Source organism: Haliotis cracherodii, unplaced genomic scaffold, assembly GCF_022045235.1.
Source record: "Haliotis cracherodii isolate W230 unplaced genomic scaffold, xgHalCrac1.p SCAF_12, whole genome shotgun sequence".
In the NCBI taxonomy this organism is placed as follows: domain Eukaryota; kingdom Metazoa; phylum Mollusca; class Gastropoda; order Lepetellida; family Haliotidae; genus Haliotis; species Haliotis cracherodii.
The window spans coordinates 35,505,738-35,644,586 of NW_027266267.1; the positions used below are offsets into that span (position 1 = coordinate 35,505,738).

General features: G+C 41.9%; 4 protein-coding genes across 4 annotated transcripts in view; 2 read left to right on the forward strand and 2 right to left on the reverse strand.

Annotated features, from left to right (window-relative positions):
• Positions 1–2,085, forward strand: part of LOC139458383 (uncharacterized) — a 5,591-nt gene extending 3,506 nt beyond the window's left edge. The window contains exons 5-6 of the mRNA XM_071239793.1: positions 20–191; positions 1,498–2,085. Coding sequence (XP_071095894.1) covers positions 20–191; positions 1,498–1,574 — 249 coding nt within the window. The 3' untranslated portion in view covers positions 1,575–2,085. The remainder of the gene's footprint in view (positions 1–19; positions 192–1,497) is intronic.
• A 6,082-nt stretch (positions 2,086–8,167) lies between these two features.
• On the forward strand, positions 8,168–17,554 carry LOC139457330 (perlucin-like). Its single transcript, XM_071238736.1, has 4 exons — positions 8,168–8,228; positions 11,538–11,626; positions 13,595–13,688; positions 17,316–17,554. The coding sequence occupies exons 1-4, from the start codon at positions 8,168–8,170 to the stop codon at positions 17,552–17,554; spliced, it is 483 nt and encodes a 160-aa protein (XP_071094837.1).
• A 14,437-nt stretch (positions 17,555–31,991) lies between these two features.
• LOC139458384 (selenoprotein S-like) lies at positions 31,992–114,680 on the reverse strand. Its single transcript, XM_071239795.1, has 6 exons — positions 114,481–114,680; positions 112,600–112,734; positions 110,210–110,316; positions 108,697–108,780; positions 48,045–48,114; positions 31,992–35,202 (listed from the first exon to the last, which is right to left on the reverse strand). The coding sequence occupies exons 1-6, from the start codon at positions 114,566–114,568 to the stop codon at positions 35,123–35,125; spliced, it is 564 nt and encodes a 187-aa protein (XP_071095896.1). The 5' UTR covers positions 114,569–114,680; the 3' UTR covers positions 31,992–35,122.
• A 6,448-nt stretch (positions 114,681–121,128) lies between these two features.
• LOC139457829 (perlucin-like) lies at positions 121,129–132,794 on the reverse strand. Its single transcript, XM_071239176.1, has 4 exons — positions 132,734–132,794; positions 132,210–132,298; positions 123,382–123,475; positions 121,129–121,355 (listed from the first exon to the last, which is right to left on the reverse strand). The coding sequence occupies exons 1-4, from the start codon at positions 132,792–132,794 to the stop codon at positions 121,129–121,131; spliced, it is 471 nt and encodes a 156-aa protein (XP_071095277.1).
• Positions 132,795–138,849: the final 6,055 nt, after the last annotated feature.

Here is a 138,849-nt window from a genome sequence, read left to right on the forward strand (position 1 = left end):
TTCTCATTTACTCCTTAAGCACAATGCAACTGTAGGCCAGCTCGCTGAAGATTGGATCGACGTGGACAATGTTTGCCCCATTGAGCCGTGGGCTGTGAAGGAGCTCCTTGGAGATGAGATCGACAGCTTCTGCCGCTTCCACGACGTCTACTACGTCGGTCTCGTGCACACAGGCACCGTTGACCTCACAGGTATGTATTGGCTTACATCATTGGTTGTGTGAAACTCTAAATTGTAAATACATATTTTGTGTAAGACATTGTCCGAGTGGTGTTTCCGTTTATTACTCGCCCGTTTAAGATACCACTTTTTAACTATCAATAAGCTGGTGCTTTCATGTTCCACGAAAAAAAAGGAAAACTCTCAACATCGCTGAGCTTATCCTATGACATTGCGTACAGTGATAGATCACTCAAAACTCGATGGCATGAACCCTGTTGCTAGGGCATTGTCTCGCTGGTGTAGCTTGCAAAAGAATTTCAAAGATTACATCACAACGTGGGTGTTCGCTCGACAGGGCGACGATCAGGGTTTGGATTCCCCTCATGGGTACAATGTGTGAAGCCCATATCCGGTGTGCCCACCAATACCCCCGTGATATCGCTGAAATATTGCTAAAACCGGCGTAAAACCATACTAACTCCCTCATTGTATTATTCTGTAAAAACTAAATTGGATTATGCTGTGGATCGCGTCAATGTCTTGGTTTTCAGCAACCCATGCTTGCCGTAAAAGGCGACTATGCTTGTCGTAAGAGGCGACTAACGGGATCGGGTGGTCAGGCTCGCGCTCTTGGTTGATGCATGTCATCTTATCCCAATTGCGTGGATCGATGCTCATGTTGTCAATCACTGAATTGTCTGGTCCAGACTCGATTATTTACAGACCGCCGTCATATAGCTGGAATATTGATGAGTGCGGTGTTAAACAACAACCAACCAACCAACCAGCCAACAATGTCTTCCTTTTACTCACGACGCCAGATTTGTTGTATTCTTACGCTTCACGTAGTTTATGGCGGGAATTCCAATAGTTCGATCAAATTAGATTTGAAAAAGTTATAAGCGGCAAGTAATAAATACATTACTAAACTCGCTCCTATGTCATACCGTTGTTATTAAGCATTCGTTCGTCAGTTACCAGAGCTATTCATTCGTTCTTTAAATTGGTATAACACGGGAGCTCGTTTTGGCGCTCTGTTGAACACCTGTTTTCTAATATGCCATTGATATTTACTGGCGATTCCTCTACAAAACAATGTCTAAAATGTGCACCATCTGTGGCCTTAGTCAATGAAAAGTACTTGTTAATGGAATGAGGTAAGTATTTGTGTGGATTGTTTATAGAGTGACACTGACAGTGGTTTTGTCTACTTTACTTTTGTTGTATTCTCACGCCTATCTAAATTTCTAGTATTCATTTGAGCTGGGACAATCAGACATCTCATACATATTGCACCTTACGTTAAACTTCATAGACATAATTTGATTATTACAGCTCCACCCAGGCGACACAAACGTGCAGCACATCATCGGGTATCTGTTGCAAGTGCTTGCTGCTGTTGTCCTCACTAATTACAAGAATACACCAGTCCCGGACAACAGACATGAGCAGAGCTTCTGGCAACTTCATAACTCATGAATTACAATAAGTATCCAGTGTCGGATTTCAATAAAGCCACTAGATAACGCAAAAAAGTATGCATTCTCTAAATTTAAAATGTTGTCATATTTACCACAATAAACAATAAACTAATGTTTCAAACCAATTGCTTTCTGAAAACGATGTTGTTTTTTCACAATTAGAAACATTATGAAGAGCTATTTCTTTACTATTTCTAACAACATTCAGGGGCACTTGTTTGTCACGTGACTTATATAGCTGGAATATTGCCGAGTGCGGCGTTAAGCAACAAACCAACCAACCAACCAGTTGTCAACACTTCATCTGTTGAACTCAACATGCAACTTGTTCAGTCACTCAAACATATGATGGTTAAGACCAAATGGTCGATGTCATTGGATAGTCTTGGAATACAATCACTGTACCATCAGCAAATACTTGTGTCAGAAGATGTTTAGGAAAGTAGGGACTTGCTCGATACCGTGAGAAGTGGCTCATCTTCAATGTAGATTTCCAATAAATAAATTCTGAATTCAAAATAAATTGTGAATTCTTTGTGGAGAAGAAGGGATTATCTGAGCACTTGGCTTTGTTTTTATATGATCTGCCCCTCCACTGAATTTTCCCTCAATCATTCTGAGTGAGTGATGGAGTTGTTTGACTTGATGAGTCTGTAGATAACTTGGGCAGGCAAACTAGTGGTTGATAGTATGAGCAACGATACAACGAGGGGTACCGTGGCACAGTATAAGCCAGAAAAGGCATTTTAATATGGTCGGCTTCTACGAACATGAACACTTAATCTTCATGGGATTCTTTGGGCGTTTGGGTAGCCTAGTGGTTAAAGCGTTTTCTTGTCACGTCGAGGACTCGAGTTCGTACCAACACATGAGTAGAATGTGTGAAGCCCATTTCTAGTATCCTGATATTGCTGGATTATTGCTAAAAATGCAATATATATATATGTCCTTTTTGTCAATTCTTATTGATGAAATGATTGAATGATAGATTAACAACGCGCTCAGCACTATTTCAGTGACATGACGGCGGTTTGTAATAATCGAGTAATTGAATCATGTTCGCAACTGGGATACGTGACATGCATCAACCAAATCAGTGAGTCTGTCCTTCCGATCCCTCCCTGACGTCAAACGTGGTTTGTTGCTGAATCCTAAGCCGGATCTCCACAGATTCTTTATTAGTTATCCACACATAAGCTTAGTACTGAATACTTCTCAATAAGACGAGAAAATACGAACATAAGTGTCCACGTTTCTACACGAATTGTCGGGCAACGTGACATAAATAAAATGTCGAATACAATTATTTACAAACAGTCGAATTTGTACATCGTGATGGCTTAAATGTAATGAGTGATAGCGTGAATGAATTCCGCTTACTATTACCGAAGTAGTTTTGTTATATCTGCATATTATTAAGGACGTTAGACGAAAGGATTATCAATCCGATTCCATTTGAAAAAAATCGATTGGAAGAAAGACGACACATAAAGAGAACTTATTTTCAAATTATACCAAATGTGTCCTTTTAGCATAAGTAACAACATGTATATCGCACTGGTTGCATACTATGCTGATTTAGGTGCACATCTGGTCCACACCTGTGCCTTGTTCTGATGGTTTGTTTGTTTGTTTGTTTGTTTAAAGCCGCACTCAGCAATATTCTAGCTGTATAACGGCGCTCGGTACATAATCGAGTTTAGACCAGACGATCAAGTGACTGATATGAGGTGATATCAATCCACGCAAATGGAATACGATGACATGCATCAACCAAGTCAGCGAGCCTGACCACCCGATCCCGTTAGTCGCCTTTTACAACAAGCACAGTCGCCTTTATGGAATGCATGGGTTGCTGAAGACTTATTCTACCCCGGAACTTCACCGGTCTGTCACAATGTTTGGCACTCAGATTAATTTTGAAATACAGAAAAAGACGAACTTGTTGAATACATATGAACAACTTATGACATCAGGTGTGGCACTTGTAACGGTAACTGAAGAGATGTTGGAGGGACAATATTGCAAGCAATGCGGAAGAAATGGTATCACCCGACTATGTAGACGGTATATTGTAACGATATTTGAGTTAGATATGATATGAATCATTTTGAATTAGATGTTTTTGTCACACAAAGAGTGTTTGGTTTTGGTTTAACGTCGCTCTCAGCAATATTCCAGCTATATGACGGCGGTCGGTAAATAATCGAGTCTGGACCAGACTTTGCAGTGATTGACATCATGAGCATCAATTCAAGCGATTTGGATACGATGATATGCATCGACAAAGTCAGCAAGCCTAACCACCCGATCCGTTAGTCGCCTCTTAGGACAAGCATAGCCGCATTTTACGGCAAGAATGGGTTGCTGAAGACCTACAGTGTGCACACAGACAGTATAATGTAAATGTAAGACATCAACGCTAGAGAATAATCAATCTCGATTTTCTGCCCATGCTCACTGAAATCAGATTTTAGTTGTCGCTACTGCTGAACAAAGATCTGAGTACCTCTATCACAGGGCACTCCAGAACGACCTTTCGCGAACTTTGACCGACCAATAAAATGACAAACAACAAGTTGACATTAGCCATTCAGAAGGCAGCTTTATGGCGACTTCCTTTCCAATCTACGCTTTAGAAAATATTGATTCACAATATTAAAACTGAAAACTAACGAAATACTGGAATGTCTATTAGACGGCCGATATTGTATGGCAGAACTTCCCTCGGAAAGTCTCTTTCGTTTCAAATGAGTATCCCTTTGAAGCAAGAGAGAGATTGTGGTTTTGACAGAATCAGTGGTCCACTCCGTAACTGTTCAGAATACCCCGTGTCATCCGTTACCAGCTTGCATGATTAGAACACACATTCAAACTAATACTTTCCTGATCTGGATAGCGACGCTCTGATTGGTCGGAGCCTTGCGTGACCCGCAATGGGACGTCCTCAGATCCTTGTTTAGTGGTACCGAGAGCTAGGATCTGATTTAATGAGATTGTCACATTTAAACATATTTTATTGGACGTGAAAGACTCAATGGTAATGTTAGTTAATCCTTATATTTTTTAGTTTAAATAGAACAAAACATCACTTATCAACTAAGTTTTATATGACCCAGAATATTCACAGGTTTTGTCACCTCGAAATGTGGCGTCAATGCAACCCATGCTTGCCGTAAAAGGCGACTATCGGTATCGGGTGGTCAGGATCGCTGACTCGGTTGATGCATGTCATCGATCCCAATTGTGTGGATCGATGCTCATGATATTAATCACTGGATTGTCTGGTCCAGACTCCGCCATATACCTGGAGTATTGCTGAGTGCGGCGTTAAACAACAAACAAACAAACCAACCAACAAACGTGACTGAGCTATATTCGACTTGTTAATTGAAAACATTTTAATATACAATTTAACTTTAAAACTCCTTTTAACGAGGTAAGGAGACATGAGTTGCCTCCCTTTAGCTGCAATGAAACTATTGTATTTTTTTTTTAATGTGTAAGACTCAATGAGGCAAGCGAGAATGTGTGTGTGCTAAAGGGAGGCAACTCGTGCAACTGCTGTACTTGGCCGTACCAATGCCGGATTTATACTTCATAGTGAGTGAGTGAGTGAGTATGGTTTTACGCCGCTTTTAGCAATAGTCCAGCAATATCACGGCGGGGGAAACCAGAAATGGGCTTCACATGTTGTACCCATATCGGAAATCGAACACAGGTCTTGGGCGCGTGACGAGCTAACGCTTTAACCACTCGGCTACCCGAATGTCCCTATACTTCATAGTGACTCAGACACAGTACAGGGACTGCTGCGTTCCAGTCTTTGGAGAGTACCATCTTTCAATATATTTCAGTATGAAGATGCCGGGGAATCGAACCACCGACCTTCCGCTCTCCCAGCAAACGCTCCATCCATTAGACGATGGAGGCGATCTTTAATATAAGAGTTGCACAACATAAATCGTCACCATTTTCACCCGAAGTCACCTTTTGTTTGGTCACATCTATTTGTACCATATTAGTAGTTTATTTTCCATGTAACATCACCGATTGTTTATCAAGAAAGCATTCTCCACTTTAATCTTCACAGAATGTTTTCATCATTGCCGAATTTTCATTCCCCTTACTTGTATGTTTACGTTTTTACGTGTTAAACGTTGTTTGTGGTGTATGACGGTGGTCTGTAAATAATCCGGTGATTGACATCATGAACATCGGGAACAATTGGGATACGATGACATGCAGCAACCATGTCAGCGAGCCTGACCACCCGATCCCGTTATCCTCTTACGACAAGCATGGGTTGCTGAAGATCAATTCCAACCCGGACCTTATTATATAAATCGTGGATAGTGAAATACGACAATTGAAGAGGGTTGGAATGGTTCAGGAGTGCAGTGACATTCCCAAAAGAGATCCTAGACTTACTTGGAATGTGTGTTCGAAGTAAGAGATGTTACGTGTCCTCACATTGTGTTGTCACAATGTTTGTTTTGTTTGTTGTTTAACGCCACACTCAGTAATATTCCAGCTATATGACGGCGGTGTGTAAATAATCGAGTCTGGACCAGACAATCCAGTGTTTGACATCATGATCATCGATCCACGCAATTAGGATGCGATGACATGTATCAACCAGGTCATCGAGCCTGACCACTCGCTCCCGTTTGTCGCCTCTTACCACAAGCATAGTCGCCTCTTACGGCAAGCATGGGTTGCTGAAGACCTAATTAAAACATGTACCAAGTTTTGGGGTGACACATGTTGAATATTCTTTTAGTACTGCTTCGGACACGACACCTATCTCTGTTTCAGATAAGTATAACTTGTTTCCGTGTGTTCGCCTATTACGGCAAGCATGGGTTGCTGAAGACCTATTCTACCCTTGATTTTCACGTGCCTTTTTAAAAGGTATTTACCTTACAGTGTTATCCTCCTATGTGTTGTGTAAATACATAAAAGTAATAATCTCAACTATGAAGCAAAACAGAGTATAAAGGTCGTTAGAGTATTTGACCTCAATAGTTAAATTCGAATTTCGAAATATTGGAATTTACTTTTTACGCCGCACTCAGCAATATTCCAGAGGACCGTTGCTCATAATATCCATCACTGGAGTGTCTGTTCCAGACTATATATCTGGAATATTGCATTAAGCTGATCTATGTGCAAATTTCCTTGTGATTTTGTTTATGAAGATCCAGGGTAGAATAAGTCTTCTGCAACCCATGCTTGCCATAAAATGCTACTATGCTTTTCGTAACGGGATCGGGTGATCAGGCTCGCTGACTTGGTTGATCCATGTCATTGATCCCAATTGCGTGGATCGATGCTCATGATATCAATCACTGGATTGTCTGGTCCAAATTCGATTATTTAAAGACCGCCGTCATATAGCTGGAACATTGCTGGGCGCGGCGTTAAACAATAAACAACCAACCAATCATGACTACCATTCAGAAATACAGGGATGAAAGATGCAAACCAAGTGCACTCAAGAACGGAAAGGCGTATCTAAGCAGGAAGTGTTTTCCTTGCTGATAGAAATAATCATTCTGACACAGAGTGGAAATGCATTCCCTTGCATGTTTGATGAATACATGTAGATGTAAATTATTAGTGATTGGTGGACCACGATGGTCTTATTTTGACCTTTAAACTTTAATCACGTAATTAAGTTTCGTCGTGCGTGCTCTCTGTCACACACGTCGGGTAAATGTAATCGGGAAACTTGCAGAAAATATCAGTGTGTCAATAAATACGATAAAACCCTTTCCACCACACCACACCAAACCGTATTCTTGGTGTAATGGTTGGTTTGTTTGGTGTTTAACGTCGCACTCAGCAATAGTCCAGCCATATGATGCAATTGGGATCGATGACATGCATCAACCAAGTCAGCGAGCCTGACCACCCGATTCCGCTAGTCGCCTCTTACGACAAGCATGGGTTGCTGAAGACCTATTCTACCCCGGATCATCACGGGTTTATTTAGGGGAAACAAGGCCAGCCTAACAACTTTGAATAAAGTTCAAAACGCACTTTCCATATTCGTGAATCTAGCAGTAAACGATTACCCAAGTCACATGTCATCGTATCCCAACTGCGTGGATCGATGCTCATGATGTCAATAACTGGATTGTCTGGTCCAGACTCGATTATTTACAGACCGCCGTCATATGGTTGGAATATTGCTGAGTACGGCGTTAAACAACAAACAAACAAACAAACATGCAAGGTCTGACGGGGAAGTAATCACAACGGTCGGACCTAGACTGGCAATCGACTCCAGGAAGTAGAGCGTGGTCCCTCTTTAACCAATCAGAATGGAGAATTTCAGTCAGATCCGGCATTTCGCTTAAAAGCACTTATTTCATTGGCTGATCACATATCATGGACCAATGAACTTCCTTGTTGGAATAATTAAAAGCTGCATGCAGGGTCCGAGAGCCAAACGCGGCGCTGTATACTGTTGAGTAGACAAACCAGAGGCGAAGACAGAAGCACAATTTACCAGCAGCATGAGGCTCGCACTTGTATCTGTCTTACTGTCCTCACTTGCATCAGTAACTGTTGCTGAAGGTAAATACTTTCATCATATTATTACATTATGGACCCGTGAAGAGCCGGGGGAAAATAGCTCTTCAGCAACCCATGCTTGCCGTAAATGGTTACTATGCTTGTCATAAGAGGCGACTAACGGGATCGGGTGGTCAGGCTCGCTGACTTGGTTGATCCATGTCATTGATCCCAATTGCGTAGATCGATGCTCATGATATCAGTCACTGGATTGTCTGGTCCAAACTCGATTATTTACAGACCGCCGTCATATAGCTGGAACATTGCTGGGTGCGGCGTTAAACAACAAACAACAACAACATCTGACAAGAGTTTGGACATCGATCCGAGTCCTGCCATACCTTCGTTGATTGTCGCCCCACGTTCGCTTGATATATCTCCCGTGGAAGCACCATGAATCCAAAAAACATTATACAATGGCATTGAAGAGGTCTCTATACTTTTAATGAAATACAGCTCTTGTTTCAAAATTTTGAACCGTCGGCTTTTTGCCTTCAAGACACTTACCTAACAACACAGACCAATTTGACATCCGTCAGCACAGCTCTTACCATTTATATTCCCTCCCTGATGTTAAGGAGGCCACGGGTGGCCCAGTCGTCTGAGGCGCCGCGATTCGCTGTGCATAGTTGCGTCCCTTTGGCACGCCAGAAACCTATGATTGTGGGTTCGAATCCCGGTTCGCCCCAGATATGTTTCTAGGTTTGTCATCACCATACCCGTGCTCGTGGGTTTCATCGAAGCGGTAAACGTCTGAGACCTGCATCACAAAGCTGACACGCCGTGATATAACTTGAATACTGTTAAAAGCGGCGTTAAACCCAACTCACTCACTCACTCACTCATCTCTCAGAAACAGTACCTTCCGCCTCGACATCTGTCAGCTTCCTGTACGCAACACTGGGCGTAACGTTCATGACGGCGCCTGCACGCCCTCGCCCTACCATCAGCAAATCGAATTCCTCTGAGTCCATCGTAAGTGTCGCTGTGCCCACAATTGACGTTGACGTCTGTGTAATTGAGTCAGAATCGGCCCGCAGTATGGCCGTTGTCCTTGAAGGTGAGCAGTTCTCAGACGGTTTCGAACAGTTTGCGCACTCAGTCTACCCCTAAACAGTTCATTTCTGGTTGATATTGCCGTCAAAAATCGGTTACGGAGGTGACGTAAGACAATCTCACGATCCTCTGCATGTGACGTCACACGTGGTCGACCTGGCCGAGGGCGATCAGCCGTGGTACCCGTTTGCTGTAGACGCGTCTGTAAATCATAAACAGTCCGTCGACTACAACCCATCGTCCTTGCGACTTCAGCTACGGACGTTCCCGCCTGCAACATGCAGATGGCACGTTCACGTTGCACATTTGAAAGGCGTGGCATGAAAAATGGCCGTAAAGACTTTTGTTTTTCTTTTTTTGTTAATGACTGCTTACAAGTATGGCTGAAAACACGTGCGGTATTATGGCCACGTGACCAGTTGCACGTGAAAAGCCACTTTTGCCACTATAGTGCTGTGCACATGATTTTGATCGATTCACCTGCACACAAACAGGTTTTATCTGAAGACAATACGTGGCCATTACTGTTTAAATACACAAAAAGTGCCCACAGTGATAACTGGTCAAGATGATAAAATTGTAGGATTGTGAAGTTTTTAATTTGGTTCAGTAGTTAGAATTGCCCACATTGCCCACACATAATTGTTGCAACGTTATCAATCAATCCATCGGTACGCCAATCAAAGGGAAGCTACTCTAGTCACGTTTGTTAGAGTCTGCCATCACAACGTGACGGAATACTATGAAATGTCTCAAACTGCGATACAATGAAACAAGGTAAAATTTCGCCTAAAATTAACTGACACCAAGCGAGGCGTTTGAGCACAGATAATTGGAAATGATTCCACTTGCGTCCGTGGTTTGCTCACACTTTTCGTAAAAGGAGCGGTCAGGTAGCCTACTGGTTAAAGCTTTCGCTCGTCACGCCGAAGACCCGGGTTCGATTCCCGACATGGGTACATTGTGTGAAGCCCATTTGTGGTGTACCCCGCCGTGATATTGCTGGAATATTGCTCAAAGCGGCGTAAAACCAAACTCACTCACTCACTCATACTATTCCTAAACGGTCTTAGCTACGTCCATGTTAGAAATGGATTTTCTTTATCTTAGGCTATTTTTCTGATTGTGGTCACAATTATCCCAGTAACTTGTCCAGATCCCCGATACTATATTTTCACACGACAGTCGATACAGTTTGTAAACACTGAAGTTGGACCTACGTGACGTTTTGTATTTGCATATTTATTTATAAACGACCCCAAAGAATTCCGATTTTATCCATTGGCTTTAACTACCCCATATTGATTCTTCATTTTACCAGTGGATATTCTGAAAGTGTGTGTGTGTGTGTGTGTGTGTGTGTGTGTGTGTGTGTGTGTGTGTGTGTGTGTGTGTATTCGTGTGTGTGTGTGTGTATGTTCGTGTGTGTGCGTGCGTGCGTGCATGCGTGCGTGTGCGTGTGTGTGTGCGTGCAAGTAAAAGGCGACTATGCTTGTCGTAAAAGGCGACTAACAGCATCGGGTGGTCAGGCTCGCTGACTTGGTTGATGCATGCCATCGATCCCAATTGCGTGGATCGATGCTCATGATATTATCGATGCTCACTGGATTGTCTGATCCAGATTCGATTATTTACAGACCGCCGTCATATAGTTGGAATATTGCTGAGTGCGGCGTTAAACAGCAACAAGCGAACAAACCAACCAAAGCCAAACACCCACGGTGTGGACAGTTTTGTCTGGTTCACACCCGGATTAGTCTCACAGCGTCATAAATGTATTTCTGACTGTGACGCAAAACAACGTTTACTCACTTTCTCAACATCTCCGTCAAATGGAAATACAGTAGACTACGGTTATAACGAACTCAAAGGGACCACTAATTTTAGTTCGTATTAACCGTAGTTCGTTATAATCATATCTACAACATAATTACAACAAATGGCCGGGACTAAAAATACGTTCGTTACATAGGTCAGTTCGTTATAAGTGTGTTCGTTTACTTTAGCTACATGAAACGTGCAAGGCATTATACAAACATTTCATTCATTGAGGGGGCGGTCGGGTAGCCTACTGGTTAAAGCGTTCGCCCGTCACGCCGAAGACCCGGTTTCGATTCCCGACATGGGTACATTGTGTGAAGCCCATTTTTGGTGTCCCCCGCCGTGATATTGCTGGAATATTGCTAAAAGCGGCGTAAAACATACTCACTCATTCACTCATTCACTGAGTAACGTGTTTGCTGTTCTGTGCTGCAGATACTTCCAAATGTCCTACGGGTTTTGCACAGTACGGGAATTCTTGCTATTGGTTCTCTAACGTGGGAGGATCATTTCCTGAGGCAAGAGTAAGTACATCACTCAGGATTGGAACTTCACACTTCTCACCTCACCTCACCTCACCTCACCTCACCTCACCTCACCTCACCTCACCTCACATCACCTCACCTCACCTCACATCACCTCACCTCACATCACATCACATCACATCACATCACCTCACCTCACATCACATCACATCACCTCACCTCACCTCACCTCACATCACCTCACCTCACCTCACCTCACCTCACCTCACCTCACCTCACCTCACATCACATCACATCACATCACATCACATCACATCACATCACATCACCTCACCTCACCTCACATCTCCTCACCTCACATCACCTCACCTCACATCACATCACATCACATCACATCACCTCACCTCACATAACATCGCCTTGCCTCGCCTCGCCTCGCCTCGCCTCACCTCACCTCACCTCACCTCACCTCACCTCACCTCACCTCACATCACCTCACCTCACATCACATCACATCACATCACATCACATCACATCACATCACATCACATCACATCACCTCACCTCACCTCACATCACATCACATCACCTCACCTCACCTCACCTCACCTCACCTCACCTCACCTCACCTCACATCACATCACATCACATCACATCACATCACATCACATCACATCACATCACCTCACCTCACCTCACATCTCCTCACCTCACATCACCTCACCTCACATCACATCACATCACATCACATCACCTCACCTCACATAACATCGCCTTGCCTCGCCTCGCCTCGCCTCGCCTCACCTCACCTCACCTCACCTCACCTCACCTCACCTCACCTCACCTCACCTCACATCACATCACATCACATCACATCACATCACATCACCTCACCTCACATAACATCGCCTTGCCTCGCCTCGCATCGCATCGCCTCGCATCGCCTCGCCTCGCCTCGCCTCGCCTCGCCTCGCCTCGCCTCGCCTCGCCTCGCATCACATCACATCACCTCACATCACATCACATCACATCACCTCACCTCACCTCACCTCACCTCACCTCACCTCACCTCACCTCACCTCACCTCACCTCACCTCACCTCACATCACATCACCTCACATAACATCACGTCATAACACGTCACATCACATCACATCACATCACATCACATCACATCACATCACATCACATCACATCACATCACTCACGTCACCTCACATCACATCACCTCACCTCACCTCACCTCACCTCACCTCACCTCACCTCACCTCACCTCACCTCACATCACATCACATCACATCACCTCACATCACATCACATCACATCACCCCACCCCACCCCACCCCACCCCACCTCACCTCACCTCACATCACATCACATCACATCACATCACATCACATCACATCACATCACATCACATCACATCACATCACATCACATCACATCACATCACATCACATCACATCACATCACATCACATAACATCGCCTTGCCTCGCCTCGCCTCGCATCACATCACATCACCAGTGAACAGTCGTGTTCAGATCACTAAGCTGGATAGAAGCTCTAAGCAAATCTGTGACAACACAAGTTACTAGAACACCATGTGTTATAAAACGATATGCTCACCTCACCTCACCTCACCTCACCTCACCTCACCTCACCTCATTTGTTCTGTAACGATATGGGATACCAAAGTAGGTGTCAACAGACTACATGAATTTTCGAAATGTCAAGACGCCATTGTACATCTTTTTGGCAATATCAGATATACACATAACATTGTGTTGAAAACCTATGACCTTCAGATGAGTATACGATGTGATGAGAGATCACAGCCAATCATGTTTTGCTTGAATGTACTCGTCCATCACAAGGCATAAATGTTAAAAAGGTCTCCTCTCTTATGGACTCTTACCTTATTATCTATGTTTTACCCCCATAGGAGGTCGAAATTCCTCGATTATGTGAACACTGCTAATAATGTTCCTAAATGTTCTCTTGTAAGAGCTACTGTCAGTTCTTCCGAAGCCACCTTGTCAGGATAACAAGCAAAGAAGAGGACGACTTCGTCACACACAAGGCAAAGCAAATTGGAAGAGGTGAGATGTGAATTTGTCTTCAAATGCAGTTGTAAGACAATGTGTATTTATCATAACCATAATCCTATACTCACCCAGGGCAGCTATCCCTCCAAAGCCGATATTCACCTTGAACAACACTCTTCCCCCGAGTTCCCGCCTTGTGCTATTCCTCCAAAGCCGATATTCACCTTGAACAACACTCTTCCCACCTTGTTCTATTCCTCCAAAGCCGATATTCACATTGAACAACACCCTTCCCCGGCATCGTCACCTTGTGTTTGCCTTCGTATATACTCCCCTGGGACAACACAGTTATCACCTTGTGCTTGTCTTCGTATATACTCACCTGGGACAACACAGTTACCACCTTGTGCTTGTCTTCGTATATACTCACCTTGAACAACACAGTTATCACCTTGTGCTTGTCTTCGTATATACCCACCTGGGACAACACAGTTACCACCTTGTGCTTGTTTTCGTATATACTCACATGGGACAACACAGTTACCACCTTGTGCTTGTCTTCGTATATACTCACCTGGGACAACACAGTTACCTCCTTGTGCTTGTCTTCGTATATACTCACCTGGGACAACACAGTTACCACCTTGAGCTTGTCTTCGTATATACTCACCTGGAACAACACAGTTACCTCCTTGTGCTTGTCTTCGTATATACTCACCTGGGACAACACAGTTACCACCTTGTGCTTGTCTTCGTATATACTCACCTTGAACAACACAGTTATCACCTTGTGCTTGTCTTCGTATATACTCACCCGGGACAACACAGTTACCACCTTGTGCTTGTCTTCGTATATACTCACCCGGGACAACACAGTTTCCACCTTGTGCTTGTCTTCGTATATACTCACCCAGGACAACACAGTTTCCACCGTGTGCTTGTCTTCGTATATACTCACCCGGGACAACACAGTTACCACCGTGAGCTTGTCTTCGTATATACTCCCCTGGGACAACACAGTTATCACCTTGTGCTTGTCTTCGTATATACTCACCTGGGACAACACAGTTACCACCTTGTGCTTGTCTTCGTATATACTCACCTGGGACAACTCAGTTACCTCCTTGTGCTTGTCTTCGTATATACTCACCTGGGACAACACAGTTACCACCTTGTGCTTGTCTTCGTATATACTCACCAGGGACAACACAGTTACCACCTTGTGCTTGTCTTCGTATATACTCACCTGGAACAACACAGTTACCACCTTGTGCTTGTCTTCGTATATACTCACCTGGGACAACACAGTTACCTCCTTGTGCTTGTCTTCGTATATACTCACCTGGGACAACACAGTTACCACCTTGTGCTTGTCTTCGTATATACTCACCTTGAACAACACAATTATCACCTTTTGCTTGTCTTCGTATATACTCACCTTGAACAACACAGTTATCACCTTGTGCTTGTCTTCGTATATACTCACCTGGGACAACACAGTTATCACCTTGTGCTTGTCTTCGTATATACTCACCTGGGACAACACGCTTACCACCTTGTGCTTGTCTTCGTATATACTCACCTGGGACAACACAGTTTCCACCTTGTGCTTGTCTTCGTATATACTCACCTGGGACAACACAGTTATCACCTTGTGATTGTCTTCGTATATACTCACTCGGGACAACACAGTTACCTCCTTGTGCTTGTCTTCGTATATACTCACCAGGGACAACACAGTTACCACCTTGTGCTTGTCTTCGTATATACTCACCTGGGACAACACAGTTACCACCTTGTGCTTGTCTTCGTATATACTCACCTGGAACAACACAGTTACCTCCTTGTGCTTGTCTTCGTATATACTCACCTGGGACAACACAGTTACCACCTTGTGCTTGTCTTCGTATATACTCACCTTGAACAACACAGTTATCACCTTGTGCTTGTCTTCGTATATACTCACCCGGGACAACACAGTTACCACCTTGTGCTTGTCTTCGTATATACTCACCCGGGACAACACAGTTTCCACCTTGTGCTTGTCTTCGTATATACTCACCCAGGACAACACAGTTTCCACCGTGTGCTTGTCTTCGTATATACTCACCCGGGACAACACAGTTACCACCGTGAGCTTGTCTTCGTATATACTCACCTGGGACAACACAGTTATCACCTTGTGCTTGTCTTCGTATATACTCACCTGGGACAACACAGTTACCACCTTGTGCTTGTCTTCGTATATACTCACCTGGGACAACACAGTTACCACCTTGTGCTTGTCTTCGTATATACTCACCTTGAACAACACAGTTATCACCTTGTGCTTGTCTTCGTATATACTCACCTGGGACAACACAGTTATCACCTTGTGCTTGTCTTCGTATATACTCACCTGGGACAACACGCTTACCACCTTGTGCTTGTCTTCGTATATACTCACCTGGGACAACACAGTTTCCACCTTGTGCTTGTCTTCGTATATACTCACCTGGGACAACACAGTTATCACCTTGTGATTGTCTTCGTATATACTCACCCGGGACAACACAGTTACCTCCTTGTGCTTGTCTTCGTATATACTCACCAGGGACAACACAGTTACCACCTTGTGCTTGTCTTCGTATATACTCACCTGGGACAACACAGTTACCACCTTGTGCTTGTCTTCGTATATACTCACCTGGGACAACACAGTTACCACCTTGTGCTTGTCTTCGTATATACTCACCCGGGACAACACAGTTACCACCTTGTGCTTGTCTTCGTATATACTCACCTGGGACAACACAGTTACCACCTTGTGTTTGTCTTCGTATATACACACCTTGGACAACACAGTTACCACCTTGTGCTTGTCTTCGCATATACTCACCTGGGAAAAGACACAGTTACCACCTTGTGCTTGTCTTCGTATATACTCACCTGGGACAACACAGTTACCACCTTGTGCTTGTCTTCGTATATACTCACCTGGGACAACACAGTTACCACCTTGTGCTTGTCTTCGTATATACTCACCCGGGACAACACAGTTACCACCTTGTGCTTGTCTTCGTATATACTCACCTGGGACAACACAGTTACCACCTTGTGTTTGTCTTCGTATATACACACCTTGGACAACACAGTTACCACCTTGTGCTTGTCTTCGCATATACTCACCTGGGAAAAGACACAGTTACGACCTTGAGCTGTTTACCCTATACTCACAGAGATTCCGCCTTTGGTATGGTTGGTCCCTTCAGGCAACCCTCACATATGCGATTGAAGATCCGGGGTATTATCGGTCTTCAGCAACCCATGCTTGCTGTAAAAGGCGTAAGAGGCGACTGAAAGGATCGGGTGGTCATGTTCACTGGCTTGGTTTATGCATGTCATTGTATCCAAATTACGCAGATCGATGCTCATGATGTCAATCACTGGATTGTCTGATCCAGACTCGATTATTTACAGAACGCCGTCATATTGCTGGAATATTGCTGAGTGCGGCGTAAAACAAGAAACAAACGAAAACCACGCATCTGACGTTATGTCACGCTTTTTGATTAAGAGTGCAACATTTTCCTCTCGATTAACTTTCTTGCAAAGTCTTTCGTTTCGTTCGATTCCGTTCAGAAGTGTGCATATTAGATTGTGTGACACTACAACACTACGTATAGCACTCTCTTTCCACAGAATTCTGGTTGGGTGCCACTGATTGCATCACAGAGGGGGAGTTTAGGTGGGAGGGGGGCGTTCCCCTGAACTACACCAACTGGTGTCCTGAACAACCTAACAACGATGGAGGTGACAAACCCCATCATTGCCTGATGCTCTGGAAACGCTGTGGGTATCGGTGGAATGATTTAGAATGTGATGCTGAGCTATATTTCATCTGTGAACGGAGAGTAGCCGGATGTTGCTGCAGTAACTGAAGTGTGTCGATTGATGAATGAAATGCTACACATCGAGATTGACCATCGAATATACTTCACTAACAATCAAAGGCAAATGGATTATATTTAACTGTAAACTTATTGAATATGTATGACATATGGGAAATAAACCTTGAACTTGAAGTCGAAAAATATCGTTTAATTTATTCCTTTACATGTAGTTGTAGAAGTAGTAGTAGTAGAAGTAGTTGTAGTAGTAGTAGTAGCAGTACTAGTAGTAGAAGTAATAGTAGTAGAAGTAGTAGTAGTAGAAGTGCTTGTAGTAGTAGAAGTAGTAGTAGTAGAAGAAGTAGTAGTAGTAGTAGTAGTAGTAGTAGTAGTAGTAGTAGTAGTAGTAGTAGTAGAAGAAGAATAAGTAGTAGTAGTAGTAGTAGTAGTAGTAAGAGGTTGTAGTAGTAAGAGGTAGTAATGGTAGTAGTAGTAGTAGTAGTAATAGTGGTAGAAGTAGAAGTACTTGTAGTAGTAGTAGTAGTAGTAGTAGTAGTAGTAGTAGTAGTAGTAGTAGTAGTAGTAGTAGAAATAGTAGTAGTGGTGGTAGTTTTCGTTTGCCTGAAAATTCTGCGTTCAGAAAGATTGCTTTCAGGATTGTCACATTCACAAATGATCTAACGTTTTATCGACGTTTCGTTAAGCTGGACAATAGTAACTGATCGTGCGAGTTCACGAGGAACAGTTAAGTCCGGATTAACAGGGGGTCACTTTACAGTCATTCACTTATTCATAGACGTGTTAAGTTAGCAGAGATTCCTACTATCACTGTATCGCTTGAGTTTGAAAATAAATTACTTTTCTTTGAATGTTTCAATCTGAGACAATTATTGTAATTTGAAACCTCTGATTGAACAATCAGAATCGAATATTTGCCTATTTCGATTAACGATTTACATAGAGGAGACATTGCTAATTAGCTATTAAGTTGTATTTCGAATCTTAATTGATCGCTCCGGACGTAAAATATCTCATGGAGCATCGGTTGTTTCCAAACTTCAATCAATACACATTCCATTCCATCACTCGCCTTCATGCTGTTGAGGTGAAATTGGGTTTAGCGTCGCGTTCAAGATTATTGCATTTATTATCCCCCCGGCTTATATTGCTGGGGGGTAATAGCGATCAGCCAGTCTGTCTGTCTGTCCGTCCGTAATAATTTCCTTTTCCGGGGCAGAACTCGAAAACCATTCAGTGTATTTGATCGAAACTTGGCAAATCTATCAGTCACATACTGAAGTTGTGCCTTTTGCTATTTAGGAATTTTGGATTTTTATATTTTTTTACGTTTCCATGTCAACAAGTTGCACTTAGGTTCTATAAGGGTGGTGTTCGTTTCCGAAACGTAACTCAAAAACCGTTATATACTTCCTTACAAAACTTTGCATGTCTACCAGGCACATACTGAATTTGTGCCTTTTGCTATTTATCACTTTTAGAATTTTATGTTTTTTACGTTTCCATGGCAACAAGTTGGATTTAAGTTTTATTATAGGGTGGGTTCACTTATGGAGTACAACAAATATATTGTTAAATATTTCCTTGCCAAACATTGCATGTCTATATATAAAGCGAATACTGAACTGGTACCATTTGATATTAAGGAGTTTTATAAATGTTTATTTTAGAATTTCCATTGCAGCTATTTTGACATGGGCTAAGAGAAATCTTGGGCCAGTTACCTGGTTTGGGACCATAATGTGTTAAAATGGGCGGGGGATATAGATGACTTCGTTGACTATACGCTTGTTTAGTTATTGTTTCTTGTAATTTGCCAACAGAAACACACTTGTTTTACTTTCCATTTCATAAAGATGAGACCATGGTGGATCTTTAGTGGGTAAACAATGTATGTATCTTCAAGAACATTCAACTCTTGACTCATTACATACAGAATTGCACATTAACTAGTGGTTAATTTACAGACAGCTGCCGGGGGGATATGTCGTCTTTCTGATGACTTTTGTATAGTTACATGCACGCACGCACGACTGTGTGTCTCTGTCTATATGTCCTTGTGTAAGTGTCTGTGCGGTGTGTGTGTGTGGGGGGGGGGGGGGGGGGGGTGGGGGTGGGGGTGGGGGGGGGGTGTGTGTCTTCTTGTACTAACACACAGTTTAACATGGATACCCCACTCAGACATAGTAATCTCACTCCCAGCAGACAGAATTTGTTATATCAACTTTATACCGAGCGCCAGGCAGGGTAACAACAAGTACCATCTTTTAACATCGTTTAACTTATGGGCAGACACTATATCCACGAGACCGCGGAGGCGGCCTTCCTTTATGCAGAATGAATAAGTTTGATTAATCGCCACTTTGGATAGTATACACCGACCCTAATCGTCAGACGTTTTGGTTTAACGTCGCTTTGGTAGGACGATCTGCAGGTGGCAGGCAACAGGAACTTCTTCCTGCGTCGACCGCCTCCCTGGTCTAGTGGAAGAGCGTCCGCCCGGAGAGCGGATGGTCCGGGGTTCCATCCCCGGCCGCGTCATACCAAAAGACGTTAAAAGATGGTACTTGTTGTAACCCTGTCTGGCGCTCGGCCTTGAGGGGCTGATACAAGGACTGGTCGGCTCGGAGTCAGTATTTTGTGTCTGAGTGGGGTATTCATGTTAAACTGCAGCATGGTATCTCAGTGAGCTAGCACTATTAATCGGCTTCCGTCCGGACTAGTACAAGCAGACAGATAGATAGACAGACAGACAGACAGACAGACAGACAGACAGATAGATAGATAGGCGTGTCAGCTTAAAAAGCCCGAAGTGATGCAGCATGACTGCGATCTCAAAATAAGTGAGTCTTGACCAGACAATCAGTGATTGACATTTTTATGTATACCTCTCACATGTGACAGGGAAAATCAAATATAGCTGATATATTTTAAATATAAATTGACATTTAATGAGAATCAGTTCGGTGTGTCATGAAAAGATAAAAAAAATATCAATATCAAAAGTGAAATAGTATATGTCTAGTTTATGTCGTGAAGTGACTTTGTTCTCTGATGCTGTAGTTTTGGGCTTGAATGCCAAGACGATGGAGCTTGGCGACTGGATCACGTGGCAATGGGGTTGCACTGTAATCTTGTTTGTTGCTGCATGTGATCATAAACAAAAACGATTGTGTATTATACTCTGTTTAAACTGTTTTATTAGGCCTCGAAGTGAGATTGACCAATCAGAGAGAAGAACTACTGACCCCACATGAGCCCGTATACCATCAGTAACAGCCATTTTGAATTTTCCAACACCCACCTCACATATTTCACATGGAAATTCAGAAATTCGTTATTTGACACTGTTTTGTGTTTTAATATCATTAATTGTGATGAGCAAAGACATTATTTATTAAAGAAACCACGTTCGTAACTTTATTTATGAAAAACATATAGAGAAAAAAGCTTACAACGGAGGTCACTGAGTTACAAATAGCAACGTCATAGAACATACTTTTGAATGACGTCACAAACAAGAAACGTGATGCCAATGACATCACATAGCAATAGAATAGATAGCCGCCCGTCGATCTATCTACCATTTATCAATCCATACATGTCTATTCATCTATCTGCCAATTATCATTTTATACATGTCTATCTTCTATCTACCAATTATCAATTCATACATGTCCATCTTCTATCTACCATCTATCAATCCATACATGTCTATCCTCTATCTACAATTTATCAATCCATACATGTCTATCCATCTATCATATCATCATACCCCAGTTGCTAAGAGACCGCCTCCGTGGTCTAGTGGAAGAGCGTCTGCCCGGAGAGCGGAAGGTCCAGGGTTCGATCCCCGGTCGCATCATACCAAAAGACTTTAAAAGGAGGTACTTGTTGTTACCCTGCCTGGGGCTCATCATTAAGGGGCTAAAACAAGGACTTGTCTGCTGGGAGTCAGTGTGCTGTGTCTGTTGTTCATGTTAAACTGCGGTATGGTATCTCAGTGAGCTAGCACTATTATCAGCATCAGTCCGGACTAGTACAAGCAGCCACACACACACACACACACTCACCCCACAGTTGCTAAGATCTATACTCATGAAGCCAATCAAGCGAGCCCATCCAGCTATCAATCCATTTATCAATCCGTTCACGACAATCCATCCATCCAATCATCCAGCCATCCATCTGTTCTTAATTCCCGTCCACATTTGATATATGTCTATCCTCTATCTACCATTTATCAATCCATACGTGTATATCCATCTATCTACCATTTATCAATCAATACATGTCTATCCACCTATCTACCAATTATCAATTCATACATGTCTAAACTCTATCTACCAATTATCAATTCATACATGTCTATTCTCTATCTACCATTATCAATCCATACATGTCTATCCATTATCTACCATTTATCAATCCATACATGTATATCCTCTATCTACCATTTATCAATCCATACATGTCTATCCATTATCTACCATTTATCAAGCCATATATGTCTATCATCTATCTACAATTATCAATCCATACATGTCTATTCTCTATCTACCATTTATCAATCCATACATGTCTATCCATTATCTACCGTTTTTCAATTCATACGTGTATATCCATCTGTCATATCATCATACCCTAGTTGCTAAGAGACCGCCTCCGTGGTCTAGTGGAAGAGCGTCCGCCCGGAAAGCGGAAGGTCCAGGGTTCGATCCCCGGTCGCGTCATACCAAAAGACGTTAAAAGGAGGTACTTGTTGTTACCTTGTCTGGCGCTCAGCATTAAGGGGCTAAAACAAGGACTGGTCTGCTCGGAGTAAGTGTGCTGTGTCTCTGAGTGGGGTATTCATGTTATACTGCGGCATGGTATCTCAGTGAGCTAGCACTATTATCAGCATCAGTCCGGACTAGTACAAGCAGCCACACACACACACACACTCCACAGTTGCTAAGATCTATACTTATGAAGCCAATCAAGCGAGCCCATCCATCCATCAATCCATTTATCAATCCGTTCACGACAATCCATCCATCCAATCATCCAGCCATCCATCTGTTCTTAATTCCCCAACCACTTGTATCCGTCCATCACATCAAACTGTAATGTATGGGAGGGAATGAGTTCAACTGTCTATCGCAAAGTGTCAATGCGAAGAGCTTTAACATTTAAATGACAACGGTCTCAGCACATTGGCTTTCACGACTATAACATTTTCACTCTATAGGTCACTTAAACGGCTACATGAACTGTATATATGAGCTTCAACAGCGGAACATGATAGCAACCGGATGGCCACAACACATAACCTGGGATCCCAAATCTTCTCATGTCCAGTCTCATACACACGCAATTCATGATGCCTGTCAATGAGATTGGGTGTCATGGAAAGATCGAATACCGTATTCCACGTGATAAGAGCCCCGCTCTAATATATTGGCTAGTGAACGAACCCAATTAGCACTCCTTCCGATTGATCAATGTACACTTATCAATGTATGACTTACTTATTCGCGTATAATACGCACTCGTGTGTTAAATGCACCCTTAATTATGGGAAAATAAATTCTGGAAAATATATCTGTCGTATATAAACATTTTAGGATGTCAGCATAAACCACGACATTTATCTTTTAACTCTGTTTTTTTTCACCAAAATAATACTCTAATAAGAGCCCCCTATTTCTCATTTTGAGAGCGCCCTGGGCGCTTATTACGTCGAATACGGTAATTATCGCGTGTCGCAGTGAATCGCCAGAAGAAAGGTAAACTGTAGCAAAGAAGCAATTGCAATTTTTGGAGAGGTGTAATATGGAGCCTTTCTCTTTCACCCATATTAGCCGTTCAGTCGTTTTTTTACAACAGGTGCTAGAGTCGAACAGTTAAAAGGTCTTCCCGTTGTTTGTAATGTTGGAGATAATCGAAGACCAAAATGGTTGTTTGTGGGTGTTTCAATGACAGCTCAAACGTCTGGAAGAATCTAGACTTGTCTCCGCGAAATAGCATCAAAATGAAACCTCATTATTCCGGGAGATTGAGACCCCAGTGAAATATTTACGATCTCTCTTAATTAATGTTTGTTGTTTGAAGTTTAACGTCGCACTCAGCAATATTCCATATTGAATGCGGTCTGTAAACAGTTTAGCCTGGACCAGAGAATCCAGTGATTGATATCATGAGCATCGATCGAAGCAGTTGGGATACAATGATATGCAGTGATGATTTCACTTGGAAAGGAAGTGACAGGCTTAAGAGGATTGGTCGACATGGGTGGCCCAGTCGTCTAAGGCGCAATAATTCGCTATGCAGAGTTGCGTCCAGAAACCAGAAACCTATAATCCTGGGTTTGAATCCCTGTTCGCCCAGATTATGGTTCTAGGTTTGTCAACACCATACCCGTGTTCGTGGATTCACCAAAGTGGTAAACGTCTGAGATTTGAATTACTTCGGACGTTTCTCCCACTTTATGCTGACACGCCGCAATATAACTGGAATACTGTTAAAAGCGGCGTTAAACCCAACTCACTCACTCACTTACGATAGCGTTGAACTTGGCTCCTTCTCTTGTCATCCTTTGTTACCTTGTTTGTTGTTTTTGTTTAAACCCAACTCACTCACTCACTCAACCACATAGGAGGATTTCAGTGAAAGAAGACTAACAGAAGCAGTCCACATTCGCCGCCATAAGCCATCAAGCAACAGAGATCAAGGGTATTTCATCCCATCCGCCCATTATGAACTCATTAAGCAATAATCACTACACCAATACACACTTATCCTGTTTAATTGGCTTCATGTCCCATTGGCTTCCACCTATGTGTTCTCTGTCCATCGTGTTGTGACAGTATTATCCTTCTGTTGTCATCACTTACTCATGTTATCCCACTCATGTATGCAATTGCTGTTACTGTCAATCCTCTACTGTTAATCTTCCACCTAATATATATATTCTGCACTATGTTCCTCATTCAGTGGGGCTTCTCCCTTAACTCAGAAAAAACAACAGGAATAGTATTCAAACATGAAAACATGAAACCCGCCTCCCCAATCCTCCAGCTAAACAATCAAACAATCAAATTTCAAAAACAAACCAAATTCTTAGGACTTATTTTCGATGAACATCTCACCTGGGATGCTCACATCCAAAACCTAACAACTAAATGCAGTAAAGACCTAACCACCCTAAGATGCCTAACTGGCTCTAACTGGGGAGCATCCAAAGATACCCTCCTCTCTCTCTACATATCCCTAATTAGATCAAAACTAGACTACGGCTGCGCCATATACAACACCCTAAACAACTCTCTATCTAAAAAACTTGACTCAATACAATATCAGGCTCTCAAACTAATTACACGCACCCAACATGGCACCTCCTACACCTCACTTCAGGCCTTAACAGGAGAAATGCCACTAAGTCTACGCAGGGAACAGCTAAGCTTAAATTTCTGGGCCGCGTCCCAATCTAACCCTCTCATCCAAAACTTAATAAACCAAAATATCAGCCCCCAAAACCAAGCTCTAGCTCGTAAACACCCCTTACTTACCCCAATATCCCAAAGAATAACAAACTACCTAAATGAACACCAAATTAAAAATCTTAAACAAAACTGCAAACAATCAAATATCTGCACCCCTAAACTTAAAATACCCAAAATAGACACAACACTAGCTAGCCAAATAAATAAACAAACCGACCCAAACATAGCTAAAACTACCACACTAGCATACATACACGAAAATTGGCCAAATTGGTGTCACATTTACACGGACGGATCCTCAGATCCGACCTCCAAACACACAGGTTTCGGAGTCCATACCACACAACCAACTAAAACCACACAATCCTTCCGACTCCCAAACAACCAATCAATATTCACGGCAGAACTAATGGGCATGGCCTCAGCCCTCCATAATCAAGAATAAAAAAAAACACAAAAAAATCCTAATACTTACCGACTCGCTCAGTGGACTACAAGCCCTCCAAAACAAAAATACCAAAAACCGACCTAAATTAATATATCAAATACTTAAAAGCTCCAACGACCTAACTAAGGCAGGCAAACAAATAACCTTCTTGTGGATACCCACCCACCGTAGGAATATACAGTAATGAAAACGCCAATAAAGCAGCTAAACTATCCCTCAAAATCCCAGAAATAAGCTTAAAATTACACATCTCAAAATCAGAAATTAATAGTGTTAACAAGCAAAAAATCACAAAAATGGCATAACCTATAACTAAACTCAAATAGCCAAATCAAAAAAGTGCTCAGCAAACCACTAACCAAACCAAATATTCTCCATCCATCAAAAAATTTGACAGAGTAATCACTAAACTCCAAACAGGACACACCAACCTAAAAAAAACACCTAAAAAAAATTAAAAAACACACTACAAGTAACTGCCCACACTGCAAACAACCAGAAACCCCAGAACACGCACTCATCCACTGCACACACTACCTAACACATCGAACCGCATTACAAACCACCCTCAATCTAAACAAGGCTCTCACTCTAGAAGCAATACTAAACCCACAAAATAAACTAGAAAACTTCAAGGCCTTAGGCGTATTCTTAATAAAAACGGAACTAATAAAACGCATCTAAGAACACAATAACCTACCAAATCAAAATCACATAAACAAACAAACATCCACTATACCCAGCTCCCTTAGTTCTCCTCCCCTACACCATCGGCATCTATTCCAAATCTCAAAATTCCAAAATTCTGTATAAGCAACCCCTAAACCCCCCTCTTGGGTTGCACAGACCACTTTCGCCCCTTTCGGAAACACATTAAATGGCCTGGCCGGGCCCGTGTGCGAAATACGCATCAGTCGGAAAGCGCACGTTAAATCTCCAAAGTAAGTCCTCATTCAGTCCTACTCACACACATGAGTCCCAAAGAGGGACAGGTCAGCCGAAGTTGCTTAGGCAGAAGGCGTCCTCTTAAACACCTAATGCAACAACAACAGCATCCTAATCTCATTAAAATCAGATCTTAGTTCTCACTACCGCTAAACAAAGATCTGAGGACATCCCATTACGGGTCACGTCCGACCGACCTTGCACGAACTTTGACCGACCAATGGAATGACCAATCAGAAGGCAACTTTCTCGTGCTTTACGGCACTAATTTCAAATTGGCGACTACGCTTCAAAACATAATTTGACAAATTTTCGATTAAAATTTGAAACCTGAACAAAAGAACATTCTGGAATGGCTAATAGATGGTCTAGATTGTATGGATTCAGTCGTTAAACCCGTAACTGTCGTTCGGAGTTAAAGTTTTCGAGGTTGCATGATTAGATATCACATTCCGACTGTCACTTTCATAATCTGGTAAGCGATGCTCTGATTGGTCGGATGAAAGGACGTTCTGACGTGACCCCAAATGGGATGTCCTCAGATCTTTGTTTAGCGGTAGCGAGAACTGAGGTCTGATTTTAATAAGATTGACAGCATCCTCATTCAGTCTTGCTTGACAACGGTATAAGGATTTATACCGAAACGTAGCCTTTACAGTATCCATACACTGTGTCTACTTTGTCACATTGAAGGATTATCACAGTGAAACCTGAAGATTTATATTTATACTGAGGAAGTATTTACGACACAAAATCATGTTTATAATTTATACCGAAAAATGTCGCAAATCTAGACTATTGAACAAGTCATTACATGTGTAGGAAAATACGTTATTTGTTGGAATAGGGCTTTTTAAAGAAATATATATAATTTTACGCTGTGTTTTGATGTACGAAAGTAAGTTATTCATAAATTGGTAGTCTGTAAATATTAGCTGAAATTGTTAGTGTCTGTGTCCTCGATGGGGGTTGTAAGTAGTGTACAATTATTTTCCACGAGAGTGTATCGTGGGCCCGTGTCATTCAAAGAATTGTGATATCTACGTCAGTTTTAATTGTAGAATAATTGTTTATTTGAATGTTCGTCCTAGCCTGCAAACAGTGGCCAGTAGCTAGAGTAGAGGGTGTAAATCCTGCTGGGGTACCATGCAGGTAGCAGAGTGAGTAAGTTGGGTTTAACGCCGCTTTAACAGTATTCCAGTTATATCACGGCGTATCAGCTTAATGTGGGAGGAAAGCCCGAAGTGATGCAGGTCTCAGACGTTTACTGCATGTATCAGATGTACCGAAAGTCCCCCGTCCCTACTAAGGCGGCCTTCTTTTGGTTGAAGGCGATCTGTGTTTAACATTGTCTCGCGGTTTTATATACAAATCTGTGATGTTACTAGTTATTTCACTATGCTTGGCAGTGTATTGAAAATATATATATGCATTACATGATCTAAATGAGTCAGTCGGGGGGGGGGGGGGGGGGGGGGGGTTAGCCTAGTGGTTAAAGCGTTCTCACTCACTCACTCAGTCACATCTTCAGCAACTCATGCTTTCCATAAGAAAGGCGCTTAAGAGACGACTAACGGGATCGGGTGGTTAGGCTCGCTGAATTGGTTGATACATGTCATGGTATCACAATTGAGTTTATCGATGCTCATGATGTCATTCACTGGATTGTCTGGTCCAGACTCGATTATTTACAGACCGCCGTTAGTCGGCTCTTACGGCAAGCATGGGTTGCCGAAGACCTATTCTACCCCGGTTCTTCACGGGTCTATTAGACAATGATTTTGACGGAAACAATGGTGTATCCCGCAACTGTGCATGTCGTTCATAATGCAACATTCCCAGCCATTCGTGACCAACTCGTGTTATTCCGGGACAAGCAGGTAATGAGATAGCCTAGCTTCCTGTTTGATGCTTAAACATCGTATATTATCATATGCAAACAGAAGACACACTTTAAACGTTAAAAGATAACATGTTGTTATAGTTCTTGAATTCCAAATGCCCCTCGACTCCCACTTTCAAAACAATTTACAAGCAATGATTTCTAATTGTACTGGATGTACCAGTATTAATACACAGGAATTGATATAAGTCCATATTTTGAAAATTACTTGCATGGGATTTTGTTAAATGAGTGGGTGATGGTTATAGATTATTGGTAAAACGCCACAGAATTTACCATCGCTGTTTCCAATTATTTTGTCTTTCCAAACCTGTTATTTGCATTTTGTGTGTGACGTTTAAAGAAGTAACACAATAATGTTCACATTATTCGTCCACAGTCATTTTGGGTTGTACACTGCTCCGACATAGCTTAGGTTTGGATGTTATGTAATTGCTGAGTTGCGTCCCTTAGGCGAGCCAGGAACTGCTAATTGATAAAAAGTTTTTAAAAAAAAACCAAAAAACTAGTGATCGTGTTCGGATCCTAGAATCCCCTTAATAATATTTGGGTATGTCAGCATCATACCCATGTTCTTAGGTTTCACCAAAGTGGTAAACGTGAAAGACCTGTCTTACGTTCTTATGCAATCTTGTTTGTTTGTTTGTTGTTTAACGCCGCACTCAGCAATATTCTAGCTATATGACAGCGGTCTGTAAATAATCGAGTCTGGAACAGATAATATGGTGATTGACATAACGAGCATCGATCCACGCAAATGGGATACGATGACATGCATCAAACAAGTCAGCGAGCCAGACCACCCGATCCCGTTAGTCGCCTTTTGGTCCAAGCATGGGCTGCTGAAGACCTATGTCACAAGGAAAGTGTTTAGGTTTGTTTAGGATCTGAATCCATTGAGAACTTAAACATGGAGACCCCACTCGGAAACAGTATACTGACAAGCCGACCAGTCCTTGTGTTGGCGCCTTAATGCCGAGTGCCAGGCAGGGTAACAACAAGTACCATCTTTTGACGACTTTTGGTATGGCGCTGCCGGGATAAAGCCCGAGCCCTTCCGCTCTCCGGACAGACGCTCTGGTTAGTGTTTGTGAGTGAATAAAGGTGTGATTAAGGGTGGGAGTGAGAGAAGGTGAGTGAGTGAATGACTGAGTGAGTGAGTGAATGAGGGTCGGTGTGAGTCACTGCGACTCACGGTGGACGATATAGTCTATGGTGAAGCCGACTGATTGTACGGAAAACTTGGAATGTATATATGACAGATGTAGATTCAAAAGTTTGACCGGCGATTAACGAATTTGGTTTTGTTTGTTTGTTTGTTTGTTGTTTAACGCCGCACTCAGCAATATTCCAACTATATGACGGCAGTCTGTAAATAATCGCGTCTGGACCAGACAATCCAGTGACTGACAACATGAGCATCGATCCACGCAATTGGGATCGATGGCATGCATCAAACAAGTCAGCGAGCCTGACCACCCGATCCCGTTAGTCGCCTCTTACGACAAGCATAGTCGCCTTTTACAGCAAGGATGGGTTGCTGAAGACCTATTCTACCCCGGGTCTTCACGTTTTGGGATTTGAAGACATATTGATATTATTCAGAACATCAAGCATGTCCATTGGATGGTCACGATTTCTTTCCTTTTGTAAAACCTGAGTGTAAATTATTTATTTATTTTCACCCGAAAGTAATGTGAATTCGAATTTGCGAAAGTGTGTAAAAGGCACCTTCGTCACTCTCACACAGCTGGACTATTGCTGAGATCGGCGTTAAAGTGAAATGGTGAAAAGTAGGTGCAAGTGATCTTACGTCCCACACTTAAGCATATACTTATCACAGTCGTAGCAAAGATCGCTTTGTGCAAGTGCGCTCAGGGAGTTTTGCTAGAGATAAAATATTTTTCAGTCATTGCTTCAAGATAAAATATTTCCCTGGAGAAAAGAGCGAAACACTTTTGGGGGGGATCCACATCACGTTATTTTATTTCAAAACGAAAATATCGATCCGTTTTATGTGAGAAAATACGACAAATCAATCAGAATACGCGTAAAGACAGGTATTTAGGCCAAACACATTTGTGTACTTTGATCAATTACGGCATTATGTGATCGTTTAAAAAGTTGTGCAAATTATATAACGCTTTACGCCTACATTCGTGTTTGGATATGGCGCATTACAAGTAGCCATTATTGTTTTCTTCTTTTTTTGTTGTTGCTATTATTATCGTCTGTTCAACGTGAAAAACACAATTGTGTTATAATAAAATGAATTATAAGGACTGTTTACTACTCAATCACTGCGACAGTCTTTCCTTAGAATTTGACGATTTTGTTAGCCACCTTAGTTAAATTCAAATCGTTTAAAAATTATATATATCGATGCGTAACTGATTAACGTTTGTAATGATAAATATTGTGTTCACATGTCAGTTCATTTACAATGTTTTAATAGTGAATATAATAAAGGTTTAATAAGAGACAATGAAAAAGCTTACAGTAGAACACGGATAGAGCGAAGTAGTAGTGGTAGGAGTAGTAGGATTAGTAGTAGTAGTAAAAATAGTGGTAGAAGTAGAAGTACTTGTAGTAGTAGTAGTAGTAGTAGTAGTAGTGGTGGTGGTAGTGTAATTAATTTTATTGTGGTCATATTGATAATTTGGTCATGCTCATCATGGTATTGCGATCTTGATATTGTGACCAGCATGGTATTGCGATCTTGATATTGTGACCAGCATGGTATTGCGATCTTGATATTGTGACCTGCATGGTATTGCGATCTTGATATTGTGACCAGCATGGTATTGCGATCTTGATATTGTGACCTGCATGGTATTGCGATCTTGATATTGTGACCTGCATGGTATTGCGATCTTGATATTGTGACCTGCATGGAACTGTGATCTTGATGTGTGACCAGCTTGGCATTTATCTTGACATTGTATCCAGCACAGTATTGTGATCTTGATATTGTGATAGCATGGTATTGCGATCTTAATATTGAGATCTTGATATTTTGACCAGCATGGTATTGTGATCTTGACATTGTGACCAGCATAGTATTGTGGTCTTGACATTGTGACCAGCATAGTATTGCCATCTTGACATTGTGACCAGCATGGTCTTGCCATCTTGACATTGTGACCAGCATAGTATTGTGGTCTTGACATTGTGACCAGCATGGTCTTGCCATCTTGACATTGTGACCAGCATAGTATTGCCATCTTGACATTGTGACCAGCATGGTCTTGCCATCTTGACATTGTGACCAGCATGGCATTTGTTATCTTGATATTGTGACAGCATGGTATCGTTATCTTGATATTGTGACCAGCATGGTATTGTGATCTTGATATTGTGACTATCATGTGATTGTGATCATAGTGGTGTTTAGATAATGCTGATTTTTTATCATTGCTGTATTGTATCAACTGATGCATGTGCCATGCCGACAGGCTACTATGGTTAAACAACAACACATGTATACACAAGCACACACATACACACACGTGTATACACAAGCACACACATATACACAATCACACACACATGTATACACAAGCACACAGCCACACAAACACACAAACGTATATACAAACACTCACACATACGTATATACAAGCACACAAACACACAGACACAGACACAGACACACACACACACACACACCAAGATGACCAAGACGAGATGTTCCTCCCACATTGTTTATTGACACAACTTCCATGTGCACATCATTGCACATGCTACATACACAATATGTACATCTACATGACAGCCTTCCATCAGCCAACACCGGAGCAATCACATGCTTTGTCAGGGTCAGCGTCATCACAAGGCCCTGGCCACTGTAATGGAACCTGTACAATCCACACAAGAAAACCAAATACTGTTAAACCCTGTCCTAAAGATGGACCCTGTCTTTGAGAAGAGAACAGACATTGCATTGTCCTTTGAATAATAAAAAAATAATAATAATAAAAAAAATGTTTAAATAAATAAATAAATAAATAAATAAATAAATAAATAAATAAATAAATAAATAAATAAATAAATAAATAAATAAATAAAATAATAATAATATGATCCACAAACTTATATAATAACTTAAATATTGGAGTCATTTTTGGTCATCATAATAATAACTAAAATGATAATAATAAAAAAAAAATTAAAAAAATATCAAATAAATAAATAAATAAATAAAAATAACCCACAAACTCATATAATAACTTAAATGTTGGAGTCATTTTTGGTCATCATAATAATAACTAAAATGTGTAATATATCGTTGTCAGATGTCTCAACAAGACATTAAACTCAGCACCTCACTATTTGGGTTTCTTATGTCATGATGGCCAGGGCTCTTAGCTGTCTAACACAAAACACAATACAGTCCACAACAGAAATAATAAAGGCTAAATTCAATATTACCTTGTCATTAATTCAATAAAATCCAACAGAAATGTAAGGATGTCAAGCACGGATACAGCTTTTTGGAAAAGGGTGAACACATTTTGCAATTGCTAAAGATCAATTATTAGGTAATTTTGTGGAAATACACACATAATATGTCAAGTGTATATTTAAATTAAATGACATTTCTGATGATCCCTGGGGCGGTCGGGTAGCCTAGTGGTTAAAGCGTTCGCTCGTCATGCCGAAGACCCAGGTTTGATTCCCAACATGGGTACCATGTGTGAAGCCCAATTCTGGTGTCCCCCGTAGTGATATTGCTGGAATATTGCTAAAAGCGGCTTAAAACCATACTCACTCACTCACTGTGATGATCCCTAACAAAACTGGAGTCGTATATATTAAAAAATGCTGCATTGAAATGAACTGCTTGGAATGGGCAGAAGGTAGGGGACAACTTGTATTGTTCGGTTTCAAGATATTTGTTTGTTGTGTTGAATTTCAAAAGATTGTGTTAAGTTGTGCTAGGTCTAAAAGACAGGTCTGACTGTTAGGCTACATCAAGAATATAAATTGCAACAATCAAAACACAGCAATCAGTTTGTGAATGGGGCCACGAGATCAAGAATCTAGAGTCAGTCTTGTCAAAAATTACCAACATGACTGAAAAAACTTCCACAATACCAATACACTTGGACTCAGCCTCTTTCAGACGTCAGAGTCTCCATCTACATCCCAAAGTTCTGGAAAAACTCCTGTCTTCATTAGAAAAGTTACCCACCTTCTCGCATCCAGCCCCCAAAAGATGCTACTACAAAAATGCAAGCCCACGAACTACGTATTTCCCCAGTACCCAGACGATGCCTTACTGTTTCCAAGAATGTCTAAACATGAAATACATATGGCTCAAGTTCCCGGCACGCAATTAAGAATAAGAGCTTTTTTCCCCGAAATTCCTCAGGTGTGTGAATCTGATCGGAATCTGCTTGCTTCACATCCTGAATTAATTGCGCAAATTAATTACTTGAGTTTCTAATTACCAGAGCGTAAGAGTCTGAACGTGGTGATGACATTGTGCCAGAAGGTACATCACACTCGCATGTACTCAAAAAGTCCAGATCTTTTTCTCCAAAGAATGTCAGCCACTGATTTTGAGTTGAGCCAGTGTATTTCACACTAAATTTAGATGTATCATAACGCCTCATTTCTTCCAGCCCTTGTGGCTACGATAATGAACGTAAAGAGCTTTGCAACTCAGACAGGGTGGCGGGCAAGCTTTGGCAAGGAAAGGTATGGGTCAGATGGGGGATTGGAATGCTGTGGGAATACATGTAGACTGACTTTGAGTGGGGGCAGACCTCCAGTTTGGGAGGGGACAGTATCACCTGGCCTGTCTTAGTGTTGATTTTGGAAGATCTACCATTTTATAGTCTGGAAGGTAATTTAAGGTACCGACGTTTACTACAATATTTGATACCAATCAACTCAACTCTAAAGGGTGAACGGGAATCACGCACTCACGAATACGGTGTTAGCGTTGGGCGTCTCAACGTGCGTGATTCCCCTGCACCCTTTCGAGTTGAGTTTATTGGTTCAACTGTATCATATGGCCCTATGATGCAGGGGTAGCATTATGCAGATGTCTGCTACAATGAATGCTCGCTCCAACTGTGACGAACAGGTCTGGTTGTTGATGAAATATAGTGACAGCTGAATAGACAGATTTTTTATTCATGCACCGATTGTCTTTAAATGTAAAATCCAGTTATGTATGACTGTTTAATAATCTCATACCAACTTTCACTGGCGTAGGTCCGATAGTTTTTCAGATATTGTAGTAAACGTCGGTACCTTAAATTACCTTCCAGACTATAGTAGGCTGTTTGGTAGGGCTCTGATGGGTGTGGGGTAGAACTTAGATATGTTTGGTAAGGGCGAAGTTGTGTTTGAGTTAGAATGAGTGAGTGAGTTGGGTTTAACGCCGCTTTGAACAGTATTCCAGTAATATCAGCTAGATGTGAGAGGTATCCCACAGTGATGCAGGTCTGAGCTGTTTACCACTTTAGTGAAATCCACGAACACAGCGATGGTGTTGACAATCCTAGAAACATGATTGGGGGAACCGGGATCCGAACCTAGGATGATAGGTTTCTGGCACACCCAAGGGACACAACTCTGCAGAGCGAATTACGGCACCTTAGACACCTGGGCCACCCGTGCCCACGTTTGAGGAAGAAAACTATAAACAAAGATAACCTGACATGTTACAGTAAACAAAATGACAGAACCTCAAAATGAACGTAACTAATACACATGAACTTTCTGTTGTGGACCACATGTTGCCAATTATGTGTGAACCGAGTCAAGTGACCAAAGTCACATGGCTTCAAGGTTCACACTTATTAACCTCATCCACCACCACCGGCACCCCCTCTTCTCGCTGGGCGGAACGTTCCTGAGCTGCCTGCTCCCATCAGGGGATTGTAATCTGCAAGAGAAATGACAATGTTAATCACTAGACTTATGTAGGGATCGGGTTGGATTACAAATGGGATTCATTCACGGTGAGGAGGTGGGGTGGGCCTTGGTTAAAGTGTTTGTCTGACATGGGTTGGATCACACATGGGATTCACTCACTGTGGGGAGGTGGGGAGGTGGGGAGGTGGGGTAGTCCTGTGGTTAAAGTGTTTGTCTGACATGGGTTGGATCACACATGGGATTCACTCACTGTGGGGAGGTGGGGAGGTGGGGTAGTCCTGTGGTTAAAGTGTTTGCCTGACATGGGTTGGATCACACATGGGATTCACTCACTGTGGGGAGGTGGGGTGGGCCTTGGTTAAAGTGTTTGTCTGACATGGGTTGGATCACACATGGGATTCATTCACTGTGGGGAGGTGGGGTAGTCCTGGGGTTAAAGTGTTTGCCTGACGTGGGTTGGATCACACATGGGATTCACTCACTGTGGGGAGGTGGGGTAGTCCTGGGGTTAAAGTGTTTGCCTGACATGGGTTGGATCACACATGGGATTCACTCACTGTGGGGAGGTGGGGAGGTGGGGAGGTGGGGTAGTCCTGTGGTTAAAGTGTTTGCCTGACATGGGTTGGATCACACATGGGATTCACTCACTGTGGGGAGGTGGGGTAGTCCTGGGGTTAAAGTGTTTGCCTGACATGGGTTGGATCACACATGGGATTCACTCACTGTGGGGAGGTGAGGTAGTCCTGGGGTTAAAGTGTTTGCCTGACATGGGTTGGATCACACATGGGATTCACTCACTTTGGGAAGGTGCAGTAGCCTAGGTGATGAGGTGTTGGCTTGTTGTAACATTTGAACAATCCATTTGCTGTTACAAGCGAATCGGAAGTGTGTGTGTGGCTGCTTGTACTATTCCAGGCTGATGCCGTTTTTTAACAGGAATAATCCACTCAGACACAGTACTCTCCTAGCCGACCAGTTTTTGTTTTAGCCCCTTAATGCACAACGCCAGGCACGGTAACAAAAAGTACCATCTTTTAACTCTTTTGGTATGACGCGGCCGGGGATCAAAGCACTGACCTTCTGCTCTTTGGGTAGATGCTCCACTAGACCATGGAGGCGTTCGATATATACTACTCAAAAGAAGTTAAAGAACACCCAATTCTATCGTTAATCTCACATGCCAAGACAGATTAACTATAGTAATATGAAAGGATCGGGTGTTCTTTAACTTCTTTTGAGTAGTATATGTATATGATAATAACGACAGTAGCATTACCATTCTCAAAGACAAAAGCATTATTAGCCAAATCCTGAAATCTGTCAACTGAAAAATGACCTACACGATTACATTTCATGTTAGGTATGTCATGTGACCTTAATTTATCAAAAAGCATTCCATCTCACAAATCTCACAGCTAAGACAGTCATCAATAATATGACTGAAGTGCCACATCTGTCTTCAAGCCTGAATATCTTCAACAGTTACTGCTTGGTTGGTTGTTGGTTTGTTGTTTAACGCCGCACTCAGCAACAGTCCAGCTATATGACGGTGGTCTGTAAATAATCGCGTCTGGACCAGACAATCCACGGATTAATATCATGAGCATCGATCCACGCAATTGTGATCGATGACATGCATCAACCAAGTCAGCGAGCCTGACCACCCGATACCGTAAGTCGCCTTTTACAACAAGCAGAGTCACCTTTTACGGCAAGCAATCTTCACGGGTCTCAACAGTTACAGCTATTAGTCGTCAAAATGTGCTGTGTGTTTAACAGCTTTGTTATAATCCCTGGTCCCTGGGATCAAATGTAAGACTGCCCTTTCAATTTCAATTTGTCATTGTATACTCTAGTGTGCTTCACAGTCTACCGGGGCAGTGGGGTAATAGTGGTTAAAGCATTGGCTCGTAACGCTTAAGGCCCAGGTTCAAATCCCCACACAGGTACAACGTGTGAACCCATTTCTGGTGTCTCCTGCCATGACATTACAGGAATATTGCAAAAGGAGGCGTAAAACCATACTCACTCGCTCGCTCACAGTCTACAGGACCCATGAAGATCCTGGGTAGAATAGGTCTTCAGCAACCCATGCTTGCCGTAAAAGGCGACTATGCTTGTCGTAAGAGGCGACCATGATTGTGAGAGGTGACTTAGTGGATAGGATTATCAGGATGGCTGACTTGGTTGATGCATGTCATCGTATCACAATTGTGTGGATTGATGCTCATGATATCAATTACTGAATTGTCTGGTCCAGTTTTGATTATTTACAGACCGCCGTCAAATAGCTCAAATATTGCTGAGTATGGCATTAAATAACAAACAAACAACCAAACAAAACACTGGAGCTCACCTATATTAATAATATTAAGTGGGGAAGGTAAACTATTATGCCAGCTGTTTCTTAAAAACTATACAACCAAAGTTTTGCATTACATTTTACAACTTTTCATTGGTATTTTTTCAGAGGATTTTTCAGAACATTTATTGATACATAAAAATCATAACAATAATTAGGCCATTATATTGCCCTATATTTCAACACCACGGAGGGGCATACTTGAAGCACTACATTATTTTACCCCAGTCAGTGGATGAATGTGTGCACGATTTTATTTTTTCAGCTACCTGGGGAGTATACAAGCCAATCTGCAAGTGAGGTTCTAGGTGGTTTAATAATAATAATAATGATAATAATAATAATAATAATAATAATAATAAAAATCAGTAGAGATCAGTTAGGAAATGAGTTGTTGAATGTCAAGTTTATTTTCTTCTTGCAGATAGTCTGATTCTGCGGAGATTTGATGTCATGAGGCAATGCATATTGAAAGGATCTGGCAATGGAGTTAGAGAGGGAGTCCTGGTTTAACACAGCTTTGAACAGTATTCCAGTCATATCATGGTTTGTCAACTTAATGTTGGGAGGAAAGCCCGAAGTGATGCAGGTCTCAGACGTTAACCACGAGCACGGGTATGCTGCTGACATATTGAATGAAATTTTGAATTACATAAGAAAATAGATTTAAATAGTTTTAACTTGTGTAATTCAATACAGATTTTTTAATATTCTATTTCTGATGACGGATCATGACAGTCATTTATATGACCGCCTGAAATGATACTAAAGAGAAAGTCAGTGCGTATTGTATTTTCCAGAATTTAATATTCCATAATTAGGGGTGCGCATAACACACGAGTGCATATCATACTCCAATAAAAACGTTTTGTGTACACTGATCAATCGGAAGGTGCGCGTATTGGGATTGTTCATGGGCACTTATTACATCGAATACAGCAAATAAAATATATTCTAATGACCATCCTCTGAAATTCTGAAATTACGTCCAAAGGTTTCTGCAGAGAAGAGGTTGGCGCCAAGGCTGATGTTTTCAACATGAAAAAGAGCTGCTGCAACTGACATTTTGAATTTTTCAGTAAACATAATTTACTTTATTGAATATATACTACACAAAAGAAGTTAAGGATCACCTGATTCTTTAATATTACAATAGTTAATCTCTCATGCCATGACAGATTAACATTACCAATATGAAAGAATCGGGTGATCCTTAATTTCATTTGAGTAGTATATATGAAAATTATATTGATATGTTCAGTAGAAGGGGAGATTTTAAGTTTTAGTGCTGACAGATGGACAATGGACAAAGACCCATAACTTATGTTCACAATGACGATTTCCAGTGAATCAAAAAGTGTATTCACACGAGAACACTGTGTTCACATGCACGACATCATGCCCATGTTTGGTTAATAATCAGTGACTTCATTTAAAACAAAAACTTCTGACACTATGATACCTTTTACAATCACAACAAAGTTTCTAAAACAAAAGCTTCTAAATATGTTAAAAAATATTACAAAAGCTTCACTCCAATTAACAAAACTCTATAACCTATGCTAATCATCCACTGAAAACATGCACGAAGAACTCCGTAAATACTTTCATCAGTAGGAATCAGAATGTCATTATTTGCAGTGTCTGGAATAATGGTACCGACAAGACATATCTCCATCATGATTAAACACACGTCCATCATTACCCCAGAATACTGGTAGTAGAAGCTCAGTGATAAGATAGCAAGCCTGTCCAAGATACTCTTAAAGCAGAATAGATTATCATTAACGTCAATAGTTTTTCTTTGCTCTGAGAGATAATTGAGGCAGGATTTGCAGAAAAACACTAATATCAATGTTCATTTTAATTATAGATAAGGGATGTAAAGTTGTGTGCTCAGATTTGAATTATGATCATGATTTTCAAAATAAGGTAGAATGTGAGGTAATATTCTCTGTATCCAATTGCAAAACAGCATGTCTGAACAGGACCAGGACAATTGGTCAAAGCTAAGAAAATGTCTTTGCTCGATAGTTATCATGCTCTGGCCAGCAATGTCTGGTCTCTTCATCTTCAACATGATAAAAGGCAATAAGAATGTGAATGAAATTTGAATTCATACATCTTGTTTGTTTGTGCAAAGCTTCTATCAGTCAGTGTGCAGTGTATTAGGTGAGTGAGTGGATGGTTGAGTGGCAGGGTGGGTGAGTGAGTGGTTGAGTGAATGGTTGAGTGGCAGGGTTGGTGAGTGAGTGGTTGAGTGAATGGGTGAGTGAGTGGTTGAGTGAGTGGGTGAGTGAGTGGTTGAGTGAGTGGGTGAGTGAGTGGGTGAGTGAGTGGTTGAGTGGCACGGTGATTGAGTGAGTGGTTGAGTGAGTGGTTGAGTGAGTGGGTGAGTGAGTGGTTGAGTGAGTGGGTGAGTGAGTGGGTGAGTGAGTGGTTGAGTGGCACGGTGATTGAGTGAGTGGTTGAGTGAGTGGGTGAGTTGCAGGGTGGGTGAGTGAGTGGGCGAGTGAGTGGTTGAGTGAATGGTTGAGTGGCAGGGTGGATGAGGGAGTGGGTGAGTGAGTGGTTGAGTGATTGGTTGAGTGAATGGTTGAGTGGCAGGATGGGTGAGTGAGTGGTTGAGTGAGTGGGTGAGTGGGTGGTTGAGTGAGTGGTTGAGTGAATGGTTGAGTGGCAGGGTGGTTGAGTGAGTGAGTGAGTGAGCGGTTGAGTGAGTGGTTGAGTGAGTGGTTGAGTGAGTGGTTGAGTGAGTGGTTGCGTTGCAGGGTGGGTGAGTGAGTGGTTGAGTGAGTGGTTGAGTGAGTGGGTGAGTGAATGGTTGAGTGAATGGTTGAGTGAGTGGTTGAGTGAATGGTTGAGTTGCAGGGTGGGTGAGTGAGTGGTTGAGTGAGTGGTTGAGTGAGTGGGTGAGTGAGTGGTTGAGTTAGTGGTTGAGTGATTGGTTGAGTGAATGGTTGAGTTGCAGGGTGGGTGAGTGAGTGGTTGAGTGAGTGGTTGAGTGAGTGGGTGAGTGAGTGGTTGAGTGAATGGTTGAGTTGCAGGGTGGGTGAGTGAGTGGTTGAGTTAGTGGTTGAGTGATTGGTTGAGTGAATGGTTGAGTGACAGGGTGGGTGAGTGAGTGGGTGAGTGAGTGGTTGAGTGAGTGGTTGAGTGAGTGGGTGAGTGAGTGGTTGAGTGAGTGGTTGAGTGAATGGTTGAGTTGCAGGGTGGGTGAGTGAGTGGTTGAGTTAGTGGTTGAGTGATTGGTTGAGTGAATGGTTGAGTGGCAGGGTGGGTGAGTGAGTGGTTGAGTGAGTGGCGGAGTGAGTGGGTGAGTGAGTGGTTGAGTGAGTGGTTAAGTGAGTGGTTAAGTGAGTGGTTAAGTGAGTGGTTGAGTGAGTGGTTAAGTTGGTTGAGTGAGTGGCAGAGTGAATGAGAGAGGGTAGGTGAGTGAGTGAGTGAGTGAGTGAGTGAGTGAGTGAGTGAGTGAGTGAGTGAGTGAGTGAGTGAGATAGTAAGTGTGGTTTTACCCCGCCTTTAGCAATATTCCAGCAAATATTATGGCAGGGGCCACCAGAAATGGGCTTGACACATGTCGGGAATCCAACCCGGACCTTGAGCGTGATGAGAGAACGCTTTAACCACTAGGCTACCTGACCGCCCATGTTAATGGAAGAACGCTGAACAGACAATGGATGGATGATCAACAATAATATGCCACACATGTTCCTAAGATTTCAGATTCATTCAGTCAGTCGGCTTGGAAGAGGAAGAAGAAGGTAACAGATGGATGATGAACAGAGGTCTGATGGATGATGGACAAGTATATGCCAGACATGTTAGACAAGTTTCAGACTTAATCCTTCAGTCAATTCAGATAAGAAAGAACTTAACAGTGGGATGAGGAAGAAGTTCATAGATGGACGATGGACAGATGATGGATGGATGATGGACAAGTATATGCCAGACATGTTAATCAAGTTTCAACTTGAATCCTTCAGTCAATTCAGACGAGGAAGAACTTAACAGTGGGATGAGGAAGAAGTTCTTAGATGGACGATGGACAGAAGATCGACAGATCATGATAATCTTTGCTTACTTGGACACAACAAGTCACACACGATGCAGCAACTCAGAGTTCTAAGCAAACTGTAATACAATCCTACATCGGAGCCTTGACGGCATATTAATGTGCATGATTTGTCTGGTGGTGAAATACTAATTTGCCAATAGATGGATCAGCAGTCTGATGAGGACAGTATATTGTTACTGAAGCTGGTTTGCCCTATGGACTAGGGTGCTGCTTCTGAGGAAACAACTTCCTAAATACCATCGCCTGACTACAAAGGTACTTGTGCCATTTCTCGCAGTATTTGTCACTGCTAAACGCTGGCACATTAACAGGAATCCTTCCAGAAGTAATCAGTCCCTAGTTGAAGATACAAAGGTCAGACTGAATATCAGTAACGAGTTAGTCACAAGATATTGTGAGAAATCAATTTATTGTCTACATTGTGGTTGTTCCAACAATAAAAGTGTTTGGTTTATCTGAAAGAATAGACACACGAGCTTCTATTTGGAAAACTTTAGGCTCAATCCAACTCCGACTTTGTCCTATTAATCTTTGTTGTTGCATCATCATGTGACAAGATATGTAACAGTTTTCGAGAAAATATACTGTGCCTGGGATAGATTTTCCAATAAAGACATCAGGAAAACAGGACATATCAAAGTAGGTGATACAATGTACGTGTGTCTTCTCTTGGGTCCCTCAAATATAAGTGTGACTGATCTGGGCTGACTCTACTGTTCTGATATGGGCTACCACAAACGTACGTGTGTCTTCTCTAGGGTCCCTCAAATATAAGTGTGACTGATCTGGGCTGACTCTACTGTTCTGATATGGGCTACCACAAACGTATGTGTGTCTGAAATCAGACAGGGTTCCCAAGAGAGTAAGTGTACCTGAAATGGGATGCCACTAGTGAATGTGTGTCTGATCTGGGCTCAAACAAGTGCATGTGTGTCGGAACTGTGCTCCCATGAGAGTATGTGTGTCTGAACTGGGCTGCCTCAAGTAAATGTGTGTCTAATCTGGGCTGCCACCAATGAATGTGTGTCTGATCTGGGCTGCCATCTGTGTATGTGTGTCTGATCTGGGCTGCCACCTGTGTATGTGTGTCTGAACTGGGCTGCCACCTGTGTATGTGTGTCTGATCTGGGCTGCCACCTGTGTACATGTGTGTCTGATCTGGGCTGCCACCTGTGTACATGTGTGTCTGATCTGGGCTGCCACCTGTGTACATGTGTGTCTGATCTGGGCTGCCACCAATGAATGTGTGTCTGATCTGGGCTGCCACCAATGAATGTGTGTCTGATCTGGGCTGCCACCTGTGTATGTGTGTCTGATCTGGGCTGCCATCTGTGTATGTGTGTCTGATCTGGGCTGCCACCAATGAATGTGTGTCTGATCTGGGCTGCCACCTGTGTATGTGTGTCTGATCTGGGCTGCCATCTGTGTATGTGTGTCTGATCTGGGCTGCCACCTGTGTACATGTGTGTCTGATCTGGGCTGCCACCAATGAATGTGTGTCTGATCTGGGCTGCCACCTGTGTATGTGTGTCTGATTTGGGCTGCCATCTGTGTATGTGTGTCTGATCTGGGCTGCCACCTGTGTACATGTGTGTCTGATCTGGGCTGCCACCTGTGTATGTATGTCTGATCTGGGCTGCCATCTGTGTATGTGTGTCTGATCTAGACAACCACAACTGTTCGTGTGTCTGTCTTATCCTTCTCCACTAAATATCTTTATATCTTTACACCCACAGACTTTTTTTCTCTAGCATTTCAACATGAAACAATTACAATCTGATATAACTGTATTGATAACTGACATTCACCCTAAATGGCCTGAGTGCCATAATTAGTCAGGAAATGAGGCACACGACTCATTTAGCACAGCTCTTCAGTCAACACAGCAGGCACATGGGGATAACCACTTATTTACTCCTTCAAAGAAATCATGCAGAAAGTATTTAGCGCTAATATACAGTATCTAATCCAGGGGGAACTTCCTACTCCTCACGGAATGACAATAACTATTTTTAATTTCCTTGGAGGAATAATGTGGATGCCAGAAGGTTGAGGGTGTCATTGTTAGTGGGCGGTGGCCTTGTTGGTGGATAGTTGCCTTTTTAGAGGGTAGTGGAATTGTTGGAGTGAGTGAGTGAGTTGGGTTTAACGCTGCTTTTAACAGTATTCCAGTTATTTCGCGGCGTGTCAGCTTAATGTGGGAGGAAAGCCCGAAGTGATGCAGGTTTTAGACGTTTACCATTTCGGTGAAACCCACGAGCACGGGTATGGTGCTGACAAACCTAGAAACATAATCGGGGTGAACCGGGATTCGAACCCACAATCATAGGTTTCTGGCGTGCCCAAGGGACGTAACTGCACAGCGAATCGCGGCGCCTTAGACGACTGGGCCACCCGTACCCCCGGAATCTTTAGTAGCGGTGGCCTTGTTGGTGGATAGTTGCCTTTTTAGAGGGTAGTGGTATTGTTGGTGGATGGTGGTATAGTTAGTGGCAGTGGCTTTGAAGGTCGATAGTTGCCTTGTTGGTGGGTGGTTGCCTTGTTGGTGGGTGGGGGAATTGTAGGTGGGTGGTAACCTTGTTGGTGGGTGGTTGCCTTGTTGGTGGGTGGGGGAATTGTTGGTGGGTGATTGCCTTGTTGGTGGGTGGGGGAATTGTAGGTGGGTGGTTGCCTTGTTGGTGGGTGGTTGCCTTGTTGGTGGGTGGGGGAATTGTAGGTGGGTGATTGCCCTGTTGGTGGGTGGTTGCCTTGTTGGTGGGTGGTTGCCTTGTTGGTGGATGGTGGTATAGTTAGTGGCAGTGGCTTTGAAGGTCGATAATTGCCTTGTTGGTGGGTGGGGGAATTGCAGGTGGGTGGTTGCCTTGTTGGTGGGTGGGGGAATTGTAGGTGGGTGGTTGCCTTGTTGGTGGGTGGGGGAATTGTTGGTTGGTCATGGCCTTGCTTGTCGGTCAACATATTGGTGCCTTTTGGTTGCCATTAAGAACCTGAGGATCATGAAGCATGTAAGTCTTTATCATTTAGGGTTCTCATGGGCTGTCATTGCAGGTTGTTGTTTTTCTTGGCTAGGGTCATGACATTGGTTGAGTGTCAGTGTTGGTCAAGAGGAAGATACTAGCAGAAGTTTTGCAATGACCCCACAAGACACACCTGACCTGACTCATCACATAAATGAACTGCTTGTTGAAGCAGCACCACAGGATGCCACGTGAAAGATACACTGCTAACGACCTGGGATAATCACTTACAAAGAGCCCCACATCAGGCAATAGAGGCTGGTAATGAAGACACACCTCATTGACTCCTCACAATCAAATCAAGAAAGGCCTGATGCAGATTGCACAAAAAAAGCGAAGAAAACTATACAGGATATTTTCTCCACTAGTGCAAGTAAACCTTCACATGGCTTTGTTAAGCCTAATTGTATATCTTCTCCTATGTCAAACTGTGGTTGATGCGTTGGCCACATTGAAAATATTGTTTGGTTATCATAACATGAAAATTCAGTGAGGGACAGAACCACAGGTTTTTATGTGGTTTAAAGTTTGAGTGGTAAAGATGTGTCAGACGACTATGTCCTAAAATCTAGGTTTTTATAGATATTTTCAAATTTTCAGCACATTTTGTGATATTTTTTATCTTTGGGGGATAATAAAAGAGTGAGTGAGTGAGTGAGTGAGTGTGGTTTTACGCCGCTTTTAGCAATATTCCAGCAGTATCACGGCGTGGGACACCGGAAAATGGGCTTCACAACTGTACCGATGTCGGAAATCGAACCCGGGCCTTTGACATGAAGAGCCGATACTTTAACCTCAAGGCTACCCCACCGCCCCAGGGTAGTTAAAGAGATTTATCACCCAAAACTGGCTCCCACAGGAGATATCACTTGGAGTAGATCAAGCGATATCTACACTGTAGATATCGCTGCAATGAAATGACATCACAATGCTTTGCAGACCATTGCGACATCACTGGTTACCATGACGTCACAATCAAATGACATCACTAATGGCTCTGCTACTGAAGCTGTTAGCAGTACTTTTTACACTGAAGACACTGCTAATTACTGTCTACAAATTGAAAAAAGTTGGAATAGAGATGTTAAATGTTAAAATCGCACCCTCTTGTCTTTTGATATCAAATATATCAACACTCGTTGATAAAAGTGGCAAAAATCCTCGGCAAGCCTCAGGATTTTTCCATTGTTATCAACTCGTGTTGATATATTTTATATCAAATGACACTTAGGTGAGATTCTCCATATACTGTGAAAATATCAATGCTTTTTTGTGTGATAATGTTAAGAAGCTAAACTTAGCTTTTATAGAAAATGGTCTTTGCTTCAATACAATACTTTTAAACATAATCAAGACATTCTGAACAAATACATGTAGAGCCTCACAACACAGTGATACTACACTTAAAAAACAGTGATTCCGGTATTTCAATGAAGGCCCCTGGGAAATATTAAACTTTTATGTTTGATTAACTGCAGCTTTCAAACAATAAATCAATCTGCAGCTTTAGCCGCTTGTCTAAAGTCCGAGTCTAGTTCAATTCTGTTCAGTCTATTAAGCTAATGATAGTCCATAACACTAAAATCTAAGAAAAATGAAGTTAAGAGAAAATATTCAGGACAATGGATTTTGTATGGAGCAACAACAGCAAATATATTTTTTCAATAAAAAGTCTAAATATTTAAAAAAAACACAAAACAATGTATTTTGTGTGCTGGGCAATTTTTTGAATTTTTTTTTTTTTGGGGGGGGGGGTAGGTTCAACAGTCTGATACATAATTATTTGTTTCATGAATTTTCTATGACAATTTTTTTCGATAATATCCAAGTGGCCTGCAACAAATTTACATGTTGACTTATTGCTCACAATACGCTACTGTTTTTCTACAATCAGGGCCATTTGTCACCACTCGCCCCTTTCCGTCACCTGCAAGAAGACTTGTCCCCCTATTGATGAATGTTATGTGCGAAAATACGACAAACCAATCAGAATACGTGTATGATTTCGAGTTCTTTGTCAAACAATCCCTCAGAAATAATTTACACCCAAAACACAGTTAAATGTATTCAATCATACTGTATAATTCCGCACGTCCGGATGTGCTTTAAATTGCATCTGAAATATATATAATATATGGGGAAATATATGTGTGAACCATTACGCAACGAGTTGACAATTGTTTTAGTTTTGCCCGTTTGCGCTAAGACGGAACACGGTCATGAGAGGGGCACGAGTGGCTATTTGGCTTGTCCCGGAATAACACGAGCTGGTCACGAATGTGCTCAGGGCCTGAAGAGTTTAGCCAGGGACTGCATCTGTGGGTGCTGATGGCAGCCTCACATGTTGTTTTATTGTTACAATGACACAAGACGCCATACAACTCAAAGATATTTCTGAAGCAATGTTAAATTTTAACTCACACACAAAATGAATAAATCCCTAGCAACCTGTTTTGTATGTTTGTTTGTTGTTTAACGCCACACTCAGCAACATTCCACCTATGTGACAGTGGTCTGCAAAAAATCCAATCTGGACCAGACAATCCAGTGATGAACATCATGCACATCAATTTACAGAATTGGGATGCGATAACATGCATCAACCAAGTCAGCGAGCCTCACCACCCGATCACCTGACCACGAGTCCCAGCAACCTGTACTTCCTGTACGAGGCAACCTTAATGAATTGGTAGGTCAGGCTTGAAATCGTTGATTGCATGTCCCCATACCGCCAATACAATGGTGATTATAAGATCAATCACTAGTTTGTCGACCAGTGAAGATTGGGGGTAGAATAGGTCTTCAAAACCCATGTTTGCCGTAAAAAGCGACTATGCTTGTAACGAGATCGGGCGATCAGGCTCGCTGATTTGGTTGATGCATGTCATCGTATCACAATTGTGTGGATTGATGCTCATGATATCAATTACTGGATTGTCTGGTCCAGATTCGATTATTCACAGAGCGCCGTCATAGAGCTCGAATATTGCTGATTATGGCATTAAATAACAAACAAACAAAACACTGGAGCTCACCTATATTAATAATATTACGTGGGGAAGGTAAACTATTACGACTATGCTTGTTGTAAGAAGCGACCAAAGGGATCAGGTGGTCAGGCTCCCTGACTTTCTTGATGCATGTCATCGAACCCAATTGCCCGGATTGTTGCTCATGATATTAATCACTGGACTGGACTGGATTATTTTCAGACTGCATTCATAAAGCTGGAGTGACAACAAACAAAGAAACACTAGTTTGTTTGGTCCAGACTCAAGTAAGTTCAGCTGTCATCATAAAGCTGAAGTATTCCCAAGTACAACGTCAAACAATCCACAGATAATGAGTATAAATCTCTGCATTCAGCCTTCAAAAGAAACCCAATATTGGTCACTGACCTGATTGGCGAAGGGGTTTCTTGGGTTTGGGTTTCGGCAGGTGCCCTGAGGCCTCATCTCCATCTTCATTCTGGAAGAAGCAAAATAAAATATCAGGGAGGTCTTCAAGTCATTATTAGAAGTGCAGGATTTGTAAAATTGCCAAAGGGTTAGTGGACAGCGTAATTAATGTCAGACTAGGATCAGCAGTCACAGAAAGTTTTATCTAGGTCCTTCATCCCTGTGAAGATCCGGGGTAGAATAGGTCTTCAGCAACCAATTCTTGCCGTAAAAGGTGACTATGCTTGTCGTAAGAGGCGACTAACGGGATCGGGTGGTCAGGCTCGCTGATTTGGTTGATGCATGTCATTGTATCCTAATGCGTGGATCGATGCTCATGATGTCATTCACTGGATTGTCTGGTCCAGACTCGATTATTTACAGACTGCCGTCATATAGCTGGAATATTGCTTAGTGCGGCATTAAACAACAAACAAACAAACAAACATGGTAACGTCTCAGTGGCTCAAAAAGCATCTGGGACCCTGGAACAGAGCCCATTTAACACCACATATTCAAACTTCAAACACACATCAATAATTTACCCTCCCATGGACAAGAAATTCTTCGTTAATCTTCATCAGATTTTCTAATCATTTATTTGCCCCTCTTCAATCAGAAGCAGAAATCTCCCCTCAACATAATCTCAACATAATGAAGAAAGGCTCAAATTGGTGAGAAAGTTCATGTGTTTTACTTACAGATGAGTTACAAAATACTTAACACCCAGCTTGATTAGATCAGAGTGAGTGAGTGAGTTGGGTTTAACGCCGCTTTTAACAGTATTACAGTTATATCACGGCTTGTCAGCTTAATGTGGGAGGAAAGCCCCAAGTGACGCAGGTCTCAGACGTTTACCATTTCGGTGAAACCAACGAGCACGGGTATGGTTCTTACAAACCTAGAAACATAATCGGGGCGAACCAGGATTCAAACCCACAATCATAGGTTTCTGGCCTGCCCAAGGGACACAACTCTGCACAGCAAATGGGCCACCCGTGCCCCCATTACTTAGAATTTGAGGGATGACGAGGTAGAGATAATTTATAGATGACAACTTCTTTTTTTACTGTCAATATTTACCGACACAATCAGGCTTAAATACATCACAAACTTTGGTAATGAAAAAATAATTTCACAGTTGGTCTGCAGCAGGTATGTGTTTACTGCAACACACCGCACTGATCCCTCCGAGGGAACTGATCAGGACGTTCTCCACGCTGGACCTGATTATTCAAACAGCTATCCGTCACCTCTCGGAAATGACTGAAACTGATCTGCTAACGGTTATCCGCGGACCTGTCAGACCTCCAGGCTATGCCTACCATCAGTGAAATGGACGCGAAATGAGCGAGTTATGAAAAGCGAATCACTTTCATGACAAGGTCTAATCATGGGTCTTGGGGCATTATCAGCAGGAATTGATGAAGGGGCCTTATGAAACCGACACCCATGTTAATAGCATGTAAATGCTTTAATCTGCTAATTAATTGCTGCAGGTTACGAGGAAGTCATTTCCCCATCTTGAGTTTTATGTGCACAGAACAGGCTGTCGTTTTTACAATCAGATGAAGTTACGCGTCTGACGTCAACCCTGTATTTTTACTCTCATTCGTCTCAAGAGGTTCATCACCTAATTTGTCAAACAGATGATGAGGAAGGCTGTTGGTTTGCTTCAATCTGTGTTAGCTTTAGTTTTATAACGTGGAGTAGGCAGACTGAGCGAAGTATTGGACATTTAAGAACTGGCATTATTACTGATATTGAAAATGATCTGAATTCAGGATCATGGGCCCTGGAGATTCCAAGGCTATATTAGGTCATTTTGGACTGAATATGATTGGGTGGTCAGACTCTGTGGCTTGGAAAGTGTGGGTCATTACACTATAGTCCTTCCCTTTCTCAACAGTGTGGCAAAATGAACATATTTCTTGAGTCTTTGTAAGGCATTTAGAAGTGATACATACACAGTGGCAGAAACTAACATCTTTAGTCCACTAGTCCTAATAATGATAACATTTAGCAAAACCCTTTAAAATGGCAAATTTCTACTGGTCCTTATGATACAATTTAAACGGTATATCAACATGTCTGGTGATTTTTTATCTCAAATTTCGAATTTGTACTGACCAAGTTTCTCATCACCCGTTCGTTTGCCGGACTTCGCTAAAGGTGTAAAAGATTTTCTGCGCTTGGTATTCGAATTTCTTTTTTCCAAAATACTGAATCCGCTAGACGAGGTGCGCATTATACATGGGTGCACACTATACTCAAGAAAATACGGTACCTTAACTATTGGGCAGTTTGGCAAGGGCTTTAGGACTAGCGCCAATTTCTAGAGCAGGATACACATAAGGAAGAGAATTCATGGATGTCAACTTGGGCTGGGATGAGTCCAAATTTACTACCCCCTATTACCCGACCCTACCCGGGTACCCACCCCACTATTACCCGACCCTACCCAGGTACCCACTGCCGGTCTCAAGAGTTTGGAAAAAAATGTCTGCTTGGGAATTGTTTTTGAAGTTGACTATTATTATTTCAAGGCCATCTTATATACCGTATTCGATGTAATAAGCACCCCGCTCCAATAAGCACCCAAGGCGATATTTGCTAATATACTGGCTAGTGAACAATCCTAATTAGCACCACTTCCGATTGATCAGTGTACATATTTATTCGTGTATAATACACACAGACTTTTCCTTTGTATTATTTCAGGCTGTCAGTATAAGCCACCAAATTTATGATCTTTCCACTCTGTTTTTTCTTGCCAAAATTATATTCTAACAAGAGCCCCCTATTTCTAATTCTGAGGGCGCCCTGGCCGCTTATTACGTCAAATACGGTAGTTGAGATGGTGCTGACTGCTGCTTTAAACAACAGACCTGACCTGCCAGGAGACATCAGGAACTTTATGGGTGCTAGAGTATAATTGTATAATGTACATCATATAGATGTTTGACGTCAGCTTATTTCAGTGAAGATGTGTGATGTCATGTATCTCTGTAATCTGTAAAAAATATGAATTGGAGCTTGTGAATGGCATTTTTATGTTCCAAAGATGCTGTAGTTTAAAAATATAATGAAAAGTCAAAATGTTATTTTCGCCCATAAGGTCCCTTATCTCGTGGTTGGTCACGAACATAGAAAACAACCAAATGAGGAATATGAATTATTGCACAGTCTTAGTCTCAAATGAGAAGTAAATGTTTGATGTCTGACCATGTTAACTCAGGAAGTAATTGCATCAAGGTCGACTTCTAACATTTCTGGTCAAACGAAAACTCAGCAGCTCTTAGAAATAAGGAGGTTGATAGAAAAATAACTTGACAAGAAAAATAAGGTATTCCATGAAGGGATATTTCAATTTGAGAAAAATACAATATTCAAAATACGCAGAAGTAACAATATTTGAAAGTTGGAGTGTCGCAATCACTATAACATTTTTATCAGCTAAGATTTGAGGCGACATGATTTCTATATTTCCAATTTGAAAGGTCTGTTTTGGATGTTCTTGTGAAAATCAGATCTAAATATTGAATATATAAACTGAAAAGACATTTGTAAATATATGGATGTTGGCATACTGACCATGAATACATCATTCTTCACTTCGGATTTTCGTGATGTACGAAATTCAACTTTTCACTTCGCCTCACCAAGAGGATTATATTTGCTGGTGACAAAAGGCTTTGTCAAAGCAGGTCATCTTAGACACAAAGCTGTGTATCTTTGAAAGAATGAACAAAATCTGGGTTGATGTCCATGATTATAAAACCTGACAAGATGGATGAGTTTGCTTTGATGCAGTTGCAGTGACAGACAGCCACGGTCAATATTTCAGCGATATCATGGCGGTCTATTAATCAAGTGTGGGCCAGGCAAACCAGTGGTCGACAGCATGAGCAATGGAAGACACTGTTGCCTCAAGATTGCACAAGAGTGAACATAATGGATTGGCTTTAACTCTGCCAGACTTATCAGACGGTGGAGCGATATAAAGCTTAATATTGTCTGAAAGCTGAGTCTACCCTCAGGTTCCAGGATTGGCTTACACTACAATAGGATTAACATGCACAACAGAACTACTTCAGCGAATCAAAATATAATGGGATAAGCCCCACCTCAAACATCGGTGTTTGAGGACAAATGACAGACCCTCGGCTGCTTGTGGGTTTAAATGCTTTGTCTGTTGTACAATGCATATGTCATTGTGCATCTTCCTTTAACATCAAACCCAGGCCTTCTCAGTGACAAGCGAACGCTTTAACCTCTGTGCTACCCCATCGCCCCATCGCCCCATCACCCACCCCCCACCCACCCTTGACACATCTTCCCAAGGCAAAGGAGTAAACTGACTATAAAAGTCCACTTTCCACCCATGCCGAACTAGACTGGAGTAATATTTTGGCTGGACTAATGAGACTATGCATAGTCCATCAATATAGTGTAACGAAATCAACAACTGGTTCCTAAATAAACTACCATGCAGATACTAAAAAATCTCTTCATGTTTATAATTAAGGTGCTAACATGATTTCCGTAATTTGGAAAGTATGGCCTGTTTTACTTCAATATAGTTCTTGATTATCAATCAGATCGTCTTCACTGGTTGCTGCTATTTTGTTTGAACCAAATGCCAGTGACATCAGGGGATGTGTACCATCAACCGAACGTCAAGGGATATTTTTCCAAACTTTCCATATTTTTAATCAACATGCTCAAGTGTTGTGCTCCAATCCACATGCACTGGGTGGTGTGAGACAGTGAAAGTAAATATTTTCCTTGATTAACATGATCAGATGGTCTTGACTTGGCGCCGCCATTTTGTCTGAAGCAAATGCAAGTGATATGAAAGGTAGAATCTGATTGGTCAAATTGTTTCTCAGAATTGTGAGAAAAATCGGATTAAATGAAAAGGTTACCTCGGGGGTTGTCTGGCTGTCAGTATGAATGTTAAGCCAAGTGCTTAAATTAATGACAACATTAAAACCTACAAATAACTGAGACAATCCAAGTGATCCAGTCAAAATTGATATCCTTGGAAGTTTAGTGATAATGAAAAAATATAGAAATTATTTTGCAGAGTAAATGTCATCAACTCAAGTTCTGTGCAAGCGGTATTCCAACCAGTACATTCACTGGATTATCATTACAATAGTGTGCAAATGGCACATGTAAAATAATAATAGCACAGTTAAACAAAGTTCCAGATGCCTGAGTGAGTGAGTTGGGTTTAACGCCGCTTTTAACACAATTACAGTTATATCACGGCGTGTTAGCTTAATGTGGGAGGAAAGCCCGAAGTGATGCAGGTCTCAGATGTTTACCACTTTGATGAAACCCATGAGCACGGGTATGGTGCTGACAAACCTAGAAACATAATCGGGGCGACTAAGGGAGGCAACTCTTCACAGCGAATCACAGTGCCTTAGACGACTGAGCCACCCGTGCCCCCTTCCAGATGCCTTAATGGTACATTAGCAAATATAGTTCTAACACGCTGGTGATGTTACTTTGACTTCAGTGATACATGGGAACTTGACAAACACATGGAACATGATGATAAGGACATGCTAATGCCAAGTATCATACACAAATTACACAAGGGGATTCAGAAATTTGGAAAGGCTAAATTATTTCTTCCTAACATTATTGTCAATCTTTATTCATAAAGTAGTGGAGGCCATAGGCCCATTCTACAGTTACATCACTGCTTGAAAGATTAACCACCGATCTGGATAGTCGCCTCATACGACAAGCATAGTCACCTCTTACGACAAGCATAGTCGCCTCTTACGACAAGCATAGACCCCTTTTATGGCAAGCATGGGTTGCTGAAGACCTATGCTACACAGGATCTTCACGGGTCGCCTCTTATGGCAAGCATGGGTTGCTGAAGACCTATTCTACCCCGGATCTTCACGGGTCGCCTCTTATGGCAAGCATGGGTTGCTAAAGACATATTCTACCCCAGATCTTCACAGGTCGCCTCTTATGGCAAGCATGGGTTAGTGAAGACCTATTCTACCCCGGATCTTCACAGGTCGCCTCTTATGGCAAGCATGTGTTGCTGAAGACTTATTCTACCCCGGATCTTCACAAGTCGCCTCTTATGGCAAGCATGTGTTGCTGAAGACCTATTCTACCCCGGATCTTCACGGGTCGCCTCTTATGGCAAGCATGGGTTGTTGAAGACCTATTCTACCCCGGATCTTCACGGGTCGCCTCTTATGGCAAGCATGGGTTGCTGAAGACCTATTCTAACCCCGGATCTTCACGGGTCGCCTCTTATGGCAAGCATGGGTTGCTGAAGACCTATTCTACCCCAGATCTTCACGGGTCGCCTCTTATGGCAAGCATGGGTTGCTGAAGACCTATTCTAACCCCGGATCTTCACGGGTCGCCTCTTATGGCAAGCATGGGTTGCTGAAGACCTATTCTAACCCAGGATCTTCACGGGTCGCCTCTTATGACAAGCATGGTCTGCTGAAGACCTATTCTACCCCAGATCTTCACGGATCGCCTTTTATGGCGAGCATGGGTTGCTGAAGACCTATTCTACTCGGGATCTTCACAGGTCACCTCTTATGGCAAGCATGGGTTGCTGAAGACCTATTCTACCCCGGGTCTTCACAAGTCGCCTCATGGCAAGCATGTGTTGCTGAAGACCTATTCTACCCCGGATCTTCACAGGTCGCCTCTTATGGCAAGCATGTGTTGCTGAAGACTTATTCTACCCCGGATCTTCACAAGTCGCCTCTTATGGCAAGCATGTGTTGCTGAAGACCTATTCTACCCCGGATCTTCACGGGTCGCCTCTTATGGCAAGCATGGGTTGTTGAAGACCTATTCTACCCCGGATCTTCACGGGTCGCCTCTTATGGCAAGCATGGGTTGCTGAAGACCTATTCTAACCCCGGATCTTCACGGGTCGCCTCTTATGGCAAGCATGGGTTGCTGAAGACCTATTCTACCCCGGATCTTCACGGGTCGCCTCTTATGGCAAGCATGGGTTGCTGAAGACCTATTCTAACCCCGGATCTTCACGGGTCGCCTCTTATGGCAAGCATGGGTTGCTGAAGACCTATTCTAACCCAGGATCTTCACGGGTCGCCTCTTATGACAAGCATGGGCTGCTGAAGACCTATTCTACCCTGGATCTTCACGGATTGCCTTTTATGGCGAGCATGGGTTGCTGAAGACCTATTCTACTCGGGATCTTCACAGGTCGCCTCTTATGGCAAGCATGGGTTGCTGAAGACCTATTCTACCCCGCGTCTTCACAAGTCGCCTCATGGCAAGCATGTGTTGCTGAAGACCTATTCTACTCCGGATCTTCACGGGTCGCCTTTTATGGCAAGCATGGGTTGCTGAAGACCTATTCTACCCCAGATCTTCACGGGTCTGTTTGTTAGTCTGAAAATGTAAACAGACTCATTGTTTTCTCCTAAACATCTAGTTACATTACACAAACCACAAGTCTGACATGAGTTGTAGTCCAGCTGGATATGACAAATGGTGCCTACCAATGTTTCACGGAATATATTTTCTATTAGCGTCAGGGTCTGCATTGTCCGATGACTGCTGATATTGATTGCACTGGAATCACAACTCATGGCCACCACCCCTGATCCATATATCAATTCTCTTCTCCACAACGATTTACACAGACTACTGATATTTATATCTATTAGGATAAAGGGTCAAAAACACTCTTGTCATGTCCATTAGCGCACCAAAATATTTACAGTTGCCTAATAGCCCCTTCCCCTGTCAACAAAACAACTAATTGAGATCACTCAGACAAATTATGCAACCTTACATTAACGCCTTTGGATATTAGGGAATAATCAAACTTACAAAACCACACCGAATAAAACCTTCATATGTAGGCGAAAGTTGTCTTACGAATCACAAGCACTTAATTAACTGGCGAACACATTTTCATAGCATTGTGAAATCAAAATGAAAATTATGTAAAGGCAAAATCATGAGAATCTGGAGATTATTATAATTCCCGGAATCAACAGATTTGAGTTATTTCAACAACTTAGACCAGGGTATGATAAATGGATTAAAAATGGATTAGTCACGTGACAGGATGTTATCATTCTTAGCTTGTGCGTCTCTTACGATTTATTGTGTTTTTAAATGTATATGTCTACTATAAGATACCATATATCGCTGTGTATATGGCAAGTTTTTTATACCTAAAATGAGGGGGTGAAGAAGGGGGGTCTTCTTATACACGGAGTCGAAGATCCGAAGATTTTTTCAGTTGTTTCACTTTCAGCTTCCACTGGCGATGTCAACCGGTGTTCGATAGTCAGCCCAGCATTTGACAATAAAACTTTGCATTTCGTCCTAAATAACTGATGGTGGGAATGTTCAACGTAAAGATGAAGGCAATATGTACCTATTTTGTTAATAAAGGTGACGTAAGTTTTTTACTTTGTTGTCAAAATGTAATTTCTCTATAATTTTGCATATTAATCCTAACGATTGGTAGTTTTGGTTTAATGCACATTCAAATAGGCAGTGAATTCCTCACACAGAATTAAAGGCAAAAACAACAGCAGGAGTCATCATAATGCTTTGTTTGTTTACTGTTAAACGCCACACTCAGCAGTATTCAAGCTATATGACGGCAGTCTGTAAATAATAAAGTCTGGACCAGACATCCAGTGATTGACATCATGAGCATCGATCCACGCAATTGGCATCATAATGCAATCAATGTATTATCCACACCCATCCTGCCATATTGACCACCCAATCAACATTTAATTACCATACCTCTGTCGTGCAGCAATGACTGCAGCCTCGCTGACCCAGATTTCCTACAGATTGTGTAACTGTAAATCTGCATCTCGTTTCTGTCAAACTCAAATTCATTTGCAAGTTCACATTTGGGGAAACAGGATTTCCCAATACAACATCCCAGACAAAGTAGTCTGAAACGGAAATTCAATTTTCCACAATCTATCTCATAGAGTTTGATCGCAATGACACACCAGTCAATTATTATTGGTGGAGAATGAAGGAAGGCAAAGTTATCACTCAACTATAACATCAGCTGGCTGGGCCTCGTTCTATTTACGTAACCCAAGACTAAACCTGTCCCCTACTTTCCCTTCATGATCCAATGAAGCATGTAGCCTTTAAAAAATTCAATAACGCTGATTGTGTTAACACAAAATCAAATTTCTTCCTTGAATATAAACACTGAAGCACACATGCATGTTTTGAATACTGAAAAAGACTTGAACTAAACGTCCTGTATTCCTGTAACTTAATATAAATCTCACGGATGACTGTTCAAATTTGAGTGTTACACAGGTCAATAAGCATATAATAAAGCTAAAAGGGTCAATTACAATGCTGTCGAATACTGATATCTTGTAAGGAAGTCTTTACAAATATAACACCTGATGGCCATAATAATTTTTTTCCTCTGTATGTAAAAATGTAGAAGGAAAAATTCAATCAGCATTTATACACTCAAGTTTCCGGACAAGGTAAAATTCTTTTAAATTTCTGGTTTACAGGATTTGTTTACCAGTGGGCATGGGTTGGTCAAAATGAAATTTTTAATTAAGTTTAAGTTTGTTTGGGTCAGTCGGTTTAGAGTGAGTTTGTTGGGTTTAACGCCGCTTTTAAAATTATTCCAGTTATATCACGGCGTGTCAGCTTAATGTGGGAGGAAAGCCCGAAGTGATGCAGGTCTCAGAAGTTTACCACTTCGGTGAAACCCACGAGCACGGGTATGGTGCTGACAAACCTAGAAACCTAATCGGGGCGAACCAGGATTCAAACCCACAATCATAGGTATCTGGCGTGCCCAAGGGACGCAACTCTGCACAGCGAAACGCGGCGCCCTAGACGACTGGGCCACCCCTAGTCAACAGTCTTACAGTAACATGTGCATGTATTTAGTCATGAGGAGCCTTAGTTCTCCTTATAAGATGACCAAGGGGACATCAGAAATGGGCTTCACACATTGTACCCAAGTGGGGAATCAAACCCAAAGCTTCAAACGAACACTCTAACAACTAGGCTACCCCACCGCCCCCAATCCATCTGATGCACAGCTCAATTCTGACTAGTGATGAATATCATTTGAAACAGAACCAGATTACAGGAAGCAGCAAGTAGATGTTCACTTGTCCCAAGACTAACAGGCAATAAAAGCTACTTTATTTATTTGTTTACAATTTAGGTTTTAAACTAAAGTCACAAAAAGAAAAAAGATAATTAGACGGAATTGTAAAGTAAACAAAAAGTACCTCCTTGAAGAACACTGATCAAATTACACACTGCACAAATTTGTATTTAGTTCCAACTACTGGTATTTCGACTTACCCAAGCTAACTGTTTGGAATAAAACTGTAAAACCAGAAAATGAAAAAGAAGAGGCTACACTGCAGATTCTACTTAAAGGGGAAGTGTACACGCAAAAATCACTTTCTTTCTTTTTCTAAACAAAACGCAATTTTAGAATTAGTTAGTATCTGTGTTTGAAAATATACTCATTTTTTTTCACAGTGAAAGTAGGAAGCTCACAATAGTGTGAAAGTGATATGCCGTTATGAGGCCTTCGTTTTACGAGCGAAATAGGCCTGAGTTATCCCCCTTAGATTATGACGTAATTGGTGCCAATTCAACTGGGTCCCTGTCTATTCTCAACGCAAAAGATATCAAGGACCAGTTTGCGGTAAAACAACATGGTCTACGACACACTCCGGCGCAGTGGTGACTCAGCATAACACAATTCTGGCTGGCATCTGAGATGCTAGAATCACAAAACTGTACCTACACCACGTGAGGCAGCTCTAACAAAGCATGATGACGTCATAATGTTTATCAATTGGCACCAATGACGTCATATTGCAAGGGGCATTAGCCATGGTGTTTTTGTTATGGAAATAGAACACTTGGTAAATGTGAAAAATATAAATCGTTTTAGTGCAATAAATATGTTAATTAAATATGATGTTTTTATATTTTTGTCTATGATACTTCTATGTTAACACTTTTAATGTGGAAAAAGTACAAGAAAAAATGGTTCATTTCCGTGTGAACTTGCCCTTTAACAAGTAAAACATGATACAATTCCCCTGAACCTCCTCAAACCAACCAAATCTCCCCCCCCCCCCCCCCCCCCCCCCCCTCACACACACACACACTATTGAACCAAAGCATCAGCGGTAGAAATTGACACTAGTCCTCTAGTCCTGGCCAAACTGCCCAATATTTAAGGTATCATAAGGACTAGTAGAAATTTGCCATTTTTAAGGGTTTTGCTCAATGTTATTATTATAAGGATTAGTGGACTAAAGATGTTAGTTTCTACCACTGTGTATGTATCACTTCTAAATGCCTTTCAAAGACGTGAAATACGTTCATTTTGCCACACTGTTGAGAAAGGGAAGGACTATAGTGTAATGACCCACACTTTCCAAGCCACAGAGTCTGACCACCCAATCATATTCAGTCCATTTATGATAAGGACTAGTGGACAAAAACTGTTAGTTTCTATCACTGACCATCTGTATCAATGTGAAGGGATCGACCATTTGATTTTGGGATGTTCAGACGATGTCGAGGTTAGATATTTTTTCAGATACATCCACAAAACCAGATATTTTTTCCTTTAAAATTACGAGCCTGATTTTTTCTCAAGAAATACATCTTGCAACAATGTAATTCTTGTGGCAGGCAATTTCTTTTTTTCTCAACTGTCTGAAGCATGATTATTTCTTTCACAAATTTTTGGGAGCAATATATTGTTTTGGATAAAAACCGAGCCAAGGCCATCCAGAGAATAGCAAACAGTCAGTACCTTAACATACACACCAATTAGATTCTTATAAATCAAAGTTGTCATCCCAGAGTCATTGCTCATAAAACTTCACCTTTTCACTTCAACGGAATGAAAATAAGCATGCATATGCGCAATCCTATTCAATGAGGATTAACAAGAAAGCATGACTTGATGGAGTCCGATGCAAGTGATACGGCTCCTTGCAGGGTTTTCAGGTAGCAAACAGGAAGTAGTACAGCAATCCCATTGTCGTGGTAGATATCTAAGGCTTGCAAACATATCTTGAATTAATTAAAGACTTTGGGCTGTCTGCAGGCACGGCAATGAAACTGAGGATCTCTGAGGAAGCGGAACTGCTGAGTTTTATAACAAACTTAATTAAAACTCCACAAAAATAAATCACGGACATCCTTGTTGTAAATTGCCACCTTAATCGTTTCTGTTTGAAGGTGACTGTTTGATTGGTGGGGTTTTGCACGGAGTGTTTGAATTTCAGAAATGTCTTCATCAATCGCCTTCAATTTATATTGTGAGTGTGTTCTCATCTTACGGAGCAGTAATGGAGTGATAATATTATACCCAGCCCTGGAGTGAGTGAGTGAGTTTTACACCAATTTTAGCAATGTCCCAGTTAGTGACACCAGAAATGGGGTTCACACGTACCCATGTGGGAATGCCTAAGGGTTGAATATGGAATAGGGTAACTTTAAGGCCGTCGTGTGGTGATGTTTTTGAAAACAATAGCACCAAAACAGTGAGTGAGTGAGTGAGTGTGGTTTTACGCTACTTTAAGCAATATTCCAGCAATATCACGGCGGGGGACACCAAAAACTGGCTTCACACATTGTACCCATGTCGGGAGTCGAACCCGGGGCTTCGGCGTGACGAGCGAACGCTTTAACCACTAGGCTACCCGACCGCCCCAGCACCAAAGCAATCTCCCCAACTCACTTTAATTTTTAAAATGTGCATATTAAAACAGAAAGAACACTAAACAAGGATAAGAGCAGGCCAAAACAATTTGAAAGAAAATGAACATTTTTTATCATTGAAATAATAATAATAATATTTTTGCATGATATCAAGCTATGCTGAAGAAGAGAAATAAGAGAATGACTAAGAGAAATATTATTCTTACCAACAACTCATTTTTTTTCTGTTCATTTAAGGAACGCACACGCAAAATATCAAACTGCCTGTGCCCCCATCCTATCCCCAGACTCCGCCATCGTGGTGATAGTTGACATTTTTTGCAGAAGATTTTAGTTTTAATATATGTACTATCATTAGTTGAACTTATTAAACCTAGAGGCATTTTACAAGACTCAGGAGTTGGGAATAAGGGCTCATATTGCAGACTGCCTCCCTAATTTCAAATTTGAAAAAAAAGTAAAATCAAATGCACAAATGTTTAATTCGGAACAACATCATGAATATATTCCCATTATGTATTGTTTGTATTGTTTGTTGTTTAATGCCGCACCCAGCAATATTCCAGCTATATGACAGTGGCCTGTAAATAATCGAGTCTGGACCAAACAATCCAGTGATTGACATCATGAGCACCAATCCACGCAATCGGGATACCATGACATGCAACAACCAAGTCACCGAGCCTGACAACCCGATCCCGTCAGTCGCTCTTCTGACAAGCATAGTCGCCTTTTACAGCAAGCATGGGTTGCTGAAGACCATGTACAATGTTGAATGGTGGTGGGGTAGCCAGGTTCTTTAAGCTTTCACTTGTCATGGCAAAGCCCTGGGTAGGATTCCCCAACTAGGTACATGTGAGCCCCATTTCTGGTGTCACAAACTGGGACATTGCTAAAATTGGTGTAAAACCAAACTCGCTCATGTAGGGCGGATAAACCTGTTTCTCGTAAATATCTCCACCATTTTCAGTAAACTTGAACTGAAACTTATCAAAGTCATTTCTGGATTCCACCAACCATAGTGAAAAGTGGATTAAAAAAATAAATAATTTGAAAAGTATAATTTTCTAATTCCATAAAAAAATATTCATGTACACACACCAGGAATGTACATAAAACAATTTTCACTAAAAGACTATACATTACACAGGTTAAACGATGATGCAAGCATAACACAAACTGTTTACAAAGCAACATATTCAGATAACTTATTGAAGAACAAAAAAAAGAAAGAAAAAAGAAACATCTCATTTAAATTTTTTTTAAATTAAATCAAGGTAAGAAAAAAAGTCTGGCCCTGTAAAAGGAGATTCTTCTGTTGAATCATTGGGTTGAATGCAGATACAACGAGCTACAAATCACGGCCTTACAACACCGACACTTGAACATGCACACGCTTCCATCCCTCCACACCAAACCAGAGAAATGAATCCGGCAAGTCTGTCTCTCTGGGCTCACTTTATTATCATACCACATCATCTCATCAACGTCTGGGCCAAACGACAGATAATCTAGTGTAACTGGTAATGGTAACTAGACGAGCGGGTTTATTAATTAATCACTACAGGCCAGCGTTCAAGCAGAGATGCTCAGGGTATTCTCTCGTAAATCATCTTTTGAAGTTTGAACATCATGGACAATAATAATGCCATTGTTGTATTAATCTTGCTTGCGCGTTTACCGTTGAATAATGATCACCATATCTGCAGCGATATAACATCCGAAGATATAATGAGAAATTTTTCATTACTGTATATAAAAAACGGTGTCAGTCTCCAACTTCCGCCAAACAAATTCAATTTACAACTAAACCCTGCCACAGTATCGTGATACTCTTATAAACTTAGCGATGATGCTCAATTATATCTGCTTGGGTGAAATATTCTACCGATGCACGGATTTTGTCTAAATTTACCCACACCATTTCCTTACCCTCGAAGTAACTCCTACGATGGTGGAGGAGGGAAAGCGACCGTGACGTCACGGACCCCCAGGCAAGCGAGAGGACTAATCAGAGTGGCTCGACGACAATGGTATAAAAGCAAGCCGTCACACGGCTCCACCTCGATTCAACGACTGACCGATCACACTGACAAGCTAGGACTCTGCGGCCCGGAGTAATTACCTCAGTCACAAGAGAGTTCCACAATACTCAGGTAAGAATGATCTATTGGGAAAATGGCCTGCCTTGGGTAACAGACAAATATTGTAATTGTATTTTAGTTTCATGTTGTGAAAAAGTTGCTGTTTCATGACTAACATGTCTCAGAAGTTTGTTCTTTAAGTCTGCAATGGGTATTTGTAAACTACTTGTTTAGATTTTTTTTTTATTGTAAAAGAAAATTGATTTTCTCCTAAACACATAGCTTAACAACAATTTCGGCCTCATAATGCTTTTTATCTGGTATTGTTGTTTTTCACAGATATAACTTATCTTAAGCCTCATTTAAGGATGTCTATTGACTTTCTCTAAAGGTGTCCCATACACTTCTTTGTAAAAGGCAATTTGAAAATAGAAGAAAACAGAGTTAAATCATACTTGGATAAGTATTAATGCATTGGATTTATTTTTTAAATATATTTTTGACAGAGAAATAAGTTTTTAGACAAATAGTAGAGAAAATTATTTCCTTTTTACTATAATCGACACTGACAATAATCTTTTAATGAATTGCATTTTGTGTGATCTAAAAGTGATCATTTACACACAAAAGTATCCCTAAAGGACAAATATCATATTCAATATTTTTAATATATATTTTTTTATGAGCGAAATATTAATTTCAAATTAAGGTACTTCTTAAACATGGTAATAAATTCAGTTGCAAAACAATGGGGACCGGACGCCACAAAATATTTCTGCAAGTCTTTTAAACATTTTTACTCAGCAATGAAGAAGAACTTAAATAGAATTCCTTGTCACTGCAGTTTAAAATGGTGACCAAACGTTTAGTTGTGTATATTTGTTATGCAAATGTTGCAGTGATAGTGAAAAATCATGGCCATGGCGCAGAGATTAGTTTACCAGCCAGAATGGTACACCATTCCGGGACTTGTCTGCATACTTCTCAAGTTAAACACAGGCAGTAGGGCTGGGACAGGTAACTAGGGTACCCGGGTCGGGTGGGTACTGAGAAGAACCCGGGTACCCACAGGACTACCTGGATATATTGTTTCATGACAAAAATTCACTATAACTACATGGTTACACAACAGCTCCAAGTCTCTGATGTTCACTTTTCTTCATGACTATGAACACGTTCCTTCTGACTCAAATGTTTGAACAAAGATAAAACTTCAGTCAACTTCAGTGTATGCCTGACCACATCGTTTTATACGTGTATCTAAATACATTTTACCAGAGCTACGGTCAAACTATTCCCAATCGGACAGTTTGTACTATCTCTTGAGACCTACAGCGGGTACCCGGGTAGGGTCGGGTAATAGGGATGTGGTTACCCGGTTAGTAAATTTGGACTCGTCCCAGCCCTAATAGGTTGCCAATATTTGATATTAATACGGTTTCAGAACAATTGCATTGATTTATCAATATTAAATTTCAGTGATAAGCTTAATGTTTGGTGCAGTAAACGCTGAATGTTTCCAAGAATGTCTTTTGCTTGTTCACCAGGTTCAATGTATTAGTTTCAACTGACTAACATCTGATTCATATCAGAAAATCATGACCAGACCAAACTGTCTACCATAAAAAATGCTCCACTGCTCCGACAGGCTTTTGTACAAGACTGGGGCTTCAGGAAAGTGGGGGCTAACGTTGCAGATAGATTCTGACCATATATGATCATCATAAATATTACTTGGGACTATTCTGATTTGAATGTGAGGTCAAATGGGGTTTAAAGTCGCGTCCAAGATTATTGCACTTTTTTATCGTGACGGTCATGCAGGTATGTGTGGCTGGTTGAACTAGTCCGCACTAATGCCAGTTTTATGGTGCTAGCTCACTGAGATACCATGCCGCAGTTTAACATGAATACCCCACTCAGACACAGTATACTCATGCCGTGCCGACCAGTCCTTGTTTTAGACCCTTAATGCCAGGCAGGGTAACAACAAGTTCCATCTTTTGGTATCATATGACCAGGCATGGAACACCTGACCTTCATTTGAAGGTGGAAGCAATAGGATTTTCGAAAAACAAGCATCTCACATATCATAATTAGGAAAATATCCTATGTCAAACACACTAATAAGATAGAAATGAAATCCTTTCATGGAACAAATTGGACATCCATGACCCTAATGTTTTTACGGGATACTAATCAGCATCATGAAATGGTCAAAGCAACAAATTCCTTTCTGATTTAAACATAATTAGGTTAAGACGTCCAATTCGCATAATATTAGATACAAAATTACCTATTGATTTAAGTCAATTTGAAGTAATTACAAAAAGATAAATCTTAAGATGAGAAAAGTCATATGAATATGTTCAAGTGGCAATTCAACAGAGAGAGCAGTGTCTGCCAGGTTGTGCATATGGAGACTTAATAATACCAGTACATGCAGCCGAGTGAGTGAGTGAGTGAGTGAGTGAGTGGGTGGGTGGGTGAGTGGGTGGGTGGGTGAGTGAGTGAGTGAGTGAGTGAGTGGGTGGGTGGGTGAGTGAGTGAGTGAGTGAGTGAGTGGGTGGTTGGGTGAATGCGTGGGTGGGTGAGTGAGTGAGTGAGTGAGTGAGTGAGTGAGTGAGTGGGGTTTAATCACAGTGTGTTGGCCTAATGTGAGAGGAAAGCCTGGTGTGATGCAGGTCTTAGATGTTTTCCACTTTGTGTGATATTATCTCAAAAGTTAAGGAAACAAATTTCCATATATCACTTCTCATATTGTTCTGAAAATTGAACAATGAATGAATTCAAGCATCACAAGTGCCTTTAAGTAGTATAGGTATTGAAGCTCATCTCTATAAGATCAGAATCACAACTGAAAAGAAAAATATCCTGCCTTTTGTAAATTTCCGTCCAGATAAAAAAATATATATATCAAAATAAAAGACAGTCATTTCATAAGCAATACACATGGTCTCAATAGGTTTCTAGAAGATCCTTATAGATCTTTGTCACCTGTGCCCTGAATATAAAACAGGCCGTCCTATCTATTTGAATAAGATGCATTGAAAGGGTTAAAATGAAGGTGTATTGGTAGCAGGGGGGTCGGGTAGCCTAGTGGTTAAAGCGTTCACTCGTCACACTGAAGACCCGGGTTCGATTCCCAACATGGATACAATGTGTGAAGCCCATTTCTGGTGTCCCCCGCTGTAATATTGCTGGAATATTGCTAAAAGCAGTGTAAAACCATACTCACTCACTCACTCACTCATATATTGGTAGCACAGCTTCCGTATTAGAACCAAATGCATTTATCACATGGACAAAAAGAAACACTATTGTATTTGACAGCGGGCGTTAGCAGAATACATGCACAGCCGCTATGACAAACTCGGTCAAATGCAGCAGATTAACTTTAGCTGTATCTGTCAAAAGCCGATCTTAGTTAATTGACAACTGCTTTTCCGGAAAAACAGCATGCACGAAATAGTGGCAATAAACAAATAAGCGACAAGCGATTTAATTTTTTTGGTTAGTCAGAATACTTTTGCTACTGACGGATATGTTTTGCACGCTGTGGCGACAGTAAGTGTTGTTGTCGCTTGCAAAATGAGAAATTTAACGGATATGATGATGGTGATCGGTTGCCGATGCTGTCGGTTCCAACAGCGGCTGAGTGGGGATTCCATCGCTGTTACGACGATAGTTACTGCATTCATATCGCATTTGAAACTATGCCTTCACACATGGTAGCTATTCACACGATATTGCTTACATTAATTCCGATAATGCTTTTCATTCAAATAGATAGGAGGCCTGATAACGAGGCTGCGGTAATGTCCATAAACTGTTATCGTTATTGATGAGTACTCACTGATAGACAGCTTGTGCATAATCAACAATAGTCAGTGTTGAGATGTATCGTTATTGATGAGTACAAACTGATAGACAGCTTGTGCGTAATCAACAATAGTCAGTGTTGAGATGTATCGTTATTGATGAGTACAAACTGATAGACAGCTTGTGCGTAATCAACAATAGTCAGTGTTGAGATGTTCCTGTCCGGAACCTCACTATCAGTTACATCTACGTATTCACGCCTACTGATTCATTGTTCATTACTCATCACGTAATTAGGACTGCGTCTGACATCCATTGCCTTGTCATCAATCAACCCTTGTCACTGATTTTGACGGACATATTTTGGTTGGTTGGTTTGCAGTTTAACGCCGCACTCAGCAATATTCCAGCTCTATGACGGTGGTCTGTAAATAATACAGTCTGGACCAGACAATCCAGTGATTGATATCATGAGCATCGATCCACGCAATTGGGATCGATGACATGCATCAACCAAGTCTGCGAGCCAGACCACCCGATCCCGTTAGTCGCCTTTTACGACAAGCATAGGTTGCTGAAGACCTATTCTACCCCGGAATCTTCACTGATTTTGATGGACATATTTTGAAAATACATAGAGATTATTATCTGAGTGTGTTTCTATGTTGTTAATATGATTTTTTTTGTTAGGAATAAAATTTATATCATGCCAGCCTTTATATTTTTTGTTTATTCCAACATGATATTTACTTTACGAGAACGCAGGGCTTTAAAATCTCTCTCAAATATCATTTTAAGAGTCTGTGCCAAAAACTTTTGTCTACCACCCTCAACCTGCCTTTTGACATCGTTTTCAGCAGATCTTAGTGTTAATGTATGGATCTTTTGGGGAAATATTACTGGACCAAAAGAAATGTTACATGACGTGGGATATGGGCTAGTAGATAACGTTGCAGACTGTTTTAACAATAATTGATGTTTAAGATGTATTTTTAGTCAAAGAAGTAACTTCATATATATAAATATATATATATATTATAAGAAACAGTGAGTGAGTTGGGTTTAACGCCGCTTTTAACAGTATTCCAGTTATTTCACGGCGTGTCCGCTTAATGTGGGAGGAAAGCCCGAAGTGATGCAGGTCTGAGACGTTTACCACTTCGGTAAAACCCACGAGCACGGGTATGGTGCTCACAAACATAACCGAGGCAAACTGGGATTCGAACCCACAATCATAGGTTTCTGGCATGCCCAAGGGATGCAACTCTGCACAGTGAGTCGACGCCTTAGATGACTGGGCCACCTGTGCCCCTTGTAAAAAACAAGATATTTATGCTATGTTTGAGTTAACTGCCTCATTTAACATATAATGCTGGATTATGTGCAGCAGTGATTGTCTACAGAAACATGGTGACACATCAGGAAACTAACACCTAAACTCATCAGAAACATTAGTCAATGGTTCATAGATTAAACAGGCATTTTACATAAAATTATGCTTAAATGTAGTTCATCCTCAGTGACCTCATTTGCATATTTAATGGACAGTGTTATCATGTTTGTCAGATTGTTTTTTCGCATACACACAGACAGGCATGTGCATGCACGTCGCTATAAGTGAAATAATCTCGACTGTGGTGCTTAATCTCATTTCACCTCACCTCAAATACCGTATTCGACGTAATAAGCGCCTAGGGAGCTCTCAAAATTAGAAATAGGGGGCTTTTATCAGAATATGACTTTGGTGGAAAAAACAGAGTCGAAAGATAAATTTTGAGGTTTATGATGACAGTCTGAACTGTTTATATACATTTAATTGCCCATAATTAAGGGTGCATATTACACACGAGTGCGTATTATACACAAATAAATAAGTCTTGTGTACATTGATCAATCGGAAGGGTGCTAATTGGGATTGTTCACTTGCCAATGTATTAGCAAATATCGCCATGGGCGCTTATTAGAGCTGGGCGCTTATTACCTTGAATATGGTAAGTGGAGCCATATAAAGATGTATAACACAAGAAACAGAACACCTAAAGCCCCCTCTTGGGTTGCACAGACCACTTTCGCCCCTTTCGGAAACACATTAAATGGCCTGGCCGGGCCCGTGTGCGAAATACGCATCAGTCGGAAAGCGTACGTTAAATCTCCAAAGTAAGTAAGTATGTAAGAAACAGACAGACAACATCTTAGGCCGGATATCCACACTTGGTCTTCATGTCAATGAGGATTACAAGAAAGTAACTTACCTTTCAACTAATACTGCCTGGATTATCACGTTTTTTTTATATAACCTAGCAAGAAAGGACATTAAATAAATGGCCTTTCCAGTATATGTAACGCAGAGGCCGTATTTCTCCTAATTGATCCCACTAATGGCCCCTCATTAGGAATTCATGATATACACCGTGATGGTATGATGCTAAGGAGTTTAGCCATGGCTCCATCAGTTTTCCAGACAAATGTCTCAATGGATCAAAACATACTTTATAATGATGACAGGTTAAACATCAACGCTTGGCTCGACATCTGTCTTTTTGACATATGTTATGAAGGACATCATTACTGATGATACCTTAAATAACTTTAATGTCTGGGATTGAGGGTACTGTATTTACAATTCTTCTTTAGACATATATTTAGAAACACATACTGCATCATTTGGAAAGGTCAATATATACTCAGGTTCCAGTCATACTCTTATAAGCTTATCAAGTCTTGCTTCTCTTCCCATGGAAATACCTTATGCCCAGTGTGAGGCTGAAATGTTGTGTTTGTTTGTTTGTTTGTTGTTTAATGCTGCATTTACTGATTTTTACATGTCAATACATGTTCAGAAACATCCTCTGAGGCTAGGTGAGGTGAAATGGGTTTTAACTTCGTGTCCAAGATTATTGCACTTATATAGCGACGTGCATGCATGTGTGTGTGTGTGTGTGTGGCTGCTTGTACTAGTCCGGACTGATGCCCATTTATAGTGCTAGCACACCGAGATACCATGCCGCAATTTAACATGAATACCCCACTCAGACACAGTATACTGACTCCGAGCTGACCAGTCCTTGTTTTAGCCCCTTAATGCCGAGCGCCAGACAGGGTAACAAAAGTACCATCTTTTAACGTCTTTTGGTATGACGCGGACGGGGATCAAACCCTGGACAGAAACATCCTCTGAAAGAATACCAATGAAAAGTTCTCATGTAATGAAAAAACTTTGGTTGTATGGTTTTTAAGAAACAGCTGGCATAATAGTTTACCTTCCCCACTTACCATATTCGACGTAATAAGCGCCCAGGGCGCTCTCAAAATTGGAAATAGGGGGCTCTTATTAGAATATAGTTTTGGTGAGATTAAAAACAAGGTTGAAAGATTGAAAATTTTGTGGTTTATGCTGACAGCCTGAAATGATATAAAAGAAGAATCTGTGTGTATTATACACGATAGATAAGTTTTCGAGAATTTAATTGCCAATAATTAAGGGTGCATATAACACATGAATGCGTATTATACGCGAATAAATATATCTTGTGTACATTGATCAATCGGAAGGGGTGCTAAGTGGGATTGTTCACTAGCCAATATATTAGCAAATATCGTGGTGGGTGCTTATTAGAGCGGGGTGCTTATTACGTCGAATACGGTAATATTATTAATATAGGTGAGCTCCAATGTTTTTGTTTGTTTGTTTGTTTGTTATTGAATGCCATACTCAGCAATATTCGAGCTAAATGACCTCGGTCTGTAAAAAAATCGAATCTGGACCAGACAATCCAGTGATTGATATCACAAGCATCGATCCACGAAATTGGGATACAATGTTATGCATCAACCAAGTCATTGAGCCTGACCACCGGATCCCGTTAGTCGCCTCGAACGACAGGTATGGGATGCTGAAAACCTATTCCACCCCGGATCTTCACAAGTAAAGATAGAAATGTCATCGAGTTGATACATACTGCAGCACTGTTATCACCGTTTAGCTTTTAGCATCCCATGCTTGTTAGAGCAGACTTATAGGATTTGTGGACTCGCTGACTTGATTAATGCATGTCATCGTATCTAACAATGCTCATGATGTCATTCACTGGACTGAATGCCAAGCACGAGTATGGCTGCTGTCACAAAGCTGGAATATTACAGAATGCAGCATTAAACAACAAACAAACTTTCTTGTTTGATCCAGGTTTGACAATTTCAAGTTTTCAGCCTTTGACTCATCAGCTGTCACACAATTAATTCTTTCAGTGCTAATCTTGTCCACCACAAACTATGTTGTTTGTCAATTTGAAATTAATCGTCTTATTGTTAGTGAAGAACATCAAATAAGTTGTCTTCATATTTCATGGCATTTAATTTAATCATTTTTTGTCCACATTGTTGATCTGACTTGACGTCAATATTTGAAACTAAGAACAGATCTTAACACATTATGTAGTCTTTTTATGACTGAATCGGACTATGATTATTAAGAATTATTAAATAATTATTTTTCTTAATTATTCTTCAAATAAGACAAGCAGACAACTAACATTTACATGACTTTATATTTTATAACAAGAAATGTCATGATGCAACATTAAGGATTGATTAATGAAAAATTGACATCAGTCACAACAAAGGTTCTAAACTATGGTGTGTTGACAGATGTATCTCTCCTTTTCACAATCCTACGCCTACACTTTTCATTCCACGTCAGACCCGTGAAGATCTGGGTTTCAATAGGTGAGGTGAAATGGGGTTTAACGTCGCATCCAAGATTATTGCACTTATATTATGGCGTGCATGTACGTATGTGTGTTTGTGTGGCTGCTTGTACTAGTCCACACTGATGCTGATTTATAGTGCTAGCTCACCGAGATACCATGGCACAGTTTAACATGAATACCCCACTCAGACACAGTATACTGACTCCGAGCCGACCAGTCCTTGATTTAGACCCTTAATGCCAAGCGCCAGACAGGGTAACAACAAGTACCATCTTTTAACATCTTTTGGTATGACGCGGTCGGGGATCAAACCCTGGACCTTCGGCTCTCCGGGTGGAAGCTCTACCCTTAAGACCATGGAGGCGGTCTGGTTTACGGTAGGTCTTTAGCAGCCCATACTTGCCGTAAAAGATGACTATGCTTGTCATAAGAAATGACTAACATGATAGGGTGGTCAGGCTCACTGACTTGGTTGGTGCATGTCATGGTATCCTACTTGCGTAGGTCAATGCTCAGAATATGGGGCAAACAAACAAAACATTCCACATAAAGAATGTCAGTGAAATTGTCATGCTTTGAACAGCTCTTCAGCCATATCTCCTGTCAGCTTCATGTGGCAGAAAAGCCCACATTGATGCAGGTCTTAGACTATTACCACTTTCATGACAGCCATGTCACAGGTATGGTGCCGACAAACATAATTCAATACCAGATTTAATACCACACATTGGTAGATTGTGTGAAAGCCAATTCTGGTGTCCACATCCTTATATTTCTGGAATATTTACAGGAATGGTGTAAAACCATACTCACTCAATCGTTCCTATCATCCAGCTGCCTGTGTGATCAGTGTTGCTCTCCATACAGCCATCACTATCAACCCTGACCCTAACCAGAGCCTCCTTTACCCACTCACTCACTCACTCCTATCATCTGGCTGCCTGTGTGATCCGTGTTGCCCTCCATACAGCCATCACTATCAACCCTGACCTTAACCAGAGCCTCCTTTACCCACTCACTCACTCACTCCTTCCTATCATCCGGCTGCTTGTGTGATCCGTGTTGCCCTCTCTACAGCCTTCACTATCAACCCTGACCTTAACCAGAGCCTCCTTTACTCACTCACTCACTCACTCCTTCCTATCATCCGGCTGCCTGTGTGATCAGTGTTGCCCTCCATACAGCCATCACTATCAACCCTGACCTTAACCAGAGCCTCCTTTACCCACTCACTCACTCACTCCTTCCTATCATCCGGCTGCCTGTGTGATCAGTGTTGCCCTGACTACAGCCTTCACTATCAACCCTGACCCTAACCAGAGCCTCCTTTACCCACTCACTCACTCACTCCTTCCTATCATCCGGCTGCCTGTGTGATCCGTGTTGCCCTCCATACAGCCTTCACTATCAACCCTGACCCTAACCAGAGCCTCCTTTACTCACTCACTCACTCACTCCTTCCTATCATCCGGCTGCCTGTGTGATCAGTGTTGCCCTCCATACAGCCATCACTATCAACCCTGACCTTAACCAGAGCCTCCTTTACTCACTCACTCACTCACTCACTCCTTCCTATCATCCAGCTGCCTGTGTGATCCGTGCTGCCCTCCATACAGCCATCACTATCAACCCTGACCTTAACCAGAGCCTCCTATACTCACTCACTCACTCACTCACTCCTTCCTATCATCCGGCTGCCTGTGTGATCAGTGTTGCCCTCCATACAGCCATCACTATCAACCCTGACCTTAACCAGAGCCTCCTTTACTCACTCACTCCTTCCTATCATCCGGCTGCCTGTGTGATCCGTGTTGCCCTCCATACAGCCATCACTATCAACCCTGACCTTAACCAGAGCCTCCTTTACTCACTCACTCCTTCCTATCATCCGGCTGCCTGTGTGATCCGTGCTGCCCTCCATACAGCCATCACTATCAACCCTGACCTTAACCAGAGCCTCCTTTACTCACTCACTCACTCACTCACTCCTTCCTATCATCCGGCTGCCTGTGTGATCAGTGTTGCCCTCCATACAGCCTTCACTATCAACCCTGACCTTAACCAGAGCCTCCTTTACCCACTCACTCACTCACTCCTTCCTATCATCCGGCTGCCTGTGTGATCAGTGTTGCCCTCCATACAGCCTTCACTATCAACCCTGACCTTAACCAGAGCCTCCTTTACTCACTCACTCACTCACTCCTTCCTATCATCTGGCTGCCTGTGTGATCAGTGTTGCCCTCCATACAGCCATCACTATCAACCCTGACCCTAACCAGAGCCTCCTTTACTCACTCACTCACTCACTCCTTCCTATCATCTGGCTGCCTGTGTGATCAGTGTTGCCCTGACTACAGCCATCACTATCAACCCTGACCCTAACCAGAGCCTCCTTTACTCACTCACTCACTCCTTCCTATCATCTGGCTGCCTGTGTGATCAGTGTTGCCCTCCATACAGCCATCACTATCAACCCTGACCTTAACCAGAGCCTCCTTTACTCACTCACTCACTCACTCCTTCCTATCATCTGGCTGCCTGTGTGATCAGTGTTGCCCTCCATACAGCCTTCACTATCAACCCTGACCCTAACCAGAGCCTCCTTTACTCACTCACTCACTCACTCCTTCCTATCATCCGGCTGCCTGTGTGATCAGTGCTGCCCTCCATACAGCCATCACTATCAACCCTGACCTTAACCAGAGCCTCCTTTACTCACTCACTCACTCACTCCTTCCTATCATCCGGCTGCCTGTGTGATCAGTGTTGCCCTCCATACAGCCATCAATATCAACCCTGACCCTAACCAGAGCTTCCTTTACTCACTCACGCACTCACTCCTTCCTATCATCCGGCTGCCTGTGTGATCAGTGCTGCCCTCCATACAGCCATCACTATCAACCCTGACCTTAACCAGAGCCTCCTTTACCCACTCACTCACTCACTCCTTCCTATCATCTGGCTGCCTGTGTGATCAGTGTTGCCCTCCATACAGCCATCACTATCAACCCTGACCTTAACCAGAGCCTCCTTTACTCACTCACTCACTCACTCCTTCCTATCATCCAGCTGCCTGTGTGATCCGTGTTGCCCTGACTACAGCCATCACTATCAACCCTGACCTTAACCAGAGCCTCCTTTACCCACTCACTCACTCACTCACTCCTTCCTATCATCCAGCTGCCTGTGTGATCCGTGTTGCCCTGACTACAGCCATCACTATCAACCCTGACCTTAACCAGAGCCTCCTTTACTCACTCACTCACTCACTCCTTCCTATCATCCGGCTGCCTGTGTGATCCGTGTTGCCCTCCATACAGCCATCACTATCAACCCTGACCCTAACCAGAGCCTCCTTTACCCACTCACTCACTCACTCCTTCCTATCATCCGGCTGCCTGTGTGATCCGTGTTGCCCTGGCTACAGCCATCACTATCAACCCTGACCTTAACCAGAGCCTCCTTTACTCACTCACTCAATCACTCCTATCATCCAGCTGCCTGTGTGATCCGTGTTGCCCTGACTACAGCCATCACTATCAACCCTGACCTTAACCAGAGCCTCCTTTACCCACTCACTCACTCACTCCTTCCTATCATCCGGCTGCCTGTGTGATCCGTGTTGCCCTGGCTACAGCCATCACTATCAACCCTGACCTTAACCAGAGCCTCCTTTACCCACTCACTCACTCACTCCTATCATCCAGCTGCCTGTGTGATCAGTGTTGCCCTCCATACAGCCATCACTATCAACCCTGACCTTAACCAGAGCCTCCTTTACCCACTCACTCACTCACTCCTATCATCCAGCTGCCTGTGTGATCCGTGTTGCCCTGACTACAGCCATCACTATCAACCCTGACCTTAACCAGAGCCTCCTTTACCCACTCACTCACTCACTCCTTCCTATCATCCAGCTGCCTGTGTGATCCGTGTTGCCCTGACTACAGCCATCACTATCAACCCTGACCTTAACCAGAGCCTCCTTTACTCACTCACTCACTCACTCACTCCTTCCTATCATCCGGCTGCCTGTGTGATCAGTGTTGCCCTCCATACAGCCTTCACTATCAACCCTGACCTTAACCAGAGCCTCCTTTACTCACTCACTCACTCACTCCTTCCTATCATCCGGCTGCCTGTGTGATCCGTGTTGCCCTCCATACAGCCATCAATATCAACCCTGACCTTAACCAGAGCCTCCTTTACCCACTCACTCACTCACTCCTTCCTATCATCTGGCTGCCTGTGTGATCCGTGTTGCCCTGACTACAGCCATCACTATCAACCCTGACCTTAACCAGAGCCTCCTTTACCCACTCACTCACTCACTCCTTCCTATCATCCGGCTGCCTGTGTGATCCGTGTTGCCCTGACTACAGCCATCACTATCAACCCTGACCTTAACCAGAGCCTCCTTTACCCACTCACTCACTCACTCCTTCCTATCATCCGGCTGCCTGTGTGATCCGTGTTGCCCTCCCTACAGCCTTCACTATCAACCCTGACCTTAACCAGAGCCTCCTTTACCCACTCACTCACTCACTCCTTCCTATCATCCAGCTGCCTGTGTGATCAGTGTTGCCCTGACTACAGCCATCACTATCAACCCTGACCTTAACCAGAGCCTCCTTTACCCACTCACTCACTCACTCCTTCCTATCATCTGGCTGCCTGTGTGATCAGTGTTGCCCTCCCTTCAGCCATCACACTTAACACAGTTTATCATCTCAACCTCAAGTTCCTCCAGGGATATTGTGTGTATTTCAAATATTGGGATATTAGTTTCACAGGGATTTATCCAGGATTCCAAACTAACTGCCCGTGGCGTGCAATATAGGAAAAAAAATCATTATGTTGCTCAAATCTGTGATCACAGTACAAGTCTCTCTACAAAGCTATAATGTTTGTTATAAACACATAAAAGGAATTGGGAAATTCAAAACTTCAATTTGGGAAAGTTTACTAACATTTGCTGCAGACTTGGGGCCAAATATTCAAGCAGGCCAAATGAATCCCTTTTTCCTTCTTATGTAAGTAAAAAAAAGGTATGATAAAAAACAATTTTCAATATATATTTAATATTGAAAAATAATACCTTTTTGGTGAATCTCTAACAATTTTAAGTCTTTTTAATGAAAAATATGAAAATAATTATTCCTTATTTGCTGCGATCATAATTCATATCTCAACTCTTCATGGACGGCTCATTTACAAATATCAGGCCTGGATCAGTCCTGTATCATTAAGAGGATGTTCTAGTATCTCCACATGGTAAAAACAGTTACAAGTTATTTTCCGGAACATAATTATCTGGAGGGCTGCCTGATAACAATCAACGTAGCAAAAAGATTAATAAGATAGGAACACTTCTTCTGAGATCCTGACTGTATATGTGGTGTTTCATGCCAAGTCAGCACTTTTTTAGCTATTTTGTTATAAAGCATGCAATAAAGAGCAAGCATAACTCTCACAAATCTCTAACAACTATGACAAATTCATATTCACGAATATTTCATCCTGCAATCAAATTGACTTCCCTGTCAGTTTCAGTATAGATGAAGACACTTTCATGAGCCTCTCAGCTATAAATCAACAAATTCTAGCTTCCAGTGAATTTCACTGAACAAGCTCAATTTTTAATTTCAGATTTTTTTTTTTTTTTAAATTCATCCAAATCTTATCATTCAATTATATTCACATGATGCTGCGAACAACCCCATGTCTGTTAAATTTTCTCACATTACCTACTTACTTAAAATAATCCTGGGGGCGTATGGTAACTGTCAAACAGATTACTTATGCATCACAATTCTCCAAAGCAATGAATCTCAGACAAGTCAATATATCAACATTTAACATCAATGCCGTGCTGCCATCTATAGTATTGACGAACATAATAAAATATAAAAGATTTATGCAAACCAACTTTTCAAAATTCCAACGGTTTCTCATGCCTGAACACCCCCCACCTTACAGACCTCAGTGACAATACAGGTTAGAATAGGTCTCCAACAATCCATCCTTGTCTTAAGAGGCAACTAACAGGATCTGGTGGTCAGGCTTGCTGGACTTGATTGATGCATGTCATCGTATCCCAATTGTGTAAGATTGACGCTCACGATGTCAATCACCGGATTTTCAGGTCCAAACTTGATTATTTACAGACCGTCGTCATAAAGCTGGAATATTGCCGAGCGTGGCATTAAACAACAAACAAAACTTAAATTCAGTGCTCACTTTATAACCTATGGGTCATAACTATCATGGATGTCACAATACCACAATCTATCGATATGATAATATTGTGATAGCTTTGTTCATAATACGATATGCATCGCTATATTTAATTCGCACCAATTTTGAATGAATTTTCATAATTAATGAGGCACTAAAAAGCTTGAAACTTCCTGAATATCTGGTCTTATACTTATAAATAATATGTCTCAATAATAAAAATATTATTGAAATGCAGGTAAGACCCATTTCGCCCCATAAGTCATTCCATTGCTGTTTTAAATGCAATGATGATTGGTGAATGGTTATATCCAAAATAACCATCAAATGCATTAAAAGAAGAACATTGGAGGAAATCAATTAGTCAAAATCATTTATTCAGAATTTGAAAAGAGAGATGCAAAAGAGTGTGCAATGATGGAAACATCATCTCGAAACAAATTCAGAACAATGTTTTCAGACTCTCAAATGTCAACATTTTGAAAATGTGAAATGTGAAAAAGTCTCCTGACAACAAAATGGCTGGTGTTAAAACAAAATATCTGAGCTGTCACTAATTAAGCATGTAATGAATGAGTTTTGGTCACCTTATAAAAGATGCACGTTGGATTTCTTCTAATTTCAACTGACAAGTTCAAAATGTTTTCTGCGATGTTAAACTTTGTGAACTGAGTTTTCAAAATCTTGTTTGTCTGGAGATTCCAAAGAGATACTTGAGGCCATCTGGTCTGACTATCAACACTATAGTCCAAAATGCCATTTGAAGAATTAGAAGGCAGTTAGTGCGTATTTATTTGAGTTTTGTGCACATATCAACAGCCTCACTCCTTACTATTCAGGAAAATAGGGCACGTATTCAATATCCACAGATAAAATAATAACTTCTAAAATATTTTAACTACATTAAATTGATATTAAGTCCCTTCATATTGCATGGGGGGTGGTCAGGGAACCTAGTGGTTAAAGCGTTTGCTCATCACGCCGAAGACCCAGGTTCAATTCCCCAAATGGGTATGTGTGAAGCCCATTTCTGATGTCCCCCGCCCCGATGTGATATTGCTGGAATATTGCTATAAGCTGCATAAAACCATATTCACTCACTCATACTAATTTGTATGGCTTGCCACTGTGACACCTGACTGCCAACACACAGGCCACGACATATTATGTACCATGCGAGCTCACTCTGACATTCAGTCAGGTGACCTAAACATGGGAAGCAGGAGGCATTTAGTCTTTCAAAGGGGGCAAGGGTGGCCCAGTCATCTAAGGCGCCACAATTCACTGTGCAGAGTTGCATCCCATTGTCGTGCCAGAAACCTATGATTGTGGGTTCGAATCCCGGTTCTCCCCGATTATGTTTCTAGGTTTGTCAGCACCATACCCTTGCTCGTGGGTTTCACCGAAGTGGTAAACATCTGAGACCTGCATCACTTCGGGCTTTCCTCCACATTAAGCTGACACACCGTGATATAACTGGAATACTGTTAAAAGCGGCGTTAAACCCAACTCACTCACTCACACTCACTCAATTGTTTTTCATATTTTCAAAACAGTCCAAGGCATCATAAATAAAGTGTGGTCAGATGAGAGTCATATGAAATATGAATATTTGGTGGGATATGTATACATGCATGGTGTAATCCATCATGTTCATCAAGACTGAAAGGAACCCACAGAATTTTCTTCATCTTCAAAAGTACTTGCAACAATAAAATGACGTGAGTAAGTGTGTTTGGAAGTGAGGGGCACGGATGAAAATCAAATCAATTCAGTCTTAACTAGTTTAAAATCCCTTAGGACCAGACCGCCTCCGTGGTCTAGTGGTAGAGCGTCCGCCTGGCGAGCGGAAGGTCCAGGGTTCGATCCCCGGCCGCGTCATACCAAAAGATGTTAAAAGATGGTACTTGTTGTTACCCTGTCTGGCGTTCGGCATTAAGGGTCTAAAACAAGGAATGGTCGGCTCGGAGTCAGTATACTGTGTCTGAGTGGGGTATTCACGTTAAACTGCAGCAATGTATCTCAGTGTGCTAGCACTATAAATCGGCATCAGTCCGGACTGGTACAAGCAGCCACACACACACGTGCATGCACGTCACTATATAAGTGCAATAATCTTGGACGCGACACTAAACCCAATTTCACCTCACCTCACCTCACCTCACCTCACCTCACCTTAGGACCACAAGACTGGTGCCAGTCTGTAATGTATAAAGCTCATCTTCTTCAAACCTTTTAGTGAAGCCAAGACATATGTCAAGATTTCTTCTCCAGCAATCCTTCAGACAGTCAGCACAGCGAGCAGGTGTTGCCCCATTTTCACACAGAATGAAAATATTCCTAATCATGACTGATTGCAATGGAAAAATACATCAAGTTTCACATTGTATTCAAACGGAAGAAACTAAAACACATACGGAGGGAGATCCTAATTACCATCATTACCCTCAACATTAACTTGGTGTAAAAAACATGCAAAAATTTATTACAATGCCTCATGTGTGAACTTGCACCTGAAACCCAACTAATCGGCTATGACATTTACTGACAGAAGACAGCTTCAGCACTTCAAGGTGTCTTCTGGCTTCAGCCATCTTCAGACATTTCAAGTTGTGAGACACTCCTATTGTCTTCAGTGTACATTAATAAACACCTTACTTCCTTACTGTGAACATGTCAGGGACAACTTGTCTCCTTTACAACTTTAAAAGCAACAAGTTCTCATTATTGATCTTACAGATCCAACAATGTATTTTGTAACACACCAATCACATCCATTCCATTCCCATTACAATCTCTGCTTGAGGTGAGGTAAGGTGAGGTGATTGCCACATTCAAAATCATTGCACTTATATTGCAACATTCAAAATCATTGCACTTATATTGCAACATGCAAGCACATGTATGTGTGTGAGTGGCTGCTTGTACTGGTCCGGAAAAATGTCAAGTTTGTCGTGCCAGCCTACTGAGATACCATGCCGCAGTTTTAACATGAATATCCCACTCAGACACAGTATACTGATTCCGAGCCGACCAGTCCTGGTTTTGGCCCCTTAATGCTGTGCACCAGACAGGGTAACAGCAAGTACTATCTTTTAACCTCTTTTGGTATGATGCAGACAGGGATTGAAACCCCAATTTTCCGCTCTCCGGGCAGACGCTCTACCACTGGACCACAGAGGCGGTCCTCTGCAGTCCTGAGGGGTTCCTTTATAAAACTATTCATATTTCAGGGTTAGAAACTAACAGTTTTTGTCCACTAGTCCTTATAATGATAACATATAGCAAAACCCTTAAAATGGGCCAATTTCTACTAGTCCTTAGGATACCTTTACTATTGGGCAATTTGGTAAGGACTACAGGACTAGTGCCAATTTCTAACGTTATATTCTGTTATTTAGGGGACTTGTAGTCTAAGAATGCCAACAATCCCAACTGAAAGAAATTCATAAGCATTGAACATGAACAGTTCCCAAAACATTTATGAGTGAAAACATTTTATAATAAAAAATAACCACACAGTCCATGAATGTAATTAATTTACAGTTCCCGAAACATTAAAGACTGGTAACTTCATTTCAAGTCCATTTCAAGTTCAGTGAATATCAAAATGATTTTTCATGAAATATGCCAAAGAGCATTGTGACAGTCACCAACCCAAATTAAGTGTTGGGGTTAATGCGTCTTCTGACAAATCAACAACAAATGTTATCAAGTGACATTTCAATGCCCTCATGGTCATAAAATCCTAAACACTATTCTGAAAGCCTAAACACTATTCTGAAAGCCTAAGTAACAGGCCTCTGATGTCATAAGCTTGCTCGATATCGTAATGACCTTAAGAGCTTGCACTGACTTTAACCCAACACATCACCAGCTGACCACAAGAACAAATGAAATATTACCAACAAACGATTGGCATGTTAATTGTCATAAAAGTCACCAGACATCAGCAGGTCTAAGGGTTTCCAGACCCGATTATTTTGGGGATTATGTAGTCCACTTGGTTATTTTGAGTCAGTATATATATAGAATTTCATGATTATCACTGAAACTGTGTCAGTCTTAACCTTGTTAATGTGGAAACCTTGTCTTTGGGACCAGTACTATCTACTTCTACATATATAAAAAGGACACTGCCTGCTTAAATTTGAGGGGCGGTTGGGTAGCCTGGTGGTTAAAGCCTTCGCTCGTCATGCTGAAGACCCAGGTTCGATTCCCGACATGGGTACAATGTGTGAAGCTCACTCTCTTGCCTGGGGAAGATGAGTTTAATGCCGCTTTTAGCAATATTCCAGCGATGTCACGGCGGGGGACACCAGAAATGATCTTCACACATTGTAGCCATGTCGGGAACCGAACCCGGGTCTTCGACTTGACTAGCGAACGCTTTAACCACTAGGCTACCCAACCACCCCAAGAAAACTCAAGAAAAGAAAACCCTGGAATGTCTTATAGATGGCCCAGATTGTATGGTCATACAGGAATCCCACGTGCTTTGCTGCTCTTCTGATTCAAATATTTATCCCATTGAAGCAAGAGATACTCGATGACTTTGACGGACCGGTCACACAGCTCATAACTGTCGATTGGAATGCTCCATGTTGACCTTTCTGAGGTAGCATGATTAGAAAAATACTGTTAATTTCCTGGTGTTTTCAGCTCTGATTGGTCAGATATAAGGTTGTTCTGACTGACCCTGTAATGGGATGGTCTCAGATATTTGTTTGGCGGTAGCTAGAACTAAGATCTGATTTTAATGAGATTGCTGCCTCTCGTAATAAAAGATTTGATAACCTGGAGACTTGCTAATCAGGGCCTGCTTGCACAAAGCGATCTTAGTGCTAAGACAATTGTAAGCCTATGTTAAAGTATGGGAGTTACGATCATCTTAGCGCTAAGATCGCTTTGTGCAAGTGGTCCCTGGTAGGCCAAAACTATTCCAACGTTACAAGCATCTATATTATGCATATTACAATATATTGGGAGCTAAAGTGTTTGACAGATGCTGACTGTACATTCAGCTTAAATTTGGTATATACTAAACCTTTGGTTGTTGTTTTAATCAGTGCTCAGCAATATTCCAGCTGTATGATGGCGGTCTGTAAATAATCGAGTCTGGACCAGACAATCCAGTGATCGACATCATAAACATTGATCCACGCAATTGGGATCGATGACATGCATCAACCAAGTCAGCGAGCCTGACCACCCGATCCTGTTAGTTGCCTCTTACAACAAGCATAGTCGTCTTTTACAGCAAGCATGGGTTGCTGAAGACCTATTCTACCCCGGATCTTTACGGGTCTAACTTCTAATGAGTGGTATTGATTAATCATAAAAGATTTTCAATAGAAGTGGGATTTCATTTGTTACATTATGTTTTTTAAACAAACTTTTCAAGGGATCTGTGTATTGCAGTTATTCACATGAATAATGACTGTTTAGTAAGACTATGTACATAGTGTATTTCAATTAGTAAACTATGATGGCATGGCATTTGGAAATTTCTTAGCAATGTACAAAGCATGTACTTGCAGCAGTGTCGGATATAGACACCAGTCCATAGGCCCGATGCCGACAGATTTGTTCTTAAGCTGATAGTTTTAAATTTCTGCAGTTTATTTAAGTACTTATCTATTAAGCATTATTTTAGTAATGTTACAACCATAACTTCCATATTAATAAACAGAATTAGACCTTTCAAATGGTGTATAACATGTAGACACAAAGATGTTTTACAAACTGATAATTTCCTTAATAAATGTAGTCATCATCTTTCATCACAAAATCTCTGGGAACTCTGTACAATAGCAATGAAAACTTCTGGTTGACTGGTTGTGTTTTGTAAGAGTATGACTCCCTGCTTCAGCTGAAATGTTTGGGCCTACAGTTTTTCCAGTTTTAATATACCGCATCCGACGTGATAAGCACCCAGGGCGCTTTCAAAATTAGAAATAGGGGGCCCTTTTTAGAATTTTATTTTGGTGAAAAAAACAGTAAAAAGATAAATTTCGTGGTACATGCTGACAGCCTGAAATGCTCAAATACGACAGATATATTATTCCAGAATTTATTTGCTCATAATTAAGGGTGCATATAACACACGAGTGCGTATTATACATATGAATAAGTCTTGTGTACATTGATCAATCGGAAAGGGTGCTAATTGGGTTTGTTCACTAGCCAATATATTAGCATATATCACCGTGGGCGCTTATTAGTATGGTTTTACGCCGCTTTTAGCAATATTCCAGCAAAATCACGGCGGGGGACACCTGAAATGGGCTTCACACATTGTACCCATGTCGGGAATCGAGGCCGGGTCTTCGGCGTGACGAGCGAAAGCTTTAACCACTAGGCTACCCGACCGCCCCGGGGCTTATTAGAGCCGGGCGTTTATTTTGTCGAATACGGTATGTGCTGACCCTAAAGGCTCTCTGTGAGTTTACCCTGCTGAGTTTCAGACACTGACTGGCAGACTGTGAAATGGTGTGAGAAGGAGTGTTTGATTGTGAGGTGGGTGGGATGAAATGAGGTGAAATTGGGTTTAACATTGTGTCGAAGATTATTGTACAGCGACATGCATGCATGTGTGTGTGTGGCTGCTTGTACTACTCCGGACTGATGCCGATCTATAGTGCTAGCTCACTGAGATACCATGCCGCAGCTTAACATGAATATCCCACTCAGACACAGTATACCGACTCCGAGCCGACCAGTCCTTGTTTTAGCATCTTAATGCCGAGCACCAGGCAGGGTAACAACAAGTACCATCTGTTCACATCTTTTGGTATCATATGACAGACACAGAATACTGAGCCGACCAGTCCTTGTTTTAGCCCTTTAATGCCGAGCGCCAGACAGGGTAACAACAAGTACCATCTTTTAACGTCTTTTGGTATGACGCTTCCAGAGACGGAAACCCGGAACCCCAGACCCTCTCTCCAGGCGGACGCTCTACCTCTAGACCACTGAGGCGGTCGGGTGTGTGGGATGATAATCTAACAATCTATTACAGCCAACAGGAAGTAAAGTAACAGCTTGTTTACACATCGGCTAATGCTTACGATTGAAAGACTTTGTCCCAGATGAGATGATTAAATAGCAATGGTTTTTTGTTTCTATGAACAGTTTTAAAAAATTCCAATCTACACAGCTTAAAACGCATATAAATCTTCTTTTGCTTTACTTACTTCATTTTTATTCAGATGCACAAGAATCACAGTGCCATAAATATATATATGTAATCAGACTTCACATTAATGACGTCATTGTGATGCTTAGTGATCATCGTCATCCCAACAGCAAACATTTGGTCAGGAAGAAATCACAAACCAAGATTAGCCAAACGAGAGATTAATAACAAACGAAACTAATCGCAGCCTTATCAATCAATATTTTTGCTTGAACATGATTAAAGAGCATATTAAATGACAACTGACTTTTCATTGGGGATTAAAAGTGGATGCATCTGGACAGTAGGGAGGAGGGGATTTTGATGTCTTTATGGTGCTCAGTGTAAGTCTTATGAGTGATAATATTTGTACGTAACATTCACAGAGGGATTTAGAAAAACAAGTCTTAGCAGGAAATAAAGTCAACCGATCTGATTGACATGACCAAAATTGAAAATTTCATGTTGGCAATTTTTCACAGTGTGATGGCATTAAACATCAGATGATATGTCAACTAATAAAAGTTGTCACATTTTGATAACATACGGTGTATATGTACCCATACCTGCTTTCACATTTTGATAACATACGGTGAATATGTACCCATACCTGCTTTCACATTTTGATAACATACGGTGTATATATACCCATACCTGCTTTCACATTTTGATAACATACGGTGAATACCTACCCATACCTGCTTTCACATTTTGATAACCTACGGTGAATATGTTCCCATACCTGCTTTCACATTTTGATAACATACAGTGAATATGTACCCATACCTGCTTTCACATTTTGATAACATACGGTGAATATATACCCATACCAGTTTTCCCATTCTGAGTAAGCATATACTCCGAAACGTTGTGTTTATCACTTCTTAATGCCTTTCAAAGACTTGATCATAAAGTCAATTCAATTAAATGAACCAAATTGACAAAATCAACAAATTACTTTCAATGAGAAAGACAAGCCTGAAAAAATATTGTTTCTACTATAGAAACTCACTCACTGAGTTTGGTTTTACGCCGCTTTTAGCAATATTCCAGAAATATCACGGCGGGGGACACCTGAAATGGGCTTCACTCATTGAACCCATGTCAGGAATCGAAACCCGGATCTTCGTCAGGACGAGTGAATGCTTTAACCACTAGGCTACCCGACCGCCCCCATTTCTACTATGACAATAGCTAATACAACTACGATACGACCGAGACCGCTCCTGTTCAGTCTGCTCGATCTTTCCAGCCATAACACACAGAGCCCTGGAAATAATCAAGTCATGGCCAGACAAACCAGTGATTGATATTATGACCATGCCATGACAGGCAGTCAACAGAGTGACAGAGCTAGCCACCCAATTCATTTAGTTGCCTCGATGACAAGTATATTTAAGCCTGCAGTACACATGCAGAGCTACTACTACATATGTTACCATTCAACAGGTGACAACACATAGAATCTTACATCTGAATTACCGTATTCGACGTATTAAGCGCCCAGGGCGCTCTCAAAATTTGAAATAGGGGCTCTTATTAGAATATTATTTTGGTGAAATAAAAAGTTGGAAGATTGTAAATTCCTTTGTTTATACTGACAGCCTGAAATGTTTATATACGACATATATATTTTTTCCAGAATTTAATTGCCCATAATTAATGGTGCATATAACACACGACTGCGAATAAACGAATAAATAAATCTTGTGTACATTGATCAATCGAAAGGGGTGCTAATTGGGATTGTTCACTAGCCAATCAATATATTAGCAAATATCGCCGAGGGCGCTTATTAGAGCGGGGTGCTTATTACGTGGAATACGGAATATAAAAAACTAAATCTGAAATATTTCTCTTTTCTTTCAGGCATGAGACAAACAGAGTGCCACCTCGCCATGGTTGCCCTGGCAACAATGTGTGTGATTGCGGTTGCCGTCGCTGGGAAAGAAAGTATGGAACCGTCAGTGCGACAGGACAGTCAGACAGGAGGTCGCTTGTCCTACCTCCTGTCTAAGCGTTCCAGTGGTCTTTCGTTACTCGCTCCCCCAAGCCGCTACTCCCCTTACTTAAAACCCATTTCGGCCAAACGAGACAACGGATACTGGGTTTGGATGCCTGCCCATGGATACATGACTGTACCCCAGGACGAGGCTTCAGAAGGTTCGGAGAGCAAGGATGGAGTCAGCAACCTCCTCCGTTACGGCTAAATAACAGTTCAGTTACGAGTCCTAAATGTTCACAGTTTAATGAAGACGCTGTCAGTGTGGATTTGACTTTCTCAAAATCAACAAATAACTCTTAACCCAAGGTCTATTTTTGTAATTCAATGCATGCACAGAAATAGTAATAGTTCTCTTAAGACTAGCAGTAGTACCTTCCAAACAACTTGCAGTAGGACATTCCTGCTGATCGACAGTAGTACTTCCCTCAAGACTGGTAGTAGTGCTTTACTAAAAGACATTCCTGTAATGGCTTGAGGAAGAAGAGAAATCTAAAGAACTTATTGAACAATGCTGAAGCTCTGGTCCTGTACATATTCCTTCCACTGATGGGGCTACTTCTACAATGTGTTGGGTGTGGGGTCCAGGCTAGTGGCAGTACAACTACTTATCGTTACAAAATCAAACGATGGGCGGCAGATGCGGGGACTGTGGAACATTGTGCAATAAATGGGTATCATAAAAGAGTTTTGTGTTTTTTAAATTGGTTAACAAACAAAATCCAAATAAGGATTGGAGGATCTGATCAGTGAACTCATTGCTAGATCGAATGACTGCTGTTTTACGCCAAAGGTGGTACATTTCCAGCTGTATAGAAAATCTCATCCTCGTCTTTTGGTATCAAATATATCATCATGAGTCAATAAAAGTTTAAACTGTTTTCATATATTTGAAATCAGAAGATGAGGGTGAGGCTCTATTCATAAAAAAAACACCACTGTCTTGAGTGTAAAAGTACAGCTCACCAGCTTCTGGAAGAAAAACATGTGATGCCATTTGGTAGTGATGTCACACCAACCTATGACATCACAATTTTGTGAGATTGTGATGCGATTTCCATGTCACGATTTCTAAACAAGAGTTATCATGTGTGGAAGCAAGTTTAGGATGATAAATCACAACATTCTGAGTCTGGGCCAGGAAAACAAGTGGTTGATAGCTTGAACAACAATCTATACTGCAGTGGTACGATTGCTAACAATTAGACACCTTTGACCATTGTGACAGGCTCTGACAACAACTATGAAGCAGTTCTCACCTCAAATTTCTCACATTGGTTCATACCAGTAACAAAACACTGTCACAAAACTACACAAAAGTCTGGCAGTAACTTAAAACACTTGTCCAGTGGGGCTGGGACGGGTAACTCGGGTACTCAGGTTGGGTGGGTACTGAGAAGGACTCGGGTACCCAAAGGACTACTCGGACCCGAAACTTGTGAGTTAATATATATTAGGATTTGTCAAAACACATTTCTTTTCAGCATGGGACGATTATGCTTTAAAAAGATACCGGATTGAGCGCTCATGATTTTGTAAGAAGGTAACTGTGGTCTGTGGTAGGACTCATGCAGCTCCATGGTACAACTCAGGTCCATGGTAGGACTCAGGTCCATGGTACGACTCAGGTCCATGGTACAACTCGGGTCCATGGTATGACTCAGGTCCATGGTACAATTCAGGACCATGGTACGACTCAGGTCCATGGTACGACTCAGGACCATGGTACAACTCAGGTCCATGGTACGACTCAGGTCCATGGTACAACTCAGGTCCATGGTACAACTCAGGTCTATGGTACGAGTGAGTGAGTGAGTGAGTATAGTTTTATGCCGCTTTTAGCAGTATTCCAGCAATATCATGGCGGGGGACACCAGAAATGGGCTTCACACATTGTACCCATGTCGGGAATCGAATCCGGGTCTTCGGCGTGATGAGCCAACGCTTTTACCACTAGGCTACCCGACCGCCCCCCATGGTACGACTCAGGTCCACAGTCACGATTAGTCTCAGATGCATGACCAGAGGGAGTGTCATTCTCACATCCGAGAATATCTAATAGGTTTGAATTTGTCCCAAAATCTCCTGACCATGCTTGTCTGGCAAATATACTCCAGATTCCATTTTCTCCAATTTTATTCATTATCAGGGACAAACACATAAAAAGTGCACATGGGGTTAAGTGCCTCTTCTTCAACCACTGTAGCCATATCACAGCTTCGGAGCATGATGGCAACGAGCAGAGAGTGATTCATCACAGACAATTGAAGGACTGGTACAGTAAACTATAAACATGGGATAAATAATTTAAAAAGCATATTTAAACAAGTATCTTGAAGGAACAAATTTTAAAGGCAATATTAGAGACAAAACACTTAAAAACCTACTCGTATTCAGAAAACTTCGGAAAGTTAATGAGCAGAGTTGTCATCATGTGACCTGACGTCATAGACGAGACTTGACTTGAAGACGATCACGGTTTCTGAATAGTGTTGGTAGATTACTAGCGTTCGCCATGGCATCACCTGACAATGCCATTGATGAAAATGTAGAATTTTCACTCAGTAACCCGTCATATATTTGCCATATCAATATAAGCCGATGGTTAGTCAAAACAGTCTTGACAGCAGTGAGGAAAGTGAGGACGATCAGTCTGATGTCAACACTTAAAGACAAGGGAACACAATCTGGTGTTAAACCCTATTCTGGCATTTCTTAATAAAATGGATGTTTATCAATAAAAAAAGATTGTGGGACAGTTATGCTTGTGTAAATGTACCAGGTGTAGATTGACGCTTACCATTGTTCAATGTATTTTCTTCACACCAAATAGAATAGTCCATTTTATGCACAGGTGGTATTTCCCGCATATTCTCACAATCCTCATGTCGATTACCTGTACCTTTTCTCCCAATACCAATTGTCACATCTCTCCCGGTTTTAGATGTGATCCTTCAGCCTTCGTGTTTATCTGCGTTGCCCAGCTACATCTATAGGGAACAACTCACCAGACACTCTCTTCTCAAAAATAGCATTGTCCAATATACGACGTCATCAAGTTGCAAACACATGTTCAAATCTCAAGAAATGACGTCATGATAGAACAATGTTTCATCATGTAATAAACCACGCTTCGTTCTTCATTGTTCTTTGTGATTTATCGCGTAGCTGTCTTATATTTTTTGATAATAAACATATATCCAATAAATCTGACATACAAACATTTTTTTTCTCATTGACATTTCTCATAAAATTATTCCCAAGGCTTGATCATTTTTTTACCTTTCATTTATTATGACTGAGATACGTTTTACATTTTTTTTTTTAAAAAGAGGACTAAATTAGTTTCAGGGCATACAGATACTGTGCATACAGAAGACTATCAGCTTCAAGTTTAGTTTACTAACGACATCCTTATTAAAATGTAGAAAAGTTCATCCTGTACGTTTGTGAATAAAATAAGAGAGGCGTTTCCTGCAGAATCTGACACATACAAGGGTTGCAAGTATGCAAGACCATAGCACTGGAACGAGTCCAAATTTACTACCCGGTTACCTACCCACCTATTACCTGACCCTACCCAGTCACCCACCCACCTATTACCTGACCCTACCCGTTTACCGACCAACCTATTACCTGACCCTACCTGGGTACCCACACCCCTATTACCCGACCCTACCCTGGTACACACCCACCTAATACCTGACCCAACCCTGGTACACACCCACCTATTACCTGACCCTACCCTGGTACACACCCACCTATTACCTGACCCAACCCTGGTACACACCCACCTATTACCTGACCCTACCCTGGTACACACCCACCTATTACCCGACCCTACCCTGGTACACACCCACCTATTACCTGACCCTACCCTGGTACACAACCCTGGCCAGGGGTAGGGGCCAGGCATGGGGGCTGGGGGTGGGTGGGGGCCAGGGGTGGGGGTCAGGGGTGGGGGCCAGGCATGGGTGCTGGGGGTGGGGGCTTCTTGCATTCCTTACTGACACTGGTGAAATTGTACACACAATGCAACACAATACCTCATTTTGTGTCTTCAATAAGCAGAGAATAACTGAAATCACTTCATTGTCATGTAGATTAATGCACTCTAAACGAAACAAAATGGCGGACATCTCTCCACTGTGACGTCACAGCAACAGCTCGGCCGCTAGGTGGGATTTCAATATGCATACGCGCTGTTTGTGGGATCAGGGCAATTGTTCGTTGCTTTTTGATAACAATGAAATCACATGACTTCTTAGAAGTGTAAATATGTACTTTGTATGACCATTTAACATGTTTTAAAAACTCTTACAAGTCTCCTTCAGTTTCACAGCCTGACCAGGAGGTACTGACGCCAATTTAGCTCCAACGTGCTCAGGTTCTGACACTGGCATGAACAGTGAGTGGGTGGGTGGGTGAGTGAGTGAGTGAGTGAGTGAGCGAGCGAGCGAGCGAGCGAGTGAGTGAGTGAGTGAGTGAGTGAGTGAGTGAGTGGGTGGCCGGGTGCGTGAGTGAAGGAGTGAGTGAGTGAGTGAGTGAGTGAAGGAGTGAAGGAGTGAGTGAGTGAGTGAGTGAGTGAGTGAGTGAGTGAGTGAAGGAGTGGGTGAAGGAGTGGGTGGCCGGGTGCGTGAGTGAAGGAGTGAGTGAGTGAGTGAGTGAGTGAGTGAAGGAGTGAGTGAGTGAGTGAGTGAGTGAGTGAGTGAGTGAAGGAGTGAGTATGGTATCACGACGGGGAACACCAGAAATAGGCTTCACACAATGTATACACCCATTTGGGGAATCGAGCCCGGGTCTTCGGCGTGACAGGCCTACGCTTTAACTACTAGGCTACCCGACCACCCTTCTTGTGAGAGTGAGAGATAAGCTGTGTATTTGTGTAAACCCCAACCCCAACCCCAACCCCAACCCGCAACGATTACCTATATTTTTGTGTCAGGGATGAAATCGAGAATGTTTTCATTATTTCATTATCTGATCGACTAGGTCATCACCTATGGTAGTCGCCATCTTTGTGAAGCTACACGAGATAAGAACTGCGATCTGATTATTTATCCTATTTTCATTACAAGGGCACAACAAGGTGGCGCCAGGGTCGAGCCAAGAAAAGTGGCCTTGATGTGGCTAGGGTAGAAACTAGGCTTTGATAACGGCTAGTGAACATGCTTGCTTCGGGAATATGAAATATGAAATACCGTATTCGACGTAATAAGCGCCCCACATTAATAGGCGCCTAAGGCAGTATTTGCAGATATATTGGCTAGTGAACAATCCCAATTAGCACCCCTTCCGATTGATCAATGTTCACAAGACTTACTAAGTTATTTATTCGCTTACAATACACATTCGTGTGTTATATGCACCCTTAATTATGGGCAGTTTAATTCTAGAAAAATATATCTGTCGTACATTAACATTTCAGGCTGTCAGCATAAACCACGAAATTTATCTTTCAGAATAATATTCTAATAAGAGCCCCCTATTTCTAATTTCAAGAGTGCCCTGGGCGCTTATTACGTCGAATACGGTATCAAAAGCCTAACAGTATAACCTTGCGTTCATAACCCTATGTAGCTATTTCAGCTTGGATATGTGTAAATATTTACATATATATATATATTTGCAGGTATAACATATTAAAAGCAGCAATCATTTTAAGAGAAGGCGTACTCATTCATTTAAAAAAACGAACAACTGACTGGACCATAGGTTATAAATATATTCATACCCAAAGAAAACTGATGAAGACGGGTTCGATGCCCAACATGGGTACAATGTGTGAAGCCCATTTTTGGTGTCCCCTAACCATGATATAGCTGGAATATTGCTAAAAGCGGCGTAAAACCATACTCACTCACTATCACAACAAGCATGAAGTATTGGGTGCATATATCCGTGAATCCCCAATTTGAATTGCAGTACATCAGCCTATCAATTGAGCAGGGCGGTCGGGTAGCCTAGTGGTAAAAGCATTCACTCATCACTCAAAAGACCCAGGTTTGATTCCCGACTTTGGTACAATGTATGAAGCCAATTTCTGGTGTCCCCCGCCGTGATATTGCTGGAATATTGCTAAAAGCGGCGTAAAACCAAACTTATTTGGTACAATGTATGAAGCCCATTTCTGGTGTTACCCGCCGTGATATTGCTGGAATATTGCTACAAGCAGCGTAAAACCAAACTCACTACTAATTGAGCAAAAAGACCACTACATTTTGTTCTGCAAAATCTAAAATTCCACAGACACTACAGGGCACAGAATCTGTCAAAGATGGCGCTGTGATGGAAGTCATTTTTTGACACATACACAATCCCAGTGATTGTGCCACAGGTCAGATCAAGGACTCAATTAAGGAGGAAACTGTCCTGACAATCACATGAAGAGTCCCTCACACATGCATTGTTGACTTTAAAAGGTCAGCTATACCCTGGAGGAAGGACAACAGCATATATACATCCCACAACGTTTTTCACCTCTTCCACATTCGTCCCTACGATAGAAAGATTGGTAACCGAACACCCCGCCTGCCTGCGGCATCCGACATCAGATGACAATATATCATAAGCTTCTTTTCATTAGAAACACAAAAGCTGAGCAGGAACAAATGTGACGGCCTTTAGGCAATACCGATTTTGGTGATTGATTAATGTCAATTGTATTAACTGTCAATTGTATTACAAACAAGTTTTTAAGAAAGGTTTTGATATATTTCAAAACAAATTGTTTGTGGCTTTGCAACGCGAGGTCATATCTAGATACGGATAGTGTGGGCTAAAACTTCAGTCAAGTTTTACATCCCTTTTGAATGGTAATTATTGGCATGGCAATTATGCCTAAGTTGTAACTGCATAATCTGGTGATTGGAAAGCGAAAGATTGAAATAGGAATTTGTCAGTAGGTCAGTGGAAAAGAGGTTGAAAATAGGAACTGGTATCTTTAAGATTGTTCGTTTCTTTTTGTTTAACCCCACCTGCAGAAAGACAAATATTGCTCGACATAAACGTGATAAAGGGAAAGTTGCTTATTGGAAAGATGAAGTCATCCCTCGTATCCTACAGTCTTTGATAAGTTTAATGCCGCATTCAGCAATATTCCAGCTATATGACGGCGGTATGTATATGACGATATGATGACATGCATCAACCAAGTCAGCGAGCCTGACCACCGGATCCCATTAGTCACCTTTTTACAACAAGCATAGTCGCCTTTTGCAGTAAGCATGGATTGCTGAAGACCTAATCTACCCTGGATCTTGAGGGGTAACATCTGGTTGAAGGTTTTAACACACCTGGGAACTGGCTTGTAAAAGAACTAAATGAGAAACTGTAGTGTTCCAAAGACCTAGGGGAGGGACTCGTTCTTTACGTTACTCATGAACAATACTTCTTCAGAGATTATTTTAAATAAGATGTTTTTTTAATTTTATTTATACATTTGTTATGACAAACAATCCTTTGGTTTTGGTAAAGGAAAATATACCCATTTATACACACAAGAGTGAGTGAGTTTGGTTTTACGCCGCATTTAGCAATATTCCAGCAATATCACGGCGGGGGACACCAGAAATGGGCTTTATACATTGTACCCATGTCGGGAATCGAACCCGGGTCTTCGGCGTGACGAGCGAACACTTTAACCACTAGGCTACCCGACCGCCCCTACATACACAAGAAGTGATAGTATCTGTGAATTATTGGATTTCACAAACTGATGAGGTGCAGTGTTGTCATCAATGATTCAGCTCCTCTTATAACAGTCATCATTGACTCCCAGTGGAGAAATCAGGTTCCCAAGTCATTTCCACAGGCTCCAGGTTGTTGGTGGTGATTGTGAGTAGTAGGGATGTTACAATTCGCTCGCGTATTCGGTGAATCGAACCGTATCCATTCCTGAATTGAATTCGTTATTCGTGACCAATAGAATCGAATATTTATGAATGTGCAGTCATGTTCATTTACATATCATATATGAACACTCATATGAACACTCTTATAATATATAATTTGACAGTACTGTGGTCACTGGTCATTGTCACTGGTACTAGTACCTGGATAAGTGCAGTATATAAATGTGTAATATGTTAATAATTAACAAACCATGTCAAATAATTTATGTTGCTTTTGTTTCATTGAATATAACATAATACATCAACTGCTGACTTCTTATTGTATTCGTGAATTAATATTCATATTCGTTACACTATATTCGTGGTCCAAATCGTATCATAGTGTATTCATTGCAGAGCATGTGCCATGTAATGGAGCTGGTAATTGTTGTGTGACATTACATGTTGCTGTTTCACCCACTGTGGATTGTGGGGTATGATACTCACTCACTCACTCACTCACTCACTCACTCTGAGTGCAGGGGCTCAACTCTGGAATGCGGAAATACCATGCCAGACCCACTCACTCACTCACTCACTCACTCTGAGTGCAGGGGCTCAACTCTGGAATGCGGAAATACCATGCCAGACCCACTCACACACTCATTCACTCATTCACTCACTCATTCACTCATTCAATCACTCATTCACTCACTCTGAGTGCAGGGGCTCAACTCGGGTGCAGAAATACAATGCCAGACTCACTCACTCACTCACTCTGAGTGCAGGGGCTCAACTCTGGGATGCGGAAATACCATGCCAGACCCACTCACACACTCATTCACTCATTCACTCACTCATTCACTCATTCAATCACTCATTCACTCACTCTGAGTGCAGGGGCTCAACTCAGGTGCAGAAATACAATGCCAGACTCACTCACTCACTCACTCTGAGTGCAGGGGCTCAACTCTGGGATGCGGAAATACCATGCCAGACCCACTCGCTCACTCACTCACTCACTCACTCACTCATTCACCCACCCACTCACTCACATGCTTAATCTGTGATTGTGTGTAGACCAGATATGTTTTCAGCTACAGATGCAATTTCAGATATTTTTTTAATAAAACCTCAGAGCCTATATAAAATAAATTGAAAAACATCTTGGAACAATGTAACTTTTGTGGTAGACAATTTCATTCTTTTTTTCTAAACAGTCTGAAGAATAATTATTTTTTTCATGCATTTTCTTGGGCAATTTATTTGGTTTGATAAAATACCAGGCCCCCAGAATATCAAATGGCCAGGACGCATACCAACCCTCATTTCTCGCTGCATGGTCAATAACGTGTGGAGAAACACTTCCGAGAAAATGACTATCATTGATAAAATATTTATCTTCTTTCATCTGTCTGAATGGCAGTAAGCAATATCACTCACTCACTCACTCACTCACTTCACTCACTCATTCACTCACTCACTGCAGGGGACTCCAGAAAAACTAAAAAAATAGCTTTAATATGTGACAATATTGCTTCATTTCTCCACCATATCTGACAAAGTCAATCATTATCGTCATGAAGTGTACACTTTCAAATTGAGTTATTCTTGACATGCTTGAAATCTCATGAGATTGAATATCTCGTCAGTAATTCTGTATTGAGACACAAGTGCCTAAGGATGATGGACACCATTGCCTGTATCAGATCTGCTTTGTCGGGGAGTGTCTTCAAATTACCCTCCTGTCTTGGCATTTACTGACTCACACCCCTTGTCACATATGGTTGAAGAGTCATCAGAATCAGACATTACACCCTCAGAGGTTGAAAGACATTAGAAATATATTTAACTAAAACATACTCAATCAAATTTCAGTTCTGCTCAGAACTAAACATTGGATCTGTTTCAATTTCAAAATTATTTGTAATTGAAAAACTTTATTCCTGAAAAGCTGCCAAAACCTTCACGACCTTAGACATGATATTTTAGTGCTTTTATATGGGGTAATGTTTGATGAGCTTAGAAGCAGTCTGTGCGCCCTTTGAGTCAGTGAGCTTGGACTTGGTTATTAGCATCATCTTCTGTAGATTTTGATGGATTTCTTCCAGAAAGCACTGCTTAGTCAAACCTATCAATCCATCTATCCATTCATAAGAAACAACCTCCGACACTATTCCCAATGCAGTCCATCCACTCCCTCCTCCTTTACAAAGTGGCACAGACAGGTTTATTTCTTCCATTAAACCATCTTCACTTCTTCACTCCATTTTAACACAGCTTCCTCCAAGAAGTCAGCCTTTGCATGACAGACTACACCTGTTCAGACAGATTTTTAAACATGTGTTCAACAGGCCAAGAATAATTTCACCGATAATGTCACATTACCTTGCTTCATTTCTCGCTGCATGGTCAATAACGTGCGGAGTAACACTTCCGAGAAAATGACTATCATTGATAAAATATTAATCTTCTTTCATCTGTCTGAATGGCTGTAAGCAATATCACTCACGAGATAAGCAGCTTTTTCAAAGATTCAATTATGGCAGATCACTTCCATGATCACCTGTGGGTCGTAATCAGGAAATATATAGCCAGACTGGATCAGAGGATATATAGTCTCAGTAGGAAACTGTAACACCACTGAGATGCCCCTAAGTTTAAACTTGCACTCTCTGATCACTACCATGTTAGCAAGTCATTGAGAAATCTCTACAAACGAGATGAGGTGAAATGGGGTTTTACATCGCGTTCAAGATTATTGCACTTACATCACTAAGGTCAGGCACATGTGTGTGGGGGATTTTACTAGTCTAGCATTTTTATAGTGCTAGCCCACTGAGATACCATGACTAACTTTACCATGAATACCTCACTCATCATCAAAACTCCGAGCCGACCAGTTCTTGTTTTATTCCCTGAATGCCGAGCGCTAGGCAGGGTAATATCAAGTACCATCTTCCACCCTCTAAGTTGGTTTTTTTACCAGGGAGCCAAGTGGCTCCTAACATGAATATTTAGGATCCAAATGTAAGTTTTCAAGGAGCCAGAATGCCAAACAGTGAGAGTTTGAGATAGGACATAATTGTCTCCAGGTGTTTCACTGTGTGGGCATTCAATTGTACATTTAAAAATATATATGTAAATATTTATGTTCATGTACACTAGCATTTAAGGTCACACAAATAATATGTTGTGAGTGAGTGAGTGAGTGAGCGAGTGAGTATGGTTTTACGCCGCTTTTAGCAATATTCCAGCAATATCACGGCGGGGGACACCAGAAATGGGCTTCAAACATTGTACCCATGTCGGGAATCGAACCCAGGTCTTCGGCGTGATGAGCGAACGCTTTAACCACTAGGCTACCCGACCGCCCCTAATATGTTGTGGTTCCAATTACAGCAATATGTAAAATAGAGAAGAACAAATACGATATAGTTGTAGCATTAGTCTTGGAATCATATTGAAAGTCTTGCAGTACCAGTTTCAAACTTGTAGTACTTCACTCAAACATATGACAGGCATTGAAAGCATATAAGCAGGGCAACTTGTTAAGTGAGGTAGGCAGCTGAAAAGAAAACTAAGCAAGCTTTGCCAAGCTTTTGTTCTACACCACAGTCACCATTATGACATATCGCTCATTGTGACACAAAAGATATGACGTCACAGTCGTATATAGAAAGGTGTCAAATTCCAAGCTCTCTCTTGTCCTAAAAACTTAAAATACATTCTCTTTGTAGATTTCTATTGTTTTCCCAGTTTCAAACTTGCGACTTCCATTCCAGACTATGCTTTTTAAGGTATTTTGAATAAGTCATACAGTCCGTAACAGTTGTTTTGTGTTAAGCTTTAGAGGTTGCATGATTAGAAAACATATTCCGCTAACAATGTAACATAACAATATGAATATTTCATTTTTATTTTGTTATTACGTATTTGTATCGTTATCGAACCCAAGATACATTCCATGTTTTAGCTTCAGTTTTCTGCTTCCTTCAGCAATTTGGAGTCACCAAAACAATTAAGATTCTGAGCAGAGAAACAACTTTTTTTCTTGTCAACATCATTTTGCTGTGTCATGTAAGATGTAAGAGAGCATTCAACTACTGGCTACAAAACCTTCAAAAATATTGCTGCTACTGCATCGACGTTTTAGCATCTAGGGATTTAAAGGACGTTCATCCACAGTAATTCAATCTGATGCATGAGACGAGATGTATCTATCATACTGACTGAATTTGACCGCTGTGTGAATGACCATCTGTCATCATCATTTGAAGGCTGACCAACAGCTGGTGTCATCATGAAGCAGGAGGGCCCTTATTCAGATGTATCAATTAGCCCTGTCCACTCCAGGAATATCAGTCCTTGATAGTGGGTGAGTGAGTGAGTTGGGTGTAACGCTGCTTTTAACAGTATTCCAGTTATATCACGGCGTGTCAGCTTAATGTGGGAGGAAAGCTCGAAGTGATGCAGGTTTCAGACGTTTACCACTTCGGTGAAACCCACGAGCACGGGTATGGTGCTGACAAACCTAGAAACATAATCGGGATGAACCGGGATTCGAGCCCACAATCATAGTTTTCTGGCGTGCCCAAGGGACGCAACTCTGCACAGCAAATCTAAGCCTTAGATGACTTGGCCACCTGTGCCCTCCTCTACTGGTCTTATTGTGCAGGCCTCAAAGTTACGACTAAAACGGTTGCCAATGCGACCTAAATTTCAATTTGTCTACTGTCTAAAATTCAGATATAGCCAAATGACTACCTTGAAAAATATCTTGTGGCGACTAAATTCTATTGCAACACATCTGTAGACACAAAAATAAACATGTCTGCTACTAATTGTACTTGCAATGTAATTAGTATTTTATTTTAGTTGATAGTTTATTGGATAAGCAGAGATATACATATGTAATCTAGTAACATAAATTGCATCATTGTTTGAGTCACAAATAACAAAACTCAAGTTCAGTTTCCACTAATATACAATTCCAAGTGCTATGACTTGTACATATGATAGTTATTTGATAAAAGATAATTTCAAATGCCTTTGGCTACCTACAATATTGGCTTGATTCTTGATTTGACCACTGGCTACCTGGAAAAAATACTTGTAGCCATATGGCTACTTGGTAAAAATTTAAACTTTGAGGCCTGTTCTGGGTTTTTGCTACCATCAAGAAGGAAGTTGGATGGCCATGTGAATGAATTACAAATTAAAAACAAAAAGAATAAATTTTTAATGTCATGTTTAATTAGGAGATAAAAATACTGTGTTTTCAAAGTAGGGCTCGGTTACCTGTAGATTTAACCGCACTACGTGAATTTGGAGCCGATCGCGCAGCGTGGGGTTTGAAATGTTAAGTTTAGCACGGTTAAGTCTACATGTCACCTAGCTCTATATTGAAAACACAGTATGTTCATCTCCATTCTACCTATCTAAATTTTATGCGAACTCTTTGGTGTTAGCAAATATATTGAGTGAAGCAGCATGGGTTGAGTCCAGTGTTTGGAGTGGGTTGTCGATGTGAATTATGGATTCACCGACAACAGCCTGTAAACACAATATGGCTCTGTATATGCTCAAGCAGTTTGTTCACACCGTAGTACCTCACTCGAACATATGACAGGCATTGAAAGCATATAAGCAGGGCAACTTGTTAAGTGAGGTAGGCAGCCGAAAAGAAAACTGAGCAAGCTTTGCCAAGCTTTTGTTCTACACCACACCACATATCACACATTGTGACACAAAAGATATGAAGTCACAGTCATATATAGAAAGGTGTCAAATTCCAAGCTCTCTGTTGTCCTGAAAACTTAAAATACATTCTCTTTGTAGATTTCTATTGATTTCTCCACAAAATGTATTGCCACACATCCGTTTAATTTAATATTGTAGTAACCATGGTAACCGCAACTTTGCATTTAGTAACATGTAAGTGCAGATAATTATTTAAATATTCCTGCCGACAATGTCTGAAAAAAGTACTATTCTATGAATATTAGCTTCCGCGGTGATCATGGTGATGTGACCATCAAAACCAGCTGTTTCAATCAGAGGGGTTTATTGTGATTTAATAGCCTCTGATTGACCAATCAGAATCGAGTAATTCCCAAATTCATGGTTGAATGCCCAACAGAAACTGACAGCAGCGGTAAACAACAAACAAACAAAAAGAAACATTATCACGTGCAAAAGTTTGTTTTCGTAGACAATAATGACCTTCTTGAATGTGGAACTTCCACATTCTGTCTTCCTGAATGATAGCCAAAGGTCACATGATATTCTTCGCATGGGACATTGGGTATTCTTGATCTTGTCCCAAGGGACAGATTATCTGTTATTCCGAGATGAAAGTCGGTGATGTGTATGAATAAACGCCATCATTTTCAATCATTTTCGGCAATGTGTTGAAATGACGTCACTTCAACTAATGGGTGTATTGAAACATTGAAACATTGAAACAGTAAATAAGCATGAAGTGAAAGTTATGCAGCGAGAATTATTGTAAATAATCTAGCCCTGACATCTTTAATTACAGACTAAAAGTCAAATAGTTAAAGACACATCATAAAAAGTAGTAAAAGTGAAATCTCAAATCATGTCAGGCTGCATATTTCTTATTATGCTTATGGCAAAAGTGAGTATGGTTTTACGCCGTTTTTAGCAATATTCCAGCAATATTACCATGGGGCACACCGTAAAATGAGCTTCCCAAGTTGGGAATCAAACTCGGTCCTTCGGTTGACAAGCTGATGCCTTAACCACTAAGCTACCCTACTGCACCTTTACACCAGTGTGAGTATCACAGCAACATTCTTTGTATTGTAAACTTGTTTTGTGACATCACTGGAACACGCTGCATCTTGGAAATTGAGGGTAATATGTAGATTTACTATCTCCTTGGTAACAAAAGAGCACATTAGCCAAGAACGTCCACAGTTTGATGACAAGCCCAAGAATGGCCACAGTTTGATGACAAGCCCAAGAACGTCCACAGTTTGATGACAAGCTGAAGAATGTCCACAGTTTGATGACAAGCCCAAGAATGTCCTCAGTTTGATGATAAGCCCAAGAACGTCCACAGTTTGATGATAAGTCCAAGAATGTCCACAGTTTGATGACAAGCCCAAGACGGTGTGATGACAAGCCCCAAAACGTCCACAGTTTGATGACAAGCCCAGAAACATCCACAGTTTGACGACAAGCCCAAGAACATCCACAGTTTGATGACAAGCACAAGAACGTCCACAGTGCGACGAGTCCAAGAATGTCCACAGTTTGATGACAAGCCCAAGAACGTCCACAGTTTGATGACAAGCCCAAGAATGTCCACAGTTTGATGACAAGCCTAAGAACGTCCACAGTTTGATGACAAGCACAAGAACGTCCACAGTGCGACGAGTCCAAGAATGTCCACAGTTTGATGACAAGCCCAAGAACGTCCACAGTTTGATGACAAGCCCAAGAACGTCCACAGTTTGATGACAAGCCTAAGAATGTCCACAGTTTGATGACAAGCCCAAGAACGTCCACAGTGCGACGAGTCCAAGAATGTCCACAGTTTGATGACAAGCCTAAGAACGTCCACAGTTTGATGACAAGCCCAAGAACGTCCACAGTTTGATGACAAGCCTAAGAATGTCCACAGTTTGATGACAAGCCCATGAACGCCCCCAGTTTGATGACAAGCCCAAGAACGCATCATGACAAATCACACAAAACACAGGGGTCCATGGCATAGTATGATACATAAAGCTTAAAGGTACTGAGCGGGTTAAAAAATCGTTTATAGGTTGTAATGTAAGGGTAAGTCAGACACACATTTGTATTTGTGTTACATGCACTTTGTATTAAGTTGGACTTTTCAATGATAGGTTGCACTGGTGCATGTTCTACATACCAGGAGCTAAATCAAGCCCTGAGTACACTACACTATATCATTACAGGACCCTCATATTTCCTTAGGGTCCACTGAAATATATAACTGAGGTCCCATGTACCCCTAGTTTTGTAGGTCAAGGTAGAACCCTGGGGTCATTTAATAAAAGTCAGTGTTTGGGTGGGTGGGTGGGTGGGTGCGGGGGTGCTTCTTTTGAATTTTTTTTTTAACAATTTCTCCTGTTATTGAATATAAGTTTTGAATGCACAGTCAAAAGTCATTAATTTCATTTAATTTCAGTCAAAAAGCAACCAGAAAACAAGAAACAGCATTATCAATACCGGGGTATCCCTCGAACACCATTCGGCACATTAAAAGTTGATTTGTTCATGTAGTACTGAATATACAAAGAGTCCAACTTGCTGCCAAGGAAACAGCAAAAGGCACCAGTTCAGCATTTGTTAATTTTTTTTGCAAAGTTTCATGACATAATATTAGATGGTTATAATATTAGAGTTATGCTCTGGAAACGATGAGTGTAAGAAAGGTTTGTTGCCAAGGAAACACAATTTTTTATTTTTTGAGAAATACCAAAACATGAAAAGGCACCAGTTCAGCATGTGCTGATCCATATGCAAAGTTTCGTAATAAAATATTGAACAGTTTCAGGAAACAAAATGTTTGTGGTTGGTACTACCAGGAGGGCAGGATACACTCACCTTTTCTCAAACACCTGGTATCATCACGATTTGATAGTGATTTAAAAACACATGTTCATGATATAGTTGGAATCGTAGACTAAATACATATCTATATGTGTTCGGGTATGAGTAGAACGTTGACTTCCCAAAACAGGGACCTCAAAAAAATAAAATCGTCAGAATTTCTCAACCCACCCTTGATCAACATAAGCTTGCAGATAGAAGCTGGATACATCTATAACGCTTTACACTTCATGTCATATCAATAATTAATTGCCAGCACAATTACTAAACCACTTCCTGTTGACACCCTGGAAACCCACTGTTGTATAACCCATTTGCTCTCATCAGGCAGTTCCAGGGTGTCGTCTTCATCTGATGCTCTCATGGCTGATGATGATGGGCGTGATGGCTGATACTCAGTTGAGATAATTAATTAGGACATAAACAACTGGGATTTCAATATGGAGCTATCTTACATTTAGATTATTACTTAGATTTGACAGTGCTAAATAGATTTGGGAACTAAGTGCACAGCTTGGGCGAAGTGATTACAAGTGAGTGTCACAGCGTGAGGCTGATGTTTCAAGGATGTTGGTGACTTGAATTCTATCATCAAACAGAGCCCTACCACAAAAAGCCGAACTTATTAACATTAAAAAATGTAGAACTGTGTATGCTAATTTTTCTATTTCGCACACAAAAGTATTGACGAGCAGCAACATGAGTTGATTTTGCACACTAAAACAATTTGCGGGGTTGAGGACGAGCTGACAGAGGATTTGAAAAATGATGAGTTAGAAGCCTTGCACATCTTCCCAAGGCAAGAGAGTTAACTGGCTATAAAAGTCCAGTTTCCACCCTTGCCGAATTAGGCTGTAATTCCTGGGCTCGATCGTAGCGCCACCAGTGGCTATTACGAGTTATGTCCCTTCTAAGCCTCTCCTATGGACCAATCAGATTCCACCTCTCGTATCACTTGCATTTGCTTCAAACAAAATGGCGACGCCCAGTCAAGAAAATCTGATCAATAATCTACAAGGGGTGTTCATTAAAGATTTCCCCTAAACCACTTAGGGTTATCATATTTGGTTAAAATTTCACATGTGTAATGATACATGTATCTATGGGTTATGTCTGAATTTGCAGCACCGAACTATTAATCTTACCACTTTTACAGGTGTTATGATCGAGTTGGGTGTGACAATGGAGCCAGTAGAATACCGAGCAGTGATTAGATTTTTATATTTGAAAGGTTCCACACTAAAAGAAACTTTCGATGAAATGAAAGCAACTTATGGGGAAGATGCCCCATCATATAACGTTGTTAAACACTGGCATGGCCAGTTCAAGTGTGGTCCGACATCTGTGGAAACAGCTGCCATTCCTGGTTGACCCCATTCAGCCATTGATGAGGACACTATCCATCAAGTGGAGACCGCCATTTTGGCAGGCCGAAGTATAACTGTTCGCCAGTTAGCACAAGATGTCAAGATCAGTGTAGGGTCTGTGGAAAAAATCATCCATGACAGTTTGAACATGCATAAGGTGTCTGCACGATGGATTCCCAGGTTGCTCACACCTTTCCAAAAGGAGGAACGAATCAATTGCTCAAAGGATCTTTTGGACATGTGCCCAAAAAAACAGGCAAACCTTTTTGACAGACTTATCACACAGGATGAAACATGGGTCCATCACTATGAGTGAGTGAGTGAGTATGGTTTTTTCGCCGCTTTTAGCAATATTCCAGCAATATCACGGCGGGGGACACCAGAAATGGGCTTCACACATTGTACCCATGTCGGGAATCGAACCCGGGTCTTCAGCGTGACGAGCGAACGCTTTAACCACTAGGCTACCCGACCGCCCCTCCATCACTATGATCCTGAGACTAAAGTTCAGTCGATGCAATGGAAGCATGTGGAGTCACCACCCCCAAAGAAGGCATGTGTCCAACCCTCTGCAGGCAAGGTCATGCTCACGGTGTTTTGGAACCAGCACGGTGTAGTGATGATGGATTTCTTGGCAAAAGGTACCACAATTACAGGAGCTTATTATGCTTCACTGCTGCGGAAATTGCGGGATGCTATCAAGCTTAAGGTGTCCGTCTCCTGCAAGACAATGCTCCAGTACACAACTCTCATGTTGCCCAGACACAAGCGCGGTCCTGTGGCTATGAAATCCTTCCACATCCTCCTTACTCTCCTGACCTTGCACCATCTGACTTCCACCTCTTTCCAACCATGAAGTCATTTTTGAAGGGAAAACGTTTCACAGATGATGAAACACTGATTTCTGAAGTCAAGTCCTGGTTTGAGACGCAAATTGAGGGCTTTTACAAGCGATGTCTCCATAGTTGCATAAAACGATGGGAGAAGTGTGTAACTCTTGGTGGTTCCTGTGTGGAGAAAGACTAATACCTATGCCAAGTTTCATTCCACTAGGTCCATCGGAAGTGGGTCAGGGGAAATCTTTAATGAACACCCCTCGTAAGATCTATATTGTAACATCATGAACATAACGGGTCTTACATCAAATCATGTGAGCACCTTGATTAAAAACATGAAAAGATTTGGAAAATATCAGTTGACTACAAGTTGGTGGTGCACATGCTTTGTAAATCTTGCAATCGACCGAAATCTGCATGACAGTTTACGAACCGGATTCAGATTTTGTTGCACAATTTTGATTGAACTATGCATAGACTCGTAAGTCCAGCCGAAATGTAACTCCATAATACCAGCCTAGTTCGACATTAGCGGTAACTGGACTTTTAAAAGTCAGTTAACTCTCTTGCCTCAGGAAGCCTTGCATTGCATATCGTTCTTTTCTGTACACATTCTAAATGAACATATGAATAAACAACTCACAAAACTAATCTAGGGGTTCAGAAACGGAAACGGAAAAAGAAGAGGGCAAACTTTGTAAATCATAACTGCTCAGTATTATTATCTGCCTCACGGTGAACATGGTGAAATTCCGCTCACCAAAATACATTTCCTCCTTGTTCTAACCACGAAACTACGCGCTAAATAAATATCGTGCATATTATACGCATCGTTCTGATTCAGACACATTTAGTGTAACAAGACGGATGTTCCGATTGAACATTTTAGTCAGGCATCTGTTACCTCCCTTTATCGGCTTGTCGACCAGTCACTTGTACGTGAAAGGGTTCGCGCAGTTTCGAAGAAAGTAAACATGTTTCTACATGATGGAAAACGGGTGTGCGTGAAATAATTCATATATTTTGTAACTCTACGATGAATAAGCTTTTAGAAAACACTACATGTTAGTTTCTGAAAAATATGTACATAGGAGAGAAAATCGTTGTCAAAAACAGAACATTTTGCTCGATTTTTGCACATTTTTCTCCCAATTTGACCGTTTATTATTTTTCTTATGACATTTCTTTCATGTCATTCGATAACTAGTATAATGATGAATAACTGTACTTAATTTTGTTTTATTATTTTCACAAATAACACTTGTAGAGACATTTTTGTGCAACATGCAGAAATCCACGGTCCACTGACAGACCGTCACGCATACGAGTGACCTCTCTCAGGTGGTCACGTGTACGCGAGACGGGAGAGCCGTCTCGAGTACACGTTACGTCCGCTACTGTTCACTGAGGCCTATCAAAAACATATGTTTTGTTCCTAATATGTAGAAAAATAAAAGAGGGAATGTAGGTTGGAAAATAGGTTGTTGCATGGATGACAACAAAAACTTGTTTCACCAACATGTCAGACTTACAATCAATCTTTAAACAGGGTAAAAAGAATTTAATGAAACACGTTGAAATCATATTGTCAGCACTGAACAAAATGATGAAAATCATCAAGATAGGGTCGGGGGATTGTCTTATTTAATATATCTGAGTAAAATTAGGTATAATCTGGAAGTTAATTTGACCTGAAAAAGAATGCAAAAATAATTGGATAAATATTATTAAATAACTGCTTGAGACGCCCAACGCTAACACCGTATTCGTGCGTGCGTGATTCCCATGCAACCTTTCGAGTTGAGTTGATTGGTTCAACTGTGTCACATGGCCCTGTGACGCAGGGGTAGCATTATGCAGATGGCTGTTTCAGTGAATGCTCGTTCCACCCGTCACGAACAGGTCTGGTTGTTGATGAAATATAGTGATAGCTAAATAGACAGATTTTTTATTCATGCACCGATTGTCTTTAAATGTAATATTCAGTCATGTATGACTGTTTAATAATCTCATACCAACTTTGACTGGAGTAGGTCCGATAGTTTTTCAGATATTGTAGTAAACGTCGGTACCTTAAATTAACTTCCAGACTATAGGATAGGGATTAGTATATAGGTAGGGTCGGGTAACAGGAACCAAACATATCTTTTGGATATGCCTGATTCGAATAACAAATTCTTCTTCTTGTTTGCACACATAAATTCTAAAGGGCACAGCTGAACATGTTGATGAGTTTCCCCTGAACGCTTGAAAACAAAAACATTTCTATCCCTGTAATGTGACATTAAACACCCATGTTTCACAACTGGCTCCTATGTTTTAACGATCAGGAGCCACTTGGCTCCTTTGAAGAAAACCAACATGGAGCCTTGTGTCAGGTTGAAGCTACAAAGACTAACAATAAGCCAAGCCACTTTCGACAGCTCAGAAACACCAGCAAATATTGATGTTTTAAAAAATAAAACATAAAGAGTTATCTCCCTTGAATCACTGACTGGAGCACCAGGAAGGGAAACAAACAGATGGATGGTCAAGATTAATATATCTTATCCTCACTTAGAACTCCAACTTCTTAAAGCTTCTCAAAGAAGTAATTGAGGCTTGTTTTGAGGAGTTCAGATTTAGCATGTATGTATGTGCAATTCTAGCTAGAGTGAGTGAGTATGGTTTTACGCCGCTTTTAGCAATATTCCAGCAATATCACGGCGGGGAACACCAGAAATGGGCTTCACACATTGTACCCATGTCGGGAATCGAACCCGGGTCTTCGGTGTGACGAGCAACGCTTTAACCACTGGGCTACCCGACCGCCCCAATTCTAGCTAGAGCAGTAGGGGTCTACCAAAACAGTAAATATAAAGAAAATCGATACATGAATCGATACGTAGATAGGTGTATCATGTATCGTATCATCAGCAATGGCGGATCCAATTGGATAAGTCCAAAATGTCAAAATCCTCTTCAATCAGTTTTACTACCTACAACATCTTACCACTACATTGGGTTTTGTTTTCAAACAGGGGGTCCCAGACCCTCCCTCTGGATCCACCTATGATCAGCCATAAATTTGCGATGCATCAGCAAATCATACAATTAGGAGAATTAAAATTAAAGTACAATGGACATGAATTGGTTACCATGACAACAGTAATGACGACAGATAAATTGAACATACCGGCTTGTACTTGGATCTGTAGCCTTTCCCTTCTAAATGACGATCCCAATCTTCGATCTTTTGTTTCCTCTTTTCTTCTTCTTTCTGTCACAGGAAATCAGTGAGTGAGTGAGTGAGTGAAAGAGGTGAAGTGAGGAGAAATGGGGTTTACTGCCATGTTCAACATTATTGCACTTGTGTAATGATGTGCATGTATGTATACGGGTGTGGCTGATTGTAGTGAGTGAGTGAGTATGGTTTTACGCCGCTTTTAGCAATATTCCAGCAATATCACGGCGGGGGATACCAGAAATGGGCTTCACACATTGTACCCATGTCGGGAATCGAACTCAGGTCTTCGGCGTGACGAGTGAACGCTTTAACCACTAGGCTACCCGACCGACCCGTGGCTGATTGTACTTGTTCAGACTTTATTGTGCTAACCCACTCACATACCATGCCGCAGCACAACATGAATATCCCACTCAGGCAAAGAATACTGCCAGGCAGGGTAACAACAAGTAACATTTTTAAACATTTTTTTGGTATGATTAGTCCCCACTGTATTCCATTGCCACGGAATATTTGGCAGAAAGGCCCACTCAGTGCAGACCTTCCGGGGTCTGACGTTTTATGATATATACTTAAAGGCCAAAGAAATGTTCAACCAGAGACTGAAAACAAGAGCAACGATCCATCTGCATTCATAAAATGAGTTGAAACAAAGTACTGGAGCTATTGTTCCCCGGCATCCCATGGGGTGTCCACTAGGGCTGGGACGGGTAACTCGGGTACCCGGGTCAGGTGGGTACAGAGTAGGACCCGGGTACCCACAGGACAACCCTGACCTGTGGTTAGTCATGTGATATATTGTTTAATGACAAAAGTTATCTATACCTCTATGGTTACACTAGAAGTCACTAATGTTCACATTTCTCTCTAACTATGCACCAATTCCTTCTGATTTTTCCATATGGTTGAATAAAGATATAACTTAATTCAACTTCAGTGTATGAATGACCAGATTGTTCAATACATGTATCTTATCTAAATATGTTTCCAAGGGCTATGCTAAAAATGTTTCCAATCGGACATTTTGAGACATCTCCTGAGACCAACAGCGGGTACCCGGGTAGGGTCAGGTAATAGGGGGTGGGTACCCGGGTAGGGTCAGGTAATAGGGGGATGGGTACCCGGGTAGGGTCGGGTAATAGGGGGGTGGGTACCCGGGTAGGGTCGGGTGTGGGTACCTGGGTAGGGTCAGGTAATAGGGGGGTGGGTACCCGGGTAGGGTCGGGTGTAGGTACCCGGGTAGGGTCGGGTAATAGGGGGGTGGGTACCCGGGTAGGGTCAGGTAATAGGGGGGTGGGTACCCGGGTAGGGTCGGGTAATAGGGGGGTGGGTACCCGGGTAGGGTCGGGTAATAGGGGGGTGGGTACCCGGGTAGGGTCGGGTGTGGGTACCCGGGTAGGGTCAGGTAATAGGGGGGTGGGTACCCGGGTAGTGCTGGCCCTAGTGTCCACCAAGCCCCTACCTTTCTCTGCTTCTCTATATATTCTTCTGCCTGTGCATCGAGCTGTTCCTGCATGCGCTGGCGTGATCGCTCCATGGCCTCCAGGCGGCTCTGTGTTGCACCTACATCTGGAGTAAGTAATGAGTTCAACAGTTTTACCACGGACATTCAAGTAGTTCCGAAATAACTACCTGCTCGACTCCCGATGGCTGGTAATTTTTCCATCAGGATGCATGACATTTTCTTCAACAAAATATTTTTCAGAGCAGTGCTCCAGATAAGCTTATGGTGCTGTGGGTATTTTACCAATGCATTTTAAAATCATTGGGTATCAGTAATTCTATCTGGGTATTCAAATTTCTGTTACCCACTAGTTTTTACACATGTGGGTATTTAAGTTAAATATTTAAATATTCATCTAGTCCCTGCAAACTGGTGTCGTGTGGTTCGAGAGCTTCATAGAACTCAAAAATACGATACTTCCACAAGAAAGTGTGATGGCAAATGATCATGATGTAACTGTCATCGTGGAGTTAGGCAAGGTTGACGGAATGCCTGTTTATAATTTCGAAATAAGTTGCTGATTTGCAAATCGAATACGCAGGGTTACTTCACAATATTTTGATGATACGCACAAGTTTTATTTTTGTAGCATATCTGTAATGTTCGTTGCGTATTTGATACGCTTGGATTTTATTTTACTGCGTATTTCTGCATTTCTGATGCGTATTTTACGCAGATACGCAGCTTATCTGGAGCTCTGTCAGAGCGTAGTCAGGAATTACTGTAGCCACTTTGAAACTAATGTCATAAAGATCGAGAAAGCTACTTTATGACTGGCTAATGTTGACTTCCTATTGGTCATTTCACTGGTTAGTAAAAGTTTGCGAAATCTCTTTCTGACATGATCTGTTATAGGATGTCCTCAAATGATGGTTCAGGGGGTAGCGATCACAAAGAACTGATTTTAATGAGATCCTAGAGATGGGAACCTTCATTATTTATGTTTAGCCCACATGCTACCACCATCATGATCATGCGTCTTCGGGACATCACCTTATACCACAGAAAAGTCAAAACACCATAGACATTAAATTTGAACACTGTAAACCTCTTTGATGTCATTCAACTTTGTAATGCTCACCCAAAGTGGAGTTCTATCAAATGTCTGGCCAAAAACATATTGACTACCAACCATGATTGAGAAAGAAGTACATTGTTAATCTTGTAGGCATGTTGATGATAACCGATTCAATGCTACAGTGAATGAGTGAGTGAGTTGGGTTTAATGCCGCTTTTTACAGTAATACAGTTATATCACGGCGTGTCAGCCTAACGTGGGAGGAAAGCCCGAAGTGATGCAGGTCTAAGATGTTTACCACTTCGGTGAAACCCATGAGCACGGGTATGGTGCTGACAAACCTAGAAACATAATCAGGGTGAACCAGGATTCGAACCCACAATCATTGGTTTCTGGCGTACCTAAGGGACACAACTCTGCACAGCGAATCACGGCGACTGGGTCACCCGTGCCACCCTCACTGCTACAGTATTGCCTGAATTCTATACCTTATAATGTGCACCCATTTTTAGCATGTGCAGTTAACACATGGTTAAACGCATATTCTCCTATCAAAGGATATTTTACCCAGCCTATATCATGTATATGTAATCTTGATTTGTCAAGTTTGTTTCTTTTTTGTTTAATGCCGCACTCAGCAATATTCCAGGTATATGACGGCGGTCTGTAGGCAATCGAGTCTGGACCACAAAATCCAGTGATTGATATCATGAGTATCGATCCATACAATTGGGATCAATTACACTCATCAACCAAGTCAGCGAGTCTGACCACCCGATCCCATTAGTCGCCTCTTACGACAAGCATAGTCGCTTTTACGGCAAGCATGGGTTGCTGAAGACCTATTCTACCCTGGATCTTCACGGGCTGATTCGTCATGACTCTAGTCGGTGCCAAAAACTTTTGAGTCTACCAGCTCCATCTTCTCATTCCACATCCTTTCAGTGACTTAACTCTTAAAATATGGTCATTCGTAAGCAGGATTCAGACTAATTCAATGCATATTCGTTTGGAGTCATGAGCACAAATTCACTTGATAGATTTTGGGTGTGACTCATTTTATGTCCTTGATGAGAAAATGCAGCTGACTTTCAAAATCAGACACATTTTATCATTGCTTGAAATGCAAGCATTGCAGCCCCTCTCTCTATATTTGTCCTGTTACCAATAAAATACAATTCACCTTTGTAAAACAAAAATATTCAAATCAAAATAAACATTATAAACATGATAAAGTAATCACAAACTGAATTTGGACATTTTTAATTCTAATTTCGAAAATTTCAGAACACTTGCTCTAGGCATGTAGTTGAATATTATCTCTGCTTACCATATTTCTTGTAGCTCTCTTCCTCTCGAGACTTCTGCATCTTGTCCCATGTGGCCTGGAACTTGTTCCGCAGGTACAGGAGGAGCAGAACACCAGCAAGCAGGAACCAGCCATAGCTTTGTATTACCTCGACACCTGCAACACATGCTCAGAGAGATCAGTCTAGGTTGTAGGGGTGATACACAACAACAAGGGCACGATCATCTTCCCGAGGCAAGAGCGTTAACTGACTTCACAAGTCCAGTTTCCACCCTTGCTGCACTAGGCTGGAATTCCTGGGCTCGATCGTAGCGCCACCAGTGGCTATTACGAGTTATGTCCATTCTATGCCTCTCCCATATATACCAATCAGATTCCACCTCTCGTATCACATGCATTTGTTTCAAACAAAATGGTGGCGCCTAGTCAAGATGATCTGATCGACCATCAAGATCTATTTTGTGATAAAAAGGTTCTTACTTCACGAAGTACATCAAATCACGTTAGCACCTTGATTAAAAACATGAAAAGATTTGGAACATATCTGTTGACAACGAGTTGGCGATGCACATGCTTTGCAAATCCTGCAATCGACCAAACTCTGCATGACAGTTTACGAACCGGATTTCAATTTCGGTGCATGATTTTGATTGGACTATGCATAGACTCGTCAGTCCAGCCAAAATGTAACTCCATAATACCAGCCTAGTTCGGCAAGGGTGGAAACTGGACTTTCATAGTCATTTAACTCTCTTGCCTCGGGAAGATAGGGCACGATATGATACGTGTCTCGATACATGGGTCACAATGTAATATATGCATCGTAAATCACATATTCACTTCAAACCATGTGGAAACATCTTCACTATAAATATTCCAAAGGGCAAGTTCCAAAGCTATAGCTGTAGACCCATGTTCGTAGTGGCTATTTTTAGCAGTGAAATTGAAATGTTAATTACTATTATTCTTTTACGGACAAAAACGCTGGGGAGGGGGTGCAGTAGTATATAGTAGTAAGTTTGATATTTTTGCAAGTGTATCGTCTTCTATTGATACCAAAAATTGTGTTTCGGGTATTGATCATTTTTATGTAAACTCACACGTTTTTGATGCACTTACATACTGAAAATAAGGACAGATTGTCATATTTTTGGATAGCCCTCCCCATGTACTTGTACATAAGATCATAGGTTTTCTGACATCATACATTTCAGATGGCCACGTTTATCGCCATTGCTCGCACTATTACGGGAGGTTAGAATCACACAGACATTGAAAATACTCAGATGATGGCTTGTTTTGAAGAGAAAATTGGGTTTTAGAAGTGAATGAAATGTTTTACAGTTGTTCATGTGATTAGAGAGAAAACTAAATATGTTTCCTCAGTGTATGAAACTCATAACACACGGATACATTTTCTTCATGACCCACCCTGAAAAGCCAAAATGCAAAAACACTTTTATTTAAATGTCCGTTTTTTTTCGGGTAAGTTTCCCTAAGACCTACAACGGGTGTTTGATCGTAAAGATGTGTAAGTTTCCCTAAGACCGAGAATGGGTGTTTGATTGTAAAGATGTGTAAGTTTCCCTAAGACCGAAAACGGGTGTTGGATCGTGAAGCAAGAGTCACCAGAGCGTGAGGCACGGTAACGGTATAACGAGACAGCGGTGGCACTATAGCGCGTCAATTGAGCGGATGGTAGAGCTCGGGCTGCGCCCGGTAAACTGCATTGTTGCCGTTTTTTCATGAGCCTCCCCAAACATGCCAAATGCGGGTATTATTTTTTTATGACTCTCCCCCAGAAACTGGCATATTTTGGGGTGACCCTCCCCTTATTACCTCTGAACTACCCACCCCTATAATAAATGACCGGTCCCTTAATTAATTGTCTAAACAAAATACCTGTAGAAAACACGCTGGTGACTAAAGCTGGGTATTCATTCCTCAAAACCTCTGGTTGTGGACTCGCTTCACCGCCAGCATCTCCCATGGTGCTTGGCCGTAGTTCACAACGGCGCAGTCGACACTGAACACCTTGTAATACGTGTTCTATTACATCAACTAACGAAAATACGAATCATCAAAACAAAACACGGCACGTCACAGGAAGTTGACACAAACACATCTCATTTCAAGAGACGCCTAAAGGGAGGTAACTCGAAATCAAACTTGCTCATTTTGGTCGAGTGAAAATATAAATCGGAAAAAAACATGACAAGGTTAGCCAAATACATGAATAGTTCATGATAAGTGAATTAATAAAAATCGACAAGTATCGTCGGATCATAGGTTTTCGGATATCATACGTTTTCGGACCGCCATGTTTATCGCGATTATGCGCGGTATAACAAGGGGTGTTGCGTCACACCGACATTGTAAATACCCAGGCTTGGGTTTTAGTGAGTGACATGTTTTGTAGTTGTTCTTGTGATTAGCGAGAAAACTAAGAATATTTCTTAAGCGTCCGAAAACCCACAACACGAGGCCTACCTTTAGAATACAGTACCACAAACTTTTCAAACACGTGACAATACTCTATGGACGTAATTTGTGGTACTTTGTTGATAGAGATAAATATGTTTTGAAGAGCGATAAGTTTATTATCGTCTGGCATGAGTAGCTGCATGTTCAAAAGCCCGTAATCCACAAGAACCTTGTTTATGTTGGAACCACCTTAATAAATGAATAACCGGCGGAGTACAGTCGAATTTATGTCAAAGATAGAAGTTGTGCCAAATACCACAATTATGAATCGTGCATATAAACAAACGTTCGCTTTCATATGAACCCATTCGTGACCAACTCGTGTTATTCCGGGACAAGCCGAATAGCCACTCGTCTTCTTGCAGGTTACGGAAAGGGGCGAGTGGTGACGAATGCATATGAACCGAGAGGTACACGAAGAAAAACTAGTCAATCTGCTGCCTGCTCTTAACCGTTTTTTCTTCCTGAAGCGAACAGCAAAATAAATGCTCCAAATGTTTTAAATTTTGTATAAGTTTAACCATATTTCATATATTGCCTGAACTGATTGGAAAATGTTGAAATGAGGACAGATGAATAGATGTTATGCAATATGGCGCTTATTCCACACATGTATGCACACACACACAAAAAAAACATGGATTTTGCACATGTAGTCATGATCCGGGGTATACGCACGTGTATTTTCAGTCTTAGGTATCCTTTATAAAAGTGGATGTCAAACACCGATTCAATATTCAATTAAGGATTCATACAGTTTTCACATCGGTTTTTCGATGCACGTTTGCTGTTTCATTCATTCTCAAAGGGTAGTTTGGACAATGAATATGCACGAAAGTCGCTAAATGTCCTGTGCATGAAGATACACGTGAGCAGAAAGGGAATTCCCTCGACTGTAATTTGGATTCCCCGACATTCCGCAGTAATAAAAGTAGTGCGCCTCGGTGGGCATGGCTTAATTTTTTACATTCATTGGGAAATGAATGCAATAACACGTGACCAATTCAGCTAATTAGAATACAGGAATTTCAGTGATCACAGCGAAAATTTAATTATTAATTTTTTAATTTGAAGTTTGCACCATATGCGGCTTTTCCATTGGACGAGAGGTCGGTCACATGACCGCGAAATTGACGTTCATTTAAGAATTGACCTGTCACGATATGGCTGAAATATTGCCGATGTGACGTAAAGCATAAACTTAATAAGAATTTACCTTCACTTTGTGTAAGTTCATTGGGGTATGAACCTTCATTGAGTGAGGGCCAAACATTGTATGAACGTCGGAGCTTGCGACTAACACAAAGTGAAAGTCAATTCCTATAATTCTTTTATCACAATTTTCTTACCTCAAAGGATGTAGGCCAAGATCTAAACACAATTTTATTTAGTACGTGTGACTTCATATTTACACTGACAGCCATACAACAACCAGCTCTATATACACAGAGAGGTAGGAAGACTACCTGCCATATTTGTTGAAGCATAGCTATCCACACCCTATATTGATGCAGAGGAAGACATACGATAAGATTTGTTTTGTTTGTTGTTTAACGATGCTCTCATCAATAATCCAGTTATGACGTGGGCTTGTAAATAATGTAGTCTGAATCAGACAATCAAGTGATCAATATTGTCAGCTGTAGGGGTACGCAGACACGCAATCAATCCCCGTCACCAAACCCGACCACACCATCTATTTGCTCGCCTCTCTTTGGGGCCTAATCTAGCCGGAACCCCCACGGGTCACGCCATTAGAGACGTGTGTGTTAATTAAAACCTTATGATGACGTCACTCTATTCTGAGCCAGGAATTCACTATCCATTCTGAAGGTGCAATTTAACAAGTAAAACTGGCGCAAATATGGGTCATTATGTCAAATTATCGAAAATTTATGTATCAACTATAGCATGGTTTAAGTCAGAGAAATCACTCGAAAATGTTACAGGCCCTGGTCAGCTTGAACAACAGTAGAGGTCAGTCACAGAGAGTTGGGACCCGTGAAGATCCGGGGTAGAATAGGTCTTCAGCAACCCATGCTTGCCGTAAAAGGTGACTATGCTTGTCGTAAGAGGCGACTAACGGGATCGGGTAGTCAAGCTGGCTGACTTGGTTGATGCATGTCATCGTATCCTAATTGCGTGGATCGATGCTCATGATTTCAATCACTGGATTGTCTGGTCCAGACTCGATTATTTACAGACCGCCGTCATATAGCTTGAATATTGCTGAGTACGGCGTATTCAAAGAAAACTAAACCAAGATTCTTGATTCGGTCACTGTGTCTTTGCAAACGAACTGAATAGTTAACAGTACTTATTTGCTTATATTACTGTCTATAAGATAGCTATGCGATAAATCACAAAAATACAAATCAAAAACGATGTGTGGTAAAACATTGTTCAATCATGACGTCATTTCTGGAGATTTGACCATGCTTTTGCAACGTCAAATGGGGGCCTCCAGTGAGTTGTTCCCCGTAGATGTAGCTGGGCAACGTAGATAAACACAATTGCCGAACGCTCGCATCCGAAAGTCGGGGAGATATGACAGTCGTTATTGGGAGAAAAGGTACAGGTATGTGACGTGCAAGTTATAAGAATATGCGGGAAGGGCCAAATCACTATAACCCCCCCTGTTTATAAAATGGACTTGACCGATATTGCCGAGGTCGGATTCTATTCAGGGAGTCATGCATCATTATTTATATACGGGTAAATATTTCTAAAGCTTGAACATTTTATGAACATCCTTAAAGAGGCGGTACATAAGATTGATATTTCATATAAGAAATAAATGACTCGTGGTCGTTGTTTATAGTACAATTATATAAGACACTGCAGGGTGAATAAACCGCTCGGAGTAACCCCCACCCACAAAGACGTTAAAAGGAGGTACTTGTTGTTACCCTGTCAGGCTCGGCATTAAGGGGCTTATCGGCTCGGAGTCAGTATACTGTGTCTGAGTGGTGTATTTATGTTAAACTGCGGCATGGTATCTCAGTGGGCTAGCACTATAAATCGGCATCAGTCCGGACTAGTACAAGCAGCCACACACACACACACACACACACACACACACACACACGTCGCTATATAAGTGCAATAATCTTGGACGCGACGTTAAACACCATTTCACCTCACCTCACCTCTTGCAGATATGTTATATACCTCGCTCTGGCGTTGCTCCCAGGGTTACCTATCGCTCGAGCCGGTCGACCGAACGACGAAACAGAAAGCAGTTCGGAGATGACCTGGGCACATGTAAATAAAAACCCACGAGCACAGGTATGAGGCTGACTAACCTAGAAACATAATCGGGGCGAACCGAGATTCGAGTCCACAATTATAGGTTTCTGGCGTGCCCAAGGGACGCAACTCTGGGACCCTCTTGAGCCAATCAGAATCGAGGAAAAAAGGGTAATCCCCACACACTGTGATTATGTCGTCTGCCTACAGGTAACGAAACTCAGGTTAACGAGTGCCACTGTCTACTGTGCATCATATTACGGACCGACCATTTGAAATTTTGGGGTGGAGTGGGGCAGGGTGTTATTTTGTACAAAAAAACAGGGTTAGTACGCCGCTTTTGGGACACCACAAATGGGCTTCACACTGTACCCATGTGGGAATCGAACTCGGACCTTCGGCATGACGAGCGAACGCTTTAACCTGTAGGCTACCCCACCGCTAGACTAACAACTAGTATCTGAAATAAACATATATTATAACAGAGAAAAACTTTTGTTATAAAATATAATAAAAAGGAGCCTAGAGACTTTCTTCATTTCAGATACTGCAGTAATCTAGACTTGCCAAACATTAGACTTGCATGGGCCATATTGGATATATTTATTTCAGGGTCTGTATGACACTACCCCGTCTGGTGACCTGGCTGGCCGCTCCGCACGGACCATGGTCTCCTGCTCTAAGTAGGCATTAACGACCATGGCATGATGCGGTCGTGCGTTATCGTCAGTGAGGACGATCATTCGTGTCCAACTCGTGTTATTCCGGGACAAGCCGAATAGCCACTCGTACCCCTCTAGTGGCCATTTTTGCGACCGGGTTCCGTCTTAGCGCAAATGGGCATACCTAAAACAATTGTCAACTCGTTGCGTAATGGTTCACACATTTTCCCCATATATTATATATATTTCAGATGCAATTAATAGCACATCGGGACGTGCGGAAATTATACAGTATGATTGAACACATTTAACTGTGTCTTTGGTATATTTTTAGATGCAATGTAAAATCAAAAATTACTTCTGAGAGATTCTTTTACGATGAACTTGAAATCATACGCGCATTCTGATTGGTTTGTCGTATTTTCGCACTTGGCATTCATCGATAGGGGGACGAGTCTTCTTGCAGGTTACGGAAAGGGGCGAGTGGTGACGAATGGGAGGACGATATCCGGTCGGATTGCATCAGCATACGGTCTCACGTACAAAGTGTAATCCCCGTAGCACACACCTGTCATCATGCACCGTCATCGTGTTTTGGGTGAGTGAGTGAGTTGGGTTTAACGCTGCTTTTAACAGTATTCCAGTTATATCGCGGCGTGTCAGCTTAATGTGGGAGGAAAGCCAGAAGTGATGCAGGTCTTAGACGTTTACCAGTTCGGTGAAACCCACGAGCACGGGTATGGTGCTGACAAACCTAGAAACATAATCGGGGCGAACCTGGATTCGAACCCACAACCATAGGTTTCTGGCGTGCCCAAGGGACGCAACTCTGTACCGCGAATCGCGGCGCCTTAGACGACTGGCCACCCGTGCCCCCTCGTGTTTTGGGGTTGAGGTTAGGGGTGGGGTAGAGATAGAGGTAAGGGGTTAGTGGTAGAGGTAAATGTGGAAGAAGGAGATGTTTGTTTGTTTGTTTTTTAACGCAGCACTTAGCAATATTCCAACTATATGACGGCGGTATGTAAATAATCGAGTCTGGACCAGACAATCCAGTGATTGACATCATGACCATCGATCCACGCAACTGAGATGCGATGACATGCATCAACCAAGTCAGCGAGCCTGACCACCCGATCCCGTCAGTCGCCTCTTAAGACAAGCATCTATTATTTACAGACCGCCGTCATACAGCTGGAATATACCTGGGTGTGCCGTTAAACAACACACAAACAAACAAACATCTTGTCACCACATGGGACATGAGTGACAACACGTTGCCCCAGTCGGGTGGAATGCTCTCTGCATCGTTGAAAGCGTCAATCAATAAACAAATACGTTCGAAAACTGAGTACCATAGGTGTAAAACAGTGATTAATGCTATATGTGCAATAGTCAGAATTAGTTGGAATTGGTCTTCAGCATCCCATGCCTTTCGTAGGAGGCGACTAACGGGATCGGGTGGTCATGCTCGGCGATGCATGTTATCGTATCCCAAATGCGTGGATCGATGCCCATGGTGCCAATCACTGGATTGTCTGGATCAGACTGTATTATTTGCAGATCGCCGTCATATATCTGGATTTTTGCCGAGTGCCGCGTTAAACAACAAACATATACAATAACCAAATTATATCAACACCAGTCTGTGCTTATAGCATATTTCCAGGGAATCCAACAATCGTTCAGAAAAGGACGTTTGAAAAGTACAATAAAGTCATTCCTAAATTTATGAAACTTTATTTTCTTTACATAACGTATATATACAGAAAAATATATTTTAACAAAAAATATCATATTGTTTTATTAATTGTTGAATTTCGAATATACTGAAGGTGCAATGCCGAAAACTCGCTACAGTATAGAATGTTCCATCATCAAAGATGCACGTGATGATGCGGGTTATAATTATAATTAGTCTTCAGCAACCCATGCCTGTCGTAAGAGACGATGATTAGATCGGGTGGTCAGGCTAGCTGAGTTAGTTGATGCATGTCATCGTACCTTAATTAAGTAGATCAGTGCTCATGATCTCAATCACTGGATTGTCTGGTCATGATTCGATTATTTACAGACCGCCGTCGTGAAGCTGGAATATTTCTGAGTGCGGCGTTAAACAACAAACAAACAAACATGATCAAAGTCAACGTCAGTTACTCTAGCAACATCTGGGCACTTTCCTTTCACATATGAAGTTTATCGTTCCATTACAACTATAATCATTCCAGAGATAATCATAGATTTTTCTGTACCCCAGACAGTCCTCTGTTTTTTTATCATTAGGTTCCTCAGAGTGCCAGTTGGTGTAGTTTAAGGTATCGCCAACCTCCCACTTAAACGTCCCCTCCGTGATGAGATCAGTGGCACCCAACCAGTAGCCTGGGGCTGGAGAGAGAAAGTACTATTTCTACTGGTGCAGTTTGACACCATGTGATATGCACACTTCTGATCCAAATGGAAAAGAACAAAGCTTTCACAAAAAGTTAATGAACTCTTGCTCACAAAGGGTGACCGCCCGTGAAGATCAGGGGTAACATTGATCTTCAGTAACCCATGTTTTTCGTAAGAGGCCACTAACGGGATTGGTTGGTCAGGCTCGCTGACTTGGTTGATGCATGTCATCGTGTCCCAATTTCGTGGATCGATGCTCATGATATCAATCACTGGATATGTCTGGTCCAGACTCGATTATTTACAGACCGCCGTCATATAGCTGGAATATTGCTGAGTGCGACGTTAGACAACAAACCAACCAACCAACCAAAGTGTTGGCCTAAGTGAGTAAAGACTTATGACGAATAGCACTAGGAGGCAACTCAGGAGAATAGTGCTGCTCCAGATAAGTCTAGGACTATTACCGATAGCACAATGTGGCAATGCAATGAGTGTTGCCCTTGAGGATCATCGGCTTAGAGGAATAGCAAAAGGTGTTAAGTCAGGGAAAGAGCGTTGCCCTTGTAAATATATAGGCTTAAGAGGAATAACACAAGGTGGCAACTTAGAGGAGGAGTGTTGCCCTGGGTGAGTATAGGCTTTGGAGGAATAACACAAGGTGGGAACGAAGAGGAGGAGTATAGCCCTGGGTGAGTATAAGCTTACGAGGAATAACACAAGGTGGGAACTAAGAGATGGAGTGTTGCCCTGGGTGAGTGTAGGCTTTGGAGGAATAACACAAGGTGGGAACTAAGAGGAGGAGTGTTGCCCTGAGTGAGTATAGGCTTTAGAGGAATAACACAAGGTGGCAACTAAGAGGAGGAGTGTTGCCCTGAGTGAGTATAGGCTTTGGAGGAATAACACAAGGTGGCAACTAAGAGGAGGAGTGTTGCCCTGAGTGAGTATAGGCTTTAGAGGAATAACACAAGGTGGCAACTAAGAGGAGGGGTGTTGCCCTGAGTGAGTATAGGCTTTGGAGGAATAACACAAGGTGGGAACTAAGAGGAGGGGTGTTGCCCTGAGTGAGTATAGGCTTTGGAGGAATAACACAAGGTGGGAACGAAGAGGAGGAGTGTTGCCCTGGGTGAGTGTAGGCTTTGGAGGAATAACACAAGGTGGGAACGAAGAGGAGGAGTGTTGCCCTGGGTGAGTGTAGGCTTTGGAGGAATAACACAAGGTGGGAACTAAGAGGAGGGGTGTTGCCCTGGGTGAGTATAAGCCTTGGAGGAATAACACAAGGTGGCAACTAAGAGGAGGAGTATAGCCCTGGGTGAGTATAGGCTTTGGAGGAATAACACAAGGTGGCAACTAAGAGGAGGAGTGTTGCCCTGGGTGAGTATAGGCATTTGGAGGAATAACACAAGGTGGGAACTAAGAGGAGGAGTGTTGCCCTGGGTGAGTATAGGCTTTGGAGGAATAACACAAGGTGGCAACTAAGAGGAGGGGTGTTGCCCTGGGTGAGTATAAGCTTTGGAGGAATAACACAAGGTGGCAACTAAGAGGAGGAGTATAGCCCTGGGTGAGTATAGGCTTTGGAGGAATAACACAAGGTGGGAACGAAGAGGAGGAGTGTTGCCCTGGGTGAGTATAGGCTTTGGAGGAATAACACAAGGTGGCAACTAAGAGGAGGGGTGTTGCCCTGGGTGAGTATAAGCTTTGGAGGAATAACACAAGGTGGCAACTAAGAGGAGGAGTATAGCCCTGGGTGAGTATAGGCTTTGGAGGAATAACACAAGGTATGAACTAAGAGGAGGAGTATAGCCCTGGGTGAGTATAGGCTTTCATAGAATAACACAAGGTGGCAACTAAGAGGAAGAGTATAGCCCTGGGTGAGTATAGCCTTGGAGGAATAACACAAGGTGGGAACTAAGAGAGGAGGGGTGTTGCCCTGGGTGAGTATAGGCTTTGGGTAGGACTAAGATAATGAAGGTTTACAGATTACTTTACAACTCCATTTGAAGATAAATTCACATATCACCTCTTCCTGTTTCCTTTGCATAGCTTCTGACGAAGTCGTCCTCTTCTTTGCTTGTTATCCTGGCAAGGTGGCTCCGGAAGAACTGACAGTAGCTCTAACAAGAGAGTGAATGAATGAGTGAGTTGGGATTAACGCCGTAAATATTATTCCTCTAACAAGAGAACATTAGGACGAACGTATATAACTCTTCTAACACTATGCAATCAGCTCCAGTCTACAATTCACAACTTTTGAGATACAATCGATATCAGCTAACTTCTTTAACCGTGGAACAGACTACAATGTAACAAGTGTTTAGCATGTAAACACATACAAATAAATAAAGCGACAAAACTCTTTCTATATCCAATAGAAATCTCTGCATAAAGCCGAGTCGATTGTACAATTCCGACTGCCTCATGAGCATGTGTATAAGAATCACTATCAACTAGTAATGATACCAGGTGTTCGCGAAAAGGAGAGCGTATCCTGCTATACCTGTGGCACCCGTCACAAACACATGTAAATACAAGTCAATTGGTCACCTGAAACAACACGGTGTTAGTTGGAAGCGGACCCACAATCGTCTGATGCCAGTGAGAAACATGCAGCCTTTTGGCATCAATACTATGACGTGTGAGTGAGTGAGTGAGTGAGTGAGTGAGTGAGTGAGTGAGTGAGTGAGTATGGTTTTACGCCGCTTTTAGCAATATTCCAGCAATATCACGGCGGGGGACACCAGAAATGGGCTTCACACATTGTACCCATGTCGGGAATCGAACCCGGGTCTTCGGCGTGACGAGCGAACGCTTTAACCACTGGGCTACCCGACCGCCCACTATGACGTGCACCCACCTGTCACATCCCTAAGACAGGTGAACGTTCAGCACGGTCCAAACGTCGCATGATCAATGCTGTTGCTTCCTAAATGAGTCAATGTGTTAAATAAAGTGTCTTTGAGCGTTAAGTTCCCCCAAACACAATATGCGTCTGCTTATAATCGATTCAAGGTAAATGTGTTCGGGCTGTCCGAGGTCACGTAATTCATGTCACAACGTTGTTTGGGGGCTTGATTTCTTCGGAAATGTTCTTGCATATCAATCACTTACTTTCATTGCCAGTTCACCAGTGTCCCCTAAAAATATATCCCCTACGTTTTTTGCATATGTTTTGATCATTATTTTGTATTTTGACGAGTGAACAAGACTTAATGTTGACGTCAAAAAGGCACACAAATACACAGTCCATCACACACCCGCCTTATTGTTGTTATGACGTCGACACTATTTTGGTGTGAAGTCAATTTGTTTGGATTAAGTAAACCACGAGGATGTTTAAACACATCAGAATGATAAACATGTTCAAACTATGAGCTTATTTAACAATGAGTGAGTGAGTGAGTGAGTTGGGTTAAGCGCCGCTTTTAACAGTATTCCAGTTATATCACGGCTTGTCAGCTTAATATGGAAGGAAAGCCCGAAGTGATTCAGGTCCCAGACGTTTTCCACTTCGGTGAAACCCACGAGCACGGGTATGGTGCTGACAAACCTAGAAACATAATCGGGGCGAACCGAAATTTGAACCCACAATCATAGGTTTCTGGCGTGCCAAAGGGATACAACTCTGCACAGCGAATCGCGGCGCCTGAGACGACTGGGCCACCCATGCCCCCTATTTAACAATGACAATGACGACAACATAACAATGATTTATGACTGGTATAATAGTTGCTAAAAGACGTGCTGACTTGAGTAGGTGATAATGTACCTTTCATTTCTACACGACATTATATTTCAAACTGTATTACAGATTACTCTGTGGACTAGTTCCAGAAAAGTTTGATGTCATCGTCATTAGCTTGCCTCATTAAATTCAGGTTTAGACATAATTTTCCTGCTCATTGACCTTCCAGGGCTGTCGGGTAGCCTGGTGGTTAAAGCGGTCGCTCGTCACGCCGAAGTCCCGGGTTCGATTCGCGACATGGGTTCATTTTCATTCTCATTAAACTCAGATCTTAGTTCTCGCTATCGCTAAACAAAGATCTGAGGACATCCCATTACGGGTCACGTCAGAACGACCTTTCATCCGACCAATCAAAGCGTCGCTTACCAGATCATGAAAGTGACAGTCGGGATGTGTTTTCTTATCATGCGAAAAAGTTAACACGGGGTATTCCGAACGATATTTACGGCCCATACGACCGATTCCGTCAAAATTATCGTCTATCTCTCGCTTCCGTCGGATAAACATTTGAACGGCGTTGCACAGTACGTAGGCAGTGTTGCAATATCGGGTAAAGACTGCTCCCTATCATATCACAATCCAGTACAATAACTGATCCCTGTACATCCGGGCTTTTTAAGATCATGGCCTCCGAGAGTAAAGTGTCAAGTCAGACGCGATTCTTGTTGTCTCTATAATTAGTGTTTGGATAACACGGGATATTGAAACATGGTGGCAACGGTGCGGAATTAACTTGATGTTGATGTTTACCGCTAGAATTGACGCTGTCAGCAGTGCTGGGTGCCTACACGGATGGGACAGTTCACCAAGCGAGTGAGTGATGTCGGACCTCGGCAGTATCGCACGTGGTTTGCGACTACAGGATTTTGATGATTCTGGATTAATTGTGCATTTTGGTGAATGAATGAACATTTCACACGAATTTCACATTCGATTTCCTAACTGATGAACATTATGGATGGTCAGGAAGAACGTGAACCGGACAGACATGACGACCACGTGGGCGTGCAGATACCGCATGGTAGGAAAATGCCGTTGCCGGATTTGACACCTCCACTGCCGCTGAAAATGTCGGGTGATTTGGCAGATAATTGGAGAATGTGGAAACAGGCGTGGCAGAACTTTGTGATTGTTTCACAACTAGATGATTACCCAATGAATTACCAAGCTGCTGCTTTATTTCATTCTATCGGAACTGATGCACTAAAAGTATACAATGCAATGGAATTCTTGCCGGAAGAGCACAGGGATGTGACTACTATTATGGCCAAGTTTGATTCATACACAATTGGAGAAACTAATGAGACGTATGAACGATACATTTTGAACAATCGTGTACAGGCAGATGGAGAAAGTTTTGAGGAATACCTCACAGCTATTCACACACTCTCAAAGAGCTGTAACTTTTGTGAATGTCTACGTGAATCACTTTTAAGGGACAGAATAGTGACAGGGATCAGAGACCCTAACACCAGGAAAAGGCTTTTACAGGAAACTATACTGTCACTGAAATCTTGCATTGCAATATGCAGAAGTGCTGAAGCAACCAATGTAAGAATTAAAGCCATGAATTCTGAAGATGTACACCGTGTCAGCAGACATACAGCAGGAAACAAGTCTTATAAATACAGAGAGAGGACTGGTCATGCTGGTAAATCTCAACCTGTACAAGGGCCAAGCATGTCACAGAAGGCAGGATCTTTACAACTATGCAAGTTTTGTGGATACAGACACATTATGGACAGACGCAAATGTCCAGCTTGGGGAAAGACATGTACCCTGTGTAAGGGAAAGAATCATTATCAGCAATGTTGTCGACATGGTAACAACAAAGCTAGCAAGATTCACTCTGTCTCAGATGATGAAGACAGTGGAGCAGAGGAAGATGATTGTCTTGAGGTGATCAGCAGTGTGTCATTGGATTCAGATGTTGAAGTTTGCAACCAGGTTGGAAAGAAAGCAGGCTCAGATATTCTCGCTCAGATGATTGTGGAGCATGATACCAATGTAAAATTCCAGTTGGATTGTGGAGCATCAGTAAACATTTTACCACGGAGATTACTTAAAGCTGGTACTGATGTCACACCCACTTCGAAAATGCTTCGTATGTGGAATGGTTCACTGGTACACCCTGATGGTGTAACAAGACTGCTGATTCAAAACCCAAAAAAACAAGAAGGCTTACAGTGTAGATTTTGTGATTGTGTCCGATGACACAAATCATCTTGTACCTTTGTTGGGTCCCAAAGCAGTGCAGCAGATGGGACTGCTAACAGTGAATGTGGACAACTTTGTTTCTGTTTGTTCAGTTTCACAGCCAGGACCAACATTAGTCAAAGAGAGTAATTCTGAGGCTATCATTAAGACTTACTCTGAAAATTTTGAAGGGGAACTTGGGACCTTGCCTGGCAAGGTTCACCTGCAGGTGAATCCGGAAATAACCCCAAGCGTCTCACATCAGAACAGAGTGCCTATCTCACAGAGAGAGGAATTGAGACAAGAACTTAATCGTCTTATGAAACTAGGTGTCTTGGTACCTGTGGATGAACCAACAGATTGGGTTAGCTCGTTAGTGATAGCACCCAAGAAATCAGGGGGAATTAGAATTTAATGAGCTTAAATGAGGCACTTTGTCGTGAGCATTATCAGCTGCCTACGATCGAGGAAGTGTTGCCTGATCTGACAAATGCGAAGGTCTTCAGTACATGTGACTTGTCTGCTGGATTTTGGCATCTTGAACTTGATCTCGAATCCAGTTTGCTGTGTACTTTTGGAACTCCGTTTGGTCGGTACAGATGGACCAGACTACCATTCGGGCTTAGTGTAACCCCTGAAATCTTCCAGAAACGCTTAAACCAAGCTTTGGAAGGACTACCAGGTGTCAAATGTATTGTGGATGACATCCTGATCTATGGTTCAGGGTATGACAAGATGACAGCGCAGGTCGACCATGACAAGAATCTGGAATGCCTTATGCAGCGTTGTCAGAAACTTGGTATCAAGTTGAAGAAGGAGAAACTTAAGTTGTGCAGAAAAGAGGTTACCTTTATTGGTCACATCATCACTGATCAGGGACTTAAGTGTGACCCACAGAAAATAAACGCTGTGTTGGAAATGCGAGCACCACAGAATGTTGAGGACATTCAACGCTTCTCAGGGTTCGTCAACTACCTTGCAAGATATTTACCTCGTCTGTCAGGGGTAATGCAACCACTTCGACAATTAACACATACCGACGTGGACTGGACATGGATGGAGGCACACGAGAAAGCCTTCACTGAAGTGAAAAAACTGGTTACGGAAGCTCCAGTATTGGCATACTACAATGAAGCTGAAAACCTGACACTGCAGTGTGATGCAAGTTCCACTGGACTAGGTGCTGGGGTGTTACAACAAGACAAGCCAATGCCTACGCTAGCCGTGCCCTACCACCGGCTGAGTCCAGATATGCACAGATTGAAAAGGAAATGCTGTCTGTTGTTTTCGGACTTCAAAAGTTCCACACATACACATTTGGTCGGAAAGTTACTGTGGAAAATGATCATAAACCACTAGAAGCAATAACCAGCAAACCCTTAAACTGTGCTCCTAGACGACTACAGTCTATGATTCTGGCTATGCAACAGCATGACGCCACTATCAAGTACGAGAAAGGTGCAGATGTTGTTTTGGCAGACACATTGTCAAGAGCATATTTGCCAAGCACAGAGCCAAAGATTGTAGAGCCTTTCAGTCAGGTGAACATGGCAAAGTTTTTGCTGATAACAGATGACAGGATCAAGCAGATCAGAGAAGAGACTGAAAAGGATGAAACTCTGCAGAAACTCAAACAAATCGTGTTAAGTGGGTGGCCAGAGGAAAGAGACGCTTTGCCGATGGAGTTATACCCATACTTCAACTGTAGACACGAGATCACAGTACAAAATGGTCTCATATTCAGAGGAGGAAGGCTGGTCATACCTCACAACCTGAGAACAACAATGAAAACCAGGATCCATACTTCTCACCTAGGGATCAAAGGTTGTTTACGGCGTGCAAGAGAGAGTTTGTATTGGCCTCACATGTCTGATGACATTAAACAGTACATCAGTACTTGCGAGTTGTGCTGCAAATACCAGGCAGACCAGCAGAAGGAGACCACTGAAGTACCAGAACGACCATGGCAAAAAGTGGCATCAGATTTGTTCACACTTAATGATAAAGACTATCTGATAACCGTGGATTACTACAGTAACTTCTGGGAAGTGGACTACTTGTCAGACACCAAGTCTACTACAGTTATGAAGAAGCTAAAGGCACACTTTGCCAGGTATGGGATTCCGGACCAGCTGGTCAGTGATAACGGACCTCAGTTCTACTCGGAGGAGTTTCACAAATTTGTCATTGATTGGGACATAGAGCACTTAACCTCAAGTCCTCACAACAGTCTGCGGTTAAGACCGCAAAGAAACTACTACGGAAAGCAAAAGACAGTGGAAACGACCAGTATATGGCAATATTGGACTACAGAAATACACCAACTCAGGGACTCGGCTCTAGTCCTGTGCAACGACTTATGAACAGACGATCAAACAACAAGTGAAACTCTGCTGAAGCCGAGAACAGTGAACGGTGAAAGGGAAAGACTTTGTCGGAAACAGCAGAAACAGAAGTCAGCCTATGACAAATCTGCAAAAGATTTAATGCCACTAGAAGAAGGTGATACTGTTAGGATGAAGCCATTCACTATGGATGACAAAGTATGGGAAAAGGGAACAGTGCTAAAGAGACTTGACGAGAGAAGCTATGAGGTAGACACACCTACAGGAATACTCCGACGTAACCGTGTACATTTGAGGAAAACAGCTGAACAACATTCTTTGAATCAACCACCTGTCAAAGTTGAAAGTGAACAGAGATTCAGAAAGCCATTAATGTCAAGAGAAAAGCTTATGCCATCTAACAGTCCTACCAGTAGCAGGAGTAATGAGAAGACTTCTCCTGTGAGTGAGTGAGTGAGTATGGTTTTACGCCGCTTTTAGCAATATTCCAGCAATATCACGGCGGGGGACACCAGAAATGGGCTTCACACATTGTACCCATGTCGGGAATCGAACCCGGGTCTTCGGCGTGACGAGCGAACGCTTTAACCACTAGGCTACCCGATCGCCCCTTCTCCTGTGACTCCACCTGTGACACCGATGAAGACTGACAGACCGACGACTATCATGAAGCATGCACAGACTACACCACCTACTACCACCAGAAGTGGCCGTTCAGTGAAGTTGCCCAAACATCTCAGAGACTTTACTGTGTAGAGTATAGTTGTGCTCAAGTTCAACAATTATATGTTGAAGCCTCATTTAACAGTCATTCTATTCTGTTAATGTGAGTGAATGTTTACAGACCAGTAAGGTCATGGACACTTATTTGATTCACTTACAGTTATAAGGCCTTCATAATTTAATAGCTTTATTAATATGAAAGCTACCCTAAACGTTAATTCAAAATAATGTAAACTGACTTCCATGCCAGTATAATTTTGATATTGATAAGGGAGTGTGTGCCAAAGTTTCCTATAGACTAATGGACTGTGCCAAAGTTTCCAATGGACTCATGGACTCTTAAAGAAGAAGGGATGTTGCAATATCGGGTAATGACTGCTCCCTATCATATCACAATCCAGTACAATAACTGATCCCTGTACATCCGGGCTTTTAAAGATCATGGCCTCCGAGAGTAAAGTGTCAAGTCAGACGCGATTCTTGTTGTCTCTATAATTAGTGTTTGGATAACACGGGATATTGAAACAGGCAGCACTGCCATACAATTGCAACCATTTATCCGGAATGTTCGTTTGTTCAGTTTTCAAAATTTTAATCGAGAACTGTGTCAACTTATGTTTCAAGCGTTGTCTGAGATAGAAGTCGCCATGTTGTAACGAGTGCCGTAAAGCTCGAGAAAGTTGCTTTCTTATTGGCTGATGTCGGTCAAACTTCGCGAAAGATCGTTCTGACGTGACCCCTACTAGGATGTCCTCAGATCTTTGTTAAGCGACAGCGAGAACATAGATCTGATCATAATGAGATTGGGTACAATGTGTGAAACCAATTTATGGTATCCCCCGCCGTGATATTGCTGGAATATTGCTAAAAGCGGCGTAAAACCATACTCACTTCTTGACCTTCATAATTAGATTGTGGAAAAAGCAGTTCTGTTGCCTCTCGAAATTTAATTTGAAGTAGATTTATTGCTTTTTAACAATATTTGCAAAATTGTGTTATCGAATGACGCTATTAAAACTTCATAGACATTGTATACCTACGGCGGAGGTCACTTCACAATCCATATTTTGGTGTTTGTTTGTTTGTTTAACGCCGCACTCAGCAATGTACTAGTTATTTCACGGAGGTCTGTAAAAAATCGAGTCCAGACAATCCGGTGATTGACATCATGAGCTTCGATCAACGGGTCACGAATGCGGAGACGGCTCCAGATTGTACTTAGAGTGATCTCCCGTTCTCAGTACGAACCCAAGCTCCTCACAGCGACAGCCCGTTCGCGGAGCTCTCTATACTATCGCTGCCACCAGTCAAAACTCCTCACTGTGAATAGGTGGCCACAACCATGCTTGGAGTTGAACTCACAACCGAATGACCGTTATGTTTACAAACAAGTGACGACTGTCATGACACCGAATACACTTACAGCTGCTAAATTACTTTCTTCGTTGGTCACTTTGAATTTCTGTTTCATTCAAACTATCGTGTTATTGATATAGTAAGAATGGAAGGGAGAAGTTGGTTGATTTTCCGTTAGAATGCAATCTCGAACCAATCTGATTATTAAAACAACAAAGTAAATTCATCTGGAAAACATGGTCAGTCGTAAACCTTTTCAAAATGAAATATCATTTCATTCCCAAAGACATAAACAAAAGTATCAACGTTGCAACATTTGGGGTTAGAGGGCAAATTTCAAGATTCTTGTAATGGCCGCACCCACACTGGTGGCAGCGATGTTACCGAGAGTGTAACGAAGGTGTCACGCGCTGGGAAGAAGCTTGGTACAAACCACCGATACTGCGGTTTTGATGTGACTTTTCTTCTGATAAACATCATACATACCCTTGCCTGAGCAAATGATACCGCTATGTTGGAGAACCAATAGCAGGCTTGTTGGTACTGAACAAATCCAGTGGGACATGGGCATATGCCTGCAGAGCAGAGAAGACACAGATGTGATACGCTGTTATTGAAAGCCTTGGTTAAAGAAGGTAACTTTGATCATTATAATTATGTTTTGAAAAGTGTTTTGGTGGTAATGTTTCAAAATAAATCGACCGGCTCCTCGTTTCAGAGAAGAAAGTTCTTGAAGCTGTGACCTTTAACATAGCCTCTGTCTCAGACACTCACCTTATAAATAGAACAAGTAAAGTTAGGAGTCATGAATATTTGGGGGGATGTTTTGCAGTGAAAACTCGGCATACAATATTATCAAAAAATTATTCCCCCAAATAAGCATGATCCTTTTTCTGTTCAGTATATTTGGATTATTCATAAAATTTACAGACATCAGAGATCAGGCACGATATATTGGCACGGAAGAATAATATACAAGAGTATGAAATAGTGCAATGAAAACTATTTACCTTCAGCAACAGTCAGGGGTGCAAGTGAGCACAGCAAGACAGACACAAGTTCTAGTCTCATTGTTCGGTTGACAGCGGCAAATTTGTCAACTGAAAAGTATTCAGCGCCGCGTCGGAGTTGGGATACGCAGATGATACTTTTCTTTAGTTCAACAAGGAAGTTGATTGGTTTCATGATATGTGATCAACCAATGAAACAGTCGTATTTGATGAAAGGGAAATGCCGGGTTTCTGTCAGGGCCGCAGAGTGATTGGTTAATGAGAGCACGTGATGAGATGGATTAGACTTGGAAATAACAACGGACGTCAAGGCCGTTATCACAGTGCAGACATGTCCGAGAAATACCATCCTGGTCAACGACTCATCTTTATATCAGTACTTTATTGGAAGGGGCGGTCGGGTATCCTAGTGGTTAAAGCGTTCGCTCGTCACGCCGAGGACCCGGGTTCGATTCCCGACATGAGTACAATGTGTGAAGCCCATTTCTGGTGTCCCCCGCCGGGATATTGCTGAAATATTGCTAAAAGCGGCGTAAAACCATACTCACTCACTACTCCATTGGGTGGGGATTATGGGTTAATTCCTACAGACCAGGCCCCAAATAACCATCACATGTAAGCATCACTACTTTACTGTAACCGTGAAGAATCGGGGAGACAATAGGTCTTCAGCAACACAAGCTTGCCGTGAATGGCGACTATGCTTGTCGTAAGAGGCGACTATCGGGATCGGGTGTTCAGACTCGCTGACTTGGTTGATGCATGTCATTGTATCCCAGTGTTAATGATGTCAATAACTGAATTGTCTGGTCCAGACTCGATTATTTACAGTACTAGCTGAATTATTGCTGAGTGCGGCGTTAAACAACAAACAAACAAACTACATTAATGTCTTTATCAAAGAGTGAGTTGGATTTAACACCGCTTTTAACAGTAATCCAGTTACGAGTATATCACGGCGTGTCAGCTTATTGTGGGAGAAAAGCCCGATGTGATGCAGGTCTCAGACGTTTACCACTTCGGTGAAACCCACGAGCATGGTGATGGTGCTGACAAACCTAGAAACATAATCGGGGCGAACTGGGATTCGAACCCACAATCACAGGTTTCTGGCGTGCCCAAGGGACGCAACTCTGCACAGTGAATCGCGGCGCCTTTGACGTGTCCCCATCAAATAATACCACATACAAGTTGAGAATCGGGGAAAAACATGATTCTAAAAAAAATCAAAAGATCTGATTTAATTGTTGCAATCTCAGCACCAAGTTCAATAATTTCAAAATATTCGACACCAATAACCCACATCACAAACTTAATAGAAAACTTCATCCTTGATCGATGACATCTTACGTTTGCTGAGAAAAAAGTATGCGAAATTTGGGGATCCCAATGGGCCACCGGTGGGACAGGCTACGCTCACCCCTTCGATACATCTGTATCATCACTGTTAATAGTGATTCATTAACACAAGCTCATGGTATTGTCAGAATCGTATAATGGACTTTTAGTAGAGATTTCTTAAGATTATGGAAATTGGTTTTGTCCTTTTTATTAAACACTGGGTACCCTGCAACCTATGTTGCTCGTAAGACGCGTCTAAATGGATCATGCTCGGTGAGTTGGTTGATAGGTCTTCAGCAACCCAGGATTGCCGTAAAAGGCGACTATGCTTGTCGTAAAAGGCGACTAACGGGATCCTGTGGTCGGGTTGATGCATGTCATCGATTCCATTTACGCGGATCGATGCTCGTGATATCAGTCACTGGACTGTCTGGTCCAGACTCGATTATTTACAGACCGCCGTCATATAGCTGGAACATTGCTGAGATCGGCGTTAAACAACAAACCAACCAACTGTTATAGTATTCCGACGTCGTGGAGCGTTGCTCATATCAATCACTGGATTGTCTAGTCCAGACTCGAGTATTTACAGTCCAATGGATCATTGCTGAGTGCCGCGTAAATCAACAAACAAAAGTGCACAGGGACAGAGATTCCCAGTCTTTAACAATAGAACTCATCTATATCCAGACAGGAAATGAGTCCTCGATAAAAGGCGCGACTTCCATTCCTTTGTCTGTAAACTTCCGCTGCACTATCTAGAGTGACGTCACATGTTTTCGCACACCTGATTGGTTGGTACTTTAGCGGCCTTTCCGTGAAAGAACATCTGTGTTTCGTGCACAATTCTCAAAGTTGCCATTAAACCTCCAAAAGTAAGTTTAAAACCTGTTAATAAAATCTTAATGATTGTCAAAGTATTACACATTTTTATCAGAAATGTTCACACTATTCAACTCTTCGTTTTCGCCATGACAGCAACACCAACATATTGAATGATTTGTTTTCACTACTATAAATGGCGTTCTGACAGGTCATCTTCCCGAGTCAAGGGAGTTAACTGACTGTAAAAGTCCAGTGTCCACCCTTGTCGAACTGGGCTGGAAATTCTAGGCTTGAGTGGCTATTACGAGTTATGCAGGTCCCAGACGTTTACCACTTCGGTGAAACCCACAAGCACGGGTATGGTGCTGACAAACCTTGAAACATAATTGGGGCGAACCGGGATTCGAACCCACAATCATAGGTTTCTGGCGTGCCCAAGGGACGCAACTCTTCACATCGAATCGCGGCGTATTAGACGACTGGGCCACCCGTGCCCCCGTCAGGTAAATAAGGGAACATTCACCCGCATAAAGGGTAAGCATAAACTCCGAAACGTTGTGTTCCTCAGAATAAAGAAGGGGCATCCAAACATTCTCTCTCTTAAACGATAGAATATGCATGTGCATGTTGATGCATTTCAGTGGGCTCAAAGCAACCAACGCCCATGGGTTGAGGAAAGTGAGAAGTGTGAGCTGGCACATCTTCCGTAGGCAAGGAAGTTAACTGACTGCAAACGTTCAGTTTCCACCCTTGTCGAACTAGGCAGAAATTATGGAGTTATGTTTTGTCTGGACTAACGAGTGTATGCATAGTCCATTCAAAATCTCGTGTACGAAACTGGACTTTTAGAGTCAGTTAATTCCCTTGCCTCGGGAAGATGGATCTGGCAGTACAAAGAGAATCATATGCTCCTGGCCATTCACTAAAGGGGCATATTATCGTATCCCAATTGCGTGGATCGATGCTCATCACATCAATCACTGGATTGTCTGGTCCAGACTTGATTATTTACAGACCGCCGTCATATATCTAAATATTGCTGAGTGCGGCGTCAAACAACAAGCAAACGAAGATAAAATACTCTAAAGGGGCGCCGGAGTAGCCTAGTGGTTAAAGCGTTAGCCCGTAACGCCCACAACCCGGGTTCGATTCCCGACATGGGTACAATGTGTGAAGCCCATTTCTGGTGTCCCCCGCCGTGATATTGCTGGAAAAGTGCTAAAAGCGGCGAAAATTTATACTCACTCCCCCACCGACTCCCGGTGTACTTAAAAGATCTGAAACGTGATCCCTGTGTCCATCATAAAGTATTAATAGTAGCTTCGCTGCTGTCGGATGAGTCAAATATCATGAAAATTCGTTACTGCTTGGCACATAATAAATTCTAGCAGATTTCCTGATCGCAAATCCGCCCTTTACAACCGAAGAGTGAAATATCGAGAACGACTGATGTGAATCTTTTCCATGCTGAGGGATAGTCCGAAAAGTAAGAAAAACGTGCATTTGGAAAACAAAACGTTTAAATCTGAATAAAGAGTCATCCGAATCGGCTTCCATACTGTTGAGAAATTTTAACCTCTGCATTTATCTCAAGCACATTTTTATTATTCCTGACATAAAACATAATAAATACACGTCATAATATTACCCCTAGCCCTCAACACCTTACTATAATCATTTTGCTGCTGCCAAATCTCTTCTGATAACCACATAGCGTTCACACGCGTTCGCACGGGTGGCCCAGTCGTCTATGGCGCCGCGATTCCCTGTGCAGAGTTGCGTCCCTTGGGCGAGCCAGAAACCTATGATTGCCCCGACTATGTTTCTAGGTTTGACAGCACCATACCCGTGCTCTTGGGCTGGAATAGTGTTAAAAGCCACGTTAAACACAACTCACTCACTCACTCACACGCGCTGGACGTCCACTCGCCATGTGTGTTGGCATGTGTTGACTTGTGAGGATGTCACTTCAGTTCTTTTACGAGTGCTTCATTTAATTCTCCACTTTCTTTGGTTTGTCCTGGTTAATCATCCGGGTTTAGTCAGTGCATGGCCAAGCACGTGGATGTAAACAGAATAGTTTGTTTGTTTGTTTGTTTGTTTAACGCCGCACTCAGCAATATTTCAGCTATATGACGGCGGTCTGTAACTAATAGAGTCTGGACCAAACAATCCAGTGATTGACATCATGAGCACCGATCCACGCAATTGGGATACGATGACATGCATCAACCAAGTCAGCGAGTCTGACCACCCGATCCCGTCAGTTGCCTTTTACAACAAGCATAGTCGCCTTTTACGGCAGTAAACAGAATAGGAAATGAACTGAACTTGTGGAGGGTGTAAAGGGCCCATAAAATCGGAGCAGGAATTCCGATTCACATGAATCAATAAACAGATCGACAAGAAGGGGGGCAATATATATGCCCCTGGGGATGCCTACTTCTCGTCTAAATGTCCTATCCCCGAATTTCGCATACTGTTTTCTCAGTAAATTGCAGATGACATTTGCTTTCATTTTTGACAAACTGCCCTAAACCTGTGAAGATTGATATATAACTGTAGTTATCGTTTCCACGTTTTGTACCAACATCCCCAAGGACCAAGGTGTAGAATAGGTCTTCATCAACCCATATACTTGTCGTAAGTAACGGGATCGACTGGTCAGGCTCGCTGACTTGGTTGATACATGTCATCGTATGACAATTGCGTGTATCGATGCTCATAATGTCAATCACCGTATTGTCTGGTCCAGACTCGATTACCAACAGATCGTCGTCATATAGCTTGAATATTGCTGAGCGCGGCGTTAATCAACAAACAAACAAACAGTCTGGATCAGACAATCCAGTGACTAACATCATGAGCATCGATCTACTCCTCTGGGATACGATGATATGCATCAACCAAGTCAGCGAGACTGACCACCCGATCCTCGTACGATAAGCAGTGTTGATGAAGACCATCACCCCCCCCCCCCCCACCCCCCCCCCCACCCCACCCCCACCCCGGATCTTCAGGGGGAATAAAGACAAGTATAAGTGAACGTCGACATGGATCCCAACTAAATCCCTACACGAATCCTACATCTACATGGAATACTTTGCAATTAAAGGTTGACCATAGCGCAGAGATTATGGTGTGTGTTTTAAATTACAGCAACAGTCTGGATTTGCCCTACTCATAACAGATCGATGCCCATGATATCACTATGCTTGTCGTAAACAACATTGATGCATGTCATCGATCCCAATTGAGTGGATTGATGCTCATGATATCAATCACTGGATGGTCTGGTCCAGACTCGATTATTAATAGACCGCCGTCATATAGCTGGAATATTCCTGAGTGCGGCGTTAAACAAACAAACAAACAAATACTCATAACAACCCAAAGATATTTACTGGAACAAAAAACGGGAACTCACAATCATGTCTCATAATGTGTCGGAACGTGTTTATCCACATGTGGATATAATATTCCAAGGAAAATTTTTAAAGAAAAACAGAAAAAGAAATATGTGACCAGGTGATGATGTTTACTATTGATATATTGTGTTGATATATATATGTTTGGAGAGTAGCGATGGGGAAATCGTCTTCGTTGTCAGTTTGCGCGTCAGACCCGGGTTCGATTCCCCACATGGCACAATGTGTGAAGCTAATTTCTGGTGTCCCCAGTTGTGATATTGCTGCAATATTGCTAGAAGCGGCGTAAAAACCATACTCACTCACTCACTAACAAGTACTCTTAAACATGTAGCTACTATTAACTATAACTATACTCACTCACTCACTCACTCACTCACTCACTAAAAAGTACTCTTAAACAAGTAGCTACTATTAACTATAAATATACTCACTCACTCACTAACAAGTGCTCTTAAACAAGTAGCTACTATTAACTATAACTATACTCACTCACTAACAAGTACTTTTAAACATGTAGCT

Coding starts and splice junctions, on each gene's coding strand:
- LOC139457829 (XM_071239176.1), bottom strand. CDS start 132,794: ATGAGACTAGAACTTGTGTCTGTCTTGCTGTGCTCACTTGCACCCCTG. Junction 132,299..132,733: donor ACCCCTGACTGTTGCTGAAG/GTAAATAGTTTT, acceptor TCTGCTCTGCAG/GCATATGCCCATGTCCCACT. Junction 123,476..132,209: donor TATCATTTGCTCAGGCAAGG/GTATGTATGATG, acceptor CTCTCTTGTTAG/AGCTACTGTCAGTTCTTCCG.
- LOC139457330 (XM_071238736.1), top strand. CDS start 8,168: ATGAGGCTCGCACTTGTATCTGTCTTACTGTCCTCACTTGCATCAGTA. Junction 8,229..11,537: donor ATCAGTAACTGTTGCTGAAG/GTAAATACTTTC, acceptor TCTGTGCTGCAG/ATACTTCCAAATGTCCTACG. Junction 11,627..13,594: donor GATCATTTCCTGAGGCAAGA/GTAAGTACATCA, acceptor TTCTCTTGTAAG/AGCTACTGTCAGTTCTTCCG.
- LOC139458384 (XM_071239795.1), bottom strand. CDS start 114,568: ATGGGAGATGCTGGCGGTGAAGCGAGTCCACAACCAGAGGTTTTGAGG. Junction 112,735..114,480: donor CACCAGCGTGTTTTCTACAG/GTATTTTGTTTA, acceptor CATGTGTTGCAG/GTGTCGAGGTAATACAAAGC. Junction 48,115..108,696: donor ACAGATCCAAGTACAAGCCG/GTATGTTCAATT, acceptor TGCTTCTTCCAG/AATGAAGATGGAGATGAGGC.